General features: G+C 47.3%; 3 protein-coding genes and 1 pseudogene across 17 annotated transcripts; 2 read left to right on the top strand and 2 right to left on the bottom strand.

Annotated features, from left to right (window-relative positions):
* Window positions 1–12,380: 12,380 nt before the first annotated feature.
* Ppp2ca (protein phosphatase 2 catalytic subunit alpha) lies at window positions 12,381–38,850 on the top strand. Its single transcript, XM_042688824.1, has 7 exons — window positions 12,381–12,736; window positions 26,817–27,026; window positions 30,938–31,111; window positions 32,350–32,439; window positions 32,944–33,105; window positions 35,423–35,541; window positions 37,337–38,850. The coding sequence occupies exons 1-7, from the start codon at window positions 12,635–12,637 to the stop codon at window positions 37,407–37,409; spliced, it is 930 nt and encodes a 309-aa protein (XP_042544758.1). The 5' UTR covers window positions 12,381–12,634; the 3' UTR covers window positions 37,410–38,850.
* Window positions 38,851–47,956: 9,106 nt separating this feature from the next.
* Window positions 47,957–48,658, bottom strand: LOC122115393 (annotated as a pseudogene).
* A 9,222-nt stretch (window positions 48,659–57,880) lies between these two features.
* On the top strand, window positions 57,881–75,840 carry Skp1 (S-phase kinase associated protein 1). Its single transcript, XM_042688927.1, has 6 exons — window positions 57,881–57,989; window positions 61,223–61,319; window positions 67,158–67,231; window positions 72,003–72,146; window positions 73,380–73,520; window positions 74,982–75,840. The coding sequence occupies exons 2-6, from the start codon at window positions 61,223–61,225 to the stop codon at window positions 75,015–75,017; spliced, it is 492 nt and encodes a 163-aa protein (XP_042544861.1). The 5' UTR covers window positions 57,881–57,989; the 3' UTR covers window positions 75,018–75,840.
* Window positions 75,841–83,476: 7,636 nt separating this feature from the next.
* Tcf7 (transcription factor 7) lies at window positions 83,477–108,962 on the bottom strand. 15 transcript variants are annotated; one of them, XM_042688903.1, is made up of 13 exons: window positions 108,702–108,962; window positions 108,554–108,620; window positions 107,895–108,019; window positions 92,718–92,826; window positions 91,731–91,818; window positions 90,085–90,177; window positions 89,038–89,157; window positions 88,029–88,191; window positions 87,812–87,919; window positions 87,312–87,360; window positions 86,544–86,616; window positions 84,949–84,969; window positions 83,477–84,313 (listed from the first exon to the last, which is right to left on the bottom strand). In XM_042688903.1, exons 1-13 carry the CDS (start codon window positions 108,960–108,962, stop codon window positions 84,292–84,294), a joined length of 1,299 nt encoding a protein of 432 aa, XP_042544837.1. In that variant the 3' UTR covers window positions 83,477–84,291. The 15 variants fall into 15 exon arrangements, with proteins under 15 accessions (XP_042544837.1, XP_042544838.1, XP_042544839.1 ...); XM_042688906.1 differs by having other exon boundaries at window positions 84,292–84,380; XM_042688904.1 differs by lacking the exon at window positions 86,544–86,616.
* Between the last annotated feature and the right edge of the window lie 32,169 nt (window positions 108,963–141,131).

The following is a 141,131-nucleotide window of genomic DNA, read 5'->3' on the forward strand; positions in this document are numbered from 1 at the left end:
ACAAATCCTAGCTACTCAGGAGGCTGAGATCTGAGGATCATGGTTCAAAGCCAGCCTGGGCAGGAAACTCCATGAGACTCTTATGTCCAATAAACCACTGGAAAACCGGAAGTGGCACTGTGGCTCAAGCTGTAGAGCGCTCGCCTTGAGCTGAAGAATGCGGGGACAGCGCCCAAGCCCAGAGTTCAAGCCCTACTACTGACAAAAAAAAAAAAAAAATTCTACAACAAACATGAATTCACAAAATCACAAATAATTTTTATTATAAAGTAGGTACATCATTTTATTATAAAAATAGATGCTAACCCGGGCACTGATGGCTCACACCTGTAGTCCTAGCTACTCAGGAGCTAAGATCTGAGGATTGCAATTCAAAGCCAGCAGGAAAGTCTAGGAGACTTTAATTAACCCCCAGTAAACCAGAAGTGGAGCTGTGGCTCAAAGTGCTGGAGCACTATCCTTGAGTGATAGAGCTCAGGAACAGCGTGTAGGGCCTTAGTGCAAGCCCCACATCTGACCAAAAAAAAACAAAAAAAAGATGCTAATAACTCATGTAGAAGGTATTCTTGTTACATGTTCAGAACTTCAAATGAGATAACTTATTTAATGCTTAAGATAACATATGAGGACAGTATTATTATAGTTTATACTATAGTACATGTGAAAATGTCAAAGTTTAGTGAGTTAAATAAATTGCATGAGGGGCTGGGAAGGTGGCTCAGTTGGTAGAGCGCTTGCCTTGCATGCCTGAGGCCCTGGGCTCAATTCCTCAGCACCACATAAGCAAAAAGAAAAAAGCCGGAAGTGGCGCTGTGGCTCAAGTGGTAGAGTGCTAGCCTTGAGCTGAAGAGCTGAGGGACAGCGCCCAGGCCCAGAGTTCAGGCCCCATGACCGGACCCCCCCCCAAAAAAAAATAACTGGCATGAGGTGAACATTAAAAGCATAAGAAATGGTGCCATGTATGCAGCTTCCTAGAAACCCTTCAAAGCGTTGATTTGGTGGTAATATTTGTCTTCCAGAGATCCCCTTGAAAAATAGTACTAGGGAACCTAGAAACTTAAATTCACTCAGAGAAAGAGGTCACCTGGCATGTCTGATCCAGGGCCTACACAAGGCAGCTAACCAGAGAACTTAGGGAGGGTGGTCATAAGGGGTCTATGGCAGCTGAACACCTGTAGGTTTCTTATGAGCCTCTTATAGAAAAAGAAATCCCATTGGTTGGACAGTTGAGCTGTTTTAGTTGTAGCTTAGCCAGTTCTGACTCCCACTAGCTATTGAAAAATGAGCTTGCAGAGTCTCAATGGAGAGAAGGAGGGTGCTCTAGGGATGAGACAGAGCCAGAGACTCAGCTGCGGTCTCTTCTCATCACTCATGCTTTAAATATAAGCTCTGATGGGATCAAGGAGTCACAGATAAAATGCCTTTCTCAAAGCCTAAGCAGGCAGGATCTGGTATCCAGTTTGGACAAGATAGTGGAAAACAGACTCAAGGGGAAAAAATCTCTTGGCTTCAGCACCTGCACTTGGGAGCTCAAGAATTTAACACCTTAATGTTGTAGAATAAACAAATGCGGGCATGTTTTCCGATGTTTTCTCCAAGCATTGAGAATAGATATGATTTAAGAGAGATTGATTTTAACAGTCTCTTTTCTTCCCAGCTGAAGACTTCTGGATTATTCTTCAAGATATAGGAATAGCTTCTGTGGAAATACTTCCCCAGTGTCTCCAAGAAACAGGGTTCTTTGGTACAGAATTAATAAAATGAGTTGGCTATTGTTGAACTGTCTCCCTGCTGGAGTAGAAGCTTGATATACTATGTATTATGCACCTCTTTTCCTTGTATCCCTCTGCATTGCCTCTTATTTACACGCATCCCTATGCTTGCTGTGTGGTAAGTGCTAACTAAATGTTGGTTTATTTATACATATATTTATTTATTTATTGTCAGTTGTAGGGCTTGAACTCTGGGCTTGGGCACTGTCCCTGCGCTCTTCAGCTCAAGGCAAGCCTTCTACCACTTAAGCCACGGTGCCATTTCCAGTTTTCTAGTGGTTTATTGGAGATAGTCTCACAGCCTTTCTTGTTCAGGCTGGCTTTGAACTGTGATCCTCAGCTCTCAGCCTCCTGAGTAGCTAGGATTACAGGCATGAGCCACCAGTGCCCGGCTTAAATGTTGATTTTTGTAGTGGGGCATGGTGGTATACACCTGTAATCTCAGCATTCAAAAGGCTATTGTGGAAAAGCTCAAGTTCAAAGTCAGCCTGGGCCATCCTATCTGAAAATAACAAAGCCTCTTGCTGGAACAGAGATTTATAGAGGTTTAGGGTATGACTTTATAGAATTCCTAGAGCTAGGAATCAAAATCATTTTGGGGACTCTGGTTCCTGAGAGAATCTGATAAAGGCTAAGACATTTTCCCTGGAAGAAAGTATATACAAAAGAAAATTCTCAACAGTGTAGCACTATTACAAAAACTAACACATACACAAATGTGTGTGTGTAAAACTGAGGAAATCTAAAAAAAAGAAGATGGGGAAGTGGTGCTGTGGCTCAAGCAGTAGAGCACTGTCCTTGAGCTGAAGAGCATAGGGACAGTGCCCAAGCCCAGAGTTCAAGCCCCATGACTGACAAAAAAAAAAAAAGATGGATTAAATCAATATTAATATCCAAGTTGTGGTACCACACTACAGTAATGGGTCATCAATGGGAAACAGATCTCTCTAGTTTTCTTTTTGTGCATATGTGCCAGTCCTAGGGCTTGAACTCAGGGCCTAGGCACTGTCCTTTAGCTTTTTCACTCAAGGCTAGCATGCTACCACTTAAGCTATAGCTCCACTTTTAGCTTTTTTGGTGGTTAATTAGGGATAAGAGTCTCAGGGACTTTTCTGTCTAGGCTTGTTTTGATCCCTAATCCTTAGATCTCAGCCTCCTGAGTAGGAGACACCAGCATCTGGCTTCCTTATTTCCTTATTGTTTTGGGGTAGTTTTTTTTTTTTAGGTCCAAGATTGGGACTCGAACTCAGTACATGCCACTTTCACTCATTAACTAGTGCTCTACCAACTAAGCCACACCTCCAACCCTTTTATTGGTGTTTTCGATTGACAGAGGCTCTTTCTATCTTGCCTATACCTCCAAAGGCAAGACATCCTTTCTCTACAAGCCAACCATCAACTTGTAAGCACCATATTACTCATCACTTTTTTCTGTGCACAGTCTCTTCCTTCTGTTTGGGGACCCAGCTCAATTGGCATCTAAAGACAAGCACTCCTGCCTGAAATTCCATTTGTTGGCTTGTGAAACAAACACTCCTGTGAGGAGAATTTCCATCAGACAGAAGAGCAATGTGGACCTGTATTTCTATACTTGGAAATGAATTTCACAGTACTGTTCAAATACTTCCACCCTAGTAAATTCACCTGCTTTGGAGAATCTAATGTTTAAATGTTGTCCAGAGTCAAGGTAGAACACTAGTGAGCTACAATCTGAACAGATTTCCTCCTCCAGCTACCTGCAAAGGAGCCTAGTCCTCAATAGGGTTTTTGGGAGTTTTTTGTTGTTGTTGTTGTTGTTGGTTGTGGGGATTGAACTCTGGGTCTGGGCGCTGTCCCTCAGCTCTTCAGCTCAAGGTGAGTGTTCTACCGCTTGAGCCACAGCACCACTTCTGATTTTCTAGTGGTTTATTGGAGATAAGAATCTCACTGACTTTCATGCCTGGGCTGGCTTTGAACCATGATCCTCAGATCTCCGCCTCCTAAATAGCTAGGATTACAGGTGTGAGCCACCGGTGCCCAGCTACTGGGAGTCTTTAAGGAACTATATTATACTTAGGCTCAAGTGCAAGTTCGTCTCCTTTCACACATCTACTCTGATAGGTACCAGTCTTTTCACTGTTCCATACCCTCTGAGAGTCTCCTTGTAATCTAGTAGATACCTCCAAGAGGTACCTAGAAAGCTGGGTGCTGGTGGTTTACACCTGTAATCCTAGCTACTCAAGAGGCTGAGATTTGAGGATCAAGGTTGTTTGTTGTTGTTGTTGATGTTGTTTTGTCGGTCATGAGGATTGAACTCTGGGCCTGGGTGCTGTCCCTGAGCTCTTCAGCTCAAGGTGAGCACTCTACCACTTGTTGCACAGTGCCACTTCTGTTTTCTGATGGTTAACTAGAGATAAGAGTCTCATGGAGTTTCCTGCCTAGCCTGGCTTTGAACAGGGATCCTCACATCTCAGCCTCCTGAGTAGCTAGGATTGCAGGCATGAGTCACCGACGTCCAGATACAATGTGAGACTCTTATCTCTAATAAACTACTCAAAAAAGCCAGAAATGGTCCTGTGGCTTAAGTGGTAAAATGTTAACCTTGAGCACAGAGAGGCTCAGGGACAGAGCCCAGGCCCTGAGTTCAAGCCCCAGAAAGAAAAGAAAAAGAAAAGAAAGGGAAAGCACAGAAAAGGCTAGTTGAGCTGCTTCATGACGAAGCTATGTGAGACAGCCACCGGAAAGCTGAGATTCCTCTCCCTAAGAAAATGGGGAGCCTGGCGCCGGAGGCTCACGCCTGTCATCCTAGCTACTCAGGAGGCTGAGATCTGAGGATCACAGTTCAAAGCCAGCCCGGGCAGGAAAGTTCAAGAGACTCTTATCTCCAATAAACCGCTAGAAAAACTGGAAGTGGTGCTGTGGCTCAAGCGGTAGAGCGCTCGCCTTGAGCTGAAGAGCACAAGGACAGCACCCAGGCCCAGAGTTCAAGCCCTATGACCGACAAAAAGAAAAAGAAAAAGAAAAAGAAAATGGGGGCAGAGCAGAATATTTAGCTGGACTATTGGCTACATGTATTTGGGGCCTGTGATTCTCTCAAGAGATGTCACATTTACTCAAATATTCTAGATATTTCCTATTTCAGTTATAAAGGACAATATGGATTCATTACAGAAAGAACATTTTTTTAAAAAGATCTCACTTACAAGAAGTGACTACTATTAGTACCTAATGATAATTGCTTTCTAAAGTCTCTTCTAAGCACATTTGCAGCATATGTTTATGGTACTATTTTGTGTAGTGTGTGTGTATGTGTGCACACACGTGCATACCAGTCCTGGAACTTGATTTCAAAACCTGGTCGCTGTCCTTGAGCATTTTTGCCAAAGGCTTGTGTTCTACCATTTGAGCTATAGCTCCACTTCTGGCTTTTTGGTGGCTAACTGGAGTTAAAAGGAGTCTGAGACTTTTCTGTGCAGGCTGGCTTCAGGCTGAATCATGATCCTCAGATCTCATTCTCCTGCCTAGCCATGATTACAGGGGGTTCTATTTTATTTTTTGGTGGGCCATGGGACCTGAACTCAAGGTCTAAGCTCTTCTGCTCAAGACTAGCACTCATCACTTTGAGCCACAGCACTACTTCTGGTTTTCTGGTGGTTAAATTGGAGATAGGAGTCTCATGGACTTTCTGGCCCCGGCTGGCTTTAAACCTTGATGCTCAGATCTCAGCCTCCTGAGTAGCTAGGATTACAGGTATAAGCCACCAGCACTCAGCTACAATAGGATTGTTTTCCAGTCCTGAGGCTTGAACTCATGGCCTCGTCACTGTCCCTGAGCTTCTTTTGCTCAAGGCTAGCACTCTACCACTTGAGCCACAGTGTCACTTCTGTTTTTTTCTATTTATGTGGTACCAAGGAATCAAACCTAGGGCTTCATGCATGCTTGGCAAGCACTCTACCGCTAAGCCACATTCCCAGCTCTACAATAGTATTTTTGTGTTTTCTTTGTTTTTTTTTTTCTTTTTTTCCCCTGGTGATGGGGCCTGAACTCTGGGCTTGGACACTGTCCCTCAGCTCTTCAGCTCAAGGCTAGCACTCTACCACTTGAGCCACAGCGCCACTTCCGGCTTTTTTCTTTTTGCTTATGTGGTGCTGAGGAATCGAACCCAGGGCCTCAGGCATGCAAGGCAAGTGCTCTACCACTGAGCCACCTTCCCAGTCTCCTACAATAGGATTTTTAAGAGCTGCAGTGCTTCTAATAGCCTTCATAAAGCATTTACCCCGCCTTCTGGAGTGTTGAACTTTGCCTTCCATTCCAGCTTGAGTTTTTTTTCCCCCCCTGTGAGAGGAAAACATTTCCTTCTGTAACTGAGAATGCTGTCTGGATGTCACAGGAAGAAACCTGTGACGTGATCATTTCTCTTTCCCTTTTTTCTTTAGCCAAATTACAGGCATTAAAAGGAAGGTCTGAATCTGTGGCAAGGTTCCTGCCACAAAACATTGGCCACATCTAATTCCAGGTGAAAGGGCAGTATAAATTGAGGTTTTCCGAAAACTTCAAAGGTGAGACACAGAGACAGACCTTGACTTTCAGGAAAAATTGGGTGTGCTGTGTACAAAACCTGGTTAAGGGGACAAGGAAGATCTAGTTAACCAGAACATGTCAGGTTTTCCAAGGGCACAGCCATTTACATGATGACTGCTTAGGACTTTATTTGGAACTTCTGTGGGCATAGAAGGCCTACGAATAAAGAAAAAAAAATTTTTTTTCAGGTATGACAGCCTTTTCAGATACAAGACTCTGATCTAATAGGATCATAAGACTAACTAATGTTTTCTTTTTTTCAAAATTAGAACTTGAACTTGAGCCACAGCTCCACTTCTGGCTTTTTGCCAGTTAATGGAAGATAAGAATCTCATGAGGACTGGGAAGGTGGCTCAGTGGTAGAGTGCTTGCCTTACATGTATGAAGCCCTGGGTTCGATTCCTCAGCACCATATTAACAGAAAAAGCTGGAAGTTGGTGCTGTGGCTTAAGTGGTAGAGTGCTAGCCTTGAGCTGAAGAGTGAGGGACAGCGCCCAGGTTCAGAATTCAAGCTCCATGACCGACCAAAAAAAAAAAGTTAAACTAGTGCTGGAACGGTGGTTTAGTGGTAGAGTGCTTGTCTAGCATGCATGAAGCCCTGGGTTCAATTGCTCAGTACTACATAAACAGAAAAGGCCTGAAGTGACGCTTTGTCTCATGAATTTTCCTGCCCATACTGGTTTCAAACTGTGACCCTCAGATCTCAGCCTCCTAAGTAGCTAGGATTATAGGTGTGAAACACCAACACCTGGCCTACCTGATGTTCTTGATATTTCTATGCTTTGTCGATTCTATCCAAACACCACCATGTACTTCATGGCAAATGCTAAAGGACTCCAATTGGCATCAGAGTATTTAAAATTAGAACCCACTGAGAAATACTATAGAGATAGTTGGGTACTGTGGTTTGTCCTTGTAATCCCAGCTACTTGAGATCAGGAGGATTGCAGTCTAAGGCAAAAAGTGAGAGAAACACCCATCTCAATCAGTAAGTTAGGCCATGGCTGCATGAGCCTGTTATCCCAGCTTCTAGAAGGCAGTAGATAGGAAGATCATGATCTAAGGCTGTCCTCAGGCAAAAATGTGAGCCTATCTAAAAAATAACTAAAGCTAAAAGAGCATGGCTTAAAGGTTAGAACACTTGCCTGGCAAGTACAAGGTCCTGAGTTCAAACACCAGCATCACTAAAAATTAAAAAAAAAAAACACATAAAAGTAGTATATAACACTTGTTGAATATTTATTATCTACTTCTTTGTATTCACAGTTATAATTTCATTTAATTCTCAGAAGAAACTTACTGAGCTAGTATAATGATTCCTCCTTTATAGACGAGACAATGGAGACTCAGAAAATGTACCAAGAATTGAAACCCAGGTTCTTACTCTACCTTACTTTGTGTCTCAGTAAGTTTAGAAGTTAGGGAACGGAAAGAACAACAGCAACAACAAAATAAACCTAACGTAAGACCCAGAGAATTGCTGACAAATTTGATCCTCCTCATTCCTTCTTCATGTTTAATGTCAATTTTTATATCTTGGCTAAGAACCTCTATCATAAAGCTATTGGCTCAAGGTTATCATCCTCCTACCCCACCCCCATCATCAGATGATTTTTATTTATAGCCACGTTTAAACATGATGGGCCACACTCAGACTCGCTGTATACTGAATTTGTCATCTGAGCAAAAGTTCTTTCTCCAAGCAAATTTGCTTTGTTCATGCTCTGCTTTCTTCCTGGAATTTCTTCTTTCTCTAAAAAAAAAAAAAAAAAAATGGACACAGAAGACAATATGTTGGAAATGATCGAACAACTTGGGGGTGGGGGTGATAGGGAGAAGGAAAGTAGGAGAAAAATGAGGGAAGGGGTAACAAGTTTCACAAGAAATGCACTTATTCCAGCTGGGCGCCAATGGCTCACACCTGTAATCCTAGCTACTCAGGAGGCTGAGATCTGAGGATCATGGTTCAAAGCCAGTCAGGGCAGGAAAGTCCATGAGACTCTTATATCCAATAAACAACTAGAAAACCAGAAATGGGGCTGTGGCTCAAGTGCTAGAGCACTTGCCTTGAGTTGAAGATTGCAAGGACAGTGCCCAAGCCCAGAGTTCAAGCCCCACAACCGACAAAGGAAAAAGAAAAAAAAAGAAATGTATTTATTACCTTACTTATGTAACTGTAACCCCTCTATACATCACCTTGACAATTTAAAAAAATGGACAATTCTTTTTGGTTTACTTTAAAATTTTTGTTCCAAGTCTTCCTCAGCTGTTGAATTGAGTCAGTCAGATCAAATTAGCTAAGGCTACATTAATCAAGCTGAACTTTCAAATCCATTTTGAGTGGTACAGAGTAAGAGAAACATTCTAGATTTTTTTCTAAAGACAAAGCTACTCTGATTAACATAGTTCTGTATAATCATGTCTGCCTTGCTTTCACAGACTAAATGCTAATAAGAGCTCCCTAGAATTCATTCCTTAAGAATTTAAGCCATGGCATCTAATTATTTGGCAGTATGTTTTAATTACATATAATTATATCTTCCCTCCATTTTGTAATGGTGGCAAGCCAAGTAATCTGCATCAAGGGAAAATAACACCTATAGTAATGCCACCAACCAAGCATCTGCCATATTTGGAAAACCTTTCTCATAATCTTAACACGTAGTCAGTGTTCAATTCTTCTTAATCTGCCAAACAAGTATCGCCAATTTTTTGTTGTTATTGTTGCTAATCCTGGGCTTGAACTCTGGGCCTGGGCACTGCCCTGAACTTTTGTGCTCAAGGCTAGAACTCTATCATTTGAGCTACAGCTCTACTTCTGGCTTTTTGGGGATAGGTTTAGTGGAAATAAGAGTCTCATGGACTTCCCTTCAAACAGAGATCCTCAAATCTGACTCCTAAGTAGCTAGGATTACAGGTGTGAGCCACTGGCGCTCCACTCATGTTTCTTTTCTTCTTTTTTGGTGCCTACCCTGTGCTTGAACTCAGGGCCTGGACACTGTCCCTTAGCAACTTTTGCTCAAGTCTGGTACTCTCCCCCCTTGAGACACACCTCTACTTCCAGCTTTATGCTGGTTAATTGGCACTAGGACTCAAGGACTTTTCTACCTAGCCTGGCTTTGAGCAGATCTTAGCCTCCTGAGTAGTTTGGATTACAGGCATGAGTCATGGGCACCCAGCTATCAACACTATCTTCATGGGTAAGATAACTCAGGCAAAGGGAAATGACACTGACCTTGTTCCATATTTCAGTCCTTGGAAGGTCATGGCAAGTCCCTTGGGCAAGTCCCTTCTCTTCAGAGTGTCTGTTTCTTGCACAGGTCTAGTTCTCATAAATACAGGTAATATTGAAGACTAAACTAGCAATCTGGGCATGGCTTTATAATCATGAGCACCAAATGATAGTTTTTTTTTTAATTCTTTTTTTTTTTTTTACTGAAAGGGTGATGAGCTGGGGGTCATATACATAGGTAAGGCAATAAGTACATTTGTGGGTTTTTTTGTGGACCACTTTATTATTATTATTATTTTGTCGGTCGTGGGGCTTGAACTCCCTTAGCTCTTCAGCTCAAGGCGAGTGCTCTATTACTTGAGCCACAGCGCCACTTCCATCGGTTTTCTGGTGGTTTATTGGAGATGAGTTTCATGCACTTTCCTGCCCACGCTGGCTTTGAACCGTGATCCTCAGATCTCAGCCTCCTGAGTAGCTAGGATGACAGGCATGAGCCACTGACGCCCGGCATTATCATTTTTTTTTTATTATTATCGTTAAGTAGTTGTACAAAGAATTTCCCATTCTACAAAACAGTATATGAACACAAGGTGTCAGACAACACTGTCACCCATCCAAGTGACAGTTTTCCCTCCCATTCATTCCGCTTATTCTTCTACTATGTGGGGAATGTTAACTGCAAAACAGGACTTTCTCCAAATCTGGTAAAATATGTGGTAAATCTGAAATATAATAGATGTCAGTACTTTCTACTGGGTGCACTAATGGGAGGCATAAAGGGGAAGCAGAATTGCAGTTTCCAGCCCACGGAAGCCAAGCCAGTCTGCCTTGCCAAGCAGGTTGTCTGTGATGAAGGGTAGCTGGGAGACCTGTGGATCGTGGCAATATCGTCAGAGCTGTAGAAGAAAAGGAACTCTCCTAGGATGCATCGCGAAAGCTTGGGTGTGGCAGGATTGACAGACTGAGAGCAGCCTGAATAGAAAAGACAAGTTTATAGCCAGTACCAGTAGCTAACGCCTGTAATCTCTAGCTAGTCAAGAGGCTGAGCTCTGAGGATTAAAGTGCAGAGCCAGCTCAGGCAGAAAATTCCATGAGACTCTTATCTCCAACTACCAAAAAAAAAAAAAAAAACTAAAGCCGGAAGTGGAGCTGTGACTCAAGTGGTAGAGCACTAGCTGTGAGCAAAGGAACTCAAAGGACAGTGTCCAGGCCCTGAGTTAAAGACCCAAGACCAGAAGAAGAAGAAGAAAAGATTAAGTTCTGGGATTGTCTTTTATGGTCTTGTCCTTTATGGTTAAACCTCTTTTGGATATCTGGGAACATCATGATCTGATTCTTCCAAACAGGGAAACACAAGCTCCACCAGAACAAGAGCCTTCATCTGTTTGGATGACCCCCTCTACCCTCCAGGCCAGGGATCTGGCACAGAGTTGGCGCTCTGCGGAGCCAACTATTTCTGTAAAGGCAGGGGCAGTGGAATGTGAAAACGTTTCGCAAACTGTCCCGACCCGCAGGACTTCAACCAGGGCAGTGAACCTAAGCGAGAAGGAATGAAGGGACAAGAGACACGAAGAAGGACAGCAAGACAAGGATTCTGATCAAGCTGCCAATTTTTATTTTTCACACAAGGGTATTTATATGCTTGGACTTAGGGCGTGGTGCAAAGGTGGTTGTTAAGTAGATTTAGGGCGGGGTGAAAAGGTGGTCTTTAGTAGCTGCAGGGTGTTTACTTTAAGGCGTGGTGAAAAGGTGGGATTCTGTAAACTCAGGCTCAGGTTGTTCCAGTGATATAGTTAAGCCTATCAAGTTTGAGAGACTTAACTTTTGGCTCCCAACAGCAAACCCCAAGGAGATAGTATAACCAGACCAAGGTCGGATCCGCAGGGTATGGGTGGTTACCACCATAGCACCACCTGGACAAGGAGAGGACGGGTGTGTCCTGGTCCTACAGGTTTACTCCCTAGAAAGCAGGCTGGCCCGACCCGGGGATGGGAGCCTCCCATTCTGGGGGAAGGAGGTGGTGAGAAACTGGACTTGGAGGAAGAGTGAGCTAGGCCGTTTCCTCCCCCCCCCCATGAGAGGCAAGATCGGAGACTAGAAGAAAAGGCCAAACCTCAGCCTGGCCATCGTGACCCACAAGGTGTGTGCTGAGGGAGTCAGGATTCAGGTTCACAACCTCCACCCACGGGTGACCTAATTAAGGGGTGATAAGGGAGGTCAAAGATGCGGGATCCTGCGCAATTCCAGCAGCTGATGCACTACAGAACGGTAGTGTGTGCGGGGGGGGGGGGTCCTCAATCCTTATTTCCTCGCTAACACAGCCAGTCTACAGAGGAGGAGCCGAGGCCTGTCACCCAGGCTGCCGGTTTCCCAAGGGAACAGGTCGCAGGGCAGCCAGGAACACCCTCCCACACCCCCGCACACCTGCACTGCGCCGGCGCCGGCGTTCGAGGCGCGTCGAATTCCGGGATCAGCCCCCTTTTGCATTTTTCTAGCACTGCGCATGCTCCATCTCGGGTCTGCCCCGGCCCCCTTCCCCCCCCTCCTCCCTCGAAGGGACCACGCCCCAAAAGCGCGCAGGCTCCGGCGTCCCCTCCCCCGCCCCCTCGATCTCAGTCAGCCAGCCACGCTGCGCCTGCGCTGTGGCCCCCAACGTGCGTCTTTCCCGCCCCCTCCCTGCCCCTCGCGCCCGACCGCGGCCCGCTCTGCAGCTGCGCAGCTCGAGTCCCGGCCCTTCTTCCTCCCCCCCCCCCCACCCCCCCTCCTCGACTTCGCCGCTCCACACCGCCCCCTGACGCCGGCGTGTGACGTCACCACGCCGGGCGGCCGCCATTACAGAGAGCCAAGCTCCGGAGCTAGGGCGAACGGAGGAGGAGGCACAGCGGCCGGCGGCCGAGCATTGCGGAGAGAGAGCCGGCGGGGGTTAGCGTCAGCGCCCAGCAGTCGCCAGGGCCGCCCCACCCCCCAAGAAGGTACCCCGGGAACCGGCGGCGGCGTGTGCGTGTGGCCCGTGTGCGGGCGGCGGCGCGGGAGCAGCGCGGAGCGGCAGCCGGTTCGGGCGTGTGGCATCATGGACGAGAAGGTGTTCACCAAGGAGCTGGACCAGTGGATCGAACAGCTGAACGAGTGCAAGCAGCTGTCCGAGTCCCAGGTCAAGAGTCTCTGTGAGAAGGTGAGGCGCTGCCGGGGGCCGGCGGGAGGCGCCGGGGGCCGGGTCGGCCGCGGAGGGAGCCGTGAGGCGGGTGCAATATGGCGGAGCCGCCGGCCCGGGCCCGCCACCCCCCCCCCCCCCCCGGGAGGCTGACTGACCGGCGCCGGGCCCGGCCCGTCGCGGCTCCCGAGCGACCCGGCGCCCCCTGCCTTCCGCGCGCGGATTGGTAGTCGCCGCTACCGCCGCCTAAAATGGCGCCTTTCTCGCCGGACTCCGGGGCTTTCGGAGCCTCCCGGGATGGCGCCGGGCGGGGCGGATGAGGAGTCCGGAGCCTGTGTGTGTGTGTGTGTGTGTGTGTGGCGGGGAGGGAGTCCCAGGTTGGGGAGCGGGGTTTCTGAGAACCGGATCCGCGGATCCCCGTGTTCGGTCGCCCGGGAACGGGTGTTGGGGTCGGGGGGAGGACCCCGTGTCTCGAGGGTGGTAGGATAGGCAAAAAGGGGTTTGTGTTACTCAGGCCTACTCCTCGAGATACGAGGCTGCCCCGTGGGGTTCCCCCTCCCCAAAGGGCAGGTGGTTCATCCAGATTCCGGGTCCTGTGGTAAAAAGGTCACCCCAAGCTTTCTTGCCCACCTTTTAAGTGTCTGGTGGTTAAACTCACCAAAAGCTGTCTTCTTCGGAGCCCTGTGTAAGGGCTGCTTGTAAGCATTATGAAAAGATACGGTTAGCCTAATTATCGTTTTCTTTAAACGAAGGTCAATGGGGGGTAGTTATAAAGGAAGAGTAACTTTATTTTTCATAGTGGGAAGAAATGGAGGATTTGGTGAGTCATACTACAGAAGGAGCTTTTGGATTCGAAATCAAGTGTTTAATCTGTGATTTACAATGCTGACTCAAAGTGGGTAGTGTGAAACCCTTCTCTGAGCTTAACATACTTGGCATTTTGCCATTTATTATTTTTTTTTGTATGAGCCACACACTTGGAAGAGTGTCAAGCTTTGTATCCTCGCTCTTTGTTGGAAAAGTGACTTGATTGTGTTTTTGTGGCTGTTAGTAGTGTAATAATCGGTCTTTCTAAACTCGAGGCATTGTGCTGAATGTTTAATGTCTCACAGATAACCCAAAATGGGTTGTTCCAATCCATCTAATAAAGCTGAGCTCCATATTAACCTGAGCCTGTTTGTATTTCCCTAGATGTTGGGGAAGCACACTATTTAGCTGTCAGCTGTGTTGTAGTGTTAAAAGTTTTGTAACTTAATTTTCTAAATATCTAAAATGTTCATCTCCGTGAACTTAGCTTCCTTTTGTACAATTAACTAGCATTTTATTTTAGTGCAGAATTGGAAGAATATTCGTATTTCATATTAATGTTGAGTTTTTGCTCTTTTCACTAGTGGAAATGACTGCCTACTAGCCTGTGATTTAATGTGGTAATTAGGTTAAGAAGTTTACTATGTACTCAAGATAATGCTTTTGCAGAAACTGCCGGAGACAATTGGAATTTAAGGGGGATTTAGATTGTTTTATCCCAGGACTGCACAAAATCCTGTTACTAGTTTGAGGAAGTTGAAATTTAATAGTAGCAATGTATTGAATCTTCTATATTTTTTTTAAAATTTTTATTTTTCTGTCGGGTTTGGAGCCTGAACTCTGGGCTTGGGCGCGCTGTCCCTCAGCTCTTCAGTTCAACGCTAGCTCTCTACCACTTGAGCCACAGCACCACTTCTGGCTTTTTCTGCTTATGTGGTGCTGAGGAATTGAACCCAGGGCCTCATGCATGCAAGGCAGGCGCTCTACCACAGAACCATATTCCCAGCCCGAATTTCCTATTTATTGACCTTTAATTCTCTCTCACCCTCTCAAATGAGGTAGTTAAAGGTTTAGAAATAGCTCCTTAGGATCAGGGAGCGTGTGTGTCTGTGTCTGTAGCTCTTGTCCAGTTCCCCAGTACTGCTTAAAAAAAAAAAAAAGGGTGGGGAGAGATGAAGAAATTGGCCTTTAAAAATTACTTAATGTAGCTAGAATTGATGGCTCATGCCTGTAATCCTAGCTACTCAAAGAGGCTGAGATCCGAGGTTCGAAGTTTGAAGCCAACCAGGACAGGGAAGTATGTGAAATTCTTATCTCCAGTTTACCAGCAAAAAGCCAGAATTAGAGGTATGGCTCTAGTGATAAAGCCCTTGCCTTGAGCTTAGGGAGGACATTGCACAATTGCTGAGCTCAAGCCCCAGGAATGGGAAGGGCACATGCAAGTTACACTATGCTACCAGATCTCAATTTTTAGGTACTATAACTGACCATTTATACTGATATTTAGGCTTCAGTGGTTTATTTGAGCAGTTACCTAGATCGACTAGTTATTCGTAAATAAAAACATTGAAAAAAAGATATGATTGAAAGACTACATACTGAACAGCTAGTTAGACTTGGACATTAGTCCTTTCTGTTCCTTAGTGAATAATTGTGACTAACTTTGGGGCAGCCAGTTCACTTGACCATTTTGACTATAAACTAGAGTTTAAAAGAAAAAAAAATCAAAAAACTCTGAAAGCTAGGATTGGTGATGAAATCTCAGCACTAAGAAGGTTGAGGCAGAGGGATCCTTCATGAGTTCAAGGTCAACCTAGGGTAAATGATGAGACTCTGGTACTCAGGGGTAATTTCTGCAATTACAGTAGTTTATATTTAGATGCTGAATATGTCTTGATTGTCCACGGTTGCCTACTCTTACCAGAGTAATGAAAAGACAACAATGAATAATTATATGTGTTCTCATGGAGCTTTGAATCTAGTTTGAAAGACGAGCTTGGAAGCCGGGCGCTGGTGGCTCACGCCTGTAATCCTAGCTACTCAGGAGGCTGAGATCTGAGGATCGCGGTTCAAAGCCAGCCCGGGCAGGAGAGACCGTGAGACTCCTATCTCCAATAAACCACCAGAAAACCGGAAGTGGCGCTGTAGCTCAAGTGGTAGAGTGCTCGCCTTGAGCTGAAGAGCTGAGGGACAGCGCCCAGGCCCAGAGTTCAAGCCCCACGACCGACAAAAAAAAAAAAAGAAAGACGAGCTTGGTGTGATAATGAGTATGCGTGGAGATGGACTGTGGAAGATTCATTTTGGAGACTATAAGATAGCGTTAGATGCTAAGGTGGAGGAATGGTGGCTGAATCTTACTAGAACCAGGGTACATTGTTTTCAGTTTTTGTAAAACTAGGATGTAATGAAGTTCACCTTTAGGTCTCTGTTTCTCTCTGTCTAGATTTTAGTTCTGAGCCAGAAAATGAAATAATACAGAGAAGTTTTTGTGAAATGTAAAATAGTTTTTTTTTGTTTTGTTTTGGTAATTCGTGGGATGCGTGACTTTTATTATTTTGGTCAGTCATGGGGCTTGAACTCTGGGCCTGAGCACTGTCAGTGAGCTCTTCAGCTCAAGGAGAGGCTCTACCACTTGAGCCTCAGCACCACTTAGGTTTTCTGGTGGTTCATTGGAGATAAGAGTCTTACAAACTTTCCTGCCCTGGCTGGCTTTGAACTGTAATCCTCAGAGCTCAGCCTCCTAAGTAGCTAGGATTACAGACATGAGTCACCTGCGCCCAGTTCAGTGTTTTGTATAAGTTCGTCTAGTAAAACATAAGTTTGTGCTTTGGGGGTTTTTTTGGGACATGGTTTCTTTGTAACTCAGGCTAACTTACAACTCTTAATCCTCCTGCCTCAGCTTCCTAGGTGTTGGGATTACAGGTGTGCACCATCAATCATATCTGGCTTGAACAGTAATTTCAAAAATGCTGAGTTAGTTTTTTTTCATTAATCTAATAATCTTTAAAAACACTTGTTAAGGATAATTTAGTCATTTTTTTATAAGAAAGAATGATAATATAAAAGTCTTCTATATGCAGATACTGGTCTCAATGAAATGCAAGTTAAGGGGGCTGGGAAGGTGGCTCAGTGTAGAGCACTTGCCTTGCATCCATGAGGTCCTGGGTTCGATTCCTCAGCACCCCATAAGCAAAAAGAAAAGCCAGAAGTGGCGCTGTGGCTCAAGTGGTAGAGCGCTAGCCTTGAGCTGAAGAGCTGAGGAACAGCGCCCAGGCCCAGAGTTCAGGCCCCACGACCGGACCCCCCCAAAAAAAATAAAAATAAAAAAAGAAAGAAATGCAAGTTAAATAGTAAAAGATAGGAATATGGTATAGGAATATATCAGAAGAGGTCATAGTGATCAAAACTTCCTGAGAATGCCGAGTGCCTGTGGCTTACATCTGTAATCCTAGCTACTCAGGAGGCTGAGATCTGAGGATCATGGTTCAAAGCCAGCCTGGGCAGGAAAGTCTGTGAGATACTCTTATCTCCAATTATCCACCAAAAAGCCAGAAACAGAGCTGTTGCTCAAGTGGTAGAGCACTCACCTTGAGCTGAAGAGCTGAGGGACAGCCCCCAGGCCCCAGAGTTCAAGTCCCACAACCAACAAAACAAAAAGGAAAACAACTTCCTGAGATCATTATTGTATTTCACTGGCAATTAAGTGTTAGATGTTCAAAATGGAGAAAATCCAAGCATATACTCATATAAAAAGATGTATACACAGTTTTTATGTTACTGACCAGTTAAAAAAAGATTTATTAAGGGATATGATTAAAGTTTGCATCAAATCCAAGTTTGGAGAGTCATAATGCCTTGCTTAAATTTTTTTAGTTAACAGTAACATACTACATCTATATAATTGGCCAGGTATATTTGTATCTGCAAATTGGAAGAAGTAAATACCATCAAGTGGCTTTTGCCTTAACTACAGAAAACATCTGTTAAATGACTTAAGCAGTGACTTGTTTAGTTTTTGGCTTTGTGCTTTAAGGTCTTAGCAAACATGACAATGTTGTTTCTTTTTTTTTTTCTTTCCAAAAGAGTTCTTTACCTAACTAGGCATGCAGTTTTCCAATGCTCTACAATCACTATAAATAAAATGTAGTCAATAAGGCTTCATTTAGTTTTAGCATTTGTTACATGCATCTAAAAAAAGCAGAGTGCTTCTTTCTAATTAGCTGAACTGAAAATTATTTGAGCAAGATTTAAGTTTTTACCTGAAGTGAGTAAAACATTTGTGATCGTGTATGTATGTTTAATTTAAAAGGCTTGTTTGACTTATACCCATAAAAATAATTTGGATATTGGGAGTAAATAGGTGGGAAACATATGTTACAGAATATTTTCATCATGTTTCACAGTTACTGTTTTGGTTATAGACGTAAAATAAACACAGCTAAAATAAAACGACTTTGCCATAGGAGCTAAAATTGAGATTTGCCTAGGTTATGAATTCTAATCCCAGTGTTTTGGTCTTGCTTAGCAGATCTGCTGTCTTTTCTGAAGTAGTATTAATAATGTAAGGTGCAGATAAGTTGGGGAAAGACTGAGTGGTAGAATCATCAGTTCTGTTAAGTGAAACAGTTATTATTGACTGAAGACTTCCATTCATATCTTATTATCCAACTTTCTTGGATAACAGTAATTATTTTTCCATTTTAGTTGTGACCAAACTACTTTTGGCCTTCAAATAGGATTGGTGAAATGAAAATCCTAGGTCATTTTTCTGTCTCTTCTAGGATATTATAAATCATGTCCCAGAGATTGAGCTATAAAATGCTCTATTAAAGCATAATTGACTTTTTTATATTGTTATTGAGCTTATAAAATGTCTTTCTTTATATCCTCATAGCTTCCAGAGTCAAATGTTCATGTGTGTGAAGGGTATGTTTGCTCTTTTCCCAAGCAAGAAGGCAGTTCTATATCTTGCTCAAGGCTAGCACTCTACCAGTTACTTGAGCCACAGTACCACTTCTGGCTTTTTCTGTTTGAGCAAGATTGAGTTCTTACTTGCAGAGAGTAAAACATTTGTGAGTGTGTATGTATGTTTAATTTAAAAGGCTTGTTTAGTTCATATCCATAGAAATAATTTGCATATTGGGAGTAAATATGTGGGAAGTATATGTTAAAGGAATCAAACCCAGGGCTTCATGCATACTAGGCAAGCACTCTACCACTAAGCCACAACCCCGGCCCTGTGGTTTTGTGTTTTTTGGTTGGTCATGGGGCTTGAACTGAGGGCCTCGGTGCTGTCTCTGGGCTCTTTTGTTTAAGGTGCTAGCACAGTACCACATTGAGTTTTCTGGTGGTTAATTGGAGATCAGAGGCTAATGAGCCTTCCTGCCTAGACTGGCTTTGAACTGCGATCCTCAGATTTCAGCCTCCTGAGTAGCTAGGGTATGAGCCACCATGCCTGGCTTGTTAACTGTTTTAACACCGCAAATGTTTTCCCTTTCTCATTGTAAGTCCCATTTGTCAGTATCCTTAGAAGGTCAGTGGTAACCTTAGTAGATTATTATCCTTGGAGTAGGTAGATGTGGAAGGAAAACCAGGAACCACTGAGTTTGGGTTGAAGTGCAGTGCTGAGGTCTTTCTGAAGGTGCTGAGGAAAAATTACATGAGGTAGTAAACCCTTCATTGTTCTACTTTGATTTATTTCTCTCATTTTAACTTTTTCTTTATTAATTTTTTCATTCCTATCCTTGTTTAAAGTGCTCTCATACCCAAGCAAGAACTGAATTGGTCTGGTACTAGGAAGGGGGAAGGTTATTGGTGGGTTTTTTGTTCGTTTTTGCCAGTCCTGGGGCTTGAACTTAGGGTCTGGTCACTGTCTCTGAGCCTCTTTTGCTCAAGCCACATTTCTAGGCCTAGAATTTGTTCTATCAAGAGTTAACTACAGGGCTGGGTATAATGCAGGCTTCAGCAGGAGGACTGAGAATCCCAGGCCAGTCTAGCTCCATAGTGATACCGTGGTCTCATGAAACAGAAAACAAAACAGAACAAAGAATTAACTACAGTGGCCAACCTAATTAATCTGGCACTGCAATTAATTGTAGAAGAAAAAAAACAACCCAAAGAAACAAATTTTTATATAGACGAAAGCTAATAATGAACTAATACATACATAATATATATAACATATAATATGTAATGTGTGTATAGAGGGAGGAGGGCCTTAATACTGAATTCTAAAAATATGTGTACCCTGTCATATGGTTAATAGTATCACTGATAAGTTCATATATAATCTTTGTGAACTAAACTTTGCATGTCTTGTAGCCATGTAAAATGTTTGTCTTGCAGGGTCAGTCTAGCACAAGAGTGAAAATTACCATGTGTAGTAGAAACCACAAGAACTAAGGCGCAGTTGGAGAAAGAGCAGAGGAGCAACAGACTATAGCTAGTATACTTTAAGAAAAATACCAAGATTTGAAAACATACATCTCTTACTGCCATGTTCATTCATTCCAACATACAGTCCCAATAATATATAAACAGGTAATAAAATTGCCTTATGAAGAAGCTGAACAATTACTTCCATGTTGTCTTCCACCAATTTTCCAGACACTACCTCTTATCCATTAACTGGCAGTTGGAAACCTCCTTTTAGCTTATTCTACAGCTAGGCAAAAAGAAAAGTGACTCTAAAACAACAATAGGGCTGAGAATGTGGCTTAGTGGTAGAGTGCATGAAGCCCTAGGTTCGGTTCCTCGGTACCACATACACAGAAAAAGCTGGAAGTGGCGCTGTGGCTCAAGCGGTAGTGCTACCCTTGAGCAAAAGAAGCTCAGATCTTGAGTTCAAGCCCCAGGACTGGCAAAAAAAAAGAAAAGAAAATATCCTAGAATGTTTGTGCAGGTGGTGACCAGATAGCTTTTCTTTTTCTGTAAACAAGCAGTAATAGCCACTGTGTATTTCTGTTGAGTCATTTTGTCATTGACTTAATAAAAGAGCCTCAAGAAGTGCTTTAGAGGGCTGGAAAGGTAGCTCAGTGGTAGAGCACTTGCCTTGCATGCCTGAGGCCCTGGGTTCGATTTCTCAGCACCACATAAGCAAAAAAAAAAAAAAAAAAAAAGCCGTAAGTGGCACTGTGGCTCAAGTGGTAGAGTGCTAGCCTTGAGCTGAAGAGCTGAGGGACAGCGCCCAGGCCCAGAGTTCAGGCCCCACGACCAGACAACCCCCCCCCCCAAAAAAAAAAAAAGTGCTTTAGAATGGAGCCTTAAGGACTAGTTAGGGTATATTATCCACATGGTAGGAAGAAACAGACCTAGGGTGTGGATGAATTTTTTTCATGATAGTTATTATGGTGAGAATATTTATACAATTACATATATTGCAAAGATTTCAGTCTCTTTTTTTTTTTTGGGTCGGTCGTGGGGCTTGAACTCTGGGCCTGGGTGCTGTCACTCAGCTCTTCAGCTCAAGGCGAGCATTTTACCACTTGAGCTACAGCCCGACTTCCAGTTTTCTAGTGGTTTATTGGAGATAGGAGTCTCACGGTCTTTCCTGCCCAGGCTGGCTTTGAATAGAGATCTTCAGATCTCAGCCTCCTGAGTAGCTAGGATTACAGGCGTAAGCCACTGGCGCCCGGCTTTTTTCTTTTTTTTGGTCGGTTGTGGGGCTTGAATGCTGGGCCTGGGCCCTGTCCCTGAACTCTTCAGCTTTACCATTTGAGCCACAGTGCCACTTCAAGCTTTCAGTCTCTTAGATTCTTTTCTGTATGGGAACAGTAATCAATGATTAACTTATGCACATATATGTAAAAAAATAAGGTGAATTTTGTAGCACAAGACATTTTTTATTGAATGCTTATTCATTTTGGATAGAGGCAAAAGTAGAAAAGAATGAATCCCATAGTTACATTGAATACAATTTTGTTTATTTACAAATTCCTTTGTAATTTTTGCCCAAGCCTTTCTGTACTTAGAATCCTTGTAACAGTGAGTGATAGGCACATACCATCATGCCCAGCTTTTATTGGTACAGATGGGATCTTTGAGATTCTTGCTCACGCTAACTGTGAACTTTGAATTTTAGTTTTGCCAATCTCTGCTCCGAAGAAGCTGGGATTATAGCTATCAGCTGCTGTACCTGGACTCGATTTTGAAGTACATATGAAACAAAAAAAAAGGTCATGTTATTTTACTCTTAACATTTTATTTTAGTGGGTTTTTCCCCCTAGTCTTCTTTAATTCAGGTGTTTTTCTTTGTTTTCCTTTGCCTAGTTTGGAACTCAGGGCTTCACATTTTTCTCAGCTTCCTTGCTGGGCTGGTGCTCTACCACTTGAGCCATTCTTCTAGTTTCACTTTTGGCTAGTTATTTTGGAGATAAAATCTTACCAGACTTTTTTTCTACCATATATTGTACACAGGTGTGGGTTTTTTTGTTTTTTTTTGGTCCGGTTGTGGGGCTTGAACTCTGGGCCTGGGCGCTGTCCCTCAGCTCTTCAGCTCAAGGCTAGCGCTCTACCACTTGAGCCACAGCGCCACTTCCGGCTTTTTTCTTTTTGCTTATGTGGTGCTGAGTAATCGAACCCAGGGCCTCATGCATGCAAGGCAAGCGCTCTGCCACTGAGCCACCTTCCCAGCCGCAGGTGTGGTTTTTTTTTTAATTGTGATACTTTCATATATGCATATATAATGTACTTTGCCCTTAAAAATCTTGGCATGGATGATTTATGAGCTTGCCTTTATTTTAAGAGTGTTCAGTCCATATTTAGTGCCCAGGGAGATCCTGCCCTGCCTCAAAACAAACAAAAAGCTTTGCAGGTAAACATGTCCAGATAAGGTCTTTGATAATTTGTTTCTGATCAAATTAGATGTTAAATGTAGTGAATTTTCTGCATAAGTTGGCTTTGAACTTTGATCTTCTAGAATAGCTAGTACTATAGGCATGAACTGTCAGCACTTGGCTCACAGCTATTCATTAGCATATACTGGGTGTTAAAATCATGTGTTAATTTCATTTTTTGGGGAGGTCCGGTTGTGGGGCCTGAACTCTGGGCCTGGGCGCTGTCCCTCAGCTCTTCAGCTCAAGGCTAGCACTCTTAGCACTTGAGTCACAGCGCCACTTCTGGCTTTTCTTTTTGCTTATGGGATGCTGAGGAATCGAACTCAGGGCCTCAGGCATGCAAGGCAAGTGCTCTACCACTGAGCCACCTTCCCAGCCCCTCATGTGTTAATTTCAGAGAAACTTGGTAATGGGCCTAATGATGTTTGCTTTTCTTTTTATTTGCTAGTCCTTGGCCTTGAACTCAGAGCTCTACTTGAGCTTTTGTGCTCAAGGCTAGTGCTCTACCACTTGAACCACAGCTCCATTCCCAGCTTTTAAAATTGTCAAAGGTTTTCTTGCCTGGATGAACAGTAATTTTCAGTTCTCAGCCTCCTGGGTAGCCAAGATTTACATGCATGAGCCTAGCTAATGTCTGCTTTTTAAAACTGGATAAACCTAGGAAAATTGAAATTATCTTCAAGAGAAAATGTTCTTTTTTAAAAAAAATCTTTATTGGGATTAGGTGGTTACCTAAATTTCACATATTTCACAGTATTGTAGGATAATGAAACTTAGTTAAAAGTCACAAACACATTTTAACCTTCACAAGGCACATTGTCATTATCATGGTGTATAAAATTTATGAATGCTATGAGCTTTGACAATACTCTTATTTCTTCTACATCAGGTGATATTTACATTTCTTTCCTTTTGCTTAGTGTAAGCTGTTCCCTCTTTCCCTCCCTGCCACCACTGCCTTTGAGTTGCTTAGTTCATTTTCATTAATGTCCAGTGCAGCTGGTGGGCCCCTCTATTGTATGTTTTCCTGTTTCCCTCTGATTCTGCGTCCTCCTCCTAGCTTCCCCCAGTTGCGCACATATAGATACCATATATGTGGTCAAGAACATGGAGTCTATTTAGCAGTGATACAACAAAATGCGTGGAAGTGCTTTGTTTCTCCAGTCCTGTTTACTTTGTCATATCTTCTTGCATTTTGGCTTTAGCATCCACATATCAGGAAGTCTATGTGCCATTTGTCTCTTTGCTCTTGGCTTACCTAGCTCAAAACGATTTGCTCTAGTTCCATACATTACCCTGCAAATGCCATTATTTTGTCCTTTCTAATGGCTATGTAATATTCCATTGTATATAGGTACCAGAGTTTTTGGATCCATACATTTGTAGTGGGACATCTGGATTGTTTCCAGCATCTTAGCTATTGTGAACAGTGCTCCAGTGAACATAGGGTTGCATGTGTCCTTGTATCCTGGTTCCTGTTGCTTAGGGTAGATGCCTAGGAGTGGTATGTCTGGGTGATAGGGGAGGTCTATATTTAGCTTTCTGAGGTACCTCCAGACTGCTTTCCAAAGTGGTTGTATTAGTGTACGTTCTCACATCAATGCAGTAGGGTTTCCTTTCTCAGCATCCCCTCCAGCATTTGTCATTGGCTGAGTTTAGGATGTAGGCCATTCTGACTGGGATAAGGTAGTATTTCAGTGTTTTTATTTGCATTTTCTTTACAGCCAGGGATTATGAACATTTTCTCATGTGTTTCTTTGCCTTTTTTTTTTTTTGTCGGTCTTGGGGCTTTAACTCTGGGCCTGAGCACTGTTCCTCAGCTCTTCAGCTCAAGGCAAGTGCTCTACCACTTGAGCTGCAGTGCCACTTCCCGTTTTCTGGTGGTTTATTGAAGATAAGAGTTTCATGGACTTTCCTGCCCCGGCTGTCTTTGAACCATGATCCTCAGATCTCAGCCTCCCGAGTAGCTAGGATTATAGGATTACAGGCCTGAGCCATTGGTGTCCAGGTTTTTTTTTTTTTTCTGCCATTTTTATCTCTTCTTCTGAGAAATCTTCTTTAGCTCCCTTGTCCATTTAATGATTAGTTTGTTAGATTTGGGAGGGGTTAGTTTCTTGAGTTCCCTGGATATAATGGATATTAGGCCCTTGTCTGATATATTGCTGGTAAACATTTTTTCCCAATTAGTTGGCTGTCCTTCTAGTTTGGTTGCTATTTCTTTAGCTGTGCAGAAGCTTTTTACTTTGAGAAAATGTTCTTAATATACAATTTGGGGGAGGCGGGGGGAGGACGGGAATGGATGGGAAGAGGAAACAAAGGAGGAGGCTACAGTGCTTGATAAGAAATGTACTCATTGGGGCTGAGAAGGTGGCTCAGTGGTTAAAGCGCTTGCCTTGCATGCCTGAAGCCCTGGGTTCGATTCCTCAGCACCACATAAGCAAAAAGAAAAAAGCTGGAAGTGGTGCTGTGGCTCAAGTGGTAGAGTGCTATCCTTGAGCTGAAGAGCTGAGGGACAGTGCCTAGGCCCAGAGTTCAGGCCCCATGACCAGACCCAAAAAAAAAAGAAATGTACTCATTATCTTGCCCATGTAATTGTAACCCCTCTGTACAGTATTTTCACAATTTAAAAAAAAAAATATATATATATATATAATTTAACAATAGTTATTTCCTAGGAATATCTTTTTGAAATGTATAAATTTTTCCTAAACTTTGAAATGTTAGATCAAATTTTGGGATGGTTGGCGATTTTTTTTCTTCATTTTCACTGCATCTTTACTTTTACATTTGTTTGTAGGTTGCCTAAAACATTTAAATACAAATAAAATGTGTAGCAAAAATAATGAGAGCAAACAGCAGGTAACATTACAAATAATGAAATGTGAACCATTTCTGCCCTTATCCAGAGTAATTGGGACACAGCTTTGTCTCCAAGAACACTTCTGGTGCTGTAGTCTAAGGTGCGCACACTGAGATAGACTCTTCCACAGAAATACATGATTCCAGCATGTAACAGCCATGGAATATCTTGTTTGTACCACAGCCCTGCAAAGTGCTCCAGTCATTTTTAGTGACTATTTCGAAGTAGGCTTCCTAAAAATGTTTGGAGAATAGGAAACAATATAAACTAAAGTTTTCATTTGTAACTACTCAGGAAGCTGAGATCTGAGGTTTGTGGTTCAGAGCCAGCCCAGCTTAGGCAGGAAAGTGCATGAGACTCTTATCTCCAATGAACCCAGAAAACTGGAAGTGCCACTGTGGCTTGAACTGGTAGAGCTCTAGTCTTGAGCAAAAGAGCTCGGGGACAAGTGCCCTAGGCCCTGAGTTCAAGCTCCTTGACCAACAAAAATAAAGTTATATTTTGTGTTATATTTTTAGTGACGGGGAATGGCTTAAATTAGTGATATTTAGATTCCAATGAGCAATCTAGTTGGAGGAACATGAATATTGAGATTTTTAATCTGCAGCTGTAGTTGCCTATCTCTGCTTTAAACTTGTGATCCTTGGTTGTCACACAGTGTATTTAGCAGGGGCTAGGAGTATATGTAGCTCAGTGGTAGGGTGCTTACCTAGCAGGTGTGAGGCTATAGGTTGAATGCCACCAATGTTACAAAGAGAAATAGTAGTCATGAGGGCTGGCTCATTAGCAGTATTTCCCTATGGCAATATTCCCATATTAGCCTCTTTCCTTCATGACACTCAGCATAGTCTGTATGTTGTTGCTTGGTTGTTTGTGGCATTTCTCTACTCTATGGCAGTTAGAGTGATCTGTATATGTCCAGTGGCTTCCATAGTCTGGGCAAGTAGTCATTCAAGTAATAAGAGAAAGAAATCATCTCTGGGTATACTGTACTTTTTCTAGCATATAATAAAGGATCAGTAAATGTTTATTGAATGAATGAATGAACTTGTGATTATGTGAGAGAACGCATATGCTACATTAAAAAAATGTACTTAGATAATCCAGTTATGAAAGAAGCAGCTTGTATAAGGTGTATAAAAATCAGAGAAACAGACAAAATTTAATGTTTTTCATAAAAAAGAACAAGAAACCTCAGTGCCTTGGAAACCTGGAATAAATAGTTAAAATTTTACGGATGAGGGAAATAGGTATCTGTACATCTCTATCTACTGTATTTTTATTGTTCTTATATGGATGATAATGAGCTCCTTAGTATTTTAATTAGATGGCAATTTGATTGGCTTTATAGGCTCCTAATATTGGTGATAGAAATGAGGCTTTGTACCTTGAGACACATTTTCTCTTGGTCTAACAAGGATAGAATAGCCACTGGAAAGCACCTAGCCATATATTACATTTAATATCATAATAAATGTCTATCATTTTACTTATGACAGGTATGCCCCTTAATGTATGTTGTAAGTAAACATATTTTTGCTATTGTTGTTTAATACCAAATGTATGTATGTATTTACTTATTTGTTTTCTCCATCTGTAGGCTAAAGAAATTCTGACAAAGGAATCCAATGTACAAGAGGTTCGATGTCCAGTCACTGTCTGTGGAGATGTGCACGGGCAATTTCACGATCTCATGGAACTGTTTAGAATTGGTGGAAAATCACCAGATACAAATTACTTGTTTATGGGTGATTATGTTGACAGAGGATATTATTCAGTTGAAACAGTCACACTGCTTGTAGCTCTTAAGGTAATTTCACTTTTATGCTTTCCAGTTCTGGGATTTTTGAACAGTGTAAGACTTTGATTGAATATTGTTGTAGGATTTTCCCCCCCATCAGTGACTTGTGATTTTCTTCATACAGATGTTAAATTCTCCATCTTAGGAACTCAAACTTTGGGCTTAACAATTGTGGTCATCTTCTTGGGAGGGGATGGCTCAGAATTTTTTTAAGAAGGAATATCTCAGATTATTAGCTCTCAAATAGAAATTTTAGTTTTAGTAAATTGACTGTAAAGTGGAATTATGGTTACATTGCTTGAGACTTTAGAAATGTTAAAAAAAACACAAACATCAAATATTGAAATATTTAAATCCTCTCAAGCCATAAGGCTGAGAAATAATTTGGAAAGAGAAGCCTTTTTGAGTGAAAATACATTATCATAGTATTATCTTGAGTATCAGAAAAAGTTTAAGTTAGGTTTTATCCAAGCAGAATAGTTTAAAGCCATTAAAGATTACCTAATAATTTAGAACATTAGTGGTAAAGCCAGTGTAGTGATAATACACCTAGTACTAAGAAGGAAGCTGGGACAGAAAGATCAAGTGCAAAGTCAGCCTGAGCTGCATAGCTGTCTCTAAGTGAAAAAAGAAAAGTCAGCTAAAAGAAGGAAAATAAGATAAATGAAGGAACAGCTTGCAAAACCTTATGTGAACCAGTTACAGCTTTGTCAAGTATATAGGTAGAGATCTGATTGTAAGCACAAAATGTTACTGCTCTTTAGGATAAAATGCTTTTGCCATTCGCTTATGAAAATTTTTACTTTCCCTTTTGGGGAGTTTTTTCCCCCCACTTCTCATAGGCAGCCTTATTACAGAATGATAAGGTTGCTGCTGTCACAGACTTTTCTAATATTAGAAGCAGTGAGACATGGTTTCATCGAGAACTGAATTTTAGGTGCTTGTAGCTGAGTTTTGTAAAATGCTGCAAACATTTTGGAGGTCACATTCTGCATTTGCAAAATGAAAACTTTGTAAACCTTCCATCATCTTAATTTGGTTAGATAGTGGAAGGTTTCTATTGTGACTGTAGATTCTATGAAAGTAGCTTATGTCAGTCACAGGGTCAATCCTAGACCACAGAAGAGAAATGGATGTGTTACCGTTAAAAATTCATGCAGGAGAATGTGGTAGACGGAATGCCTCATAGCTAACTCCCAGTACCTCAAAAAGTGATGGAAGCTGGGTGCCTCACGCCTTTAATGCTAGCTACTCAAAAAGATGGGTGGGATGGTAGGGGATAATAAAACTAAAAATATTAAAAAAAAAAAAAAAAAAAGATGGGTGGCAGGGTGAGAGAGAAGACACTAAACTGCTGATAATTTGATCTTTGACTTCTGCCTCCAGAACTGTGTGGAAAAATACTTCTCCCTTATTCCCTTAGCAGTGATATTGTAGGGAAATGATAGCCCTATCACAAATGGTGTCTGAATAGTATACCTGGATCAGACAGCAAAAAGTCGTAACTTCTAAAAGAAAATATTTAGAACCTTGGAGGTGTTAAGAAAAATGATTCATAAATAAAAGAACATTGGATTTCATCTTTTTTGGTGTGGTGCATATGTGTACATGCTGGTCCTGGGGCTTGAACTGGGCCTGGGCTGAACTTTTATTTTTGCTCAAGGCTAGCCCTCTACCACTTAAGCCACAGCCCTACTTCAGGCTTTTTGGTGATTATTGGAGAAATTGGAAATAAGAATCTCATGGACTTCCCTGGCTGGCCTCAAACCTTGATCCTCACATCCCAGCCTCCTGAGTAGTTAGGATTACAGGCACAAGGCACTGTGCTTGGCTGAGACAGATAATTTAAGTGGAAGAAATGCAGCTGGCTGCTGGTGGCTCATACCTGTAATCCTAGCTACTCAGGAAGCTGATATCTAAGGGTTGCTGTTTGAAGCCAGCTGGAGCAAGAAAGGCTTTGAGACTCTTACATTGAATCAAATACCATAATGCCAGAAGTAGAGCTATGGCTCAAGTGGGTTAGAGCATAGCCTTGAGCAAAAAAGTTCAAGGACATCATCCAGGCCTTGAGTTCAAACCCCAAGACTAGCATGAAAAAAAAAAAAGTGGACAAAGAAGATACAGAATCAGTCACTGGAAAGGATACTGACGTCATTAGTCATTAGGAAAAAGCAAATTAAAATTACAGAGAACCACTTCACATCTATTAGGATGACTAATACAGCATAAAGCTGATACCAAGTGTGGGTAAGTGTTCAGCGTTTATCCTCATGCATTGCTGGTCGGAATGTGAAATGGTCCAGCCACTTTGAAAAACTTGGATAGTTTCTTGGGACAATTAAATATATGCCTAGGAAATCTGCCCGAGAGAAATGAAAGCATATATATAACTCCACATGCAAATGATCTTAGCAAGCAACAGTTATCCTATTCATCCTATGAGTAGAGCAATGATGAAATGTCCTATAGCCACAGTAAGATAGTATGCAGCTTAACCACGTGCTAGTGGCCCACACCTGTAGTCCTAGCTACACTAGAGGCTAAGAGTGAGGATCACAGTTTGAGACTACCCTGGGGAAGTTAAGTCCATAAGACTTACCTCCAGTTAACCACCAAAAAGTCAGACATGGAGCTGTGGCTCGAGTGGTAGAGTACTAGCCTCGAGGGGGAAAAAAATAAGTATAGGGATAGCACTCAAGCCCTAGGACTAACACACATAGAAAAGATAGTGTGCATCTAAGAAAAGGAACAACTATTATCTGCATGTACAACAAGTGAGCTTTTAAAAATACTCCAAGTGATACTTACACAAAAGGCTACATTTGGTATCTCCATTTCTATTTCTATGAAATTTCTAGAAAAGGCAATCTCAGGAGACAGAAAGTAAATCAGTGGTTGCCAAGAGCCAGGATTGAGAGAGTAGGAGTAGGGTGCAGTCAGGCGTAAGGGATCTTTTTTTCCACCCTCTTCTTCCTCCCCTCCCCCCATCTCCAAGACTGAGAATCAAACTCAGTATCTGAGCCAGGTCTTCAACTCAAAGATACTTTTTTGCTTTTGAGTCAGTCCTGGGGCTTAGAGTCAAGGCACTGTCCCTGAGCTTTTGCTCAAGGCTAGTGCTGTACACTTTGAGCCATAATGCCACCTCTGGTTTTGAATGGTTATTTGGAGTCTCACAGGGATTTTTTTGCCCGGGCTGGCTTTGAACGGCGATCCTTAGTTCTCAGCCTGAGTAGGTAGGATAACAGACGTGAGCCACTAACACCCAGCAAAGGGATCTTTTTGAGGTAATGGGAACGTTCTAAAATTGGGTTGTGAGGATTGTTGCGTAATTTGAAGTTCATTAAAAATCTTGATTCTGGGCTGGGAATGTAGCTTAGTGGGAGAGTGCTTGCCTAGCATGCGTGAAGCCCTGGGTTCAATTCCTCAGTACCACATAAACAGAAAAGGCTGGAAGTGATGCTTCCAGTGGCTCAAGTGATAGAGTGCTAGCCTTGGCACAAGAGCTCAGGGACAGTGCCCAAGCCCTGAGCTCAAGCCCCAGGACTGGCAAAAAAACAACAACAACTAATAATTATTATTATAATCTTGATCCTAATTGTATTTATTACGAAGTTGTAAAAATCTCATAACACTTGGTATAAAGTTGGTGGTAGCATACGTTTGATTTTTATTGAGATAGGGTTGCCGGACACCTAAAGAGTACTGAAAATGTTTCAACATCTGTGATTTCAACTGGGAGAGAGTGAAGGGAAGAGTGACATTGTCCAAAAAGAAATATACTCATTTTCTGACTTAAAAAATGGTAACACTTCTCTTCATCATGTTTATGGTAACAATTTTTTAAAATCTGTGATTTCATTTCATTGTAAGGTGAGAAAGTGATTTAAAGAACTTGTTTTATGTTTACTGTTTTGTTTTAGGTTCGTTATCGTGAACGCATCACCATTCTTCGAGGGAATCATGAGAGCAGACAGATCACACAAGTTTATGGTTTCTATGATGAGTGTTTAAGGAAATATGGAAATGCAAATGTTTGGAAATACTTTACAGATCTTTTTGACTATCTTCCTCTCACTGCCTTGGTGGATGGGCAGGTTTGTACTCCTTAAAATATTACTGATTATCTTTAGGAATATGGTTTCTTTCCATCCTCACATCCTTTTAGGGATTTATTTTCTATAGTGACAACATTTGTGTTTACTTATTTTGCCTTAAAACTGAGGATTGAACCCAAAGCCTTGGATTTGCTAGGCAAGCATACCATTTGAGCCACCAGTAAATGGCTTTTTAGGGGAGGGGTCAGTCATGGGGCTTGAACTCTGGGCCTGGGCACTGTCCCTAAATTCTTCAAGGCAAGCGCTCTACCACTTGAGCTACCACACCACTTCCAGTTTTCTGGTGGTTAATTGGAGATAAAGAGTCTCACAGACTTTCCTGCCCTGGCTGGCTTTGAACCGTGATCCTCAGATCTCAGCCTCCTGAGTAGTTAGAATTACAGGTGTGAGCCACTGGTGCCCGCTCTTTGTTTTGTTTTTGAGATAGACTTGCTAACTTTGACCATTGTTGGCCTCACACAATTCTACTTCTGCATTTGCCTTAGGAGTAGCTGACATTATAGGGGTCCTATCATTTTTCCTGGCTTGATAGCATTCATTTAAACTTTTGTTATTCTTTGAGGGAGGGGTCAGTCATGGGGTCATGGAGCCTGAACTCTGGGGTTGGGCACTGTGCCTTAGCTCTTCAGCTCAAGGCTAGCACTCTACCACTTGAGCCACGCCACTTCAGGCTTTTTTTGCTTATGTGGTGCTGAGGAACCCAGGGCTTCATACATGCAAGGCAAGTACTCTACTACTGAGCCACATTCCGTGAACTTAACTATTTATCTATTTATTTTGTCAGTCCTGAGCTTTGAACTCAGGCCCAGAGCACTGTCCCTTGAGCTTCTTTTGTTCAAGGGTAGTATTCTATCATTTGAGCACATGTGGTATTGTTGTATCTACCCAGGGCTTTATGTATGCTAGACAAGCACTCTACCACTAATCCACATTCCCAGCCCAAACTTAAAAATTATTTTTCTTCTTTTTTGACTTGAACCCTGGGCCTGGGTGCTGTCCCTGAGCTCTTCAGCTCAAGGCTAAGTGCTCTACCACTTGAGTTACAACACCACTTCCGGTTTTCTGGTTGTTTATAGGAAACAAGACTCTCATGCACTTTCCTGCCCGCACTGGCTTTGAATCGTGATCCTCAGACCTCAGCCTCCTGAGTAGCTAGGATTACAGGCCTGAGCCACTGGTGCCAAGCCAAACTTAACATTTTAAACCAATCTTTTCAGATCTTTTGTCTACATGGTGGTCTTTCACCATCCATAGATACACTGGATCACATCAGAGCACTTGATCGCCTACAGGAAGTTCCCCATGAGGTATGTTTGTTATTTGGTAATAAATTACTTCTCAGAAAACTTTCTAGGAAAAAAGAAAAATTTAAATGTCACTCAGTTCATTGTATATACATTTTTAATTCTCAACCCTGTAAAGTCTGTGCATGCTTACTAACCTCACTGTTTAGAAGCAGCTTAGAAAACTTCCAGTATCAAAACAGCTTTGAGATTGAACTTTACTAGAATGTACATTTTCCATCTTAAGAAATTCTGTCTTAGCCACCGGCCCCTATTGCCTATGTTGAATTTGCATACTATAGGCAGATGAGGGGATGTTGCTGCGGGCCTCACCACTTCTGTTAGTGGTGCCGTATAAAGACTTGGAAAATGCTCTCCTTCAAGAAGGACATTTTAGACAAAATCTGCTCTTTTCAGCCAACACCACTCCATAAGTAACTTAGTAGAATACTGCTAGTGATAAGTTACTCAAATAATGAATTTACCATTTTTGTAAAGAGCAGTTTATAATTTGTACTTGATTTTTAGGGTCCGATGTGTGACTTGTTGTGGTCAGATCCAGATGATCGTGGTGGTTGGGGTATATCTCCTCGAGGAGCTGGTTATACCTTTGGTCAGGATATTTCTGAGACATTTAATCATGCAAATGGCCTCACATTGGTGTCTAGAGCTCATCAGTTGGTAATGGAGGTATGTTCTGTTCTCTGAAACATAATTTACCTTTTCATAACTAAAAGGAATTCTGTGTAATTTGCCATTTAGTCTGAGTCTTGAGGATATGCCCACTAGAATTTTTGGTGGGGGAGAGAGATGGTTGTGGGACTTGAACTCAGGGCCTACGTACTGTCCCTAAGCGCTTTTGCTCAAGGCTGGTTCTCTACCACTTTGAGCCACAGCACCACATTTGTTTTTTTTTTGTTTGTTTGTTTTTTTGGGGGGATCTGGTCGTGGGGCCTGAACTCGGCCTGGGCGCTGTCCCTCAGCTCTTCAGCTCAAGGCTAGTGCTCTACCATTTGAGCCACAGCGCCACTTCCGGCTTTTTTCTTATGTGGTGCTGAGGAATCGAATCCAGGGCCTCAGGCATGCAAGGCAAACGCTCTACCACTGAGCCACCTTCCCAGCCCCCCACATTTGGTTTTCTGATGTTTAAATGGAGAAAAGAGTTTCACACACTTTCTTGCCAGGGTAGCTTCAAACCATGATCCTCAGATCTCAGCCTCTTGCCAGTGCCCGCCATTACACTAGAGTTTTTTAAAATTGAGATACTGTTGATAACTAAATTTAGTTTGTTTATTTTGCCAGTCCTGGGACTTGAACTCAGAACCTGGGCATGGTCCTGGAGAGCTTTTTTTTGTTCGTTTTTTTTCTCGTCAATTGTGGGGCTTGAACTTTTGGCCTGGGCACTGTCCCTCAGCTCTTCAGCTCAAGGCGAGTACTCTACCACTTGAGCCACGGCGCCACTTCTAGTTTTCTGGTGGTTTATTGGAGATGAGTTTCCTGGGCTGGCTTTGAACCACAATCCTCAGTAGCTAGGATTATGCATGGCCAGGAGTGCCTGGACCCGGAGCCTTTTTTGCTCAAGGCTAGCACACCACTTGAACCACTGCGCTACTTGTAGCTTTTTCTATTTATAAGGAATCAAACCCAGGGCTTTGTGCATGCTAGACAAGCATTCTACCACTAAGCCACATTCCCAGCCCAGTAAAATGTTTTATGATCTTGTTTTTATTTATGTGTTTAGCAAGTGTGTATATGTAAGAGAGACTGGGGAAACATGAAAATGTTGAAGCGATAGGACTACAGGTGATTGAGAAGAAGAAATTAGAGGGAAACAGGCCTAAGGTTCTTGGCTAATCTCAGCATATTTTAGCACTAGGATCCTATTTAATCAGTAGAACTTTATGATTGTTGTCAATAAAATCTGACTTTCCTAAGGTTAAGGGAAGAAGTTGGTGAATAATACTAAATACAAAAAGTAGCTAAAGTATGTCGTGTTCAGCTGGACTTTCAGGGTATGAAACAAGGGATCCTAGGAAAACATATCCTAGAAGCAGCTTAGAGGCCCTTCCCCTAAGACTGAGAAGAAAACTAATAGGATTCTGCTCTCTAGAAGTTTGTGTGTTAGTCAGCTTTTATCAGCACAACAAAATACCTCGCTTGGGCTAATTGTAAAATTCAGAGTTTTATTTTAGCTTGCAAGTGATAGAGATTTGGTGGCCCCATTAGTTTAGGCTTCTCATTAGAGCATCATATCATGGCAGGAACATGTGTCAGAGTAAGTGGTCACATCTCAAGCCAATAAGCCAAAGGAGAAGAAACTGGCCCATTGTCCTCTCCAAGGATGCTCCCTCAGTTCCTTAAGGGCCTCTCACCTGCAGTGCTACACTGGGAACAGTGTTTTAATACAAGAGCATTGAGGGTGGTCAGTCAGCATTCAAAGTATAGCAGTGTGTATTTGCTTCTACAAAGAATAGTCAGAAAACTAGTCTATCATGTTTAGATCATGCCAATGATAAAATGATGAGACACTGACAATCTTTATAAGAAACCCTGAATTCTTTGGTAATTAGTGGTCAGGCCTTTTTTTGTTCCTTTCCTTAGAGAGGGTCTTTTTTTCTTCTTTTTTTTCCCCCCCTAGCACTGGCCTTGGACCATAATCTTCTAACTAGAGCCTCTCATGTAACTGGAAGGAACTAAATTGATGTGTACCACACATGTGGCTAAGGTTGTTGTAGTTTAAGTAAAAAAACAACTCGGGGATCAGATGCTTGGCTCACTTGGTAAAATGCTAGCCAGTGAGTGAGAGTATTAGGTACTAAATCCAAGTCCCCATTCTGGACTAAAAATATCCAAATTTTATATTTGTGAGAAAGTAAATGCGTGTGTATTTTAATGTTCAAAGAGTAGGAATACTTACTTGGAAGTTGTAATTATTATTTCTGTCTTGAGTGGATTCATATTTACTTATGTAAAAGAGAGAATAAGTTTTTATTTCTTTTCTTTGTAGGGATATAACTGGTGCCATGACCGGAATGTAGTAACGATTTTCAGCGCTCCTAACTATTGTTATCGTTGTGGTAATCAAGCTGCAATCATGGAGCTTGATGACACTCTAAAATATTCTTTGTAAGTATTCACATTTGAGCATTTAGTTGCCACCTTTGTGCAACTTTGTTCTGATGGAGATGTGCTTGTTTATAAGCTCCTGCTAAATCAGATTCTGACTTTAATTTTTATTACATTTCTTTTGAAATGTCTCTATGCTGTGTTGAAACACATTGATAAAAATATAACTTACCTTGTATACCCTAATGTTTATTAGGTATGGGCTTTGTATGTTTGTGTGGTCCTAAAGTTTGATCTCTGGGACTGGTATTTGCCAGGCAAGAGCTTCATCATTCCCTGGGTTTGATTCCTCGGTACTGCATACACAGAAAAAGCTGGAAGTGGTGCTGGCTCAAGTGGTAGAGCACTAGCCTTGACCACAAAGTGTCTCCGGGACAGTGCCCAGGCCCTGAGCTCAGTTTCCAAGACTGGCAAAAAAAAAAAAAGAGAGAGAGAGAAAAGAAAAAAAAGAAATAGGCCATTTCTCCTACCCTTACCCCCATTTTTCCCCCCCAACATGTCCCTGAACCACAATTTTTTTCCTATTTTTGGTTTCTTGCATAGCTATAATGACAGACATACACCATTAGGCTTAGTTATTTATGGAGTCTTGAGAACTTTTTGTCTGGCTGGCCTTGAACCATGATCCTTCAAATCTCTTATTTCCCAACTAGCTAGGATTACAGATGTGAGCCATTGCACCTTGCAGGTTCTCCATTGTTAATGTAGTTAAGACACACGGGCAAGAGGGTTGTGTGTGTACACGTGAGCATATATAGTTGTTCCATGTGTGTATTTTCTTTTTTGGTAGTTTGGGGTTTGAACTCAGCTTTGTGCTTGGTAGGCAAGAACTACTGCATGAGCAGCTGTTTGTTTTGCTTTTGCTAGTCTTGGGGCCTAAACTCAGGGTCTCAGCGCTGTGCCTATTACAAGGCTAGCACTCTATTACTTGAACCACATCACTACTTCTGGCTTTTTCTGAGTCATTTACTGAAGATAACAGTCGCACAGACTCTCCTGCCTGTGCTGGCTTTGAACTTCAATCCTTAGATCTCCTACTGATTATCTAGGATTACAGGTGTGAGCTACCAGCACCTGGCTGAGTCTCAGTTTTTTATCTGGGCCCAGGCCTGTGCCTGGACTGCAATCCTGTTTTATGCTTCCCACCGTAGCTAGAATAATACGTGGCAGATCACCATGCTTATTCTTTTCTGTTGGAAATGGAAGTCTTGTGAACATTTTTTGTCTGATCTGATCTGGACCACAGTCCTTCTGATCTTAGCCTCCTGAGTAACTGGGGTGACAGGTACACACTACTTTGTCCAGCTATTGGATGAGTTGAGTGAGTTGGGTGAATTTTTTCCTCCACTGGACTGACCTCAAGTTTTAATCCTCCCCATGTTTGATTGCCAAGTAAACAGGATTGCAATCAATACTAGGATTTTGAATTCAGGTCCTTGAACGTGTAAGATAAACATTAGAACAGTTGAATCCCATTCCAGCCCTTTATGCTTTGTTTTCAGTTAGGGCCTACAGTCTACCTACATATTCCTATGTGGAAACTGGGGTTACACCCATGTACCATAGTCATACTTTAAAATTTACATGACTTTAGAAGTACTGCATTATATAAAGCATAGCTTTTCTGACGGAAGTTGCTATGATTCTAATAGAAAAACAACAACAACAAAAAAACCTTATTAACTGGAAAAGATGTGTGAAGTTGGAAATTGGAAAGACTGAAGGTCTTGTTTTTGTGATTGTTGATATGAGCGTGTTCAGGAATGAAAATAGTGAATCTTTTCTTCTTTTTCAGCTTGCAGTTTGATCCAGCACCTCGTAGAGGCGAGCCACATGTGACTCGTCGTACCCCAGACTACTTCCTGTAATGAAATTTTAAACTTGTACAGTATTGCCATGAACCATATATTGACCTAATGGAAATGGGAAGAGCAACAGTAACTCCAAAGTGTCAGAAAATAGTTAACATTCAAAAAAACTTGTTTTCACACGGACCAAAAGATGTGCCATATAAAAATACAAAGCTTCTTGTCATCAACAGCCGTGACCACTTTAGAATGAACCAGTTCATTGCATGCTGAAGCGACATTGTTGGTCAAGAAACCAGTTTCTGGCATAGAGCTATTTGTAGTTACTTTTGCTTTCTCTGAGAGACTGCAGATAATAAGATGTAAACATTAACACCTCGTGAATACAGTTTAACTTCCATTTAGCTATAGCTTTACTCAGCATGACTGTAGATAAGGATAGCAGCAAACAATCATTGGAGCTTAATGAACATTTTTAAAAATAAGTACCAAGGCCTCCCCCTTTACTTGTGAGTTTTGAAATTGTTTTGTTTATTTTCAGGGATACCATTTAATTTAATTGTATGATTTGTCTGCACTCAGTTTATTCCCTTCTCAAATCTCAGCCCCCATGTTGTTCTTTGTTACTGTCAGAACCTGGTGAGTTGTTTTAAACAGCTGTTTCCCCCTCCTGTAAGATGTAACTGCACAAGAGCACTGCAGTGTTTTTCATAATAAACTTGTGAACTAAGAACTGAGAAAGTCAAATTTTAATTGTATCAGTGGGCAAGACTGGTGCTGTTTTTGAAAAAAAAAAAAATCAATTGATAATACGGAATTTGTAGAATTCTAGGTAAAGAAAAATAAAGATCAAGGCCACTACATGACCTCTGGCATTCTTCAGAAGACCTTGAGGATTTGTTTGTTAAAGCATAATATGATTTGTGAGATTGGTGGTATGCTTTTGTCTGTAAGAAAGGATATCTGTGCTGCTTCAGTAAGACTTAATGTTAAACCATATGACTTGCGAGTTAAGTTTTTAGGGTTCTGTTTAAAATGGCATGTTTCAGATAGAGCTTGACAAATGATGTGTCTACTTAGTACAGTTTCTGGTTATAAATATATTGCTATGTATGTTACATGAATTCTTTAAAATGATTGACAGATTGGTAAGCTCTTAACAAATATTTGTACATTACCTGTTGAGACGGGATCTTAGGGTTAAATTTATCTCAGTAAGAAAGCTGTTAACAGCATTAGTCTCTGTTAAGTTCTTTAAGTGGTAATTAATGAAACCACATAGAAAACTTGTTGGATCATGGCTTAGTGTGTTGTCTGAAGACAAAAGTGGCACTTGAATGAGTGCTCAACGTCCAGTGAATTTCTCTCTTATCCTCTGAATAGGATTAAAAGTTGATAGTTCTGTGGGAATTAATATTTGATATATTAAGCTACCTGGGTTCACTTCAGGATGCTTAACCATTACTGTGTGGGTGTGATAAATAAATGTTTCCTCACTTTGTACTGTGTTAAGTTTGAAACTAACAGAAATTACATTTCCCTTAAGCTCAAATGAAATATATACACAATTTTGAAGTGTGTATTCATAGTTGGAGTAAATTTTCTTTACTGTCCACTTTATTCTCTCTCCTCTGATCTCATTTAATACTTTTATCTGTTGGCTTATGAAGTTAATTGTCCAAATCAAAAAGTCCTTTGTAGAGTTTGAAGGCATGGCTCAGTTGGCAGAGTGCTAGGCAATGGGTGAAGGGGCAGGTACCAAGTTCAAATCCTGGTCTCTGACCTTTACAAAAGCCTTTTGGTAAAAAAATAATAATAATAACTTTGCATTTTTCCCTCTCTTTCCTTCCTTTCCCTTCTCTACTTTGTTAAATCCTTTTTTCTTGACTGAGTAACATGTAGGTGATGTAGACACCTAGCAGCTATTTTTCAGGTCCTGTGGTAACAATTAACTTTAAAAGAATTTATATTTTCTAAAAATCTTGATTAGCAATATATCTTGGTTAGCAGAATATGGGGCTTATGGCAAAAATTGCTTGGTTCTTGAAGAGTTGCCCAGTTAGAATAACTGGGTTTTTCCATTTCAAAGTAGAAAGCTAGTGCCATACCTGCTTATGAGAAGAAGGAAAATGTGTTGGTAAGTGTAGTGCTTTCTTCTGAAACTTAACTATAGTTAGATAGGGACCAATCATTAAGTTGGGTGATGATAATTTCCCAAAAAAGATTTTTACAATCTTTTTAAAGCTGGGCTAGAGGAAGTAGATCGACCGTTCAGCATTGGTCTAGCATGTGAAAGGTCTTTGGTGGAGTCCCTACCACTGGGGGGGGGGGAAACATTTAATTGGTTGAAAGTGGGGTTGGAGGCATGGCTCAGTTGGTAGAGCCAGTGAGCAAAATCATCCGGTGTTGAGTTTGGGTCCCAGTACACACACACACACACAATTTAAAAACTTTCCTGGAGCTGGGTGCCAGTGGCTCATGCCTGTAATCCTGGCTACTCAGGAGGCTGAGATCTGAGGATTGCAGTTCAAAGCCAGCCCGGGCAGGAAAGTCCGTGAGACTCTTATCTCCAGTAAATGACCAGAAAACCGAAGTGGCACTGTGGCTTAAGTGGTAGAGTGCTCACCTTCAGCTGAAGAGCTGAGGGATACCCAGAGTTCAAGCCAGAACCAAACCAAACAAAAACAAACAAAATTTTCGGACTGGGAAGGTGGCTCAGTGGTAGAGGGCTTGCCTTGCATGCCTGAGGCCCTGGGTTCAATCCTCAGCACCACATAGCAAAAAGAAAGCCGGAAGTGGCGCTGTGGCTCAAGTGGTAGAGCGCTAGCCTTGAGCTGAAGAGCTGAGGGACAGCACCCAGGCCCAGAGTTCAGGCCCCACAACCGGGCCCCCCCCCCCCAAAAAAAAACTTTCCTGGCATGGATCAAGTATTACAGGATAGTTCAAGTATAAAGCTTTGAGTTCAAACTCCAGTACCACTCAGAAATACAAAAACTTCTCAAAGACCCAAAGTTTGTCAAGAATAGTGTTGTGAGCTAGTTGTATAGCTCACCAATAAAGCACTTGCCTAACACAAATGTCCCTGGGTTTTATCTCCAGTACCATAGAACAAAGACTGGGTGTTCTGAATACTGAGTGTTCGCAGAAGCTTGCTTGAAACAATGAATTTGCAAAATGATACGCTTTTTGCTTGGGTTATCTTCAGCAAACTTTTTATGTGTATAGTGGTCTTAAGGCTTGAACTCAGCCTGTGCAGTTAGTGATCTTTTTTTGCTCAAGCCTAGCGCTTGCTCTACCACTTGAGCCATATCTCCATTTCTGGCTTTCTGGTGGTTAATTGGAGATAATGGCCTTTCCCATGCAGGCTGGCTTCAAATCTCCATCCTCAGATTGCCAAACAAGATTTTTAAGAATTATGTCATTTTAAAATTTTTTAACTGGTAATAATGGCAAAATGTACAGATTAATAAGGTACTATACTGTTTTGGTGCATATATTGTGTAATGTTTAAACCAGGTTAACCAACGATTTTATTGAGCATTGTCGTCTATGGTAAAAACTTAAAAGTCCTTCTGGCTTGAAATGTATAGTACGTTATTGCTATCTTTAGTTACCCTACTGTACAGCACCACGCCAGAACTACTTTTGTTGAAACTGTTGAGTATTGACCCACCTTTCATCCTTTCTACTTAACTCCCTACCCTTACACAGATGGTTCTTTTCCCCTTTTCTTGGCTACATATTAAATTTGTGCTTGTAGTAGGTTTGTTTAAATGGAAGTATTACAGTATTAGATTTCTCTTTCAGACTTTACTTAGTAGGGAAAAACAAGTTACTTATGTGGTTTTCTATCTTGGTATGTGTGGAGATCTTGATTTAAATTATTTGGAGGAGGGCCTGGGCAAATTCCAGCCTTTGGTTTTGTACCAAAGTTCTTTAAGAACCAAAGTCCTCAAAATAATTTGAAGATTTTCAACTAATTCTCACTTCTACCTAGGGATAAGATTTACTCTCACCAAACTTAAAGAAAACTGGGTTATGTGGTAATGGATGGTGGTTCATTAATTTTGGTAATAAATGTATCTGTGCTTTACCTGTCCTGTATAAGTATTTTCTTACCTTCAACCATAAAACTGTTCCTAGGAATGGACCTTAAGTAATCAACTGTTGTTTGGAGGTTGGTTCTGTTCCCAAGGGCTAACACTGTTTTCATTAATGCCTTAATCAGTTCTTAAACATTCTTTGAATATTTTTAGCCTTTATAAGCTTTATAACTTAAGAATTGTATCAGTATTGTAATAAATAACCTTTATCAAAGTGATAATGTATTTGGGCATGCCTGGTAATCTTCATATCTGCTTCAATTAAGCTTTATGTCTTAGGATTGTAAGTACATTTTATTTCTGCTTTTTAAAACTTTTTTTTTTCCCAGTTCTGAGGCTTGAACTTGGGGCCTGGGCACTGTCCCGAACCTCTTTGTGCTCAAGGCTAGCACTCTACCACTGGAGCCAGCCACAGTGCCACTTCCAGCTCTTCCTGAATAGTTGATTGGAGGTAAAAGGCTTGCCCAGACTGAATTCAAACCATGATCCCCAGATCTCAGCCTACTGAATACGGCTTGAGCCACCGGTGCTCAGCTTAAAACATTTTTTATTAGCATTTTTAATTGTACAGTATAGTGTGTTTTATTGTGACTTTCTCATCTTTTTTTGTTGTTTTTTGTTGGTCATGGGGCTTGAACTCTGGGCCTGGGCGCTGTCCCTCAGCTCTTCAGCTCAAGGCTGAGGAGCTTGAGCCACAGTGCCACTTCGGTTTTCTGACTGGCTTATTGTAGATAAGAGCTTCACGGACTTTGCTGCTGGGGCTGGTTTGAACCATGATCCTCAGATTTCAGCCTTCTGAGTAGCTAGGATTACAGGCGTGAGCCACCAGCTTGCTGTGAATTATTATGACATTTTCGTCTGTGTATGTTTCCTTTTATATCTGTTCATCTAAACTCTTCCCCTTTTTTTACATTTTCTTTTTTGTGCTGGTCCTAAGATTCCAACTTAGGGTTTAGGTGCTTCCTTGAGCCTTCCCTCCACTCCCCTCAAGGCTACACTCCACTACTTGAGCCACAAGTCCATTTCTGGCTTTTTGGTGCTTAGTTTGAGACAAGCGTCTTACAGGCTTTCCTGCCTGGGCTGGCTTGGTACTGTGATCCTGAGATCTCCGTTTACTGAGTAGGATCATAACCATGAGCCACTGGCACCTGGCCAGGAATAGCGTTTGGTGTTTTGGTTCTCTAAGAGCCAAAGTTCCCTTGGCTAGCGTTTGCTTGATCAGCAAACTGAACGTTAACTTGACCAATCTCCAAAACTCAGCTGGCTTGAGTTCTGCTGAGCATCTGGATCCCAGGTTATCCCATGAAGCCCACACAGAGGTCAGGGCAACAAACTGTTGGCTAAGGGGCACAGCAGATCCTCTCATGACCAGGTGAGGTCCTGACCCAGTCTTTATGTTCTTGCTCCATGATGAGGACAGGTTTGAACTTGGCCTTGTCTTTGCTATGCAGACAAGTCTACTGAGTCATGCCCCCAGCTCTTTCTCCAGGCCTTTTTTTTATGCTGGTTATTTTTTAGGTAGTGTTTTCCTCCCTGAACTTCAAACTTAATGCTTTTCACTTCTTAGAATGTTAGACACACCCCATTTTCTTTCCACTGGAATGCAGTCTTCCTGGGCTGGAACCAGGATTCTTCCTCAGTCTCCCACATAGCTAAGATAAAAGATGTACACCTCTGTTGAAGAAGGGGGGTCTCAAACTTTTTTGCCTTAACTGGCCTCCCAACTGTGGTCTTCCCCGTTTCAGCCTCCTCAGGAGCTAGATGAAGGATATCCAAATGGTGAGCCATAAAAGCTGCTGAAACCATTTGGTAGATGATGAGCCAGAAATGGCATATTTCTTGAGTGCTTCTTGTTGGCTGCCTGCAACCTGTATTGGTCATTTTATGTGGCTCAATAATGACATTGTAAATATCCAAATGGTCCTTGGAAGAAATATCCCATCCCTTTTTTTTTTTTTTTTGGTCGGTCGTGGGGTTTGAACTCGGCTTGGGCACTGTCCTTGTGCTCTTCAGCTCAGGCGGGAGCTCTACCACTTGAGCCACAGTGCCACTTCCAGTTTTCTAGTGGTTTATTGGAGGGCGCCTGGCATCCCATTCCTTTATGTTGAGTGCCAGGATACCATATAGCTCCTAGAGCAGCTGAGTTCAGCCTGTATCTGTCTATGCCAGTTCTTTTTCCCGTGTATTTCCTGTTACTACCACATGCCATCCTGCTGTGAGCCCAGTGGTATTGGCTTGTTTCTACCAACTCCAGTCTAGATCTCTCCAAGTCTGTCCAGTATTAAATTTCCTCATATCCCTGTCAGTCACCCACCTGGCTGGGAAGCTTGTTTTCTGGCTGTTTTCAATTCTGAATTACAGAAAGAATGCATAACTAACTTCTGATTCACTGTTGTAGCTCTTTAAATTTTTGCTCTTTTTTAATTTATTTTTATTTTTGGGTCCAGTCGTGGGGCCTGAACTCTGGGCCTGGGCGCTGTCCCTCAGCTCTTCAGCTCAAGGCTAGCACTCTACCACTTGAGCCACAGCACCATTTCTGGCTTTTTTCCCCCTGCTTATGTGGTGCTGAGGAATTGAACCCTGGGCCTTGAGCATGCAAGGCAAGCGCTCTACCACTGAGCCACCTTCCTAGCCCCTGATTTTTTGCTTTTTGTTACATGGTAGTGATTGCACAAATACTGCTGTGTAGAGGTAAATGGTACGTTGTTATAATACAACATTTTGTCTTGAAGGCATTGCTGACCTTGTAAATAGTTTTAAAGGTTTATTAATTGGTATATACATTTGAAGGAAAGAAATGTGGATTGTGTGTTTAGTGTAACAAAGATGTAATAACTGAGTGGAATATGCTACAAATACAAGATCTTGTCATGTGTGGGCCAGAATTGTTCACTCCCAGAAGCTAGAAAATTATAGCCAGTGATTCAGTGCTAAAAAAGACCACCTTTTTGCTTTGAATGGCAAATCCAAACCCTTATTACATATGGGTTGTAAGCTATTGGTATCTTTACCAGATCGAGAGAAGTGTTTTCTCTGCCTACACCACTGTTAACATAGCAGCTCACTCTGGCTGCTTTTGCTGCTCTTAGACTATAGCAATCACTCTTTTCTTCTGATACTGAGTTTGAACTCAGGGACTTTACTTGTTAGGCATGTGCTCCATCATCTGAGCCAGGCTTTCAGCCCTTTCTTTGGGGATCATTCTAGAGATAACAGCCATGGTGTACCATCTCAACACATCCATAGTATTGTCAAGGGGGAAAGACTTTATTGGACTCTATCATATGAGTTCTTGGAAGAGGTGATTTAGCAAACACTTCTCAATTGTTTTGTTTATGGTGCTGAGGATTGAACCCATGGTCTTAAAACATGGCAGGCAAGTACTTTACTACTTAACTACCACCCTGGCCTACCAAGATCTCTGTTAGTGCAGTTTTAGGCTGCACTGTCAGTAAATGAAATTCATATTAGTGGAAGTCTAGGACCAAGATTTGATAGAAAAGGAAGTAGTTCAACTGTTCCTTGATTTGTGGAGCACTTGGGAAGACCACCGTGAACAGTCTCATGCACAGCTATTGAGAGTGCTCAAGGTATATCTTCCGATCTAGCCCTTGTTATTTGAGACTTTTGCAGTGATTGTGGAATTGCTCCACTGTGGCAATGGAACCTGATGGACTGGTGATGGCTTGATAACCAGGTTCTGTAGTCCTAGTCAAGTGTGAGCCTTAAGATCAACTTTGCCTTGGGAATAAGGTATAGTGAGATATTACAAATGTAAAATTTAGAATATGTTCTTGATTCTAGCTTTCTGGTCATTAAGTATGGAGTATGCACTAAAACCAGTGGGCAGAAGAGGTAAGAAAGGTGGTTTTTGTGTCCCAGAAATACATAGACCTAGGGGTTTGAAACTACTGTTTTAATTTTGATCCTTCCAATGTTCTGTAAAACTAAAGGCCCGGCCACTTTATTTTTTCAAGTTATTATAAAAGTGAGGTACAAAGGAGTTACAGTTACATAAGTCAGGTAATGAGTACGTTTCTTTTTGGGCAATGTGCCCCTTCCCTTGTTCTCTTCCAGTTACTCCCTCCTGTCTGCAACCAGCCCCCTTCTTGATAGCCTCACTGGAAATTATTGTAAGGTAAAGGGATAGGGACCCCGGTGCTGGTGGCTCATGCCTGGAATCCTAGCTACTGAGGAGGCTGAATAGAAAGGTAGGCAATTGAGATAAGAAGTGAGACTTTGGGGGTGTCAGTGCAGAAAGTTCATGACTCGAAAGACCATGGTGTGAGGCTGCTGACACCGCACTGTTCTCTCATCTTTTTTTGTTTTTTTTTGTCCATCGTGGAGCCTGAACTCACGGACTTTCCTGCCCGGGCTGGCTTTGAACCGCCATCCTCAGATCTCAGCCTCCTGAATAGCTAGGGATTACAGGTGTGAGCCACCAGAACCCAGCTTGTGAGATTCTTATCTCCAATAAAAACCATTAGAAAACTGGAAGTGGTGCTGTGGCTCACACAGTAGAGCTCTCGCCTTGAGCCGAAGAGCTGAGGGACAGTGCCCAAGCCTAGAGTTCAAGCCCCACAACTGACAAAAACAACAAAAACCTTTGCAGTAAATTGCTACAAAAGCGTAAACATCTCCAACATTACTCCTAAGACAATTACTATTAATGTTTTGGATAATTTGCTGTCAATTACTTGTCTCTCTTAGAACTAACTGCTCAGGTTGGTTTTTGTTTTTGTTGTTTTGCTTTTTTATAAGCATGGGCCACCAGCACCTAGTTCCTTCACAACCTTTTTTTTGTTGTAGTGCTTGAACTCTGGGCCTAGGCGCTGTCCCTGAGCTCTTCAGCTCAAGGTGAGCATTCTACCACTTGAGCCACAGCACCACTTCCAGTTTTCTGGTGGTTTATTGGAGATAAGAGTGTCATGGACTTTCCTGCCCAGGCTGGCTTTGAACAGTGATCCTCAGATCTCAGCCTCCTGAGTAGATAGGATTACAGGCGTGAGCCATTAGTGCCCGGCTTCCTTCTACCTTTTTGACACCTGAGTTCCAGACCTCCCTACTAGTCTACCTGGCTCATCTGAAATCGCATCCATTTGAAGAAAAGCTTCAATTTGTGTTTTTAGGCCAGTTTCTCCCTTGAGCTCTCCAGTTAGCATCCAGCTACCTACTGGTGACTCACAGGACTTAACAACATCTGGAACAGTTCCTGGTCTTCCAGCCAATCAGGTATTACCTTTCTCAGTTCTCCTTGGCATGCATTTCTCTCACCCACTACAAGTAATCCAGTAGCCACACCTGCAAACACACCTTTCTCTTTTTGTCCATTGTCTCTGGCATACTCCAAACCCTCTTAAGTTTTTCCTCATGCCTATAATACTACCTATGAGGGAAGCTGAGATCTAAGGATTGCTAGGAGAGAAGCGGGGAAGGGGGAGAAGAAAGAAAGGAAGAAAGAAAAAAGGAAGGAGAGGGAGGAAGGAAGGGAGGGATAGCAGTACATTAAAGCGGAAACCACAAGGCACCAATGATGGAAAGAAACGTGTGCGGAAGGCTCTAAGGAGAAGCTTGGTGTGTTCCAGAATATCCAGGTCAACGTCACTAGGTTTTAATGACTGGGTGGGTGAGGAGGTGAGAGCACAGTAGAAATGCAAAGCATGAGGACTGTGGGACATTGTGGGAAAGTTGGGCTCCACTGCCCGCATTCAGCAGCCTAAGGCTACAGAGGGCACACAGCATGTCCCTCTGCGTCCCTGAGCCTCTTTGTGCTTGAGGATAGTGCTCTACCACTTGATCCACAGAGTCACTTCTAGTTTTTGAGTAGTTAATTGGAGATAAGAATTGTATGGGGACTTTAATCCTTTATTTTTTTGGGGGGGGGGGGTTCCGGTTGTGGGGCCTGAACTCTGGGCCTGGGTGCTGTCCCTCAGCTCTTCAGCTTAAGGCTAGCGCTCTACCACTTGAGCCACAGCGCCACTTCCGGCTTTTTTCTTATGTGGTGCTGAGGAATCGAACCCAGGGCCTTGAGCATGCAAGGCAAGTGCTCTACCACTGAGCCACCTTCCCAGCCCGGGGACTTTAATCCTGAGGCTGGCTTCTAACTCCATCCTCAAATCTTAGCCTCCTGATTAGCTAGGTTTATAGGCATGAGCCACCATTGCCCAGCCCACTTCTGGAATTTTGCTGGTTAATTGGAGATGGGAATCTCTAGGGTTTTCCATAATCCTCAGGTCTCAGCCTCCTGAGTAGCTAGGGTTACAGGCATGAGCTAGCTACCAGCACCCAGCTTTGCTTTGTCTTCTCATTTCCGCACCCCCCCCCCCACATTACTGAGCTACTTTTTTTTCCAGTCATTTGCATTGTTATTATAAAGGTGATGTATATAGGGTTTACAGTTACACGAGTCAAGCAATGGATACATTTCCTTTCATACCCTGTCTTTCCCTCCCCCCCCAGTACTAAGGATTGAACCTAAGATGTGGTACTTGCTAGAGAAGTGCTTTACCACTGAGCTACGTCGCAGCCTTGCAATGTCTTCTGTTCCCTCACTGTCTCCCGGTCCCTCCCTTGCATTGATTTGCCAGGTAGGATGATCCCATCATACCAGCGCACAGCTACCTCTTTACTGGTTCTGTGTTTGGCCCCATGGCAGCCTGTCTTGCACTTCTTGTCTGCAATGCTAAAACCTTGAACACCACATAGAAGTCTAGGCTGTAGAAGCATTGGTTTGCTTGAGTCATGGTTTATACCCAAATCAGTGTGTTCTTGGGTCCCCCAAACTAAAGTTTCCAGGGCTGGGAATGTGGTTTAGTGGTCGAGTGCTAGCCTTGAGCCAAAGAAGCTCAGGGACAGTGGCCAGGCCCTGAGTTCAAGCCCCAGGACTAGCCAAAAAGAAAAAAAAAAATCCAGTATCTGAGAAGTTATTTTTTTCCTCCTAATTTATACTCACGCACTTTCTCCAGGATTTCTTTTGCCTTAGCCCCACAGACTGCAGTGGACAGCAATCTTTTTTATTTCTCCTGATGCCAAAGGATCTGACAGTGGATCTAGCTTTGGAAAACACTGAGGTCTCTGCCCTGTGAGCTGCTCCAACTCCTGCCAGTGCGGTCTGTCACTACTCTCCCAGACACAGATGTTTAGGCAGAGTTTGTGGATTCGAAGCTCCCACATGGGATTCTCCTTTTCACCTTGATCCTGTGCCATGCTGGAGACAGGAAGAGAAGCTAAATACTTTTTTGAAGAAGGGTATGCCAGGCACAGGTGGCTGTTGCCTATAATCCTAGGCACTCAGGAGTCTGAGATCTGAGGATCGCATCAGCCCAGGCAGACAAGTCTGAAAGACTCATGTCTCCAATTAACTAGCAGAAAAGCCAGAACTGGAGACTTGGCCCTAATGGTTGTGTGCCCGTTGCGAGTGTAAAAGACAAATGAGAGCATGAGGCCAAGTTTAAGCCCCAGTAACGCACATATCAGCAAAAGCAGGGCTGGAGTGATGGCTCAAATGGTAGAACACCTGCCTAGCAAGAGTGAGGCTCTGCTGCATGCAAGTGGTTTAAGGCTCTAATGCTAGCTACTTGGGAGACTTAAGATCTGAGGATCTCAGCCCTGGTAGGAAAGTCTATGTTTGTGTGCTTTACTGCATGTAAACACAAAAAAAGGGGAATGTAACCACGTGGTAATGCCTGTAGCATGCTAGCATGGTAGCCCAGGGGGGAAAGCCAATGAAACCTAGTTACAATAAACAACAAAAAACAACCAGAAGTGGATCTGTGGATAAAGTGGTAGAGTGCTAGTCACACTTGACTTCGCCTCTCTGATGTCACCTTACTCAGCTTCCTAAAATGCAACTTGGGGCCAGCCTAGAACTCTGTGTGCAGCCAGCCACTGGCTGCTGGGCTGCTTACTGCAGAGACTGACCTCTCTGGTGTCTGCCCAGTTTACTGACTCCAAAACTCTTGTTGGGGCTCTGTAGGAGCCAAAGGGTACAGAGCAGGGGGGCGGGGGCCGGGGGGGTGGGGGTCATAACTGGTGATAATCAGAACTGCATTGTTTTGTCATCAGAAAGCTCTAGCTGCACTTCCCTGACCTATCCCTGACTCAGCCGGCCGAGCCCTGGTGAACTCATTTCATAGAGGGACACTGTAGCCTAGATGGCGTGAGGTTGCTGCCAGGGGACATCTGGAGAAGCTCTGAACTTCCAAGGCCCAGGAGGGCAGCCCGGGAGAGGGATGAAGGCCTGAGACAGCCAACGTGGTCCCCTGGCACCACCTGCTGGCCAGACCAATCATGCAGTTCCTCTGCCTGCCTTCCCTGCGTTGGGTGTTGCCACTCTAAGTAGGTATGAGGTGTAGGGGTGGGCGGCTCCTTTCGAGCATGAGTGGAATAGAGTGTAGCCATTATAATATGTTCTGAATTAACTAGGCCTGGGTTCAAATTCCACTGATCACTGACGGGTGGCCTGGGCAGGTCACCTAGTCCTTGGCAGCCTGTAAAAGAAAATGATACAGTAAACAGCTCATAGGGTTGCTATGAGCGTAATATATGTTTCCCTTAGTTCCCGGCAATAGCAAGCTTCCAAGCAGATTGATTTAGGCAGACCCCCACCTCATAGGTAAGCCCACTTGAGCTTTGCAAGAACTTCCAATCCCACCTGGGCTTGTGATGGCATGGGGTACAGACAGCCAAGAGGTTTTCTCCCTCACCACATAGGGGTGATCAGCACTTTTGCCTCAAAGCTGCCACAGCAAATTTCCAAAGGAGGCCTCTACCAACTCAAGTGGAGGCAAGGAAATCGATGAACAGCTTCTTCTGTACTTTTGTACACTATCAAGATACCAAGTTAGATAGACTCTGAGGCTGTGGGCAACTAAATCATGGGTTCAGGGATCTTGCAGACATTTCCCGGCTCCCCGCCTAGCACCTCCCAATGTTTCTTCAGCCTTGACAGTGACTGATTGGGTGGCTGTGCGAAGAAGCTATATGAGGTCCTTCAGAACTGGACTGGCACCATGCTAGCATGCTACAGGCATTACCACGTGGTTTATATGCAGTAAAGCACACAGACATAACTGAGGCTCTGTTAATTTTTCATACTCCAGGTTTGAACTCAGAAGCTACTACTTACTGGTGGCTTATGCCTGTAATTCTAGCTACTCAGGAGGCTGAGATCTGAGGATCATGGTTCAAAGCCAGCCCAGGCAGGAAAATTTGTGAGATTGTTAGCTTCAATAAACCACAAAAAAAAAAAAAAAAAAAAAAAAAAACAGCCTTGAGCTGAAGAGCTCAGGGACAGTGCCCAGGCCCAGAGTTCAAGATCCATGGCCACCAACCACCACCAAAAAAAGCTTCTACTTGGCTTGCTCGCTCACAGCTGGCATTGTACTATTTGAGCCACATCTCTAGTTTAATATTTTGCTGGTAATTTGGAGATTGAGTCTTACAGATTTTTCTGCCTGGGATGTCTTTATATCTTAATCTTCCAAGTCTCCGCCTCAGGTATAAGCCACTAGTGCCTGGTTGAACTTAATGATTTTTTTTTTTGTTTGATTTGGTACAAGGCCCGGGTATTGTCCCTGAGCTTTTTTGTTTGAAGTTAGTACCCTAACTCCTTGAGCCACAGCTCTACTTCTAGCTTTTTTGGTAGTTAATTTGAGATAAGACTTTCACACTTTCCTACCTTCAGATCTCAGGCTTCTGAGTAGATTACGGGTTGAGCTACCAGCACCTATACTTTTTTACACTGCAGGCATATCTGAAACCTCTATCTGGATCATGCTAGAAATTTCCTAGAGACCTCCCTCATCAATACCTACCACCTGCGAAAAGGTAATGTAATCATTCTTGTCTTCCCTCCCCTTACATCAGTTTTTATGTTTTGTGTCTACTTAACGGTTCTGTGTAGAAAATACTTGTACCTAATTTCTCTCATTTAATTTTGTGAGATTCTTATATGTTGTTTTTTGTATCAGTTTCTTTTTCAGTTGTTTTGTATTCCATCACACAAATACATTACAGATTAGTATTTATTTTTACAGTTTTTATTTCATTTTATTTGTTTTTGTGCCAGTCCTGGGACTTGAACTTGAAGCCTGGGTGCTATCCCTGGGTGCTGAGATTCATTGGTTTACAAGGCTAGTGCTCTACAAATTGAGCCACAGCACCACTTCTGGCTTTTGGGATGTGTATTGGAGGTAACAGTCTCATGGAATTTCCTGCCCAGACTGGCTTTGAACCATGATTCTCAGATCTCTGCCTCCTCCGGAGGTATGAGCCACTACTGCCTGGCTCAGTGTGTGTGTGTGTGTGTGTGTGTGTGTGTGTGTTTGCCAGTCCAGGGTGTGTGTGTGTGTGTGTGTGTGTGTGTGTGTGTGTGTTTGCCAGTCCTGGGGCTTGAACTCAGGGCCAGGGCTCAGGGTGTGTGTGTGTGTGTGTGTGTGTGTGTGTGTGTGTGTGTGTGTGTGTTTGCCAGTCCTGGGGCTTGAACTCAGGGCCAGTGCTCAGGGTGTGTGTGTGTGTGTTTGTGTGTGTGTGTTTGCCAGTCCTGGGGCTTGAATTCAGGGCCAGGGCTCAGGGTGTGTGTGTGTGTGTGTTTGTGTGTGTGTGTGTTCACCCGTCCTGGGGCTTGAACTCAGGGGCTAGGGCACTATCCCTGAGCTGCCTTTGCTCAAGGCTAGCATTCTACCAGTTGAGCCACAGCACCACTTCTGGCTTTTTATGTTTATGTGGTACTGAGGAATGGAACCCAGGGCTTCATGCATGCTAGGCAAGCACTCTACCACTAAGCCACATTCCCAGCCCCAGTTTTTATTTTTTGACCCTTATGAATAAAACTGCTGCTAGGATTTGGAGTTAGTTTGACTATATCCCGTAAGCTTGTGTCCTAGATGTCTGATTCCCCAGCATGAAAATGTAGAATTGGAAAAAAAAAAATAAACAGAAACAACTTTAAGAGGCTCCTTACCTCTTAATTTGCATGGGGTACAACCTCCCTTGGAAGGGACTAACACTGGCCTTGTGGAGTGAATTGTCTTGACACAGAGTCTTGTCCTGAAGGAAGACCACACATACATGAGGCCCCTTTCTTCTCTGCCATGGTTTGAGACAATCATAGGAATTGGAGACCAGTATCATGCTGTTGTGTCCTTCAGCTACCAGATGGAAAGTTCCAGCTCCATATCCTTATCACTTGACAGTAACATTCTTTTAAGGTTGGCCATTTTGGTAACTAGAATAATTAGTTTTCACAAAACTCCTGTGATAACTTTTTTTCCCCATTTCCCTGCATTCCTTTGGATAAATAGTTTTTTTTTTTTTAATGTTATTATAAAGGTGATGCACAGAGGGGCTACAGTTACATAAGTCAGGTAAAGAGCACATTTCTTGGCCAGGCACTGGTGGCTCATGCCTGTAATTCTAGCTACTCAGGAGCCTGAGATCTGCGGATCTGCAGTTCAATGCCAGCCCAGGCAGGAAAGTCCTGTCTTCAATAAACTACTCAGAAAAGGCTGGAAGTGGTGGCTCTGTGGCTCAAGTGCAGAATGCTAGCCTTGACAAAAAGACGCTCAGGGACAGAGTCTAATCCCAGAGTTCAAGCCGGAGGACTCACCAAAACCAAACCAAACCAGAATCTTCCTTTCTTCCTCATCAAGGGGAAGACATCTGTTCCAGATCACATGGGTATACCAAAATGGCACACTCTTATTTTCTTTATTGCTTCTTCCCGTCCCCTCTTTCGCCTACTGTCCCAGTGCAGGGATTGAATCCAGGGCTTCACACATGCTAGGCACTACCACTCAGTTATATAGTTTTATTAGGCTGGCCTGAAACTCTTCATTCTCCTGTCTCCGCCTCCTGAGTGCTGGGATTATAGGTGTGAACTACCATACCCACCACGGGAAAACTAGATTTTACTAGAGTCCAAAGGATAGTTCTCTTGATAAACTTACATGAGGTGTCCTCAATTCTCTCTGTTATTGTGAGGAAGGAGAGTGGGGCTCTTCTCAGAACCCCACACTGATTTCCTCTGGCTTAATTATTTCTCCAACCCCAGACTTTTGGAAAAATGATTCTGGTGTCATCCCACCTCCTTCTTCCCAACTCTTCCAACAAAGGAAGCTGAGGGGCTGGGAAGGTGGCTCAGTGGTAGAGTGCTTGCCTTGCATGCCTGAGGCCCTGGGTTTGATTCCTCAGCACCACATACGCAGAAAAAGCCGGACGTGGCGCTGTGGCTCAATTGGTAGAGTGCTAGCCTTGAGCTGAAGAGCTCATTCAGGGACAGCGTCCAGGCCCCATGACCACCACCATGGAAGCTGAACCTTAGCAAGGTGAAGTGACTCAGCCAAGATCATAGAACAAAGGTAAGAAGTGTGGCTACCAAGTGGCTATCAGGGAAACAGGACAGAGGTGACATAGCATCAGGCTGCAGCTGGAAGACCTTTGACCCAGGCAACTGGTTTCTGAGCTCCTGTGTGGTCGAGGGTCCAGGGTCTGTCCCATGGACAAGTGCCTGAGAATGGGAACATGAATTCATTTCTGAGCTGCAAAACTCCATTTTTATGTTTTGTCAGTCATCGGGCATGAACTCAGGGTCTGGGCACTGTCCCTGAGCATTTCTGCTCAAGATTAGTGCTCTTCCACTTTGAGCCACAGCTCCACTTCTGGTTTTTCTGGTGGTTTATTGGAGTTGAGTCTTATGGACTCTCCTGCTGGGGCTGGCTTTGAACCATGATCCTCAGATCTCAGCCTCCTGTAAGTAGCTGGAATTATAGGCATGAGCCACCAGTGCCTGGCAACTACTCCCCCTCCCCCCCCCCCCCCGCCTTTTTTTTGTTTGGCCCAGGGTACTGTCCCTCAGCTCTTCAGCTCAGGGCTAGTGCTCTGCCACTTGAGCCACAGTGCCACTCCTGGTTTTTTGGTGGTTTATTGGAGATAAGAATCCTCATGGAGGGGCTGGGGAGATGGCTCAGTGGTACAGTGCTTGCCTTGCATGCATGAGGCCCTGGGGTCGATTCCTCAGCACCACATACGCAGAAAAATCCAAAAGTGGTGCTGTGGCTCAAGTGGTAGAGCGCTAGCCTTGACTGAAGAGCTGAGGGACAGTGCCCAGACCCAGAGTTCAGGCCCCACAACCCACCAAAAAAAAAAAATGGACTTTCCTGCCGGGGCTGGCTTTGAACAGTGATCCTCAGATCTCAGCCTCCTGAGTAGCTAGGATTACAGGCATGAGCCACTAGCACCCAGCAAAAACCCATTTTTGATGTACTAAGAAGGCTTCATCTTTAAGGAGTCCTATGAATATATGAAAGCAATGACTCCATTTACAAAGGGGATTCATTTCTGGAAATGGATTCCTTATAACCACTAGACTTTCCCATCCAGACTGCTAGAACTCCAGGCCTTTAGTTTCTCTAAAGATAATATGCTGGGAACAGATGTGAACTAGAAAATGATCCTGGGGTCAAGCTTCAGTAAATGGTTGTAATGACAGGAGCTGGCATCGGAGCCTCAGCTCTGCTCTTCAGTCGCTATCTGGTATGGGGCAGTATTTGGGTTTGTTTCCTTCCTCAGTTGAACAGGGATTCTGATTACGGAGTGCCTGAAGTACAGATGAGGCCTCTCTTGGCCTCCTCAGGGCCAGCTCTGGAACCAAAGGTACCTCCCTTCTCTCACACACACACACACGAACTAAAGAAATTGTGGGGCCAGTCCTTTCTGACATGGGTTTCAAATTGTGGATAAGAAAAGATCATCTCCAGCCTGTACCCCATAGTTCTGCAACTACCTTGGGTCCTCGAGTGGAAAATTACAGGGAGGGCAAGTATAGTGATAAACCAGTCACCTCAGATAAAACACTGCTGGCTCCTTCTTGGCGGTGTTTCATCACTGAACTCTTACTAAGGTTTCTCAACTTGCCCCTTGTCTAAGAATCACTGGACTTGTGTAAGAGGCAGAAAAACCTGTCCCCGTGGAATCAGATTAATTAGATTGAGTGGATTCATTTGAGACCAATTCATTTTAAAATTTCATTTTACCAGATTTTGTGTAAAATATAATTGGGGACTGTCTTTCACTAGATTACAGTAAAAGTTTGTTATGTCAAATTGATTTCCTTTTTTAAAAAAAATTCATTATTATAAAGGTGTTGTACTCAGAGGTTCATTTCATAAGTCAGGGAATGAGTACATTTCTTTTTGGACAATGCAAGTTTATTTCTTGAAGTAAAATTTATTTTTCAGCTGGGCACTGTGGTGGCTTATGCCTGTTATCCTAGCTGAGACCTGAGGATTGTGGTTCAAAGCCAGCCCAGGCAGGAAAGTCCGTGAGACTCTTATCTCCAATAAACCACAAGAAAACCAGAAGTGGCGCTGTACCTCAAAGTGGTTTTAAAGCACTAGTCTTAAGCAAAAAGAACTCAGGGACAGTATCCAGGCCTGGGTTCAAGCACTATGACCACCACTAGCAACAACTAAGAAAATCACTATGTAATGCATTCATCTGGATTGATATCCAAAGACAGAAAAGGATAAAAAAGTGAAAAACCACCCCAAATCCCATCCCAAGACACTTAACTTTTTTTGTGTGTGTATCTTTCCTGCCATACTCTGTACCTTAAACAGTATATAATCTATACTTTAGTCTACACAAGCAAATGACATGGAGGAGTGGGATTTGAACCAGGGTCTGTTGTATACTAAGCACATGAATTCCCACTGAACTACATTCCCAACCTCCAAATCTCTATTATTAAAACAAGCCTCTGTTGGGGCTGGGAAGGTGGCTCAGTGGTAGAGTGCTTGCCTTGCATGCCTGAGGCCCTGGGTTCAATTCCTCAGTACCACATAAGCAAAAAAAAAAAAAAAAAAGCTGGAAGTGGCGCTGTGGCTCAAGTGGTAGAGCGCTAGCCTTGAGCTGAAGAGCTGAGGGACAGCGCCCAGGCCCAGAGTTCAGGCCCCATGACGGGACCCCCCCCCCAAAAAAACAAGCCTCTGTTGATATTTCTAACACTGAGGGGTGAAGGTATTTGGAAAAACATCTATTTTGTGCAAGGTCCTGTGTTGGGTCCTCAGGATTAGCAGTGTGCTATGGTACAGCCCAGTCCTACTTAGGAAGTTCAACAATTTTATAAGGTGCCAGTTTATAGACGGGCAGACTAGCAAAGGCACTCTTGTGGGCTTGAAAGTGGAGCTGCAGAGAAAAAGCATGAGACCTGTGGGCCTTTCATCTTCAGTCATCAGCTGTGGCACCTGGCAGACACTGGACACCACAGCTTGCAGACAAAGACCTGGTAACCCAAGTAGCTGCTTGGCCTCCCTGCCCAGTCCCATCCCAGAGGAGCTGTTGGTCTCTGGTTTCTTTAGGGGCCCTGTGTGGCAGTGTCTTTTGTCTTCCTGGAATCAGGAATACCATCACGTGTCCCGTTGGCAAGGTGAGCCAGGCGCCTTCGCCTCCTGGGGAGGGATGTAATGCTCCTAGGTGTGTGTGGGGGGGCAGATGCACAACCCCCAATGGGGTGAGGTGAGGTGGATGCTTTCCAGACTTCTCCCTTTTCCTTTGAGCTGCTTCATCCTAACACCGCCTTCTGGGAACCGCTCAATAGAACCGAGTTCTGGCCAGGCTGGGTCTAGCAGTCATGCCTGGACCCCCCACCCCAATACTCCCACTTAGGGCCCTGGGCCGGTTTATCTAAGGCATGGATCCTCACTGCTACAAACACACCCTCTCTCTAGGTTTCGGTTTTCCCTGCAACAGTGACCACCTGAGGCCTTCAAAGCCACTTGAGAAGTGGGTGTGGGAAATAAGGGTTAGGAAGAGCATCCTGCGGAGGTGGGGCTCGCAGGTGTTCTGCCTGCCTTGCCAGGCCCAGGATTCAAACCCCAGGGCCGCAAATACATAGATAGAAATCCACCACCACCACCTGTGGAGTCAGGTGCCCAGCCTGCCCCTGCGGCTCAGCCATTCAGGAACGGGTCCCTCTCGGTGATCACGGGGCGTGAGGGCCGTGAAATACCCGCAACCCGCGAACACCACCCCCACCCCCACCCCCACCTCCTGTTGTTGTTTCCAGGCCCTTCTGGACTGGGGTCTTTCACGCAGCTCAGGACAGCCCTTGCCTGAAAGACCTTTCCGGCCCGTGTTGTTCCCTAACCGGTGCCGGGCCTCTGTGAGGGAAGAGACCACGCTCTCCCGGGTGTGGGTAAGACAGAACTCCATCTCAAGCCCGCCATTCCACCGCCCTGGCGCCTCCCACTGGCGAACCCATGGTCAAGAACCCAGGGCCCGCCCTCACCCCCCCCCCCCCCCCCCGCGGCCTGCCGTCAGGCGTTCTCGGCGGCCAGCCCGGTTGTCTGTGTGACGTCACGGAGCCCGGGGTCCTCGGCGCTGGCCCTCCCCACCCCCTCACCCCCGCTCCTATAAAAGGAGGCGCCGCGCGGCGTCGCTCCAGTGGCCTTGTCTTCGTCTTTCTCTTCTGCTTGCGCGGACGTCGCCTCGCTTCCCGGCAGACTCCTGGTCCGCCGTCTTTTCGAGACCAAACACCGTGAGTAGCCGCTCACGGAGCGGGAAGGAGCCGTGGCGCCGGCATTGCGGGCTGAGCGGCGGCCCCGTGAGGCGGGCGGCCGCTGGGCCCAGCCTCCTCTCGCCTCGCCTGCGGCGCGCCGGGAGCCTCCGCTCGGCCTCTTCCCTCGGGGGGTCTGTCAGGCCCGGGCCGTCTTTTCTGCGCCTGCTTGGGCCTGACCGCGCGTTGGCGTAGCTCTCCGGGAATGAGAGCCGGGCTCCCGGGCAGGCGGGGCCGGCGCGGGGCTCGGCTGCAAGGCCTACGCTGCGGCCTGGGCCTGCCTCGGCGTCGGGCCGGCTGTCTCAGACCCGCGGGCTGGGGGCGTGGGCCTCGACCCCAGGCCTGGGGTAGTCGTCTGGGTTCTCTGAACCCCCCTTTCCTTTTTTCTCCTCTCTCCCCGGCGTCACTAGTTACAGTCCTGCCTAACTGTCGGCCGCATTTTTGCAGCTGACTCCCTGCTCTTCCCCTGCTGTACGCTCTGCATTGTTTTGCCTCAGCCTGGAGCCTATGAAATGATCACTGTACTAGTAGTCCTAATAGTGCGACCCCCGCCCCCCCCCCCCCCCCCTTCACCTGCTTTTGGCTCACTTTTTAATGTAAACTTGAGGTTTGGGGTTTTCTGATCAAATTACACAGTGAGAACGTATCTGTGGCGTAGAACAAGTCTCTACCTTGCAGAGGAGAGCAGTCAAAATTCCAGGTCACTTAAACCGTGTTTGTTTTTTTTTTAAAAAATTGTGTCATGTGATAGCACTTGATGTGTGCCAACCTTAAGGGTTAATTTACAGGAGTTTGAAGGCTTGAATAAATGTTTTTGAAGGATGTCAGATTAAAAAATCCCATCCATTTTTCCTTTAAAAATTTGCACTTGAATTCTACTGTAAACACTAACAGTTTTCTGTTTTATCTAGAATTACAAAGTGCATCAAATTACAGATTAACCGATTTGCTTGTGTTATTTAATAAGATTCTGGCTTCCTTACGAGTAACCCAACACCTGAATTTGATTATGACTAAGCACATCTTTATTTATTGTGAATTATTCCAAGGAAATTAAGAAATGGTTGACAAAGTAATTTTATCAGCTTCAGCGTTAGACTTGTGATTCTGGAGTGTTCATAACAGAACTATGGTATAGAAACAGAACGTAAGTTTTTTAATTAAAAATGGAGCACATTTTAGAATATTTTCTTTTTTTTTCTTTTTTTTTTTTGGGTCCGGTCGTGGGGCCTGAACTCTGGGCCTGGGCACTGTCCCTCAGCTCTGCAGCTCAAGGCTAGTGCTCTACCACTTGAGCCACAGCGCCACTTCCGGCTTTTTTCTTATGTGGTGCTGAGGAATCGAACCCAGGGCCTTGAGCATGCAAAGCAAGCGCTCTACCACTGAGCCACCTTCCCAGCCCTAGAATATTTTCTTTTGAAGCTCTCTTATGTTGCCTTATCACAAGTTTCCTTTATCCATTCAGCAGCACAGTTGCATTATTGGCAAACATGTTTGTGAGGTGAAAAGTGAAATCCGATTCTGCCCAACCACCGATAAGTGAGAGCTGGATGTTTTGATGGCTGATTGTAAAACCTGTTTCCTTCCAGCAGCTTGTTTGTTTCTGGGATGAGAGAATTTGTTTCAGGAAAGCTTAATGAGTGTTTTAAGTGATTTTAGTAATATTAGTCCTCAGTCTTCGAACCTAAAATTGTCAAACTACATTTTTGTGAAAATTAACTCACTAGTTAATACAAATACACTTAGAGGGTGTTAGCCCTCTAAGATAGTAACATCATGGGATTGTGAATTACCTCAGAAGCACAAGCCTGGGAGCTATATGGGAAAGTGAGTTTTAAAGAGATCTTAGGTTAGTTTTTACAACCAGACATGCTGTTCTAGTGTAGAGGTAGAACCTGAAGATAATAAATTGCTGGTTTAGAACTTGAATTTGTATTTTTTCTCCTTCAGTACCTTGTCCTCTGAAGTTAATTGCTTAATTTTATGTAAGAGATCTCTTTCTCCAAATGGCTTATAACTTATCTGAGTTAATAAGTGCATTTTTGAAGCAAGTAATAGGCAATTACAAGGATTTTACCAGAAGATCTCCAATTTAAGACACCTGGACAGTGAGTAATGAAAGACAAAAAGCTCTTTGAAATTTAAGCCCCTTTTGAGCTATTTTGACATCTGCTTATCGAAGTCCTTTATTCCCTTGTATGTGGTCTTGTGTGTTGTTTCAGGCATAAATGAGCGTATTGGGATCTACTCTGAATTTGACCTCATTTTTTTTCCTTTTTTTGGGGAGTGGGGAGGGTATGGTACTAGGATTTTAATACTGTGGCATGAGATCTGAACTCATTTTTCACTGGTAGATCTCACTGAAAAAAAATTGCTATCTTATTTGGACTAATTTCCTTCTGGTCTGTCAGTGAATTGTGATGGGTAGTTATTCAAATGACTTATTTGAATAATAAGAATTTAAACATTTTGCATCAAAACTAAAAAAACATAGATTCCTATCAATAAGGAGTTCAGTAGCAGAATATTTCAGAACTGCCGGGCATTGGCTCATGCCTGTAATCCTAGCTACTCAGGAGGCTGAGATCTGAGGATCACTGTTCAAAGCCAGCCCAGGCAGGGAAGTCTGTGACACTATTACCTCCAATAAACCACCCAGAAAACCGGAAGTGGTGCTGTGGCTCAAGTGGTGGAGCTCTACTCTTGAGCTGAAGAGCTGAGGGACAGCACCCAGGCCCAGAGTTCAAGCCTCACCACCACACACACAAAAAAAATTTCCATAATTTTATAGAACATTTTATAGAAATGCTGGTTATTGGTGGGGGGGTGAGAAGGAGGGAGATGGGAAGGGATGGTAAGGGGAAATAAAGGAGGAGGCAACAATGCTTGATAAGAAATGTACTCATTACCCTGCTCATGTAATTGTAACCTCTCTGTACAGTATTTTCACAATAAAAAAAAACAAAGAAAAAAAGATGCTGGTTAGTAGAAATTCAGACCTTAAAAAGTTTTTGGTCCTTGTAGGTAACACTTTAAAAACATATTTTGAAACACTTGTAAGCTAGTCTCTAAAGAATTACTTACAAAATTGTTTTATAGGGTTACATACTATAAGTCCTCAGCCTTAATGTTAAGAGGCTTCTTGACTATAGTTAGTAAAATGTCTACTATGACTTAATATCTTTTAAATTTCACATTCACTATACCTTTTGTAGATGCCTTCAATTAAGTTACAGAGTTCTGATGGAGAAATATTTGAAGTTGATGTAGAAATTGCCAAACAATCTGTGACCATCAAGACCATGTTGGAAGGTAAGTTTATTAGAAAATTTGAGTGGGAGGAAAGTAGAAAAAAATGGGTAATTTGAGATAAATATTGAATTTACATGAGTGATAGATCAAAGAATATGGAAGGACAAAATTTACATTCTTAGTTGAGTGCTGGTGGCTCATACTCTTGGCTGCTCAGGAGACTGAGATCTGAGAATTGAGGTTCAAAGACAGCCCAGCAGCCTTTGCCAAAAAGCCAGAAGTGGAGCTGTGGCTCAAGTGGTAGAGTTCTAGCCTTGAGTAACAGAAACAGCGTCCATGCTCTGAGTTCAAGCCCCAGGTGGGCACACGCACAGAATTACATTTTGGTTTTAGATGTATAAAGTGCATTGTTCTGGTTTAGGCAGTCCTTTCTGCATTGTTTGAATTAGTAGGTTTTTCCCCTTAGTAAATGGATAAAACCGTAACCTATTAAAGATTGAAATGATCCCCAAGCTTCAGACTAGCTTATTTCTGTTCCAAGTAAGTTGGGAGTCACAAGTTCTTAAGGCAAAAATTAAAACTTTTGGAGAAAAGTTGTCTTGCTATATATATATAGCAGCTAAGTGGAGCATGCTGTCTCAGAGAAAGTGTGGATTATGTGTGGAAAGATGTGTACATGTCTTTCTTTTTATTCCGAAATAAGCTTTCCTTTTGTTTCTTGTCATCTTTTAGAAACTGGTACAGAACATATGCAGCACTTTAGTACTCAGATGTCAGAAGTTTTTATATACAACGATCTACAGCTTATAATAAATGAAGAGAGAAATGGCATGGTAGCACACCTTTATAATTCCCGTACTTGGGAGGGTGGGCAAGTGGATCATGAGTGTGTGCTCTACATAAAGCAAGGCTTGGAGAAGAGAAAGGGTTATGTGTTGTACTAACTATAGTGAAAAGAAGGTAAAGGAGATGTCATCTTTGCTCTTGAAGAATTTAGAAACTAGGGAGTAGAGCCAGACACTAAAAGCAAACTGTCACTTGGTGTAATTAGTGCATTAGTTAAGTGCCAAGTGGTGCTGTGGGAGCATCTTGGCTGGTGTTATTTCAGGTTTTGGAAACACTTGTAATGTAATTCTGGTGAGTAATAATTAGGATGTTTTGGGAGATCATGCTGAGGAATACAGGATAAATTAAGAAAAAGTAAAATTCAGGGATTTTTTAGCTGATTTGTTGGGAACAGGGTAGGCTTTTAATACTGTGGTTGGCAGAGTTGTAAATGAGTTTTGAGAGGAATTGAAAAGAATGACTTTGAGATTGAACTGAGATTCTTTGAAAAGATCTGTGTAGCAATGTACGAGCAATTGAGGATGGATCTTGGCCTGAGTTCTAGACTGCTAAAGATAGACATGTATAGTCTCACTTTATGCCCAGACCAGCCTGGGTCCTCCTACTTATATTTTCTTGTGTCACTGGGACTGACAAGTGAACACACCACTGTGCCCATATTGTGCTTCCCATACTACCATGCCCAGTCATCTCCCATTACTTGAAAGGAAGTTTCCCCTTTTTGCCTAGGATCTAGGACTTGTCAAGGTTCTCAATCTCTGCCACTCAAGTAGCTAGGACTTAGGAGCATGAGTTGGGCTCTGGCTTCTATATTCTTAACACCCCAGCCTTGCCCTAACTCCATCTTCTAGAAGTTGAATTGCAGGGTGTTTCTTCAGTTTTCTAAGTTAGTGACTTCTGTTTTTTGATAAAAGCAAAATGCATTCTTTTAAGTAATTGGTACCAGGACTTGGAGTCCTATATCCTGTTAACACACACACAGATTTCTTCTATTAAGTTTGTAAAACCATTGGTACATCCCACGGACCTGTTTATCAAGTATCTGTTTTGAAAAAGCATGGTTTGCTCACTAATAGTGTAAAAACAATCCCAAGGTACATGAGTAGGCTTTTTCTTTTTTCTTTTTTTTTTTTGTCGGTCGTGGGGCTTGAACTCTGGGCCTGGGCACTGTCCTTCAGCTCTTCAGCTCAAGGCGAGCACTCTACCACTTGAGCTATAGTGCCACTTCCAGTTTTCTGGTGGTTTATTGGAGATAGGAGTCTCACAGTCTTTCCTGCCTGGGCTGGCTTTGAATCGTGATCCTCAGCTCTCAGCCTCTTGAGTAGCTAGGATTACAGGCGTGAGCCACCAGCGCCCGGCTTGAGTAGGCTTTTTCTAAAAGATGAGAAACTGATAGCAAAATTGATGCCTGTATACTAGTTTTTTTGGTTGGTCTTGGAGCTTGAACTCTGGGCCTGGGTGCTGTCTTCAGCTTAAGGCCAATGCTCTACCACTTGAGCTATAGTACCACTTGTGGTTTTCCGGTGGTTAATTGGAGATGAGTCTCACTGATTTTCCTGCCTGGGCTGGCTTTGAACTGGGATCTCAGATTCAGCTTCCTGAGTAGCTAAGTTTTTTTTTTTTTTTTTTTTTTTTTTTGGGGTCCGGTCATGGGGCCTGAACTCTGGGCCTGGGCACTATCCCTCAGCTCTTCAGCTCAAGGCTAGCTCTCTACCACCTGAGCCACAGTGCCACTTCCGGCTTTTTTTCTTTTTGCTTATGTGGTGCTGAGGAATCGAACCCAGGGCCTCAGGCATGCAAGGCAAGTGCTCTACCACTGAGCCACCTTCCCAGCCCCCCTGAGTAGCTAAGTATTGCAGGCATGAGCCACCAGTACCTGGCTCATCTTAGTTGATTTTTGATACACTAATATGTCTTGGGCTGCTTTACAGAAGCATTTGCCAATTTTAAGAACATAGAGCTCCTTTGATCACTGAAGCAAGTGAACTTGCTTTCCCTATGTATGTATCCTTTGAAATCAAAGGGAAATGGTTTAAGTACCAATGGTCTTATATAGGATTCTATTTGGGAGACTGGAATTTGGCAACTTCGGTGCTTTTCTTGTTTTGCATTTTCAGTATCTCTGGTTAGTTTCATGTGACTTAGAAAATAGTACCTTTTTTTATTTTTTTTTTTAAAAAAAAAAGGACAATCAGAAGTGAAGATCTTGGCATGTGTATGTGGATTGGCTTATTTGTTTTGGATCATAATGTGATATCAGAATACAGGTGTCTTTCAGAAGTCCTTGAAACTAAATAGCATAAAGGAATGAGCGTTGCTACTTGTGCATTAGGTCTTAAAAACAAAAGGAAAACATTACACTCTTAAATGGTAGAGAAGTGTTCTTTATAACCACAAGGAACTTAGTGCATTCCTTTGTAATCATAGACTACTTCCGTGTAAGTTAAAATATAAGCCAGCTGATCTGTGTTCTTTACCAATATATTCCCTAAACAAAAAAAAAAAATTTTTTTTTTTTGGCTAGTCATGGGACTTGAACTCAGGGCCTGGGCACTGTACTTGAGCTACAGAGCCAATTCCAGCCTTTTCTGTGTATGTGGTACTGAGGAATTGAACCCAGGGCTTCTTGCATGCAAGGCAAGCAGCTACCACTAAGCCACATTTCCAGCCCTCTGAATCTACTCTACCACTTTCCTGAAATGTGTAAAGCTGAGTGACCTCGAGTGCACAACTTTGGCTTCTAATTTTGGCACTTGACAGTTACTAAATAACTTGGTTAGATCTTTAGGTACCTAGAAGCTGAAGGGGTAGAGCCATTTGGTTTAACTTTTTTTTTGGTCAATCATGGGGCTTGAATTCAGGGCTTGGGTGTTCTACCACTTAAGCACAGTTCCACTTATGGTTATTAGGTGGTAATTGGAGATGAGTCTCATGGACTTTGCTGCTTGGGCTGGTTTTGCAGATCCCATCCTCCTGAGTACCTAGGAGTACAGATGTGAGCTACCAGCACTGGGCTTTAACCTATTTTTGTTTTTTATTTTTTTTATTTTTTGGTTGGCCGTGGGGCTTGAACTCTGGGCCTGGGCACTGTCCCTCAGCTCTTCAGCTCAAGGCGAGCGCTCTACCACTTGAGCTATAGCGCCACTTCCGGTTTTCTGGTGGTTTATTGGAGATAGGAGTCTCACGGTCTCTCCTGCCCGGGCTGGCTTTGAACCGCGATCCTCAGATCTCAGCCTCCTGAGTAGCTAGGATTACAGGCGTGAGCCACCAGCGTCCGGCTTTAACCTATTTTTATTCAGAATCTTTAACATGATTTTAACTCTATAGATTTTTTTCTCTGACAATTCACCAACCTTTCTGAGAATTTGAAAGCTAACTTCTTTTTACTAGAGAAACTTTGTTTCATAGTTACAAGTAATAAGTATATGATAAATAACATGCCCCAGAGTATATGTTGGAAATCAGTACCTCAGCTGGGCATAGGTACATACCTGCCTGTGATTCTAGCTCTTACAGGCTAAGGATAGAGCCTAGTGGGTTAACAGGCCATCCTGGACTACTGCCAACCAAAGAAGTACCTTACCCACATTCTCTTTAACTTCCCTAGTCATAATATTGATTTTCCCCTCAGTGTCCTGAGACATTTTTAGGTAAATATAATAGCATGTCCTATTTTTATTAGATAATATTTATCTTTTTATTTTTTATTTTTGCTGGTCTTGGGGCTTGAACTCAGTGCCTGAGGTGCTGTCCCTGAGCTTTTTTTGCTCAAGGTTAGCACTCTACCACTTGAGCCACAGCCCTACTTCAGCTTTTTGGTAATTTATTAGAGCTAAGAGTCTTCCAGACTTTTCTGCTTGGGCTGGTTTTTAACCTTGAATATCAGATCTCATACATGCATGAGCCACTGCACTGAGCTCAACTTTTACCTTTTTATACCTAGCTTTACTAATTCATTTTTGTGCTGGTCCTGGGGCTTGAATTCAGGATCTCGGTGCTGTCTCAGCATTTTCACTCAAGGCTCTGCCACTTGAAACATAACCCTACTTCAGGCAGGCACTTTGGTGGTTAATTGGAGATGAGTATGTTCATGCATTTTTTACCCAGGCTAGCTTTGAACCATGGTCCTCAGATTTCACCCTGTTCAGTAGCTAGGATTACAGACATGAGTCACTGACACCCAGCTTATACTTAGTTTTTAAAAACTTGTCTAAAAACAAGAGGTTTCTTTGTTGCTGTTTTTGTTTTCTTTTTGTCTTATTTGTTCCTTCATATGTTTTTGGGAGGGTAAGGAAGGGCACAGAAATGGAGGAACAAATTGTGAACAAATGTGGTACTTACTAGATACTGTGTAGAAAATGAACTAATTTGTGGGTAGGGACAGGAGGGAAAAACTGGAAGAGTCCCCTCCCCTCCTCTCCTCTTTCTTTTTTGGTCGGTAGTGGGGCCTGAGCTTGGCCTGGGCACTGTCCCTCAGCTCTTACTGCTCAAGGTTAGCACTCCACCAGTTGAGCCACATGGCCACTTACGGTTTTCTGAGTGGTTTATTGGAGATAAGAGTCTCACTGAGGGGCTGGGGAGGTGCTCATTGGTAGAGTGCTTGCCTTGCATGCATGAGGCCCTGGGTTCGATTCCCTAGTACCACATAAGCAAAAAGAAAAGCTGTAAGTGGCACTGTGGCTCAAGTGGTAGAGCGCTAGCCTTGAGCTAAAAAAGCTGAGGGACAGTGCCCAAGCACAGAGTTCAGGCCCCACAACTGGACCTCAAAAAAAAAAAAAAAAAAAAGTCTCACTGACTTTCCTTCCCGGGCTGGCTTTGAACTGTGATCCTGACGTGTCAGCCTCCTGAATACTTTGCTTCTAATGAAGAACTTTATTGTGCCTGTATTTACTCACGCGATTACTTTGAGTAAAACACATGTCATTTCTGTTTCTAATGTTCTTAGTAAAATACCTCTTAATTTTCATTGAAACAACTTGTTTTGCAAGTTACTTGGTGTAAGTATTATAGTGGAGTTAGGAAATAATGGCTACTCTTCTCTGGTGTTCTTAGATTTGGGAATGGATGATGAAGGAGATGATGACCCAGTTCCTCTACCAAATGTTAATGCAGCAATATTAAAAAAGGTAAAGTCTTTATTTTTACTTTTTTTTTTTTTTTTGGTGTGCTGGCAATCAACCCAGAAGTTTGAGCATGTTACACATATTCAGCCACCACTGAGATATATTGCCAACCTCAGGTAAGGTCTTTAAAAGGTTTAATTTTTAGAATTGGGTCACTTGGACTTTATTTAGTTTTGTTTTGAGACAAGTTCTTGCATTGTAGCTCTGACCTACCCTGAACACTTTAAGATCCTCTTTCCTCAGTGCCCCAAGTACTGGCTTGTTACCACCACACTCTAAACTTTTTTTTTTTTGGTTGGCTGTGGGGCTTGAACTCTGGGCCTGGACTCTGTCCCTCGGCTCTTCAGCTCAAGGCTAGCACTCCACCACTTGAGCATAGCACACTTCCGTTTTTTCTGAGTGATTATTGGAGGTAATAGTCTCATAGACTTTCCTGCCTGGGCTGGCTTTGAACAGTAATCCTCAGATCTCAGCCTCCTGAGTAGCTAGGATTACAGGCATGAGCCATCGGCGCCCAGCTACTCTAGACTTTTTAATTAGCTTAGAAGGTTTTACATGCTTCCAGTGTGGCTTGAGTAAATGAGCTGGGTGGTGGTGGCTGTGGTCCTAGCCACTCAGGAGGTTGAGATCTGATGGTTGTGATTTGAAGCCAGCCTGGGCAGGAAAGTCTGTGAGAGTCTTACCTCCATTTAACCACAAAAAAATTGAAGTGGCGCTGTGGGTCAGGAACAGAGCCCAGGCCCTGAATTGAAGCCCTACAACTGACCAAAGAAAAAAGCCCAATGGATTTTGTTGTCCTGGCTGATTTTGAACTGTGATCCTCCGATCTCAGCCTTCTGAGAAGTTAACATCACAAGTTTGAGCCACTGCAAGCAGATAGCATCCCTTTTTTAAGTGTTAGGTGGTAAGGTTTGTAACTGGATAATTTACGGTAGCTTGTTGTTGCAGACATTGTAAATATTTGAATTGTCTAGTCTTTTGTACCATGAACATTCGGTGAAATACAACAAATAGCATATATGCTTAGGGAAAAAAAATGTATTTGTTGCAAACAATGAGAACTTGAAAATAACCTGTGGGTTTTTTGTTTTGTTATTGATTACCTTTGTGTCTAAGTATGAAGAGTCCCCATATTGTATAGGATTTTAGGACAAAGGGCTTACTAACACATTGTAAAGAAAAATAACCTTTAGGAATATCCATTGGGATAAAAAGTGACCAAATGTAGAGAAAAGACTGTTCAGCTCCAGTTGGCTTTTGCCTGTTGGAGACTCCGAAGGTCACTGACTTGAAATTTATGCAGTTTCATCTTAGGCTTTCTTTTAAGAACTTGACTTCTGCATTAGTTGGAGCTACATTGTCTACTTTTTCATACTCTTACCAACACTGACTATTAGTCTTCCAGTGGCTCATGCTGGTAATTAGCTACTCAGGAGGCTGAGATCTGAGGATCACAGTTTCAAGACAGCTTGGATAGGAAAGTCCTTAAGACTCTTGTTTCCATTTAAGCACCACAAAGCCAGAAGTGAAGCCGTGGCTCAAGTAGAGCACTAGACTTGAGCCCAAAAGCTCAGAGACAGTACCTAGGCTCCCTGAGTGCAAGCCTCAGGACTGGCACAAAAATGATTTTTTTTTTTTTGTAAATGGTTGGATACTTTTTCACTTAGTGGCCATGTCTATGTTCAGTGTTGTCTGTTTTCATTTAACCATCCTTTTTAATGGTCTTAAGAAGTACAAGACTTTTTTTTTTAGTTTAACAAATACAAAGGTTTTTTTTTCCCCTCTCTTAATGTGGTGCTGAGGAATCGAACCCAGGGCCTCATGCATGCGAGGCAAGCGCTCTACCACTGAGCCACCTTCTCAGCCCAGGTTTTTTTTTTGTGTGTGTCGATTGTGGGGTCTGAACTCGGCCCGGGCCCAGAGTTGTCCCTCAGCTCTTCATCTCAAGGCTAGCCCTCTACCACTTGAGCCACACCCCCATCTCTTTTGCTTCAGTTATTTTTCAGATAGGTGTATTATACCTGGGGCCCTCCTCAGTCCTACCTACTACAACTCCCACATACCTAGGATTATTGTTGAGATTGGAGGAATAGGGAGTCTTACTTGTGTGGAGCTGGTATTGATCTTCCCAATTTTTGCTGCCTCAATGGCTGAGATTACAGATGTGGCCCACCATTCCTTAACCAAGAATTTTTCTTACCAGTGTGCTTATTATGTAATACATATTTTATGGTTTAGAAGCTATAAACTGTTATCTTATTGGATTTCATTTTTTCCCTGAATTCTACATATTCTTTTTTTTTTTCTTTGCCTTGTACTTGCTAGGCAAGTGCTCTTCCACTGAGCTAAATCCCCAACCCTCTACATACTGCCTTATAATTAATATTCTCTGTATTAATGTAAAATGCTTTTGAAAGAACTGTTTTTTTTTTTTTTGTCAGTCCTGGGGCTTGAACTGTCCCTGAGCGTCTTTTGCTCAAGGCTAGCACTCAAACACTGGAGCCACAGGGCTACTTCTAGCCTTTTCTGTTTATGTGGTACTAAGGAATTGAACCCAGGGCTTTGTGCATGTTAGGGAAGCACTCTACCACTATGCTACATTCCCAGCCAGTTTGTTGTCAGTTATTTGTAGTCATTCAGAGTTGTGTACAGCTATGAACTAAAGAAATAAACACTGTACATTCTAGAAGGGTATAGATATGTCAATGTGAGAAATAAGTCAGATGGGAAAGAAAAGCTATGGAGAATAAAAAAGAGAAGGCATATTGAGTTGATTGGTGAAAGATTAAGTATTTTTAGAATAAAAAATGGTTAGGAAATGCTTTTCCAAGAAGATGATCTTAAAGACTTGAAGATTGAGGAGAGGAAGGGGTGCTGTGGCTCAAGCGGTAGAGCGCTCGCTTTGAGCTGAAGAAGTGCATAGGGACAGTGCTCAGGCCCAGAGTTCAAGCCCTATGACGGGGCGGGGGAGGGAGGGGGGGGGAGATTGAGGAGAAAAAATTTTGGATTTGGGGGGGAAAAAAAAGATTGAGGAGAAAAAATTTTGGATTTGGGTCCTAGTGCTTGACTGGAAGACAAGAGTATGCTAGTGTGGGAGCTAGAACATAGTGACCAAACGTGGAGATAGTAGATGTGGTGATCTCAGGCTGCTTCTGAGGATTTGAAGTTTTTAACCGATTTGCATGATTCCAAACTGAAAGTACTATAGTAGATTTTCCATACTTTTCTCATTTGACCAATAACAATCTTATATAATTTGCACGCACGTGTGCGTATTTGTTTATGTGTTGGAACTTGGGCTTGAATTCCAGTTCCCTTGCTTTCCCTCAGTTTTTTCACTCAAGTCTGGCACAATACCAGTTGAGCCACATCTCTACTTCCCACTTTTTGATGATTAATTTTCTGCCTTGGCTGGCTTCAAGTTGAGATACTTACTAGCTTGAGTGGCTTGAGCCACTAATGCCTGGTTTCTTTTCATTGAGATAAGGTCTCACTTGAGCCCAGGCTTGAACTCAGGATCTTCTGGCTACAGCCTCCTAAGTGCACGGGTTACAGCCCTGAGCTACATTTAAAAAAAAAAAAAATCTCTTGCTGGGCACTGGTGGCTTTTGCCTGTAATCCTAGCTACACAGGAGGCTGAGATCTGAGGATCGCAGTTCAAAGCCAGCCCGGGAGGAAAGTCTATGAGACTCTTATCTTCAATTAACTACCAGAAAACCAGAAGTGGTGCTGTGGCTCAAGTGGTAGAGCGCTTGCCTTGAGCCGAAGAGCTGAGGGACAGCACCCAGGCCCAGAGTTCAAGCCCCATGACCGACAAAAACAATACCTATAGGCAAGTGCTAATTGCTGTTTCTGTCTTCTTCCATAACTAGGTTCCTCCTTTCAAAAGCTATTATTAAAGTCTCTCCTCTCGTTTTATGGTACTGGAGTTTTAAACTTATTAATAACCTCAAGCCCTTTTGCCTTATTTTTTTCAGAGGTAGTGTATTGTGCTCTTTGCCTAAGCCAACCCCAACCCCCTTGCTATTTCATTGATGGAATTACAGATAGGAACTGATAGGGCCTTGTTAACTTGCTTAGGCTGGGCTCAGGCCTCAGTCCTATTTCTACCTCCTTAATGGCTGGGATTGTAGGTGAAAGCCACTGCACCTGACTGGCTTTTCCTTTTTTCTTTCTTTCTTTCTGATGCCCGGCTTATTCTTAGGTTTTTGATGAATGTCTATTAATTTCCACAGTGGCTATAGTAGTTTACAGTTCCACCAATATTGTATACAGGTTTCCCTTTTTGTTGTTGTTGTTGCTGTTTCTTGGTAACTATTCGGAATGAGATGAGATACTCTCGGTGGGGATTTCTTTGGTGTGGTCCTGGGGCTTGAACTCAGGGCCTGGGTTTTTTTTGCACAAAGGTAGCACCCTACCACTCGAGCTACAGTTGCACCTTTTTTTTTTAGTGGTTATTTGGAGATAAGAATCTCACCAGGCTGGTTTGTTACTGGCCTTTACCATCATGACCAGCCTGCAGAAGTTTTTAATGCACTATCAAGTATATTACCCTGTCTGCATGGCTTGCTTTTATCTGCTAAGATCTTTCACCTGTTAAGTATTTTTAAAGATTCTTCAAGCTTCATTTTTGCTTTTCAAACTAGTCTTTCCTGAAGTTTATCCCCTTGCTCAAGTCAACAACCTCTTCTTATCCCAAGAATAAGGGATGTTCCAGCAGGGGAATGAGTATGTTGTAACAAAGACCACAGAGGGATTTGTTCTTCTGTTTCAGGTCATTCAGTGGTGCACCCACCACAAGGATGATCCTCCTCCTCCTGAGGATGATGAGAACAAAGAAAAGCGTACAGATGATATTCCTGTTTGGGACCAAGAATTCCTGAAAGTTGACCAAGGAACACTTTTTGAACTTATTCTGGTATGTCTTTATAAGATAGTTCTATTCCAGAGTATGTATGTGGTAGCTGAATTTGATAAATGCATCACTAGTGAGCTGTAATATCCTCTGAGCACAAATGTAATGTTATATTTAAAACCCTATATTAACAATTAGTTAATATAAGTGATCCAAATACCAGTTAAAAGGCAAAGATGGCAGATTACATAGAAATATAGGACTCAGCTGTGCTTTAAATGTAAACTCACAATTGAGTTTAAAATGGGAAAATAAGTATATGCCAACACTAAGAAGGCTACAGTGACTATATCAAAGTAGATTTTGTATCAGAGTAGATTTTGTAACAGAATGTTAACAGAATAAGAGGAATCAGGGCTGGGATATAGCTCAGTGGCAAAGCGCTTGCCTAGCAAGTGCAACGTCCTGGGTTCAATCCCCAGTACCAAAAAAGAAAAGACAAAAAAAAAAAAAAAAAAAATACAGTTAAAAAAAAAAAAGGGAATCAATTCATCAAGAGGATATAAGAAGGAGAACTTCCAGAAAGTGAAACAAAAACCAGTGGAAATCAGATGAGAAATAGGCAAATCTCTAGTCATAGATATCCCAGTATTTGTTTACTAATAATTAATGGAACAAGTAGATAAAATCAGTATACACTGAACAATATGACTGATTAACTTGTCTTAATTGACACGCACAGAACATTTATATCCATTGACAGTAGAATTCTTAAGATAGACCATGTTCTGAGCCATAAACTGTCAAGAATTCAAGTCATAAAAATTTAATCTAGCTAAGGGCTAGTGGCTCATACCTGTAATTCTAGCTACTCAGGAGGCTGAGATCTGAGAATTGTGGTTTGAAGCCAACCTGGGCAGGAAAGTCCATGAGACTCATCTCCAGTGAACTACTTAGAAAAAGGTGAAAGTGGCACCGTGGCTCCAGGTTGTGACTCCAGGTGGTAGAGCACTAGCCTTGAGCTAAAGAAGCTCAGGTACAGTGTCTACTCCCTGCATTCAAACTCAAGGACTAGCACCAAAAAAAGTATATTATTTTACTTCAGTGGAATTAAAAGTTATCAGATATCTAGGCAAATATGGAAATATTTAAAGAGTAGCATGTTTTCAACAGATGAAAGAAGAAATCTGAAAAACTGAGAAAAATAGCACTTCAAAGTTAATTAGCTATAGGTTGTTTAGTCGCTAACTTCGGATTTAGTCTAGTATACTTCAGTGAACAGCTGTCATTTTACAGGCTGCAAACTACTTAGACATCAAAGGTTTGCTTGATGTCACATGCAAGACTGTTGCCAATATGATTAAGGGGAAAACTCCTGAGGAGATTCGCAAAACTTTCAACATTAAGAATGACTTTACTGAAGAGGAGGAAGCCCAGGTAGGTTAGGTATCACATTGTTTGTCTTAAAAGAGTTTTCCTATCAAGGAGTGTTGATACTTGAGGAATTAGTGTGTGCCCTGCATCCTGCATACACACGTTATGTGTCTGAATCTATAAACACTTAAATAACACTGCTCTTTTATAAACAAGAAAAAACGGGTTTTGATCTAGAGAGATTCTTTCATATTCAGTAACAATTTCTAGTTTCAGTACTTGGGACGTTTTGTCATAGGTTTAACATTATTTGATTTAAAAAAAAAGAGGCCAAAAGGACAAACTTAATCGCCTATTGCCTTTGCTTTTTTGATAATTTCAGAAAAAAGGAATCAGGAAATAAACTGTGTGTGTGTGTCCGTCCGTGTGTGTGTGTGTGTGTGTGTGTGTGTGTGTGTGTGTGTGTGTGTGTGTGTGTGTGTGTGTCCGTCCGTCTGTGTCCCGAGGCTTGAACTCAGGGCCTATGCACTGTCACTGTTTTTTTTCTCAAGGCCAGTGCTCTACCGTTTTGAGCCACAGCTCCACTTCTGGCGTTTTTGGTGTTTAAATGGATGTAAGAATCTCATGGGCTTTTCTGTCCAGGCTGGCTTTTATTTTTATTTTTTGAATTTGACCTCACAATTTTATTGTCTTCATATCAAAAGTTGGAGCTTAGAACTGGATCCCTTGCCCCTTTCTTTTTTTATTTTTGGGTCCGGTCATGGGGACTGAACTCTGGGCCTGGGCGCTGTCCCTCAGATCTTCAGCTCAAGGCTAGCGCTCTACCACTTGAGCCACAGCGCAACTTCCGGCTTTTTTTCTTTTTGCTTATGTGGTGCTGAGGAATCGAACCCAGGGCCTCAGGCATGCAAGGCAAGCGTTCTACCACTGAGCCACCTTCCCAGCCCCGCCCCTTTCTCTTTTTATCTCCACCCAGTTCAAAAATGTTTGCATCTCTTAATAGCTAGCATTCTCTTAGATCTACAGTTGGGCTCAACATATTCAAGTCTCAGCACAATCTTCTTTGTAGTCTTAGGCTTTTTTCCAGAAAATGGCTTAGTCTGACCGCCATAGCCACTCTGCTTCCTGTCATAGCGACGCTTTCCCTGGGCATACAGAGAATCCTTGCTCTTCTTGTACTGTGTTACTTTGTGAGGTTGGTGCTTGCCACAGTTCTTACAAAAAGTACGACGGGTTTTAGGAAGTTAACCATGATGGCAGGAAGCCTGCAGCAGCACCAAAAAAAAAGCAGGCTGGCTTTTAAATGTGACCCTCAGATCTCAGCCTCCTGAGTAGTTAGAATTATAGATAGGAGCCACTAGTACCTGACTAGAAAATAAACCTCTAATATTTTTCCAGCTTTTCATCTGCCCTTCTGACTCAGACTATTGGAGACTATGGGGATTTTTAGCTTCTGGAGTCTAGCCTCTAGGTCTAGTAGAACCTAGTACTTTCAAGTCTTTCAATGTTTGTCTCTTCTTCTAGGTACGCAAAGAGAACCAGTGGTGTGAAGAGAAGTGAAATGTGCCTGACACTGTAACATTACAAGGATTGTTCCAAATACTAGTTGCACTGCTCTGTTTATAATTGTTAATATTAGACAAACAGTAGACAAATGCAACAGCACATCAATTGTATTAGCGTAATGTTGTCCTCATTGCATGTGTAGTTTGAATACACATCCCAAACTTTGGCTGAGTTTCTTCTAGTCCGAGTGAAAGCTTCTCTTTTCTGAATAAAACAATTGTGGGTTCTCTGTGGAAAGTGGCATTTTAGGATTTCTTTCTGTAAGAGCAATTTCTGCCTAGTTTATTGTCTAGTTAACTTTAGTTAAGCTTGCAGAAGTTGGCATTGTAAATAAAACAAGTTGCAACAAGGTTTCTGATAGAATTAACAAAATATATCTTTATTCACAAATTGGAAACTAGAAAAAGGCTACTTGAAGTTAATGTTCTTAGAAGGGTTTTTAGTATATTGTCTAGAGTCTAGTCAGGACCATTGGTATGTATGAAGTAGGGCTCTTAATTGAACCTGAGGACTCTTTTTTTCACCTAATTTTTAATCTCAACTTTGAATACGTTACCTAGAGATTCAGTTACTATCAAGTTTAGATAGTGTTTTGGAGGGAGAAATGTAACTAGACAACTGGTTAGCTTTTTGATTAAAAGCACTTAATTTATGTGGTATGTCATCTTTTTCTGATCCAGGGTTTCCTTGTGGAGAAAACAGTTCATATTAGTTGCATGTAAAAAAGCAATTAAACCTTTGCCATTGAGTAGGTGGCTAAATTAAAAAATCCTTCATAAGATTCTTTCAATAAAAAGTAAAGTTGCAGAGTAGGTAACAGTTTGCTTTTGTGGCTTAAATGTGTCTCCTCACTTAAGTGGGTTAAATTTGGTTATTTGAAAAATTCTTTTTTTTTTTTTTTTTTTTGGGGTCTGGTCGTGGGGCCTGAACTCTGGGCCTGGGCGCTGTCCCTCAGCTCTTCAGCTCAAGGCTAGCGCTCTACCTCTTGAGCCACAGCGCCACTTCTGGCTTTTTTCTTTTTGCTTATGTGGTGCTGAGGAATCGAACCCAGGGCCTCATGCATGCAAGGCTCTACCACTGAGCCACCTTCCCAGCCTCTAGTTTGAAAAATTCTTAAGCAGGTTTGTTTTGTTCACTAAATTATGAGATTGCTGGTAGAACCTGAATGTATTGATAGAGGCTTTTGTCTCCTAATTCCTGTTGTGTTTTTGTTGTTGTTGTTGTTGTTTTGTCTGCCATGGGGCTTGAGCTCTGGGCCTGGGCACTGTCCTTGAGCATTTGAGCTCAAGGTGAGCATTCTACCACTTGAACCACAGCTCCACTTGTGGTTTTCTGGTAGTTAATTGGAGACGAGTCTCACAGACTTTCCTGCCTGGACTGGCTTTGAACTGAGATCTCAGATCTCCGCCTCCTGAGTTGGTTCCTAGCTTCTTGTGGTTGCTTTTTGTTTGTTTCTTCAATTTTTAAATTTTTTTTATTTTTGTTGGTGATAGGGGTCTGGGTGCTGTCCCTGAGCTTTTTGCTCAAGGCTAGTGCTCTACCACTTGTCAGTTTTCTGGTTAATTAGAGATAAGAGTCTCGGGGCTGGGAAGATGGCTTGCCTTGCATGCCTGAGGCCCTGGGTTCGATTCCTCAGCACCACATAAGCAAAAAGAAAAAAGCCGGAAGTGGTGCTGTGGCTCAAGTGGTAGAGCGCTAGCCTTGAGCTGAAGAGCTGAGGGACAGCGCCCAGGCCCAGAGTTCAGGCCCCACGACTGGACCAAAAAAAAAAAAAAGTCTCAAGCCTTTTTTGCCCAGGCTGACTTTGAACCGTGATTCTCATATCTCAGCCTCCTGAGTAGCTAGGATTTTACAGGCCTGAGTCACTAGTGCCTGGCTTCTAATTCCTCTTCATATGTTAACTGGAATCACTGCTTCAGTTTGTAATTGCGCTGGTATTGTCTGGTATTATTTCTGGCTTCTCCATTAAGGTTGAAAAATGTTTTGATGGCTTGAGATGATTCACAAAGTTAAATGGACTTACTCTTTCCTCCTATCTTCCCGCTCCCCCTTTATTCCTTTTTTTCCTCTTTCCTAGTTCACATTTTCTTTTTCTTTTCTTTTTTTTTTGCCAGTCTTGGGGTTTGAACTCAGGCCCAGGCACTGTCCCTGAGCAGCTTTTGCTCAAGGCTAGTACTCTACCACTTAAGCTACAGTACCACTTCCAGCTTTTTCTGTGTGTGGGGTACTGAGGAATTGAACCTGGGGCTTTATGCATGGTAGGCAAGTGTTCTACCATGAAGCCACATTCCCAGCCCCCTTTTTCCTGTATTTTCATATTTATTGTGAGATATCTTGGCTTTGGTTGATTATGTAAAACCTATTACTTTGCCAACTTTGCCTTACCTAATTGCCCTATATTCTTGTCACACATTACTTGCTTAATGTTTGCTATCCTCATGGTTGCTTGATCTATTAAGGTAGCTTTATAATGCCTTTTAGACTTATGATAGCAGTACACTAGAACTTTAAGGTCTTATTGCATAGCACAGGCTGGCTTCAAATACATGATTGCTTTTGCCTTAGCCTTCCAAGTGCTGCAGACATGTACCATCATGCCTCTTTTCTTGCCAAAGATAGTAAACATATGTGGGTCATATTTGGACCGTGATGTTTTTAATCCTAAAACAGTAAGCATTGTTTTAAAAACAAAACAAAACGGGCACCAGTGGCCTCACACTTGTAATACTAGCCACCTAGGCTGAGATTTTTTTTTTTCCTTTTGGTCGGTCGTGGGGCTTGAACTCTGGGCTTGGGTGCTGTCCCTCAGTTCTTCAGCTCAAGGTGAGCACTCTACTTACTGCTTGAGCCACAGCGCCACTTCTGGTTTTCTAGTGGTTTTATTGGAGATAAGAGTCTCACAGACTTTCCTGCCTAGGCTGGCTTTGAACCGAGATCCTCAGATCTCAGCCTCCTGAGTAGCTAGGTTTACAGGTATGAGCCACTGGCGCCCGGCCTAACAACGAGGTTGTTTTTGTTTTGTCTGTTGTGGGGCTTGGACTCTGGGCCCGAATGCTGTCCCTCAGCTCTTCAGCTCAAGGCTAAGCCACTGCGCCACTTCCCAGGCGGAGAGTCTTAGGATCGTGGTTTGAAGTTAGCCTGGGCAGGAAAGTTCATGAGGCTATTATTTCCAATTAACCAGCAAAAAAGCCAGATCTAGAGGGGTGGCTCAAGTGGTAGTGCACTAGCTTTGAGCAAAAGTTCAGGGACAACACCCAACCCTGAGTTCAAACCCAGGATTTGGAACAAAGAAGAAAACCCAAAAAAACAAAAAACAAGGGCTGGGAATGTGGTTTAGTGGTAGTGTTTGCCTACCATGCATGAGGCCCCGGGTTCGATTTCTCAGTTCCACATAAACAGAAAAAGCCACAAGTAGTGCTGAGGCTCAAGTGGTAGAGTGCTAGCCTTGAGCAAAAGAAGCTCGGACAATGCCCAAGCCCTGAGTTCAAGCCATAGGACTGGCCAAAAATAAGAGACTATAACTTATGAAAAAGGCTTTAAAGTACTTCTACTATCTGGCATTTTACAGAAAGTTTGCTGGTCCCTAAGCTTGTTTTCTGTTTGTGGTGATTCACTTGGGAAGGTAACAATCCAGTTCTAGGTGAGGTTTCTTTTGTCTAGTGCATACTATATTAATTCCTGTAGCCTATTAATGTCCTGCCAGCCCCAGATCTTCACTGAAGGTCCAGGACTGCTAGCTAAGTAAAAGCTTTTAGGAAAGAGGAACCTATTATGAGTCCTCATATTTTTTGAGAGAGGATCTGGCCATGTGGCCCCGGGGACTTTTTTCTTTCCTCCTCAGCCTTGCAAGTGACTGGTGTTCTATCTAGGTTTATACCACCAAACCTGGTTGGGATTAGCTCTTGACCAGAAGGACAAGCAAGAAACACCTCTTGACCAGAAGGACAAGCAAGAAACACCATTATTCATAAAAGCTCATTGCATCTTTTAGATTAGAGACTATAGTGATTTTTTGTGTGTGTGCCAGTTCTAAGGCTTGAACTCAGGACCTAGACATTGTCCCTGAGCATTTTTCCCTCAAGGCTAGCACTCTACCACCTGAGGCACAGCTCCATTTCCAGCTTTTTGGTGGTTATTTGGAGGTGAGTCTCATAGACTTTCCTGCCTAGACTGGTTTCAAACTGTGATTCTCAAATCTCAAGTTTGAGTAGCTCTTTCGAGTGGCATGCACCACAGGTGTCCAACTGCCTCTTTTTGTAGACTATAGCCCTTGTCTTTTTTTTTTTTTTTGTGGGTCCGGTCGTGGGGCCTGAACTCTGGGCCTGGGCGCTATCCCTCAGCTTGTTAGCTTAAGGCTAATGCTCTACCACTTGAGCCACAGCACCACTTCTGCCTTTTTTTCTTTTTGCTTATGTGGTGCTGAGGAATCGAACCCAGGGCCTCATGCATGCAAGGCAAGCGCTCTACCACTGAGCCACCTTCCCAGCCCCGTAGCCCTTGTCTTTTTGAGATGGGGTCTTGTTATGTTGCTCAGGCTGGTCTTAAACTTCCCTTACCTCCAAGTAGCTAATGATCAATACTTTGTTACTTTTTTTTTTTTGGTCGGTCGTGGGGCTTGAACTCTGGGCTTGAGTGCTGTCCCTGTGCTCTTTAGCTCAAGGCGAGCGCTCTACCACTTCAGCCACAGTGGTTTTCTAGTGGTTTATTGGAGATAAGGGTCTCATGAGTTTCCTGCCCAGGCTGGCTTTGAACTGTGATCCTCAAATCTCAGCCTCCTGAGTAGCTAGGGTTATAGGCATGAGTCACCAGCGCCCGGCTGTTTCTGATAATCTTAAATTCATGTTAATAATATATCTCAAAAGCTCCTTTGAGAAAATGGACTATTTGCAGCTGTTTACCAGATAAGGAAGTTCTCACTTTGGCTGTTGTAATATTTTGCTATACTTTTCTCCCTGTTTCCTGATAAGTAGTAGCCCTTTCCTATTACCATAGCAGCTAGGCCTTACTTTTGGAAGGTATTCTCATTGTTTTTTTTTGGGTCCGGTTGTGGGGCCTGAACTCTGGGCCTGGGTGCTGTCCCTCAGCTCTTCAGCTCAGGGCTAGCACTCTACCACCTGAGCCACAGTGCCACTTCGGCTTTTTTCTTTTTGCTTATGTGGTGCTGAGGAATCAAACCCAGGGCCTCATGCGTGCAAGGCAAGCGCTCTACCACTGAACTACCTTCCCAGACCGGTATTCTCATTCTTAACCACCTTACCTCTCAGCAAATGTGTGGTATGTTATACCTTGAGATTAGACTTTCCTTCCTAGTGCTTGCTTGACCTTTGGCAGGTTGAAAACAGTAGCTGTTAAGATTTAGTCTTGTGGAATAGGCCTTTTGAGACGGAATTAGAGGCTACTTGGTGGCAGAGTTGCCTCTATTTAAGTGTACTCTGAATTTATGTATAGAAAATGGTAGTGAACAATCTCTGAAGTACAGGTTTGGGCATGAAAACAACTAGTTCTTATGAAATGAGGTAATGGTGGTGGTGGACTTGGCTTACAAATTAGTTACTGGTGATAAATCATGAAGACAATTCTCCAATTACTGCTACTCAGGAGAGAAGCCTCCTCTAACCTAAGTGCTTAATTAGGAAATACCCTTTATTTTGCCAGGATAATGATCAAAGTGTTTGGCATTTTGGGGTGATTGATAGCTAAGGGTGAAGAACATTGGCCGATTTTTCTGTGCACCCAAAGAAAATGCACAGCTGCCATCTACAGCGCTGTCCATCTTAGTGAATGGTAAGGACTCTGGTAACTCAGTTGTCTGGCTTGCTGGTTTTACATGGTGAATGTCACTTGAAATTTAAAAACCAAACCAAACTTTTCCTGAATGTTAGCTTCCCCACCCCTCCACCCCTATTAGGCTAAAAATTAGCCTCTTCCAATAGGTTGCTAATTCTGATTACTGTAGAACTGTCTTTTGAACTTTATCTTTCGAAGTGTTACTGCTTTTGTTTTTGTTTTTGGTAGGTTATAGTGCTTGAGCTGGCTCTTCGGCTCAAGGCTAATGCTCTACCCCCTTGAGTCACAGCGACACTTCTGGTTCTCTGGTGGTTTATTGGAAACGTGTTTCACAGCCTTTCCTGCCCAGGCTGGCTTTGAGCCACGATTCTCGTATCTCAGCCTCCTGAGTAGCTAGGATTACAGGCATGAGCCACCGGTGCCCAGCACGTCATTGCATTTTACTAGCTCACTTTCACAAGTATTTCTTTAAGATGGATTTCATTTTATGATTTCTATGTTTTTTGAAAGATTCACAAAGCTCTCCACCAGAGGACAGGAGATCTTCAACAAGGAAATTCTAATAGGTTGGGAGAATTAACAGTTTAGGAACCATAGTCTGCTCAGGTGGACTCCTTATTAACCTATTAAAATTTCAGATGAGGAACTTTAGGAGACCAGTCAGCTAATGTAGCCTTCCTAACACCAAAGCCAGTTGAGCTTTATGTGTAATTGGTTTTAAGTACTGCTTTGCTTTGTTAGTCTTGCAAGTATGGCCTTGTCATTATTGCCCCCTCTGTTCGGTTCTTTTCTGTTCTGGAGATGGTTGCAGAAACTCCTTTTCTTCCTGCCTCCCATATAAAGAAGCATTATTCTGTTATTAAGTGGATTTGTTATTAGTGTGGTTCCTTGTGCATGAAACAGATTTAGGAAGCAGTATGTCTGACCCTACTTGTTCCAGTCAAAAGAAACTTAAGACCATGGGAGCCATTCAGAAATCAGTTCTAGATCTCTTCTTAGAAAAGGAAAACAAGTTCTAATTGGAAGACTTGACAGACTGAACCTCTACCGTATTCCTTCTGCACAGGATGGAGTGCAGCCGTTGTAGAAGGGTAGTAAATACAGTCTGGTATCTAGAATTAGTACGAGACCAGGATCCTGTTTCTGTGCTCAGAAAACTGGGTTGGTTCTTGGCTGCCTATGATTGGGGACTGAAATAGCTTTTGAAGTTCAATTTGTTTATAACCTCATCACCTTCTGGCCTCATAGGAGTGTTTTGGTGTGATTTGGGAGGATTCAGATTTTGTTTTTGAAGTGAAGGGCAAGGGCTTTTTTTTCCCCCTAGAGATCTGGTCTAACAAAGTTGCCAAAGACTGCCCTGTACCAACTATACAAAGAGCACTTTGTTCCTGTAACCATTGTGCTGTAAATGACTCCAGATCAGATGAAACCACCCAGCCGTGCACAAGCCCTATTAGGATGTAGTTTTTGGAAACAAGTAGGCCAGTAGCTAGAGTGGAATTCTTTAAAATGGGACAGATGTCCAGAGAATGGCTGGTGTCCTCTACCATGCTCCCAGGAAGAAGCAGGTCTGGGATTACAAGTGGCCTACTTTTTTGAGACAGTCTCACTGTGTTGTGTGGCCCTGCCTGACCTTGAACTTGAGATCCTCCTGCTTCAGCTTCTCAACTGCTAGGATTACAGATGTATACTTCTGGCCCAGTCTAGTGGCCTTTATTCATAAAGATGACTTTTGTATTTTCAAACAAGTCAAATCCGTGAACTAAGATAAAGTACATGATGGTGGCTTGGTAAGCAGTCCTCTGCAACACATTTCTTAACGTTATTTAATGGCTTTATGATATCTATTGGTGGCTTTATGGTATCTTTCACATTTATGAGAGCAGTTTACCACAGGAGCCATAGCTCCACTTTTGGCTCTTTGTTTTGGTAATTAATTGGAGACTTTTTTGCCTGGGCTGGCTTTCAGCTGCAGTCAGTCTTCAGGTCCGAGTCTCCTGAGTACCAAGAATTAAAGGCATGAGCCACTAGGCACCTAGTAGCAGTATACTTTGCATGTCTGCCATGTAAAGAGTAAATTATCACTCATCTTATAGGTCTTAAATAAAAATAAGAAAAATTACATCTTTAACACAGGCCTTTGGAAGGAAAGAATGACATTAAAATCATGTAAGATGACATCAAGTGATTAAAAACTGGCCAGGCATAAATCTGTAAGAGCAACATTCCAAAATAAAAACCGGAGAAAGCCACCTGGAAGCATGACTCAAGTAGTGGAGCAAGCGAGCTGGACAGTGCCAGGTCCAGAGTCAAACCCTAGCACCAAAACCCAACCACCATCTTGATTGATCTTTTCTTTAAATGTGTTCTTGTGAAGCATGTCTTTTGTCTACCTGGAATAATGTCATTTGTCTATGGATGGCAACTGCAACTAAATTTCCTAAAAACACTGGGAAGCAGGCTGGCTTGCGGTTAACAGCACCCTTTGGAAAGGGAACTTACAGCTAGTATGATCTTGGTTCTCAGGGTGAAACAAGATGAGAGTAACCCCTGAGTGGGAGAGTGAGTGTACAGGCCGGAGCCCTAGTAACTACACCAGAACAACCCAAGCTTTATTGTTAAGAGAAGTGTTCAGTTCTGTTACCAAAATAGCTAAGTCCTCAGTGTCAGGCTTTGAAAAAACCCAGTAAAAAGTATCTTTATTATGTTTAAAAAAGTTTCTCTATGATGACACATTAATAATACAAAAATACTTTGAATACTACATTGGTCGTCTTCCCCCCCAAGACTTCTTGTAACACTACACTAGAATATGTGATCTTTGGATTCTGAAAAGCCAGTGGCTAAAGTAGGAACTAAAAGTTTTCTTGAGGGGCGTGTGGAATAGACAGCTAGTTTTCTTTGGAATCAGACTAGGTACAGTGAGAATGCAAAAAAAAAAAAAAATTTAAGGCTCAGGATTGAAGCTTGGCTCAAAAATGTTAAAATGGCTTGTGGTGAAAATCATGTCCACCACTAGAGGTTTCTGGGCTCCTTGGTTTTAGTTGTGATGGTTCTTCCTGCAGCCCCGTAAGGAAATGCAAGCTGGCCTAGTCTGCATGCTGGATAGGCTTTGCAGGCGTAGGGCCAGTGTTTGTTTGCTCATAGCTGCCCAAAAGCTGGCTCAACTAACTGATGGGGATGAGGTGGACGTGGAAGTGAAAAGATTAATAAGCGGAGATGGGTAATTTGAAATAAAACCAGACACCCTCTATACCCACATTTGCTTGCTAGGGGGGGCCAGGTTATTCCTGTTGCCTGGACTCATAGGCCTAATTCCATTTGCTCCATTTCTTGCAAGCTTGAGAACATGGTGAGAGGCTTCTTCAGGTCCAGCTTAGGAGTAGCAGCTGGTTTGTTGTAAACAGCTTCTCAATCCCCATGAGAAGCACTGTCATCTTGAGCTTTGTGGTTGACACTGCATGTGTTTGCTATTAACAGGTCATTCTTGGTCCATGAAGTGTCTGGCATAGGAGGGTGTGGCAGAAGGGACATGAGTCATTTGTAGAGAAGGTCCAGCCCATCTATGTCCTACAGCAAAAAAAAAAGGGGGGGGAGGCAAGGGCATCTGGCTAGCATAGCGGGTGATAAGAAGAGATGTGGGCTGCTATAGGCCCCAGAATGCCCTGAATGAGATGACAACACAGATCTGATCCCAACTGCTTGAGCAGTTTGAATCGATAGCCCAGGTCAGGTTCAGGCAGATGTCGTGAAGCTTCTGAAAGCTTCCAAGCTGGGACCTGACAAGTCCTTGTCTGGTTTCCATGTGATTTGGATCTCTGCAGCTTCCTCCCAGGTTTGGGGTACACTCTGTGCATACTAAGCTGCCTGTCTCAGAGACTCCTGCTGCTGTACTTGTGTACACGGAAAGGTGCTGTGGCGGGGGACCTGGGAGGGCTCGGGGCCTGGGAGGCTGAGAGCAGCAGAGAGGCCTGAGGATGTTGGTGCTGGCTCCATAGGGCCAGCAAGCAGTTCTGTGGGGAAGCGGGGCAGCAGAAGGTATGAGGGTGAGTCCTGGGGAACGGGGGACCCGGGGCAGCCTAGAGCACTGTCATCGGAAGGAACGGGGCTGGGGTAGCGGCCTTCTCCGGGTAAGTACCGAATGCATTTCTTTTTCCTCCTAGGAATAGTGAAGAGAGTTATCTGTAAACAGAGGGTGAATTCATAGTCATACACCACAACCAAAAGAACTGCTGATCTTGCTCAGGTCTGGCTGCTGCTCTTTTGTCTCCCCTCCCCCATGGCTTGAGTGACAAGCTTGTACCCTCAGACTTGCATCTACCTCATGGACTAACCCAGGGCATGTGCAATTCTCATGACCACCACCAGGTGGCAGAGGGAACTTGAATGGGCCGGCATGCTAACTGTCTCTGCTTTTCCAGAGAGCATCCCCTAGTATGGATCTTTCTAGCATCTGCTTCGTGTGTTTGTGGGATTCTGATCTGCAGTGCCTGTGCCTTCTTGGCTGACTAGTCTCCAGTCCCTAGAACTAGGCTTAAGAGAAGAAGAAATGGGTAATGGCTCTCGCCTGTTGCCAACTTAAGAATTCTCTAGGCCAGTTTGTCTTTAAGCATAAACTGGTTTAGTTGGTTGCAAAGCTTGAACTCAAGTCTAGGTGCTGTTCCTGAGTTTTTGACTCAAGGTTAGCACTCTTAACACTTTGAGCCGTAGCACCACTTCTGGTTTTCTGGTGGTTAATTGGAAAGAAGTCTCACAGATTTTTCTGCTGGGGCTGGCTTCAAACCATGATCCTCAGATCTCAGTCTCCTGAGTGGTTAGGATTATAGGCATGAGCCAGGGGTGCCTGGCTTTGTTTTTTCCTCAATTGCTGTGGTTTGAACTCAGGGTCTAGCCCTTACTTGGCTTAGTTTACTACATGGTTGACTGCCTCTGGTCTGAGTCCTGCTAGGCCTTGCCTGACCTAAATGTGGTAACTATGCACTTAGTGGGTATTTTTCATACCCACAGTACCTTTTCTTTTTCTTTTGTCAGTCATGGGGCTTGAACTCTGGGCTTGGGCGCCGTCCTTGAACTCTCCAGCTCAAAGCAAGTGCTCTATTGCTTGAGCCACAGCGCCACTTCCAGTTTTCTAGTGGTTTATTGGAGATGAGAGTCTCACGGACTTTCCTGCCCGGGCTGGCTTTGAACCGTGATCCTCAGATCTCAGCCTCCTAAATAGCTAGGATGATAGGCATGAGCCACTGGTGTCTGACTCCACGTTATTTCTTAAAGCATACAAGTTGGGCACCGTGGGACCCGTTAGCTACAACAGCCCAGGGACACCGCTGCTCCCCACTTAGCCCTCTGGTCTAAGATAGCAAGTCACAGGACAGGCAGCCAGGTTATTTGGACAGTCTTAGTGTTCTTGCCTTGCTTTTCTTAGCGCACTTTATCAGCAGGGATCCCATTTCAGAGGCCCATGCCACCTGAGTTGTGTATTTGTCTGCTAAGGACTTGCTAGATCTGGCTGGCACCAGTGCCACCTGCCTTTCCTTCTGTTTAGAATATTTTGTCTCTCCACTTGTAAGATCTAGATCCATGTGATCTCCACAAGGTGTGTGGTGGTCTCATTCATTGGGGATGCCTGGGGAGGGGCCTGGGGGGCCAAAGGAGGGAACTGTAGGCCCAGCAGAACATAGGCAGTTGGGGAAGCAGCTTGAAGCAAAGGGAGAGTGATGGTGGGGACAAACCCACCTGCAGGGGCCACACCAATCCATCTGCTGGTTGAGGCCAAAGCGAGCACGACACTTCTTAGGCGAGCCAAGGTCTGCTCACAGCCATGGCAGAGGGGCGGGCGGGGCAGGGCAGAGCAGAGCAGAGGGCGAGCAGGCAGGCAGCAGGGCAGAGCAGGGTCCAGAACGAAGAGGTAATATCAGTGTTAGCCAGTTACAGATACCCCAGAGCCCCCACAGAAAGAATGGACATTTCCATGGCACAGCTAGCCTCAGTGGGGGTCTGGGGGGACCTAGAGCAAGATACAGAGAAGGTATCACCCAGCTGGGCAGAAAAGTCAGTGGGAAGAATGATGAAGTGGCAAGGTGGTCTACTCAAGCAGGCTTCCAGGGCCCCTTTCAGCATGGAGGCTCCACAAGAGCCCAGAAAATGCCTGTGGGGAAGTCCATCCACCGCAACTACCTGCCCACTTTATCCATTTGTTATTGGCCCCCACATTCCCTTGAGGGATAAGGCCGTTTGCTGTGCCTGCACTCCACACTTGAGATGGACAGCAGGGCCATTCCTATCGTCAAAGGGCTTTGGGAGGGCTCCCTGCCTCTCAGCACACCACCTGCTTACACACATTGCTTCTGCTGGTGATCCCTGGGGCATGGAGACTTGAAGGTGCACTTGTCTATAAGGACCTGTGTCCAGAAGGCTCGAGGCTGGGTGCTCTGCCCCTCCCCTCATGGATCTTTGGAAAGGGGGACACGGGGAGGACATTCTGTTGCTGCGGCAAGACCTCACCTGTGTTGGACTCTTGATGCTTTTCTCTTGACCGCCTCTTCTTCTTTCCCTGAAGGGAAGGAAAAGATGCTCAGATGTGGGATGGAGAAAGTGCCCTGGCCTGCTGCTTAGCCAGCTGCTCCTGGAACTCTGGGCAGAGTCCCGCCTATCTTGAGGCCTCCGAGTTTTCTGATTGAGGCTCTTGCCAGGCTGTTGTGGGGGTTACACTTGGAGGATTCTTCCTCTCCCAATCTGATCAAGTTGGAGCAAACAAGCTCCAGATGTTCCCTCATCTGCCCATGTGGCCCAACCCCGAATGCATTCTGCAGGGGACAGGCTGTGTGGGCTTGCCTTCGCAGCCGCTGCTCTGCCTCTTCCAGTAAAACCATGGAGCCCCTGGGTGCTCTGCCTCGTGTGTCTCATTAGGACAGCAGTTCTGCTCTCTGATTGTACAGCAGCCTGGCAAACGGTATCTCAGAAGGCTCCCCGACCCAGCCTGTGGCCTATCTTTAGTCACTCACATAATTGTCCCGTGCCGACCAGCCTGGGTATAGCTGCATGTGAAGCTGCCTTTCCTTGCGGGCCAGCTCATAATACTTAGCTTGCTCTTCTCGAGACAGTGCATGCCACTGCAGTAGGAAAGAGGGGCAAGATGGGGGTACATCAGGGAAGTCCAGGCTGCACCATGGTGAAGGGATTCGGGGTCATCCTTGCCAGCCCACCTGCCCATGGCCTCACCCTGCGGCCCAGGATCTGATTGATGGCGGCACTCTCCTTGAGTGTGCATTCTGCAATGACCTTGGCTCGCATCTCCTTCATGTAGAGCATGAAGGCGTTCAAGGGCTTCTTGATGGTTGGCTTCTTAGCCTCCTTCTCTGCCTTAGACTCTGCCTGTGTTTTCCTGAGGATACAGATTGCTAAAGAGCTGCCCTCTGCCCCTGGTGGCCAATCCCATAGCGCCTCACCCTCCTCTGGTGTGAAGTGTATACCAAGGTTTACAAACGACAGCACTAAGGACAGAGACTATAGCCAGGGAGAAGCAGGTATACAGACTTCACCCATCTGTTCTTTTGTACTGGTCCTGGGGCTTGAATTTAAGGGCCTGGATGCCATCCCTGAGCTTTTATCTCAAGGCTAGCGCTCCACCACTTGAGCTGCACATCTCCATTTCTGGCTTTTTTGGTAGTTAATTGGAGATGAGTCTCATGGGATTTTCCTGACCAAGTTGACCTCAAATGAAGGATCCTCTCATCTCAGCCTCCTGAATAACTAGGATTCTAGGTGTGAGCCACCACTGCGGCTAGCCCCTCTCCTCCTGGCCCAAATAAAAATGTTTTTCCTATCCACCCTTTCCTGCTACTGAAAGCCCCAGTCCCAGTGCATGTCTTGTCATCCTAGGATCGTAGTTTATTAAAGCCAGTTCAGGGCAGGAACATCTGTGAAGATTCTTTTTATTTAACCAGCAAAAAGCTGTACGTGAGGCTATGGCTCAAGTGGAAGAGCACTAGTATAAGGCCGTGAGTTAAAGCCCCAGGATCATCATAGGGAAGAAAAGAAAAGAAAAATCAGCCTAGCAGTAGCTCATGCCACAAGATGGCAGAGCCAGGGGCCTGTTGGTAGCTTCCAGGAAGTCTGTCTTGGGCACGAAGGCATAGATATTGAGTGGTCAATAGGTCTGCTGACCGCCTGTCCACGTGTCCCCCCCCCACCCCACACACACATCCTGGGGTGCTCTTACTCTACTCACAGAGTTCGGTCATAGGGCTGCAGCTCCTGCTTCCCTGAGGGTGGCACAATGGCCGGGTGAGGGATGGCTGCCGGATGACCCGCAACACCTGAGCCCAGCATCAGGGATGGGTGAGTGAGCCTGGTGGCAGGAGGGGTGAACACTGAGCCTGACTTCAGGCACACCAATCCCCTGCACAGTGCCGGAAGACACAGGTGAACAGATACCCACCCCACCGGCTTGACACACACGCGATACACAAACCCTGCTCTTGACACATCGCAGACGCTGCAAAACTGTACGACTGCTGTTCAGAGTTGCTGAGTCCCAAACAGCACTGAGTCTGTCCCCTCCTTGCCACTTGCCCCATGGATGGGGTTCGGGAGCCAACAGTGGTCCCATGGGCCTCCACGCTCTAACCCTAAGCCCCTCTCCTCATGACCTAGAATGTTCCTGGCTCACTCCTGCTGAACTTCCCCCCACAGTTCACAGAATCAAACCCAGACTCAAATCCTGCCTGAGCTCCTTGCTGAGATCTCTGCTTCCTTTCACCCCCAGCCAGCTCCAGCTAGTGTAATTCTCCCTGCCTCTCTAAGGAAACCACCATTCCCATGATCCTTTCCCTGACTGGACTGCAGGGCTGGGGTCTCTTGAGTGTTCCCCAGCAGCTTGTGTCCACACTTCGCTCCCTGCGCTGAGCTGCAAGTGGCAGCTGCCATTCCTTGTCTGAGCCCATTCCCCCTCACCTCACTGTGCTGTGGGGGGGAGAACTGTCCCGTCCCTTGCTGCTTGCACAGGTGTGCGATCCCTTGAAGGGCAGCACTAAAGGGGGGGGGGGGGGAACTGGTGTAAAAGGCATTGCCCCAATCAGGGTACAGAACTCTAGTGAAGTTAATCGTGTGCGTGCACTGTTGTCCTGGCTCTGCAGAGGCCTCAGACTCCCACTACCTTTGTTTTCAGGCACAGAGTAGCAGACGGACAGATGGACACAGGGTAAGCACAGCCCTGTGTGGGCACTGAAGCCTGGGAGACAGGAAGCAGGAACCTGGCTACCAGCAGGGAACTCACCTGGGGTAGGGGGCGCCAGGGGCTGCGGGAGGGGCAGGGAAGTGCTGTCTATATCCGCAGGAAGGGGACAGGGGGTAGAGAGGAGGGCTGGGCCTGTGTTTGGGAGAGACAGCTGTTAGGAGCCTGGCAGCCAGCCAGCCAGCCATGAGGAAGGACTTGCACACCTTACTGGGCCTGACCAATACAGTCTTCAAGACAAATGGACCTCTTCACTCAGATGCACTTCAAACCTCTGCCACCAGTGGGAAACTTCCGCGGCACCTATTTCTTCCTACCAGCTGTACTAGCGTTCCAAGCCTTGGATTAGCGTGTTAGTCTCCTCCCAGGACCCAGTTCAACAGACTTCCTGGGCCTCCCAGCTGCCTTCCTAAGTTTCCTTGACAGTTCAGGCTGATAACCTACGCCAGAGCCTTTGCGAATGTCTGAACTGCTTTTCCGCCCCCAACTTGCCTGCTCCACTCCTGGTCATCCATCCATCCCAAGTGGAATGAGACCCCTCTGGTCCCTATCATCCCTGGCCAAGCAATACTAACAGTGCCCTGTCATTGTCTGGCTTCTTGCCTGGGTCACCCACCTGGCAAAACGAGTTCTGAGCAGGCAGAAACCTAAGTATCAATCAGCTTTAAGTAGTGCTTCTTTGCATCCAGAACCCTGTGTGGCCCACTGCAAGGCTCACTGTAGAGATAGCTAACCCAGTCCTCTCCTGGCAGCCAAGGGCTGCCCAGCGGGACCCCAGGACACACGGCGGCTGCTCCTCCTGTGCTTAAAGCTTTAGTGGCTAAACTTCCTCTGCAGGCTCAAGGCTCTTGGTTTTTGTTTTGTCGGTTGTGGGTCTTAAACTATGGGCCTGGGCGCAGCGTAAAGCTAGTGCTCTACCACTTGAGCCACAGCGCCACTTCCGGTTTTCTGATGGTTAATTGACAAGTCTCAAGGATTTTTTTTTTTGGGGGTGTCGTTTGCGCTCTGAGCACTCTTGCCCCATCGTGCTCCCGAGGGTGCTTGGAGAGAGCCCGCCTTGTATTTAAAGTGGAGCTCTGTCCAAAGGAGCAGTGTGCCGATCATGAAAAGCCGGTGGGAAGGGGCAGGCACGCTTGTGGCCTTCCCTGCCTTCCTCGGAAGTCAGTCTTTCCTGTTCTACCTGGGTGACTGCGTGGCCCGGAGTGGTTAGAGATCTGCCTTGGTCACACAGGTCAAGGAGTTAAAGACCCTGTAGCTTGCAGAGGGCAGATTCCAGCTGAGAAACACCCTTGGGCCCAGTCAAGCCCAACAGGGGGTTATAGGGTCCTTTGTCCTGGCCTTGTAATAAAGCCTCCACAGAATAAAGTCACCACAGAAACAGAGGGCTGATGCCTCAAGCAACTCCACAACCACCAGCCTCTGATGGCTGTCCAGTCTGTCCTCTCCCTGCTCTGGCCTACCTTCATTTCCTCTCAAACTTGCATGGCTCTAGAGGTCTCCAAGCCAACTGGGGAATGCCCAGAGGTGAGAGGACCACAAGGCCCCTCGCAGAGCTGGGTGGAACAGAGCTGCTGGCCAGCCTGTGCTGACTACACCTGCAGCGCACTTGGTGTAGAAGGATGGGCATGGAAGGGCAGGTCTAGTCCATCCAGCCTGCAGTGCTCCTTTCCCATGGGGCCCACACTCACCAGCTCACAGTGTGGGGGAGCTGTCCCATGCTGCCTGAGGTCAGAGAGTAGAATCCAGAGAGGTCAGGGGTCTGCAGCGGCCTATGAACTATAGGAAGAACCAGGTAAGTGCTAAGCCTGGCTGGTGGTGATTTCAGCAGTCACTGCACACTAGAGCTTCTGATGGCTCATTCTACGACCCCACCTCTCTCTGCGAGTGCTTTACACATGACTTGTTCAGGGCTATCCTCGCACGGACAGTGGCCTAAGAGGTAAGGGGACCGAGGGCAAGGCAGTGGGGTGACTTGTCTATGGAACCCCTCAAGAGTGGGAGGCTAGGTGTCACTCTCCCGGGCCCCCTGCTGATCTGCAGCTGGATGTGTCCTGCTGCAGGTTCCAGCCTGGCTTTCTGAGCAGAAGGCCTGCAGGAACCTGGCCTGGGGAGCCAGGGCTCCACCCAGCCCCAGGGTTGAGTCAGCAGCTTTCCCACAGCTGACAATGGTAGATTTCAGAATGACTTGGGCTGGGACTGAGGTGAATCAGCCATCACAACCACCACTTTCCATTTTCTTGCTAGGGGAGGAGGAGGCCGCAGCTCTGAGTTATCAGAGGTGCACAGATGGTGGCCGCTCAGATGCTAATGGCTGGGGGTCACTCACAGGAACCTCCCACCCCAGCTGGAAGCCTTCACATTCTTTTTTTGGGGGTCTAGTCATGGGCCTGGGTGCTGTCCCTCAGCTAGCTCTTCAGCTCAAGGCTAGCGCTCTACCACTGAGCCACCTTCCCAGCCCCAGGCTAGCGCTCTACCACGGAGCCACCTTCCCAGCCCCAGCCTTCACATTCTTAAGACGGGCCCTGGGTTTGCACAGCCAGTTACAAAGCGGCCAAGCTACCCAGTCTCAGAAGTCAGATCTTGGGCCTCAGGCTCTGGTCTCGCCAGGCCCCCTTCCCCACGCCAGGCCCCCTTCCCCACGCCAGGCCCCCTTCCCCACGCCAGGCCCACCATACCTTGCTTCTGGCTGATGTCTGTAGGGGCGGGCGTGGGGTGTGGACTGCTGAAATGCTCGTAGAGAGGAGAGAGTTGGGGGACTCCATGGTGGGGCTGACTGGCTTTGTGCTGAAAAATAAGGAGGGGAAATGAGCCTGGAGAGGCGGAGGGGGAAGGGGGCCGGGAGGCAGGATGTGGGCCGCTCAAGGTGGAGGCGCCACTCCATCCTGTGTTGTGGTGGTGTTCTCCTGTGCACTTGCCCCCGCCCCCTGACTCTGCCTGAGCAGGCATACCCAGGTCCCGGGTGCTCGATCTGGGAGGCCTGTGGATCATCTGCAAGACTGCACACAGCCACCATTCCCAGGCAGCAGCGCCTGGCACTCTTTCCTCTAGGAAAGGACCTCTGGGCCCTGTCACTTGGAAGGTGTGAGGCCCGGCTCCCTGCAGGACCACCGGTGCTGCCCAGCCCCCACTCTTCTGGTTTTCTTAATACCACAGGACTCTTACTTTTCACACAGTTGAGAGGTTGGTTCTCAGTCAAGAGATGAGTCAGTCATCTGTTGATGGGGAAAGAGGCTGGGAAGAGGGCTCCACACACAACCTAGCCACAGGGAGACACTGCCAGACCCGAGTGCTCAGGGCGTCTATACCTACTACAATCGAGCTCTGCTTCCCAGCTAGAATAAATTGCAACCTGGCTACTGGGGACTCCGGGCAAGGGGAGAAAAAGTTAAGTTGGGTCCGAGCCCAACTCTAGGCGGGACACAAAGCTCACACCCCTCCAAGCGGCAGCCCTGGTCTGCCATCTTTTTTCCGTGTTCCTGCCTCCCGTGGTGAGCTGCGCCTTCCCCTCAGCTCCCAGGCCGCCTGGCAGCTGGCAGCAAGCACGGGCAGCGTGGACGCCTGAGGCCCTTCACGTGCTGCCTCAGACACCTTCTGAATCTTGCCTATCTCACCCCCATTCATTAGGCTACGACGAGGCTGCCATTGCTCCCGTCTGGAATCCTTCCCCAGCCGTCAGCCAACTTGTCAAGGTTCCCAGCGAGGTCCACCATCCTGGCCCCAGTGGGCAATTGTTTTCATTTTACCCCCCCTGGCCTCAGGCAGTTGCTGTCTCCCCCCCCCCCTTGAGCCACTCCTTGGCCTTTGTCACCTTCCCAACTTCCTTTCCAGGCCCTGGGTTCAAACATGCTCACCGAATGATTCCACTCTCAGTGGACCCCCCTCAAACTCAACAGAGCCAAACCAGAACCCCCTTAAGCTTTCTGCTCATACAGGCCCTGTCTTCCTCAGCTCAGGGCTCTGTCCCCGAGAGGGAGTATCAGTCCCCTCCACCTCAGTGGGCACAGGTGGGAAGTCCAGCTAGAGTTTGGGGGAGTCACCGCTTGCTGAGGGGCAACGAAAGTAGGGAACTTACTGGGAATCTTGGAGGCCTCTTTATCTGCTAGGACACAGGCCATCACCGGCTGGACAGATAGCAGGCCTTGTGACCCGCGGGAAAGCACCCCGCGACTCATGCAGGGTGCAGGACGGCTCAGGCTGGCCGAGGCAAGGCCGCAGTGCAGCTCAGCCCATGACTGCTATGTGGGTGCTGAGGGCGAGCCGTGGGCTGGTCCTGCCTCCCCTGGGAGTCTGCCACCAAGCGCAGGAGGAGTGCTGGCGGGGGATTCAGAGAACCCACCCGCAGCTCGAGGCCCTTGGGAGGCCAGGCCGCCAGGGAGGGCACTGAGGCCTGGCCAGTCCTTCCCACGGTCACACAGGCTGTGGCTGGGCCTGGCCCAGCTCCCCCCCCCCCCCCCCCATGCCTAGTAGTGGTAGCCAGGGGAACTGTCTGGCACAGCACCTCTGGCCCCCTGAAGCCGGCGGAACGTCCCGCTCCAGAGCTCCGGCACAGGGCTGTTCCAGGACCTCCCAGACAACACGGTGGGGTCCTCCGGGACACTCAGGGACAGGCGCTTCCCTTCCTCCCAAGGGCAAAGAGGCAGGCCTGGGGTGACTGTCCCCACCAGGCCCAGAGCACATCAACAGGGCAGAGGAGTGAGCTCAGTGTGGGGCATGCAGCGTGCTCACGAGGGCGGGCGCACAGATGCGTGGATGACTCCGAGTGGACTGTTCGCATCAGGAGACCCCAAAACCCCTGCTCTCCCACCAGCCTGTGGCCCCACCAGGACAGATCCAGGATTCATTCAGACTCCAGGGCTGAGCCGCTGCTGTTCTGGTCAGTTCTTGTCTAGCCTCCACCCAGTGGCCAGGGGATAGGCCCTGCCCAGCAGGGCTGGTCCCTCCTGCCGCTGCTCACCCCAGTCTGTGACCCCAACCCTAGCTCCCCGCTAAGAATCCCCCACCCTGGGGCCTCTCAGCAGGCTGGAGGCAGGCAGCAGGAGGCGAACGTGGGGCTCTCCGGACAGGTCTCCTGCTTCTTGGCCCTCAGGTTGGGCTGGGCTGCCCCCTCCCCCCACTTATGCAGGCTCAGGTGCAAAAGAGAGTCGGCATTTTCCCTGCAGACGCGCAGAGCGCAGAGCGGCTGGTGAGCGCCCAGTTCCCGCCCTGCCGCCAGCAGAGAAACCCCCTTGCCGCTGACAGTTGACTCTGAAAACCCCCAAGCGCCTGAGCCCCACAACACTTTCCCAGCCAAGAAAGTTGCTGCTTCCTCTCGGCTCCAGCCTGAAGGGTGGGAGAGCCTGTGAGGCCCAACCAGGCCCTTCTATGAACGCCTTCCCGGGGATAAGCACCCCCTCCAAAATACGGCGGGGTCCACCAGCAGGCACAAGCCATCGGGGTGCATGACTGAGCTGCCAAGTACCAGCCATGGAATGTCTCCAAGTCTGCCAACAGCCACCGAGCATCAGACATTCCTTAACCCAACCGGTGAGGGGCACAGTTACTAGCCCCACTGACAGATGGGGAGACTGAGGCACGGCTCCTCTGGGATGCCACCCTCTATGCGGCCAAGACCCTATGACCTCCAAGCAGAACAGGGCAAGGCTGTGCCAGTCCTAAGCTCAGTCTCTCCCTTCGCTAGCCTGGCTCATCTGTGCCAGTGCTTCTCAGATCCCCTCGGGGACCTCCAGGACCAGGGGGTTCTGCCAGGGCTACTGACTGGCACCAGGAGCCTGCCTGGCAGTGAAATTAAGTCACGGGCCACAAAGCCCCCACCATGTCTCCCGTGCTGCCACAGGCCTGCTCACCTCCTGCTCGGGTGCCAGCTCCTCTGTCTTGGTGCCTGTGCTCACCCCTTCTTCCTGTCCCCCCTCCCCTCCCACCTCTCCATTCCCCCTCCTCTTGTTGCTGGGATTGGTCACCTCCATGATAAAAGCCTGTGACCCGATAAAAGCCTGACCCATGAGCAGCCAGATCTGCTTGGGGTGCCCCGGGGAGTGTGGTTCTCCGTGGACATCTTTGTCCTCAGCACACTCACCAAAGAGACTCCCTGGAGCCTCCGCATGCCCACCCGACTCGGCTGCCACCGCACCCCTCAGATGAGGAGCTCCCTGTGGGCACAATGGCAGAGCCACCCCTTAAACCCTGTGTTCCCTCCAAGGTGATACCCCAATATACTGACCCCAACATGCATAGTTGCCAGTGTCCCTGTGTGCCTCCCGCCCTTCCTGTGTCTGGGGTTGTGCCCTGAATTGCTTTTCACTGCATAGACCAGGCCCTCAAAGTGGGGACTCTAGCAGTGTGGGGACGTGGGGACTCAGGGAGAACATGGCAGGCCCGGAGCAAGTGAGGGCCAGGCACAGGGTCGCAGCAACCCAGAGCTGGGAGAGCATCCAGGGTCAGCCTACTAGCACCTGAGACACCTCCCCACCCCCACCCCCAACCCCCTCCTGCCTGCAGGTCTGAGTCAGGAGGAGCAGCTTGGGAAGATCTGGGCTGCCACTCACCCTTTCTGGAAAAACACTAGGCCCACATTGGACAGTGAGTGCCAGCTGGTTGCTCCCTCAGCACAACTCCCTGAACAACTGAAATGGTGGCTCACGCCTGTCATCCTAGCTACTCAGGAGGCTGAGATCTGAGCATCACAATTCAAAGCCAGCCCGGGCAAGGAAAGTCCATGAGACTCTGATCTCCAATAAACCACCAGAAAACCGGAAGTGGTGCTGTGGCTCAAGTGGTAGAGCGCTCACCTTGAGCTGAAGAGCTGAGGGACAGCGCCCAGGACCAGAGTTCAAGCCCCAGACCATCCAAAAAAAAAAAAAGCCGCCTTGTGGTCTCATTTCTTTCCCCCACTTTGCAGGAGCCAATATTGGCCCTCATCAGCCCTGGCAGCCCCATCAGGCAGCCTTGGGCGGGCGGGGGGGGGGGGGGGGTGTCATTGGACGGCACTGCACAGATGCTCAGGACTCTGGCTAGCCTGGGTCCCCGGGGAAGAAATGCCCAGGGCTCCTGGGCTTTCCCAAAGGATGCGCCAGCCTTGATCCATGCAGGTATGCATGCCCCAACACACAGAGAGGGCAAGTCGGAGCCCTGCTCAGGCCCTTCATCCTCAGCCCAGGACACGGTGCTCTCCAGAGGACCAGCCTAGAGTGTTGGCCACGGCCAGAGACGGGGGAATGGCCGGGCCACACCCTTGTGGACCAGGAGCTTCATCTCACCTGCTGGCTGCAAAGCCACCGCGCCACTGCCTGCGGCAGTCCCCCAGCACCTGGCCTGACATCAGCTAACAGGCTCTGCAGGGCACTGGTGGGGACTAACCCCCCCCCCATGCAGCTTGGCAAGCCACACCCCTGTGGAGGGCCAGCATTCGCTCACTTGCACAGCCCCTCCTCCCATGTGGGGACGCCCCTGGGACAGGATGTTTTTAGGAGGAAAGTAAGACGCTTCCGGAGCTGCTGCAGCAAGCTGCTAGTTGACATCAGCAAGCTGCTGCTCCTGGCCAGGCATCCCATTCGCCCAGGCCCTGGTGCAGGCCGGACACGGCTGCAGCGGAGCCTGGCTGAGGGAAGAGGGGAGCCAGACTCTGGAGGGAGCGTGGCGAGGGTGTGGCGCTTCGGGAAGAGAAGGCCGGGCCTAGCCGAGGAGGGCCAGGTGTCCAGCAGCATCCTTTGGGGTTCTTGACCAGACTCCCCACTTCAGCCTCAGGCCTCACAGGCACCCCTGTGGCTGGCAGCAGCTGCCCAAAACCAACCTAGAAACAAGCTGGCCGGCTGCGTGCCTCGACCTCCCCACCTGAACTCACCCTTGCGTGCACAGGTCTGGCCTGAACCCTCCATGATGGCCGCGGCTGGAAGGGTGGACGCACTACCCCGGAAGGCCAGGAGGGCCGGGAGGGTGCGAAACCTTTCTGCCTGGGTTCCGCTTCCCAGCTGCGGACAGCCAGGCGAGGCCTTGGGCTCTGTGCGGTCTGTGTCTGGCGGTTTATCCACAAGCAAACAAGACGAGGCCCAGCCAACAGCTGCTGGAGGCTCCCACCCTCGCCCCCACCCCAGTGTGGGCACGGGAAGGGGGCGGGGCTGCACCCACGGCCAGCAGGGCCCTTGGAAGCAGAGGCCTGAGCAAGGCTGAGGTGGAGAGGTCAGGCACACGCCTGGCAAAACAGCGCGGGCGCAGGGCAGAGGGTGAATCGCCCAACTCCCACGGGCTGAGGAGGGAAAGGGATGGTACAGGGAGCCAGGAGGCTGCAGCTCTCTAGCAAATATATGCTGCCTAGGGGGCAAGGGAGCACTGTGGACGAGCTGAAGCCAGCCCAGGCAGGAGTGAGACTCATCTCCAGTGAACCAGCAGAAAACCAGAAGAGCGCTCGCCTTGAGCTGAAGAGCTCGGGGACAGCGCCCAGGACCTGAGTTAAGCCCCACGACCGACCCGAAAAAAAGCCCAAAGCGAGCGTGTCCTTGGTCAAAGACTTTCCAGGAAAGGAAAGCCAGCTCTGTGCCAAGTCAAGATGCTGGCCGTCCATTTCCTCGGGACCATCAGGCTAGACTGCTGAACCTCTCCATGAAGTGGGGTGACCAGAGTGAGGCAGTAGAAGCCCCCAGTGAGGCTGCAGACAGCTCTGGGAGCCATTCCCAGCGATCCGCACCAGGCTGCTCAGAGCGTTTGCTGCGGACCGTTCCCAGCCAGCCTTCAAGGACATTCACGACTCTTTCCCACATGGCATTTCTTCCACAGAGCCTAAGTGCTGCTCCCCCAACCAACTCGGCCCTCTTCCTGGCCCGCACTGCATCCAGCCCCACATATTCTAGAACAAACCGGGCAGGACAGCAAGGAACACAGGAGGTTCCAGATCCTGATTTGTGGTCTGCTAGCATGTTCTTCAACCTGTCTGAGCCTCAGTTTTCCCCATCTGGAGAATGGGGCAACAGTAGCACCTACTTGCTCAGCTTCTGCACAGGCTTGGCTCTGGGGAAGCTCTAGATACATTGTGGCTGCTGTTCTTTCAACAACTGTTTGCTGAGCACTTACTCTGGGCCAGACTCTGAGCTGTGGCAAAGGGCCACATGTGGCCTGGACCTTCTAGAGCTTCACTAGACCTTTTGGATCCAAACTACCATACCATCCCTGGAAGCTCCCACACCTCAACCTGGCCTCCAGCATTCGTGGCCTCGGGCCTTGCTGCTTCTGCTAGCCCCTCTGGCAGGGCTGCTGGCCACAGGCAGCTGGGCGGCTCCCAGGGCCGCACACTGCTTCAAAGCCAGCCAGCTCGCTCTGGGGTGGCTGCCGCAGGAGGCCAGCCCCGCCTGGACCCTGGCTGTGTCTCAGCATCTGAGGCCCACCCACCCTCTGCCTGCCTGGCCACCAGGCTGGCCACAGAGCCATCTGATCTGAATGAAGCCTCCAACTTAATGACTTTCATGCTGCTTTCTGAAAACACAATGTAATTTTCTTAAACACCCTATGATTTCCTTTGATAGCTACAAAGCTGCTCCCGATCCCATAAGCATGTTTATTTTTAGGGAAAAGAGCGGTTTTGCAGTTGGTCACGGAGACCATAGGGAACGCACAGAAAGCCGGGCAGAAGAGCGGCTCCTGCTCCTCACCCAAGCCCAGGGCCCCGCAGACCTGCCCTTCTCCCCCACCCTGCCGGTGGTCAATGAGGGGTGGGAGAGCCTCTTCCTGGGTCCCCTTCCACCTTGCTAGGAGCTTGCCCAGACAACTCCAGGCAGAGACCTGTCGGGCACGGGCCCTGAGGCTACGCTACGCGCTCAGGCCGCTTCCTGGCTCCTGCTGACATTCTGCCTCTGGTGAGGCCTCAAGGCCCGAAGCCCAGACTCAGCCAGCGAGATCTGTGCCTAGGTAGCGCCTGGGGCAGGGGCTGCCCACGCTGCTGCGTGGGTGTGGCACTGCCAGTCCTGGCTCCCCGGGCCTGGCGGCGGGTGGGTGTGCGTGCGTGTGCGTGCGTGCAGAGGTCAGCTGGGCCCTGCCAGTGCGGGGCGTGCTCCGGGCGTGGCTATTTTTAGGTTCCCAGGCTTTCATGTGGCCGCATGATGTGGAGTTTACAAAGCATCAGTAATGCGTCTCAGATGGCGGGCCCGGCACACCAGGAGGCTGGGCCGCAGCCACCACGGCCAAGGCAGAGTTACTCCGAGTCCCAAGCCGGGGCTCCATCACCTGCCCCCCCCCTTCCACTCGACGGCAGCCAGACACACAGACACACACACAGACACACACACACAGACACACACACGCGCACGCGCGCCCACCCAACGGCAGGTCTGTCTATCCAATCTGGACCTCACAAGCCTTAACTAGCTCACCCCCTCATCCCCCCCCATCACTGGTGACAGATTTGCTGGAGGGTCACATGGAACCGGGAGGGGATGCTTCCTTCTCCCCCACCCCCACCCCCAGCCCCTGCAGGGAAATCTGGCTTTTCTAGCAGGAGGCCATTTGCCACCACTGGCACCCAGGCCAGCTCAGACAACGTAGGGGGGACAGCCCGCACCCCCTGCTCCTAGGGCCCTGTCTGCCCGCCCATGCCCGCGGCCTCGGCTGCACACGTCATCTGGAAGCAGACGGTGTGGGGCAGACAGCTCCTCGCGGCCCGCCCGCCCGGGAGACGGGGCCGGGAGGAAGCGCATTTGGCAGCCAGGCCGCTTCCTCTGATCTCCGGGGCGTGCTGGCTGGGGAGACGCGGCTGCGGGGTGAAGCCTGTGTCACCAGGCTGCCTCCGGGCTACTGCGCTAGGGTGCAGACCAGGCAGGTAGAAGAGGCCGGGACCCCCCCCCCCCCCCAGCTGACAGATTCCCTCCAGCCCTGGTTCCGGCACAACTGGGACCCAGAGGTGTGGGGGAGCAAGCGGCCCCGGCCTGGGGCTGTGGGGGTCTGCACCCCGGGCTGCTCTCCCCCAGGCAGAAGGCGGTGAACTGCCTAAGGAAGAAGCCGGCCCCGGGGGTCCTGGGAGAGGAAGGGCTGGCCAGGGGCGCTTGGGTTGCAGTGAGAGGAAATCAGCAATGCCCACCTCGGGGTGCGTCCTGGGCCTGCACTGGCCAGCGCCCTAGGGTCCCCCCAGCGCGAGGCCTGCCCTCTGCCCTTGGTCTGCTTGCACTCCTGCAGCCCGCCCCGCCCCGCCCCTGCGTGTCCAACTCAAACCATCTGCGGTGGGCACCGCCCTGGCCGTCCCCGCTGCCAACTCGCCCACATACTGCCAGCCTTCCTGGGCTCTAGAACCAGCGCCGCCTGGGCACCAAGGCTGCGTGCTGGCGACTCTCCAGCCTCGCCTCGTGCCCTGGGCTTGGGTCGGAGCCCACGCTCCTCGGGGCGTCTCTCTCCTCGGCTGCGCTGTACCCCACCCCAGCGTCCTCCTGCTCCCCCTTCCCCAGGCTCCTTTCCAGAAGCCTCGCCAGCTGTCCCCCAGGCTCCCCCCCCCCCCCCCCCCCCGCAGCATTCTGCCTTGCTAGCGCCGAGTTCTGGGTGGGCAGAGGTTTGGCTTGGCCAAACCAGGCCGAGAACACAGGAGGGATTCTGAGGGTCACCTCCGAGGGGGGGGGGGGGGCGCCAAGGACAGCAGTCCAGCCCTGAGCTTCCTTCCCAGAGTCCCGTACAATGGGAGGCCTCCAACCCAGCTTGGAGAGTGTGGGCGCCAGCCAGACACCCCACATCCACTGTGCCGTTCCACGCCCCGGCAGCCCAGGGAGGGCGGGCGACACTTCACCTTCTGGTGGGGAGCAGGTGGGGCCGCGCGCACGCGCAGGCAGCTGCGGTAGTGGAGAGGCCTCCGCGCCGTGGCCCGCTCCCGGGGCCTCTTCTGGCCTGGCCGGCCCCATGGATAGGAGGGCCCCAGAGAGCACAGCACCTTACTGCGGGAGGGGAAGGGCGTTCCTGTGACCCCCACAAAACACCTGTTTCCTTCAGCGCAGCCTTGTTTGTACACAGTGACAGGAAGCACGGTCTCAGGCGCGTGGGGTGGGCCCCTGGCTCTGGGACGCAGGGAGGAGGCTGGGGGACTCAATGTTGCCCCTTCTCCCCCAGGGGGCTTCGGGCTCACCCTGGCCTCAGCAGTGATGTGACTTTGCACCAGTACCCTGGAGTCCCAGCCACCCCCCTTCCTGCAGGGGGCAGAGGGTGGGCTGAGGCCTCAGGAGGCCACAGGGCCCTCACCTCTGGCTCCCTCCTTTAACACCCTCAGCTCAGCTCAACATGGTAGAGGCCGAGCCGAAATGAACGCCTTAGGTGTTGGCTGGAGAAACCACCTTGAGGGAATCCTGGCGGAGCTGAGATACAAAGTCCTAGTGAGCCAGGCACCGGTGGCTCATGCCTGTAATCCTAGCTACACAGGAGGCTGCCATCTAAGGATTGCAGCTCAAAACCAGCCCAGTGCAAGAAAGCCATGAGACTCACCTCCAACTAACCACCAAATAGCCGGGCGTGGAGCCGTAGCACAAGTGGTAGAGAATTCATCTTAAGCAAAAGCGCACCTGCACACACACCGTAGCAGATCCGACCAACGCAACCAGGCTCTTCGTTGGCCTGAGGAATGCCCATCTGCACACCCAAAAACTGCAGCCATGCCACCCTATTCCTAGAACAGAGCAGGGCAGAAAGCTAGCTCAAAGCAGAGTCCCAACTTGGGAGCAAGGCTGCAGACTGCCCAAATGCCACTGCTTCCCGAGTCAACAAAGAAGAGCCATTTAAGATCACTTAGGGAGCGGTGGCTAAGTGGTGGAGAGCTTGCCTAGCATGCATGAAGCCCTGGGTTCGATTCCTCAGTACCACATACACAGAAAAGACCAGAAATGGCACTGTGGCTCAAGTGGGAGGGTGTTAGCCTTGAACAAATGAAGCCCAGGGACAGTGCCCAGGCCCTGAGTTCAAGTCCCAGGACTGGCAAAAAAAAAAAGATAAAGATAAGATCCCTTAGGTCCCATCACGCAGCACAAAGCTAAGGAGTAAAGAGCAGCCAAGACTCATCACTGCTGCCAGGGCCCTGCCAGGGCGAGCCCACCGCACAGGCCCAAACCCACAGGCAATTGAGGCAGCAGAAGGCCCTGCTTCCTCTTACTTCCTCAGCCCCGATTCTCTCATATTATGCTCCAGGAAAATCATCTCAATGGAAACCAAGAAGCATTACAGCCAGACTGGACACCAGAGAGACAGCAGAGCAAGCCCTAAGAGACGTCTAAGGCCCTTTATATTGTTGTTGCTGTTGTTGGTTGTGGGGCTTGAACTCAGGGCCTGGACACTTGTTCCTAGGCTCTTTGGCTCAAGGCTAGTGCTCTACCACTTTGAACCACAGCCCCACTTCCAGTTTTCTGGTGGTTAACTGGAGATAAGAACCTCACGGGCTTTCCTGCCCAGGCTGGCTTTTAACCATGATCCTCAGATCTCGACTTACAGGCGAGAGCCACCTGCTGACGGGCTCCCTCTGTTTCCTTACATTCTGTATAAGGGTTTTACGTGGGTGAGGAAGGGGAGTTGCTTTTGAAATAAATCTTGGGGATGAGAAAGAATTCTCAGGATGGAGGAGCAGCTATGGCTCCCACTGTGGCTTAGGGATAAGTACTTTTCCCAACCATCTGGGTGAAGGACAGGCACAGTGGCTCAAGTTTATAATCCCACCTACTTGGGAAGTAGAGATCTGGAGGGTCTCAGTTCAAAGCCAACCTGGGGGGAAAAAAAAGTTATCAAGACCCTATCTCAGTAAACAAGCTGGACATGGTGGTACACGTCTGTAATCCCAGCTAAGCAGGAGGCATATAGGTAGGAGGATGACAGATTGAGGCCAGCCTGGGGAAAAGCTTCAGAGATGGAAAATAGCCTAAGGCAAAATGGCCTAGAGGCACTGCTTAAGGGTTAGCAAGTTAAGGCCTGGAGTTCAATTCCTAGTATTGCCTCATCACTAAAAAAAGAATCTGTGGGCGAGGTCAGGTAGCAAGTGAGGGCTGGTGCACCTGAGCCCCAAGGTCCAGCCGCGCAGTCTCTGAGAACATGGAGAGCTACAGCGTCTAGACGAATTCCAGGCGGGCCTTGTCCCCAAGCCAGCGCCAGCGGTCAAAACAGCACAGGAGAAAGCCAACCGGACCCCAGCTCGGGGCCCCAGGGTGCCTCTCTGGCAAAGCTTAAGCAGAGGAGGGCGGCTCAGTAGCCCATTTGCTCAGATGAGGAAACCAGGGCCTGGACACCGCTCAGCGTGGTAAGTGTCTTGTAAAGCGATGCGATTACTTTGCCCTGAAGAGCTGCTGGGGTGGGCAAGACAAGCTGGGGCCCGCGGGGCGGGGCACAGGAGGGGGTCACAGAACGCTTCCTGGGAGAGTGACATCTGAAGAAAGCTCTGAAGGGGGAATGAAAAGGTGGCACTTTGGTGAAGAGCTGTGGAAGACAGTGGGAAGCTCAAAGAGAAGGGGCAAAGGTCCTGAGGTCAGAAACCTACCAGGAGAGAGAGGATGGTAAAGGCCCAGCACTCAGGCGGGGGTGAACGGTTTGGACAGCGGAAGGCACTAGAGGGGTAACCTTAAGGTTTGTCTGGAGAGGCCGGGCGCTGGTGGCTCACGCCTGTCATCCTAGCTACTCAGGAGGCTGAGATCTGAGGATCGCAGTTCAAAGCCAGCCTGGGTAGGAAAGTCCATGAGACTCTTATCTCCAATGAACCACCAGAAAACCAGAAGTGGCGCTGTGGCTCAAGTGGTAGAGCGCTCGCCTTGAGCTGAAGAGCTGTGGAATAGGGCCCAGGCCCAGAGTTCAAGCCATAACAACAACAGATTTGTCTGGAGGGAAGCTCAGGCCCGTGCCAGGCCCTTCATCATCTTCACCTGTTGGACAAGCAGCAGCCTGGACAGTGCGGCTCAGGTCACCCTTCCTCACAGCCGGGGCTGGAGCCAGCTCTGCCCGGGACGCCTGCAGCCGAGCCTCTTTCATAGCTCGCCTCGCTGGGGTCTACTCACCGCTTAGCTGGAGACTCCCCCAAATCTAGGGAATGGCCCGCTGCCAGATGCCCTCTTCACAGGCCTACTCCACCCTGAGTGGTGCTCAGCCTCCGCTCCCTGCCAGCAAGACCCCTTCTGGGGGTCAGGGGGGCCACACATGGCCTCAGCCCCTGCGTGCGCAGGGCTCCTTCACACAGCCCTCACCCCAATCTCAACGCAGCGACGCATAGGCGAGACCCCAGCATGAGCCCCCGCCTCCCCCAGGCTCCCCACACGGGGGCTGCTGCTCGTTCCTCCTGACACCCCCCCCAACACAGGGATGAGGAAATACATAATTCATACGTCCAAAAAGGCGCCATGTTAAAATGCACCATTTAGTGGCTTTTTGTTTAAGGCTGTATAACTGCCATCTCTGTAATTCAGAATCCCCAAAAGAAGCCCCATTACCCACTAACGGTCACTACCCATCGTCATCAATATCGTCGTGGTCTTCATCCTCCTCCTCCTCCTCGCAGCCCTGGCAATCACTGATCGACTTTCCGCATTTGTCTGTCCTGGCCATTGCATGTGAATGGCAAAAGGCTCAGCCCCAGTGCATAGCACCCCCCTCCCCCCCCAGGTCTCAAAGCAGAGGAGACAAAACAAAAACCAGGCCACGCTACTTTTACCTGCTATGTGATGCAACCATGGGGTTTGCTCAAAAGAGGCGCCCCTCTATTCATGGACCTCTCTCCTACCCAGTGTCCCCTACCACAGGCCTGTCTTCATCCCAGCCCCGCAGAGCAGCAGAGGCTAGGACGAGGCCAGTAGTGGGAGCAGCAACTAGGGGACACAGGGAGGAGCACCAGGCAGGACACATGTGCCACACAGCCAGGAACTGCTGAAACTTGTGTTTTTCTACATGGTGGCGGCCAGGCCACAGGGCTGATCCTGACTGTGGAAGTCTAGTGTCCACCCACTCTTGGACTGAATACTGAATGGTCCCATCACCCACACCCTTAAACAGAAGGAGGCTCTCTGTCTCTGGGTATTCTCTTGCTGCTAGCCCAAGGCTGTAAGAGGAACTCTGAATTGCTGCCTGCCCCCTGCCAGGAAACTCTGGGGCCTAGTTGTTTGGGTTTTTGTCAGTTTTGGGGCTTGAACTCAGGGCCTGGACATTGTCCTTGAGCTTTTTCTGTTCAAGGCTAGCACTCTACCACTTTGAGCCACAGCGCCACTTCCAGTTTTCTGGTGGTTAACTGGAGATAAGAGTCACACAGACTTTCCTGCCTGGGCTGGCTTTGAACCATGATCCTCGGATCTCAGCCTCCTGAGTAGCTAGGATTATAGGCGTAAGCCATCAGTGCTCCCAGCTGGACCTAGGTTTTTAACTAGTTACCATGACCACAGTGACCCTACGCTCAGTCCAAGCAACACCTGCCAGCATTTTACAGTTGTGTCAGCTGGCCCTAAATCTATGGGTCTAGACCTTACAGGGGACCCTAAAATCTCTTGTTAACCATCTGCTGAGGCAGGGGGTAGGCCTCAGGGTTGGGGAGCCCACTCCCCAAAGGCTTAGAAGGGAACCACCTCATGAGCCCAGACACCCCAGGGCAGCAAGTCAGGCCAACCAACGTACTTGAATAACAGATGAAGAAACGGGGTCCAGAGGATGAGTCCACTGCTAAGGCAGCTGTCTCCCAGGTTTTCCACTCAGGCTTCTGGAGAGCAGCCTGTATCTGCTTTCTTACCTCCCACCAACTTTGGCAGGAAACGGCTCTCTCCACAGTGCTTACTCCTCATCTGAAACAGCCTCACAGATGCCCTCTCCTCGGTCTGGGTGGACCCCACCGTGAGCTGCCCGTGGCCCCACCTGTACTGGGCTTACATTACACCAGCAGTTACTCATCAGAAACCTCCAAGCCTTCCACACGCCCTCACCCTTAACTCGGGCAACCTTTAGACAGTCTGAAATGCTGTGCTGCTATGATGTTCTCACTCGGGCTCATCCCACTTTATCTACACCCGGGAGCAAAGAGGCCTGACTTGTGGTGATGGTGCAAAGATCCCAAAGTTCTGGGTAGTTAAAAAGATTCAACTAGCCGGGCGCTGGTGGCTCACGTCTGTAATCCTAGCTACTCAGGAGGCTGAGATCTGAGGATTGTGATTCAAAGCCAGCCTGGGGAAGAAAAGACCATGAGACTCTGATCTCCAATTAACCACCAGAAAACTGGAAGTGGTGTTGTGGCTCAAGTGGTAGCACGGTCATCTTGAGCTGAAGAGCTGAGGGACAGCGCCCAGGCCCAGAGTTCAAGCCCCATGATGAACAACAACAACAAAAAAAGATTAATCAACTCCGGTTCAATGAGATGGCCCTTGACAATAGACACCATTGACTGACCCATTCCTGGTGCCTATGAGAGCAAGCCAGCCTGCTCAGAACCTACTTGGTACTCTGGGTCCTTCTGCCGCAAGGACACACTCAAGCCAGTAATGACACAGGTGAGGGGAACTCTCTACTCCTACACAACTAGGAACCAAACAGAGAAGCAAACTCTCCTGCCTATTCCTCCAAGACCGAGGCTGAGAAAGCTAACTCTACACACAACCTTCCTCTCAGGAGGGAGAGGGTCCACTGTTTTCTTGAGAAGATCCACCCCAGAACCCAGGGCCCCCAAACCTGCTTGTGAGCAAGCTGGAAAGACAAAAGCCAACAGCTAGTGGGCAAGAGGTGATGACCCCAGGCAGAGCCCCTCCTTCCCATAGTAACAGCGTTCTTTGGGTTTTTAGATGAGGGGTGAGGGGAGCAGCACAGAATTGTCATCCTCTTAGGCAGAAGTCACTTTCTTGCCCAAGTTTCAGCCTGCAGCAGGGCACAGGCTGGCAGGCTGCTGGGGGGGGGGGGCGGTCACTTACCAGCGGGGGCTGCGGCTGGGGGGGCTGCCCGGCTCCCGAGTGCGGTGGGTAGTGCATGAGCAGATTGAAGGCGGAGTAGACCGTCTCTTTGTACATGCCGCGGGAGCACTCAGGGGCCTTCAGGCCTGGAAAAACCACAGCTGGGTCAGACACCAGCCCGGGCAGCTGCTGAGCTGCAGGCTGTGGTCTGCTCTTGAAAGAAAAATCATCATCGAAGTGAGGATTGCCAAGGGATCCCCTTCAAGTCCGTGCCTGGCTAGGGAACCGGCGGAGGGTGTTGCCAGGTGCCAAGTGGTTGGGAGACGAACCCCGCGTGTCCAGGCCTCCCCACCTCAGCCCTCCCGCTGGGGAGCAGGGGGGGGGGGGGGAAGGAGCAACGCGGGCTCCCCGAGGCGATGGGGGGGGTGGGAAAGCAGTCAGTCACCTGGGCTGCAGGGGAGAGGCGGAGATGGCGGGGGTCTGTTTACTCCTATAAAGGTCGGGGCACCGGAAGTGACTGGGGCCCCACCGAGCCCGGGAAACCCGCCCCCGCCCCCACCCCCGGGGTTCGTCCGCCTCCGGGAGCCGCAGCTGCTGGGGGAGGGGGGGGAGGGGGGAGGGAGAGGGAGGGAGGGGGGGAAGGAGGCACCCCCGGACCGGGCCGCGCAGAACGAACTCACCGTCCTCCAGAGCCTCGCCAAGTTTGTCCGGGAAAAGTCTCTGCGAAGTGAGTTCCCGCCCGAGCGCCTGCGGGGAGAGGGCACCGGGGCGGTGAGGGGCGGGGGCCGGGCGGGGGCGCGGGGACCCCGCGCACCGCGGCGCGCTCACCTCGGCGCCGGCCTCCGCCTCGCCGCGGGCCCCGGCGTCGGCGCCCGCGACCCCCGCGCCCTCGGACTCATTCACGAGCGACGACTTGAGCTCCGCCAGGTCCCGCTCGGGGCCCGCGGCGCTGTCCCGGCTCTTGTCGTCCGGCTCCTCGCCCTCATCCTGGAAGGCCAGCAGCTCGTCGGGCGCGCCGAGGTCGTCGCCGCCGCCGCCGTCGCCGCCGCCGCCGCCCGCGCCGCCTCCGCCGGCGTCCAGCTGCGGCATGGTGCGCTCCGGCCGCCCGGACGCGCGGGACGTGGGGGCGTGCGGGGAGCTGGCCCGGGAAGCGGCGAGCCCGGAGTGTGGACCTCCGAGCCCGGAGCGCGGCGGGCGGAGCGCGGGCTGGCTCCGCCTGGGCGGGCGGTGGGCGCGGGGCGAGGGCGCCGGGCACGGCCGCTCCGCGAGCTGGCGGGGCGGAACATCAAAGGCGCCGCCGGCGGAGTGCCGGGGGCGGGGCCTGTCGCGGGTGGGCGTGGTCTGTGTGGGTGGGCGGGGCCGGGAGGTCCGGGCCCGCCCCCTCCGGAGGAGAGTCTGGGACGCGCTCACTGGGCAGAGTCTTAAAGGGCTCGCTCTGCCGGCGCGAGAGAGGTGCTGAGAAACCTGCCAGCCATCACGTCCTAAGATGCTGGAACTCTCCAGGAAAGTCCTGACCCTGCTTCCTCACCTAGGAGACATTCCTACCCTGGGCCTAGGCTTCTCCTCTAGCCTGTTGATGGGACTTAGGGGCAGCGTAGGAGGAAGTCTGTCTGATTCCTAAGCCCAGCGCGCCTGGGGTCTCACTAGGGTTCGAGGCTATACTCAAAGCTGCACTCGGAGCCCAGGCGCCCGTGGCTGACGCCTGTGTAATCCTAACTTCTCAGGAGGCTTGAGATCTGAGGGTCAGGGTTCAAAGCCGACCCTGCAGGTTCAGTCCACCAGAAAACCGGAAGTGGCGCTGTGGCGCCAGGTGGTAGAGCGCTAGCCTTGGGCGAACGCGCTCAGGACCTGAGTTCAAGCCCCGCCACCCGTTAAAAAGAACTGGCTGCGCCCTGGGGCCCCAGGGTGAAGGACTCCCCAGTGCCCCATTGTCTGCCCCCTCCTTCATCCCTTCCAGGCCGCCCGCCCACGGCCCCTCCAGCGCTCAACCGTGACCAGGACCGGGGAGAAGGAGGATCCACCCCTGCGGGTCCTCCAGCCTCCCACCTCCACCCCACCCCCAGCCTGGGAACCCGCGGCCCCGGGACGCGAGCCTGCGCAGCCACGTGGGCCGCTAGGAATTCCGAGGCCAGGGTCCTGGGGCCGCAGCGACTTCATCCGGGAGGTGGATTCCGGTGGATCGGCGCTGGCTCGCGCAGCCCACGTCTCGTGCATCTGCTCGGTCGGCACGCGGGCCTCCAGGACAAACTTGGCCTCGGCCCCAGCCAAGCCATGGCGTCTACAAAAGACACCGTGGGCCTTTGGTTGGCAGTACACTGCAATGTCGTCTCCCTCCCTCACCTTCCAATCCTCCCCCACCACCCCCCTGCCCCCGCCCCTGCCACTCCTCACCCCCCCGCAACAGGTTGCCGCATTGGACTCAGTGTAGGTGCCCCCCCCTCCTCCGAGGGCAATTGGGACAGAAGGTATCAGGGAGGGGGGGGGCGTATTGGATGCCTTTCCAGCCCTGGGCCCCACAGGACCCCTTGGCAGAAGCGCAAAGCCGGCCGGAAGACAGCCGCGCCACCCCTCCCGGTCCGGGCTCAGCCTGGCTGGCCGCGGATCAAAGAGCCAGGGCCGGGCTTCTGTGTGTTCAGATCCTATCTGCGCCAGCCCAGCGGGGCGCCTCGGCCCCCCACCTCCGGCCTAGGGTGCCTGATTTTCCTCCCTTCCCAGGGCCAGAGTCCTTGGGTCTCTCCCATCTCCTTCCCTGAAGTGGGAGCTTGACACCCACCCCCTCTTCCCTCTTGATTTGCGGGGGGGGGGGGGGGGGGGGGGGGAAGTCCAGCCAAATGTGGCCCTCTCAGCATTGGACCAGGGCCAGGGGCCTCCCCAGTCTCAGCCCCTGAGGTTGGAGGGTCTGGCACTTTGGAATGAACCTCTTGAAAGTTGAACTAGCATGAGGATTCATTGGGGGTGGGAGGGAAGATGTCCTACTATATTTACCAGTGACTCAGCTCAGACAACCATCTTCAGAACAGTTGGAAGACCATGAAGTCTTGGGGGGCACAGGCCAGTAGAGGCTGAAGTCTTCTCCAGTCCAAGAAGGAAGGAGAAAAGTCAGGACACTCAGATGCACTTTTGTTTTCTCAATAAGAGTAATATTTCCTCCCAGCTTGGTATTAGCCTTTAATTAAAGACTATGGTCTTCGTCTTTATTGGTGTGAAAGTCACCTTTCTTTATTCAAATGGTGAGAATCTTTTTGTTTTCTTAAATATCCTTATTTGGTAAAAAGAAAATAAGGATATTTTGTCTAATCGGTTCATTTGCTCTTGTTTCTTTCCACATTTATTATAGGGCTGTGAAATCCCCCATACAGTCAACTCCTTGCGGTGCTGGGAAAGAATAGGAGCTTGAAGAGGGGGCAAGAAAGGGAGGAGAAGCTACTAGGAGGCTGAGATATGAGGATTAGGGTTCAAATCCAGCCTGAGCAGGAAAGTCCTGGAAATTCCTATCTCCAATTAACCACCAGAAAACCAGAAATGGAGCTGTGGCTCCAAGTGGTAGAGCACTATCCTTGAGCAAAAGAGCTTAAGGGTAGCACCCAGGCCCTAAATTCAAGCCTCATGGCTAAACAAAATAAAAGGAAAGAAAGAAAAAAAGAGAGGAAGGGAGGGAGGGAGCGAAGGAGGGAGGGAGGGAGAAGTTGAGTGGCAAGCCTCCATACCCACACTGAATCCAGGCTGGAGGCATGCCATATGCAGGGACTGGCCGCCTAGCTCGCTCTGTGGAGGTGGGAGGGGCAGAGGTGTCCTGCCCAGTAGGACTGCTTTGAGAAGCTGAGAAATTGTTAGAGCCCAGATATATAGGCAGTGGGTAGAAGGAGCTCAGATACAGTGAGATCAAATAGCCTTCGAGTACTTAGGGTGGCTTCCTGAAGGAAGTGGACTTCATGTGAGCCTGGGAAAAGCCAAGGAGGGCTTGAAGGGCTAGAAAGGAATCAGTTTTCCAACTAGAAGGCAAGTACTGGGAGTAGTATAGGCCTATAATTCTAGCACCGGGAAAGCTGAGGCAGGAAGATCATGAGTTCAGGGCCAGCCCAGGGGTATATAATGAGACTCTCATCATAGTATGACTGTATACCAGAGCCGCGTTAGCTGCTTCACATACATTATCTCATTTAAGCATCACACCAACCCTGTGACATGGAGCTTATCCACATCTTACTAATAAAGAAACTAAAGCTCGGAGAGGTTAAGTAAGCCACCCAACGTCTCACAGCTTAAAAATGAGAGTGTCAGAATGCTAACTGCTCATTTCAGTGCTCCATTATGATCAGGAGCCCTACAGCTAGTTGGGGACAAATGAGCTGTCACAAGACAGGGTCCTGGCTTTCTGAGTGGCTCTTGTTGTACAGAGGGTCCACTAAGAGGACTGGGGCGTCTCCCCAGATAGCCCTGAGAAAGTAGTGCAAGCCCTTTGCTGGGCACTCTATAGGAGACTCAGAGCTTCTCCCTAGAGCCAGCCAGACCTGAGCCTGCTGTAAGCTGTCAGGCTCTGACTCAGATTCTGTACCACAACCTCGGGCTCTGGAGTCCCATCCATGGGATAAGGAGTGTTGATCTACTGTGCCTGCTCCACTCTAGAGAGGCCTAATGAGTCTCAGGATAGAACCAAATGCAGGGAGCCCCAGAATCTTCTGAACTTATGCAGCCAAATTAGAAGTGGCAACTAGGTTTCACTTTCATGCAAGTGAATTTGATTGTCCTTAGATTTTGTTGTTGTTGTTGGTCATGGGCCTGAACTTTGGGCGTGGGCGCTGTCCCTCAGCTCTTCAGCTCAAGGCTAGCGCTCTACCACTTGAGCCACAGCGCCACTTCCAACATTTTCTGCTTATGTGGTGCTGAGGAATCGAACCCAGGGCCTCATGCATGCAAGGCAAGCGCTCTACCACTGAGCCACCTTCCCAGCCCCCGTCCTTAGATTCTTGATGCAGTCAGGGCCAAGTCAAGAACCTCAAGACTTGAGGCTTAAAAACAAGAAATCTCCAGCCTATAATCCTACTCAGGAGGCTGAGAGCTGAGGATCACTGTTAAAAGTCAGCTTGAGCTGGGCACTGGTGGTTCATGCCTGTAATCCTAGCTACTCAAGAGGCTGAGATCTGAGGATATTGTGGTTTAAAGCCAGCCTAGGTAGGAAAGTCCAGGAGACTCTTATCTCCAGTAAACCACTAGAAAACTGGAAGTGGCGCTGTTGCTCAAGCAGCAGAGCGCTCACCTTGAGCTGAAGAGCTGAGGGACAGCGCCAGGCTGAGTTCAAGCCCCATGACAGACCAAAAAAAAAAGAGTCAGCTTAAGAAGAAAGTCTATGAGATGAATTTCCCCAATTAACCAGCAAAAAAAACCTCCCAACAACCCAGAAGTGGAAGTATGGCTCAGGTGGTAGAGTGCCAGCCATGAGCAAAAAAGCCAAGCAAGAACACAAGGTCCTGAGTTCAAGTCCCAATACTAACATATATATACACACATACAAGAAAAATCTCCATCTAGGAAAGGGAAACATGGTGTTTTTTTCCCCCTTGTTCTTGTTGATGGTGGTGGTGGTGGTGTTTATGTCTGCTTTTCTTTTTTTCTTTTTTAGGGGGGCAAAGAAGAGCGTACAGAAAGGAAGGGAGGAAGGTTGAACAAATGTAATCATGCTCAGGCTATGCAGTAGACACTGTGGAAAATGACCTATGCATGTGGGCAGGAATGGGGGGGGGGACTGGGAAAACAAAGGAAGGGGTGACACTGTCAAAAAAAGAAGACGGAGAAAGAAGAAGAAGAGCCAGGCTCTGGTGGCTTACACCTGTATTCCTAGCTACTCAGGAAGCTGAGATTGAAGAAACATGGTTCAAAGCCAGCCTGGGTAGAAAACTCTGTGAGACTCCTATCTCCAAATAACCCTCTCCAAACTGGAAGTAGAGCTTTGGTTCAAAGGGGTTGAGCACTAGTCTTGAATGAAAGAACTTAAGGAACAGTGCCCAGGTCCTGAGTTCAAGCCCTACATAACCTACCAACAAAAGAAATGTGCTAATTTACCTGACTCCTCCATACAACACATTTAATGACAATACAAGTTTGTTTGTTTTTTTTAACTTTTTAATGAAGTGGAGCTGGGGCTCAAAGAGGTAGCGTGCTAGCCTTAAGCAAAAAGGGTCAGGGACAGCACCCAGGTCCTAAGTTCAAGCCCCATGATCAACCAAAACAAAAAAAAATCTTTAGTGATTTGGGCAGACCTGAATCTCCATCCTGTTGGGCCTTCCACCTGCCATTGGCACTCCAGGCAAACAACCTTGAGTGGCAGCTTCCTGTTGGGTGAACTGGGTACCAACCCTGGGCCAGCCAGGGAGATAGGGATAAATCACTACCCCAGTAAAGAACTTAGCACAATGCCTGGTGCATTCCAAGCGCTCTAATAAATGGGTGCTCTTGAGCTAGATTTTTTTTTCTTCGGAAGTTGTTAGACTAATTGGCCTTTCGTGTAACGTCATGTAAATCATCTGAATGCTCTCATGGCCTGAGCCTACTTAATCACAGCTAAAGCTGCAAAGATACATTTCCTTTCCTTTCCTTTCAAGTGCCTTTAACATGAAAGGCCTGCGTGAACCCTCTGACCTTTCCTAACAGGGAGACCCTTGAAATGTGGTATTTCCAGAAAATGTCTCAAAGGAGTCCCAGATGGATTTAGTAAATTACAGCAGGGAGAGGTTCCACAGCCAGCAGCCAGCAGCTCCCTTCCTGCCCCCAGCCCGCCTGGCATCCTGTTAGGACTTGCCAAAAAGCTGCTTGCAGGCGGGCTGGCTGCGGGCTCCTGTAACCTTCTCCAGCAGCAGGGCCTGCCCGGGAGGGTCTGCTCAGGGCAGAGCTGGGTCACATGTCCCCAAGGCAGACTATAGCTTGTTCCTAGAAAAAACAAAAACCCACTTGGGAAATTGTAGCTGCACAGTGCGTCCAAGCTTGGGTGTCTGCAGGGGAGGGGAGGTGAGGGTGGTCAAGGTGGGTTGTGACCCTGCATCACGATCAAAACGTAAAATGGCCATGAGGTGGCTTCCTGGAAAGAAAGCAAGAAGGGTTTAGGAGTCATTTCTTCCTTCATACACAGGGAAGGAGGCCGGATCCACATGGTTGGTGGCTCACATCTGCAACCCCAGCTACTCCAGAGGTAGAAGTGAGAGGAATGAGGTTCCAGGCCAGGTCAAAAGGTGAAAGGGTAATGACATTCCCATGGCAATCACAAGCCAGCTGCGGTGATGTGCGCCTATAGGCCTAACTGTGTAAGAGGAATAGGTTGGAGAATCACAGTCTAAGACTGGGCCAGGTAAAAAGTGTGAGTCCTGTTGGGCCCTTAATCCTAGCTACTCAGGAGGCTGAGCTGTGAAGATTGTGGTTTGAAGCCAGCCTCCGTAAGAAAGTCTGTGAGACTTTTTTTTTTTTTTTTTTTTTTAATTTCAGTCATGAGGCTTGAACTCGGCCTGGGCGCTGTCCCTCAGCTCTTCAGCTCAAGGCGAGCGCTCTACCACTTGAGCCACAGTGCCACTTCCGGTTTTCTAGTGGTTTATTGGAGATCAGAGTCTCAGGGTCTTTACTGCCGGGGCTGGCTTTGAACCATGATCCTCAGATCTCAGCCTCCTGAATAGTTGGGATTACAGATGTGAGCCACCAATGCCTGGCTCCTTGAGACTCTTATCTCGAATTAAACATCGGAAAACCCAAAGTGGAGGTGTGGCTCAAAGTGATAGAGTGCTAGCCTTAAGCATAAAAGCTCAGTGACTGCTTAGGCCCTGAGTTCAAGCCCCATGAAGGACTATAAAAAAAAAGTGTGAGACCCTATTCAAAAATAACCAAAAACCAAATAGCCAATGTGAAAAGGGCTGGGAGTCTGAGTCAGGTGGCTGGGCAATTCCTTAGCAAGCATGAGGCTTTAAATTCATTCTACCACCACCAGCCCTGCTCGCCCACCCCAAAGAAAAGCAAAGAATCTTCTGTAGGTTTTCCTCTTCCTCCCCATCTCTCAGATTTTATGCAATACCAAGAATTATTATCAAGATTAAAAACTGAAAAACAAAGCTAACATTTATTGTTTCTTGATGAAACCCAAAGGAAGTTTGGCCGGGTTGGCTTGTGTTCTTATAGAGCAGCTCTGTCCTGTGGGTTCGGAGGGTTGGTGATGTATGAGTTCCCAATGGCTAAAGCTAGGACTGGCTTGTCAGAAGAAAAACTTCACCCTGGTTTTCTTTCTTTTTTCTTTTCTTTTTTTAATCGGTCATGGGGCTTGAACTCAGGGTGTGGGAGCCTGTCCCTGAGCCTCTTTGTGAACACTCTGCCACTTTGAGCCACAGCACCACTTCCGGTTTTCTGGTGGTTAATTGGAGATAAGAGTCTCATGGGCTTTCCTGCCTGGACTGGCAGAAACTGTGATCCTCACATCTCAGCCTTCTGAGTTGCTAGGATTACAGTGTGAGCTACCAGCACCCTAACTCTAGGTATTTCTATATGGGGTGCAATGGGAAGCTCATGCCAAGAGACATCACAAAAACAAAAGTAGGTGGGGTACACCAAGTGCCAGCCTTGATGTGGGATCTGCCTGCAGCTTCACAGAAGAATGTGGCCCACATTAACCTCAGTTTGGCTGTCCAGGGCTCTTGAGGTAGAAATGTCTAAGAAAGAAATGTCATTAGATCTCTACTCCGTGCACTGGGATTTGAACTCAGGGCTTCATCTTTGCTAAGCAGGTGCTCTACTGCTAAGCCACACCCCCAAGTCCTTTTTGCTCTGGGTTTTTGTTTTTTTTTTTTGGTTGATTTTTGTTGATCCTGGGGCTTGAACTTGTGGCCTGGGGGCTGTTTCTAAGCTCTTTTGCTCAAGGCTAGCACTCTACCACTTTAAGTCACAGTGCCACTTCGTTTTCTGGTGGTTAATTGGAGGTATGAGACTCATGGCCTGCCACCCATGGCTCATGCCTGTAATCCTAGCTACTCAGGAGGCTGAGATCTGAGGACTGTGGTTCAAAGCCAACCAAGGCAAGAAAGTCTGTGAGACTCTCACTGCCATTTAATCACAGAAAAAGCTGAAAGTACACTATGGCTCAAGTGGTAGAGCACTAGCTTTGAGCAAAAGAGCTCAGAAATAGCCCCCAGGCCCAGAGTTCAAGCCCCAAGACAAGCAAAAAAAGTCTCCCAGACTTTGCTGCCTGAGCTGACTTTGAACTATAACCCTCTCAGATCTCTCAGCTGTTCTAGTTTTTTGTTTTGTTTTGTTTTTTGCCGGTCCTGGGGCTTGAATACAGGGCCTAGGCACTGTCCCTGAGCTTCTTTTGCTCAAGGCTAGCATCTACCACTTGAGTCACAGCACCACTTCCAGTCTTTTCTGTGTATGTGGTTCTGAGGAATCAAACCCAGGCTTCATGCATGCTAGGCAAGCACTCTACCCTAAGCCACATTCCCAGCTCTGTTCTGGTTATTTTTGAGATAGGATCTTGTTTATATTTCAGGCCCCCGCGCTGACTTGTACCATTATTCCTCTATTTACAATTCCTACCACAGCTGGGATGACCAGTCATACCACCACCATACCTAGCTTTTCTGTTGAGATGGGGACATCTCACAAACTATTCTCTTGGATTATCCTCAAACTCTGATCCTTCTGATTTCAGCCTCCTGAGTAACTAGGATTCTGCACATGAGCCACTCTGCCTGTCTTAGGTCTCTTTTCTTGACATAGGCCTATAAAGAGCTTTGCTTCTCCCTAGGCCCCAGAGCTGACAAACTGCAGCACTCAGAAATTTTTGGTCGGGGGGGGGGGGGGGGGGGGGATTGATGGGCGTATAGATCATTCTTGGTAGGGATCACTTAGGTGCAGTACCTGCAGTCAGGAAATTGCCATCTTGTGAGAGATACTAGGACAAACAGAAGTCCTGGAGGACTCAGATCATGGTATACAATAAGTCCAGGAAGACATCTTGGCGGAAGGCAAGTGGGATGAAGAGGACAGGGATTTCTATAAGGGAGACAGTGGCCCAGTCTCTGATTTCTGGTAGACTCTCACTCCACAGTGCCCCAGGATACCAGTGATCAGAATCCTTGAGTAGAATTTGGCCTTCCGTTGAGTCTCAGATCTTGGACCCTAATGCATTCCCAGCCCGTGTCCATGGGGGAAAAATCCTTCCAAGCATCCTCTACCCAGGACACTGGCTCTCTCATGTTTACCCCTCATCTGGAATAGTCCACCTCCTATCAAATATGGCCACCTCGCAGCTACATGGCCCAGCCTGGTTTCTCATAGAAAGCCTCAAGATTTCCCTAGCCTAGAGCCCAGTGGACAGCACTGAGATTCACCTCTTTGATCCAGGGCAGCTAGGATGTTAGGAGAAAGAGAAACATGTCCAGGTACCACCAGTCCTGGGACACACAGCCAAGGAGACATACTGGAGCAGAGATTCCCGTTGAGCCTCCATTAGCCAAGTCCTCTCACTCTGTGTGTGTGTGTGTGTGTGTGTGTGTGTGTGTGTGTGTGTGTGTGTGTGTGTGTACACTGGGCCTTGAACTCAGGGCCTGGAGGCTATCCCTTAGCTTTTGTGCTCAAAGCTCTACCACTTGAATCCCACCTCCACTTCTGACTGAAGATAAGAGCCTCACAGACTTTCCTGCCCAGGCTAGCTTTGAACTCAGATTTTAGGATTTACAGAAATGAGCTACTTGTACCTGGCTTGCTTCTACTGTTTCTGTTTTGTTTTGTTTTGACCACACTACCCTTTTTCCAATTATGAACAATATGGCTTTTGGGGGTGGAGGGGTGCTGGGGTCCCTAGTTGCCTGGAGCAGTGAGACACACTCCTTATGCAAAATACCCAGGCATCCCAGGGAAGATGCTGCTAATGGATATCCTGAACCTGGAGGAAATCAGCAAAATGCTTGTCACAGTTCTGTCTGTGTCTGTCTGTCTGTCTGTCTGTCTCTCTCTCTCTCTCTCTCTTAGGGTCTTACTCTCTCTCTCTCTCTCTCCCTAGGGTCTTAGATTCTGGGGATCATGGAACAATCATCAGCCCCCAGCTGAGTATAGCAGGAATCCAGGCATAGTGACATTTAATAACTGCTCGCCACCCAGATGTTGCATAAAAGCCCAGTACAGTAAGCTACTGGGGTGGGAGATTCCTGTGGGACTTTGTATTTCTAAGGTCATCTCTGGTCTCTCCCTAACCAGAAAATTTTCCCTGGGACCCACAGGGTCCTTCCTCCCTCCCAGGCTCCACTGCCCTGAGCACTAAAACCACACAGCTTCTCCTGAGCTGGTCCTGTACCCGAGTCTACTTGTCCCTTGATGCTGTGTCTTTGGTCTGTTGGTAGTCAAGAGCTGGGCTTGATATCTTTTGTTGTTGTTGTTGTTGGTCGTGGGGCTTGAACTCTGGGCCTGGGCGCTGTCCCTCAGCTCTTCAGCTCAAGGCTAGCGCTCTACCACTTGAGCCACAGCGCCACTTCCAGCTTTTTCTGCTTATGTGGTGCTGAGGAATCGAACCCAGAGCCTCATGCATGCAAGGTAAGCACTCTACCACTGAGCCACCATCCCAGCCCAAGAGCTGGGCTTGAAAATCCCAGCCTGTGTATGATTCTCATTGCAAGTCACCTCCCTTGTGGAATCTTTTTTCTTTCTCTCTCATGGGGGAGGGTAAGGAGAGCAGATGGAAAGGCACAGGAACCCTGCTTGCGCAGCCAGGGCTAAGGCTTCCAGCACGTTCGGCTGACTGGAGGCTCTACCTGCCGAGAGCAAGGGATGGTCAACTCCAGATGTTTACCGACTAGAAGAGCACGGGCCCTGTAAGGCCCGAGGGCAGAGACAGGGCTAATGGGAGGAAATTACATGAGAGATTTCATCATCTAAGCTTGAGGAAGCCAGTGGACCAGTCAGAGCTGGCCAGTGGTGGCTGACTCACCGGGGCCGCCACTGTGGCTGAGGTAGTGAGTTAGTTACCTGTCCCCAGAGGTGTGTGAAGCTGCTGAGAGGGTCTCTACCCTACCAGACCCTCCAGGGCTTACAGTGGTCCCTTAAACTTTCTGGGTGGTTCTGTCCTTTCTTTGGCCTTATGAGTGTCTAGCTCCCAGGTGAAGGTGAGCACCAAAGTGTAGGTGCCTCTAGAGGTGTCCAATCAGAGGCTGGCATGAGGGTGGTTCTGATAGGAGGCTGACCACAAGGGGGCTTAATGGGTCATGGCACCTTTTCGGGGAGAAGAGCTCAATGCAAGGTCCCACAGCAAGAAGCCTGGGTCTCTCCACCTCCCTCAGACCTCCTGGAGTCAGGGAGGGCAGAAAGTAGTGGGGGGCAGAGTCATTCAACCAGCCTCTCTCACATTTTTTTTTTTTGGTCAGTCATGGGTCTTGAACTCTGGGCCTGGGCGCTGTCCCCAAGCTCTTCAGCTCAAGGCTAGCGCTCTACCACTTGAGCCAACAGCGCCACTTCTGGTTTTCTGGTGCTTAGTTGGTGATGAGAGTCTCACAGACTTTCCTGCCCAAGGCTGGCTTTGAACTGCGATCCTCAGATCTCAGCCTCCTGAATAGCTAGGATGACAGGTGGGAGCCACAGGCACCCCGACCACCTTGGGTTTTTGAGCATTAAAATAAGAGAGAGCTGGGCACCCGTGGCTCACGCCTGTAATCCTACTTACTCAGGAAGCTGAGATCTGAGGACTGTGATTCAAAATCAGTCCAGGCAGAAACATTTATGAGACTCTTATCTCCAATTAACCACAAGAAAACCGGAGGTGGCGCAGTAGCTCAAAGTGGTAGAGCACTAGCCTTGAGTGAAAGAGCTCAGGGAAAATACCCAGGCCCTGAGTTCAGGCCCCATGACCCACAAAAAAAAAAAAAAAGAGGTTTGTTGTTGTTGTTGTTTTTTCCTAATGGGGAGGAGAGTGGTACTAGGCTTGAACTCTGGCCTTGGGTGCTGTCCCTTAGCTTCTTTATTTTACTTAAGGCTAGCATTATGCCACTTGAGACACAGCTCTACTTCTGACCTTTTGCTAGTTTTTTGGATATAAGAGTCTCCCTGCCTGGCCTGGTTTCAAACTGACCCTCAGATCTCAGCCTCCTGAGTTAAGGATTACAGGTATGAGCCACTGGGGCCCAGTTTAGGAAGTTATTTTATGGGGCTGGGACTGTGGCTTAATGGTAGAGCACTTGCCTAGCATGCAGGAAGGCCTGGGTTCAATTCCTCAGTACCACATAAACAGGACAGTGCCCAGGCCCTGAGTTCAAGCCCCGGGACTGCCTCCCCTCTGCACAAAAAAAAGGAGCTATTTTATGTAACTACTTGGAAGAGTTTGTAGTCTTGTGTTTGCTAAATAGATAAAAATTAATTACACAACTCAGCTAGACCCAGTACTGTAGATATACAAAACTTGACATCAATCATCTATTTAGTCTTCATAACAGCCTAATGAGGTCCGAATGCCTAAGATTAGGAACAGTGAATCAGGAAGGTCAAGTTCTCTGCCCAAGGTCACACAGCTGGTAGAAAGCAGAGCTAAGGTCTAAGCCAAGGGCCGTGTGCCTGCTCCTTACCCTCATTCTGTATCTCAGGGCTTGGCAGCCTCTGAAAGGAGGTGAAGTGTCCCCCAGAATTGGCTGATGACACAGAAGCTAGCCAGGGGTCAGGGCAAGCCCTCTCCTCTTTCCCCTTGGGCTGGAGCAAGTGCTCCAGTTTGGGGAAATCTTGCTGAGTGACCCTATTACCAGCAGCAGCCCTGCCCAGTAAGGATGGAGCCACGAGGACCAGGAGAGAGAGGGTTTCAGGGCTGGGCTGTCCCAAGGCTGGATTGAGGACTGGCTGTGGGTCCCAACACCAACAGGACTTGGAAACAGGAGACTTGGGTTCCTTAACCTGGTCTCTCTGGACTGTGGGCCTAAGGGATCCTGCTCACCCCATTTTCTATTCCTCTCCAGCATGTTCTTACATCTCTTTAATGTCTGCATCATTGAGCAGAACCAGGACCTAGCAGGGGACACATGCCCAGTCAATATTTGTTGGTCCCAAGGAGGACTCCAGACGTGCGCACACCACTTGCGTTTACCATCGCCTTCCTGTCTGTGATCTCACTTCATCCGTGCAGAACGAACACTGAGAGGTCCAGTTTTTAACCCCATTTTACAGATGAGGAAACCACGGCTCCGAAAGAGGAAATAACTTGCCCCGATGATGTCATCCTGCTTGAACCTTGGTCTTTTGGGCTCCCTATCAACCCTGGCTCTATACCCTGCAGAAGTGTCTCCCTTCCTTGTATGTAGATGAAGGGGAGGGCAGCAGTCCTCAGTTAGTGGAGGGCCCCCCCCTCCCCCCCCCAACCCAGGGCTTCTCTGGGAGAGAGGATGTGATTGGCTGCTCGGGGCACAGAGTCTCAGCCTCCAGGACTTCAATTTTTGGGGAGATCACATCCTATTCTCCTGGCCCTCAAGCTTCCAGTTTCCGGGTGGCTCTGTCTGGGGGTGGGGTGGGGGGTGGGGGAGTGGTCCCAAGAGCAGTGTTTGCTCTCACGGTGAAAGGGACACTTTCATTTGGGGTCACGGGTGGCCTCCACGGATGGTGTGGTTTTCCTCGTCTGCACCACCGCATGCATTTCACTCAGTTCACTGCTCAGTCATTAGTTACTGACGCAAGAAAGGTTTTCCCCCTTCTGGTCAAGTCTTGCCTTTTGTTTCAATGATTTTAAAGGTCTGTCTTCCCCATCCCACCCACCCTATTTCCTCCTCTTCCACCTCTGAACCTATCGTTCGGGAAAGAGACCGTAGAGCTGCTTTTCAAAAAGACCTCACTTGACAGGTGCTGCTTGGTGGCTCATGCCTGTAATCTTGGCTGAGATCTGAGGATCATGGTTCAAAGCCAGCCCCGGCAGGAAAGTCCCTGAGACAATTATCTCCAATTCACCACCAGAAAACCAGAAGCGGTGCACTAGCCTTGAGCAAAAAGGAGCTCAGGGATAGCGTCCAGGCTGTGAGTTCAACCCCACGACCAACCAACAAAAAGGCCTCACTTTGTATGCCTGTCCCTGTTCCTGGCACATCTGAGGGAGACAGCACACCTTGGTAAACTGGGGGTTCTTCCTTGCTCCAAGTGGGTGCACTCCAATCTCCTTCTCAACTTCCTCCCTGTCTCACTGCTGGGGGGGAAGCTTCTAGCATCCTACACCTGCTGAGGGTCGTACACACAGCAGACACAAGATGAAGGCTGGGGTCCTCTGCTCGTCCTGATTCATTGTGAGATGGCTTCTGTGGCTGAAAACTCCCCTTCTGAAATCTACCCCCCAACCCCGGGTCTGCATTGGGGGTTTCTCAGTTGTACTGGGGGTTCCTCAGTTGCCTGTGATGGACTGGAGGCCCAAGCCTGGGCCCCGGTGTGGAGTGGGGAGCCCCCCCCCCGCACCATCTTGGCCCTTGGGCTTGTCCTGGGTGCTTGGTTTCTGGAAAGGCAGGGATTGAGAATCTGGGCAGCCTCCTGACCCTTGCATAAGTGCCTGGATTTCTGCTTGCACCTTGGAGCCAGAAACATGTACTGTGCCCTTTGCTCGGCCCAACTTCCAGGACCTCAAATTGGGGGGCCTGGGAAACACTGCCTTGGCTTTTCTTTTGCAGTCACAGAAAGTCCCAGAGGCTTCTGGGCACCAGCTCACAGGCTGGCTGGGGAGCTGTAAGGCTGGCACAGGGAAGACCGGCCTTCTCTTGTCACTTCCAGAGCATGCGCAGACCAGGAAGTTATGGGTCGCTATGTGTCCTGAACAGCAGAGACTATTCCTTACCGACTTCAAGGCGTGGGAGAACAGGGAGGGTCATCAGCAGGGTCAGGGAGGGTCCTGGAGGAGGCCACACTGACCACTAACACACAAGTGAGGTAGGAGGCAGGAAGTGGGGGGACCTGTGGAGCAGAGCTGGGGGGCTGATCCTTCCACCCCTCCTTCAGTCTCTAGAGAGACTGCTAGAATTCAGGACCTCCAAACAATGCACCTAGGGGAAACTGAGGCACAGAGGCAGGACAGGAAGCCTCTGTCACCCCATCACCCATCAATTTAGGAACCCTTTGCTCTAAGTTCAAGAAATCAAACATGCAACAGGCATAAAACAAATCCCAAGGACCTATTTCATGCCCTGTGCGTGAGCTGCTTTTTCTTTCTTTTTCCCCCTTTTCTTCTCCCTCTCTCTCTTTCTTCTTCTCTCTTCCTCCCTCCCCCTCCCTCTTCTGTGCCAGTCCTAGGACTTGAACTCTCTCAGCTTTTGTTGTTGTTGTTCAAGGCTGGCGCTCTACCACTTGAGCCACAGCTTCCTTTTTCAGGTTTGTTTGTTTGTTTTTGGTGGTTAATTGGAGACTAAGAGTTTCAGCGACTTTCTTGCCAGGGCTGGCGTCAAACTGTCACCCTCAGATCTCAGCCTCCTGCGTAGCTGTAGCTGGGATTACAGGTGTGAGCCACCTGCAAGTGGGTGTGGGGGGGGGGGGTGGCACAGCATGAACTTCCTTTGTAATGAAAAAAATAAACTTTATTGTCATGACAAAAAATACAGGCGGAAACGCATGCTTTCATGTGTGGGGAAGGTGGGGCTGGGGATCTGGCTGCATCCACAAACAGTCCCCTCACTCCCGCCCTGGCCCAATATGACCCAGGAGGCCCCATCCACAGCCACGGCCAATTTGTTCAGGGGAAGCTGGGGATTCCACCTGAGAGCAGTAGTGGTTGTGCAAGGCGCCCCCTGGTGGCCACATCTGGAAGAGGCCAAGTCTAAATTGCATGGGCAAGGAGTACTCAGGATTACACAGATCTCTTCCCCTTGCTCTCCCCCACCACTGTATATTGGAGGTTGGGTGTTCAGTTTTTATGTCAGACAGAAGCCTACGGCCGCCTGCTTAACCTGACCTCTGAATCAGGCCTAGTGTCCAGACATGTTGGTCTCATTGGCCCCCAGGAAGGGTCTTTTGGAATAGAATGGCCAACACCGGGCCTGACTGGAGAGACAAGGCTGCCTCAGAACTCTCAGTCTCGTGCTTAAGCCTCATCTTCAGTGTGGGAGATGAAGGCTGTGACCCAGAGCTGGTGAAGCCCAGTGGGGATGGTGTAAGATGTCCCTAAGAGAGACCTGGGAGTCAGAAGTCCTGGCTCTCCCTTGGCTCAGTGGCATCATAGCAAGCAATGACAATGACAATCCTTTGTGCAAGTGCTGAATACCTCCTGTGTCCAGGACGCCTTGTGACACCAGCTTCAGAAGAAATCACAGAAAAGGGGCTCCCTCCCTCATAGAAAACTCTCAAAGATAGAAGGAATGATGTAATGTTTGAACCTGGATCCTCAGTTCTCAGCCTTCTGAATAGCTAGGATTACAAGTATGAGCCACAGGTGTCTAGCTTCTGTCTGACTGTCTGTCTGTCTGTCTCTCTTTTGGTTGGTCATGGGGCTTAAACTCTGGGCCTGGACTCTAAGTTCTTGCTCAAAGCTAGTGCTCTACCACTTTGAGCCACAGTGTTACTTCCATTTTTTTCCGGTGGTTAATTGGGAATGAGTCTCACTGATTCTCCTGCCTGGGCTGGCTTTGAACTATAATCCTCAAGTCTCAGCCTCCTGTGTAGCTAGGATTACAGGTGTGAGCCACCTGCACCCAGAAAACTTCTCTCTTCCTCCTTAATTAAATACCTGAGAGCAAAGCCTAGCCGTGAGGTCATTTCAGTGTGTACTGAAGTATACGGATGGGCAGAGTAGGTATTCCTAAAAATATAAGCATTTCTTCTACAATCACAAAGGCATTTTCAGATCCTTCACAATGACTAACTCTCACCTGGCGCGGGAGCCAGGCTCTCATCACACTCATTTTATGGATAAGCAAACAGAGGATCTAAGTGACTTGGCTCAAGGTCACACCGTGCTGGACGTGGGATTTGAACTTAGGGAGTCTGACTTGGGGGCCCACCCTCAACATCATTCTGTCTGGGCCTCAGTTTCCCTCCCCTGAGTTGGGAAAGATAATGAAGGGTTGGCAGCTCCACTAAGCTAAATGCATGAGTGTACCGTGTTATTCTTGCTTTTTACCAACAGCGAAAATAATAATAATGGAACCAAGCAGGCAGAAGATAAAGTGAATAGAAAACAGGCATAATTGGAAAGAAATATGACAATGAAAGGAAATACATGTTTGTGGACTCCCTTGCCTATATGTTAGATTTCCTTTTTATCTTATTTAATCTTTACTCTGATCCTCTTCTTAATGAGCAGCTTCGTTTTACAGGTGAGGGATCTGGGCGCTCAGGGGGAGGAAGCGCGCAGGGTCACACTGCTAGCTGACAGGAGCAGCTTTTGAAGTCAGCCTGGTCTCTTGGGGGTGGCAGAAAAATCCTAGGGTGTGTCAGTCACTGAAGACGGCTGATGCCAGGGGCTTCGGCATCCTGCCATTGTGGAGAATTGTGCCTGCTGGAATTATAGCTTGCAGGCTATAGACATCAGCTCTGGTGGTCTGGGAAAAATCCAGAGTTCACTGGCAACATATGGAACAGATCACAGGATGGATTAAAAGGAGCAAGCAACTCTGGGCAACTGGTCCCCCCTGGGCCTTGCCCTGGAGTGAATCTCTTATCTCTCCCTTTCTCTGGTAAGGTATGATAGGCTGTTTTCTCTTGTGTGTGCAGGTACTGGGACTTGAACTCAAGGCCCGGGAGCTGTCTTTTAGTTTTTTCATATAAAGCTGGCATTCTACTACTTGAGCCACAGCTCCACTTCTGGCTTTTTCTTTTTCGTTTTTTTGTCGGTTGTGGGTCTTGAACTCTGGGCCTCAGCTCTTTAGCCCAAGGAGCACTCTACTACTTGAGCCACGGTACCACTTCTGGTTTTCTGGTGGTTAATTGGAGATAAGAGTCTCACAAAGGGGGCTGGGAAGGTGGCTCAGTGGTAGAGCGCTTGCCTTACATGCATGAGGCCCTGGGTTTGATTCCTCAGTACCACATAAGCAGAAGAAAAAAAAAAGCCAGAAGTGGCGCTGTGGCTCAAATGGTAGAGCGCTAGCCTTGAGCCGAAGAGCTGAGGGACAGTGCCCAGGCCCAGAGTTCAGGCCCCACAACCGAACCCCCTCCCCCCCCCCAAAAAAAAGAGTCTCACAGACTTGCCTGCCCAGGCTAGTTTTGAACCGTGATCCTCAGTTCTCAGCCCCCTGTGTAGCTAGGATTATAGGCGTGAGTACCGACTTTGTGTGTGTGTGTGTGTGTGTGTGTGTGTGTGTGTGAGATTAGTGGAGATGAGTCAAGTCACAGATTTAGGCTAGATTTGAATCTCAATCTTCATCTCTCAGCCTCCTGAGTAGCTAGGATTGTAGGCCACCAGTGCCCAGCTTTGTGAGACCTAGACCCTGAGGAAGAATCCATCAGGAAAGCTCAGTCCTTGCGAGGCAGGGGAGTACGGCCCCTGCCCATTATAGATGGGAGGCTGGCACTTCCTTGGAAGGTTCGAGACCACTGGTCCCTAGCTAGGGCTTTTTTCAAGGAGACACAGAGTAGGACTCGGAGGGGAATCCCCGAGAAGACTGAGCCGGCTATGGTTTTCACACTGTAATTTTGTTTCTGCTCCTCGGTGTGAGTCACACGTAAAAGTGTCTTGTTTTTCTAGGCCTTTGCTACTGCCACTACCTTCCTCGCAGCTGCTGCCTCCAAAGCAACTGTGGGCTGGGTCCCAGGCTGCAAGAAGCCCGGACCGAGAGGAAGGGTAGGACCCCACCTGCTCTGGGGTGCTGCAGCTGTAGGAGCAAAGCAAGTGTGGAGGGATTTTCTAGCCTGTGTATCACATGCAAATCGAGTATGGAAGAGCAGCGCCCTGGTAAACCTGCTAGCTGACCCGGTAGCTCAGGCTGGTTTGTGCTTTGTTTCCTGAAAATGTTCAACACAACTTGGTCCCCGGGAGAGCTTTGGCTACCTCTTCCTCCTAGAGACCTGCCCTGGCCACGGGGAGGTTGGTGTCTCTGGGCCTTTGGTATGCTGCCCTGAATGCCCTCACTCAACATTAAACATTCCAACTGATCAGGGGGTGGTGCCTGTAGTCCCAGCACTTGGGAGGCTAACACAGGGGGCTCTCTTGAACTCAGCAGTTGGAGGTGAGTCTTAGTCACACAGTGAGACTCTACCAAACAAACCAACAGCAGGTGCAGGTGACTCACATCTGTAACCCCAGCTACTCAGGAGGAGGCTGAGATCTGCGGTTCAAAGCCAGCCCAGACAGGAAAGCTCACAAGATTCTCATCTCTAATGAACTACTAAAAAGCTAGACGTAGAGCTGTGGCTCAAATGGTAAAGCACTAGCCTTGAGTGGAAAGAGCTATGGGACAATGCCCAGGTTCTGAGTTTGTTTGGGAATAAATACATAAACAAGCAACATCTGCTTCCCTGTTCGCCAGGTGGCTGTGCACAGGTCTAGCGCTTGGGAATGTGGTGTTGAAGCAGGACTGGATTGGACTGGACCAGGGCCAGGCTGTAGTGGCAGGGCCTGGGGATAAGGGGCAGACTCCTGCTCATGCGCAGTCTCAACCCTTCAGCTTTAAGTGTCCATGGGCTTTCTGGAAGAGATCTGAATGCTCTGATTTGAAAAGACATCCTCCTACCCTGAGCCAGTTGCCACTGGGATAAGTTGGAGGCAAAGCAGAGCTAAGGAGCTTAGCTGGGTCTCTATTCCTCAATGGTTTCCATTTGGAGCTTTAATGAGTGAGATTATTTTGTGTGGACTTTTTCATTTTTACCGTGAATTAATTTCAAAACCAAGTTATGAGGTTAAATAATGATGATTCATTAATCAATCCAGGCTGGGTTTTCTTCCAAAAGAAAACAAAATACCATTGTCAAAATGTTGAGAACAATGGGCTGGGAATGTACCTTAGTGGTGGAGTGCTTGCCTAGCATGCATAAAACCCTGGGTTCCATTCCTCAGTACCACATACACAGAAAAGGCCAGAAGTGGTGCTTTGGCTCAAGGGATAGAGTGCTAGCCTTGAGCAAAAGAAGTCCAGGGACAGTGCCCAGGCCCTGAGCTCAAGTCCCAGGACTGGCAAAAGAAAAAAAAAAAAAGAAAAGAAATGTTGGGAACAAGATGTTTGTGAACTTAGTGGTTTTGATTTTAGCTACAAAGGTCCTGATAGGACTAACAGGCACTGTTTTGTTTTTGCATTTTGCTGGTACTGGGGCTTGAACTCAGGGCCTAATGTTTTCACTTAGCTTTCTTTTGCTCAAGGCTGGTGCTATATCACTTGAGCCATTCCTTCACCTGTAGCCTTTTGCTGGTTAGGAGTTTTAAGGATACTATGTCTGCCCAGGCTGGCTTTGAATCTCAACCTTCAGATCTCAGCCTTCTGAGTAGCTAGGATTACAGGTGTGAGTCACCAGAGCCCAGTTTTATTTGTTTTCTCTATGGCAGTCATAGCTTTTGATCTCACAGGGAAGTGTTTTGGGAAGAGGTAAATGTGGAAATCCTGTTGGGGATGTTCTCTGTGGGGTCATGAGCCTATAGATCCAGCAAAAAATCAGGAAATCACTCCTTCCTGAGAGGGTGCAGCGAGGCCTCAGGTGCTGAGTAAGGACTGTCCCTCAGGCTGCGGGACAGGCAAGAGTACCTCAAGCGTTCCTATGTTTTTGTTAAGAGTGAGTCTGGATGCTGTTCTCAGCCTTGGCATTGTGGGTATTTGTGCATTGCAGGATGCTCAGTAGCACCCTTGGACTTGGTTCATACATGCCAGAAGACCACACAACATGCCTCGTGTCTCCTCTTGGATGGCCTGGACATTGGTAAATGTCCCCTTGGGGGGAAATTACCCCTCGTTGAGACCCTCTGAGTTAAAATGTAATATGCATTCCCTGTAGGACATATAGATTAGCTTGGAAAATAAGATTAACATAAACTGCATTTCCAGTAACCAGCATTAGTGACCCTGTGAAGCTTCAGCTGCTCTTCCTTCTCTACTTTCTTTTATTCACTTTTAATTTTTCAAGTAGAAACTTGTGGGATTTTTTTGCCCAGGTTGGCCTTCAACTGAATTTCTCCTACCAATACTGGAAATACAAGTGTGAACCACTATACCTGTCTTGTTTATTGAGATGGTCTCCCTAATATTTCTGTGCCAGTACTGAGGTTTGGACTAAGGCCTAGTGCTCTTGTTCAGATTTTTTTTTCTCATAGCAGGCACTTGGCCACTTAAGTATAGGCATTCTGCTGGTTCACTGGAGATAGAGTCTGTCTAGTGGCCCTCTGTCTGCCCAGGTAGGGAGTTGGGAGGTCAATGTTCAGGGACATCGATGACCTGCTTTCTACAGACATGACCTCATTTGGGGTCCCAGGGCTTGTTAGCTTTGCCCTAAGCCGAATAGCAGGATAGCTGTGTCCCCACTCTGACCCAGGGATCCTGGGCACCTCAGTGGAGCTAGTGACTTGAGAGGGACAGAGAGTTGAGATTCTCAGCTGGACACGTTCAAGGGGAACCTCCCAGGTTATGGACTGATCAACAAGGGAGGGCATACCTTGGCCATCTTGAAATGTTCTCTGGAGAGTGTCACCTCAACATTGGGCACCTCCTGGACTTGGTGGATGCTGGTGTAAACTTGACAGCTCAATGCCGGCCCAGGAGCCTTCACAGAAGATGTAGAATGTTTCTGTCAGGCCCATGATACTAGCACACATCTAAGATCATGGCTGGGAGGCCTGACGGGACTGTATAAAGGATGCCACCAGTCAGCTGTGCCCTTGCAAGTCAGTAAGGCGTGGTTGGGGTGGCAGTCTCCGCCTGGAGTCCTGCAGCCTGGCCTGGTTTCTTGGGATACAATGTGGGAGGTGCTTGGACATAAGTGTCAAAAAGTTGAGTCCCTAACTGTGTTCAAAAAACTAGGTAAGGGCTGCGAAGGTGGCTCAGTGGTAGAGTGCTTGCCTTGCATGCATGAGGCCCTGGGTTCGATTCCTCAGAACCACATAAGCAGAAAAAGCCGGAAGTGGCACTGTGGTTCAAGTGGTAGAGTGCTAGCCTTGAGCTGAAGAGCTGAGGGACAGTGCCCAGGCCTAGAGCTCAGGCCCCATGGCCAAAAACAAAAAACCTAGGTGAAACTGGGCACTGGTGGCTCACACCTGCAATCCTAGCTACTCAGGGGTCTGAGATTTGAGGATCATGGTTCAAAGCCAGCCCCAGGCAGGAAAGGCCATGAGATTCTTATCTCCAATAAACCACTAGAAAACTGGAAGTGGAGCTGTGGCTCACTGTGGTAGAGCACTAGCCTTGAGCAAAAGAATTCAGGGACAGGCCCAAGGCAGGAACTCAGAGATCACCCCCCTCTTCCCCAGGATAATTTTGCTGATAAAGCTTTTGTTTTGAAGTGAGTGCTTCAACCTTTATTAAAATCTTTACAGCTGGGCATTGGTGGTTCATGCCTGTAATCCTAGCTACTCAGAAGGCTGAGATTTGAGGATCAAGGTTTGAAGAAGGGCTGGGTAGACAAATCTAAAAGGTTCTTATCTCCAATTAACCATCAAAAAGCTGCAAGTGCCTCAAGTGGTAGAGCGTCAGCTTTGAAAGAGCTCAAGGGACGGTGCCAGGGCCAGAGTCCAGGCCCCACGACCAACCAAAATAAAAAAAGAACAAGTCACTATAATTTCCTAAAGACATATTTGTTTAGTTAGTTAATTAGTGCCAGAACTCACACTCGTGTCAGAGCTCCCAGGTTAGTCCATGCATTCCAGGGTTCCAGTTATCAGAGACGTTCAATACACCTCCAGTCTCCTTGGCAGCCCTGCTGCTTCTCAAAGCACTCTACCGCTGAGCCACCTTCCCAGCATTAAAGTATTCATAGTCTGAAGTTGCCAAGCCAGGGGTGAGTGCAGAAATGAGGATGCAAGGTTTAGAATCAGAAAATCTGAGCTCAAATCCTCACCCAGCATCATGAGCTCAACGCTCACTGCTTAGATCTTTGCTTCTTCACCTGGTTTTGGTAGCTAATGGGCCTTAGTTCCAAACTGGGTGGATAAATGAGATCATGCCCAGGACATACGTGGCTGCTCCAAGGCCCGAGTGGCTGAGTGCTGGGGTTTCTCTCTGGCATCTACTCAAGCAGGAAGGCCAGGCCTCACGTCAGAAGCACAGAGCCTGCTCAAGCTTATAGATCAGTTGCTGTACTTGGGGGATTCAAAGCCAGCTCTGTGGCACACCTGGTGCTAAGGAACATCCTCTTCTCTAGGTCTGTTTCCTTCTAGGCAAAGTATACAATGCTAGGACCCCAGTGTTGAGTACTTAGAAAGGGATCTGCCACACAATCAACGCGCATAGACACTTGTACCAGTGGGAGAATCTCTGTAACTGTCTTTTCTTTCCTTCCTTCTTTTCTTCTCTTTCTTTCTCTCTCTCTCTCTTTCTTTCTCTCTTTCCTTCTTTTCTTCCCCTCCTTGTTCATAGTGCAGCTCAGCCTTTGTCCTCCCTTTCTTCTCTGTCCCTTCTATCAACATCCTTAAAAAAGCCTAGCTCATAAGGCTGTGTAAAGAACTTTCCTCATTTCACCCAATCTGAAACATTCATGGGGTTCAGAGAATCTTTTTACTGAGTGTCCATTCTACCACCTTCCATGGCCCATTTCTGTACTTGAGTCCTACTTTTAGTCACCCTATCTTATGGCACAAATTTTCTTCTCTAGAGTCTGTACAGTAAGGGATCTTACAAACTTGCATGCAGTCTCTGAGCTAGTTTGTGTGCTGGCAGCCTTGCTGTGTGGAGTTTTCTCCCTGACGCCAGGCCTCCTCATCTAGAGTAGTACCACCAGCTTGGCCAACTGCAGATGGAGCTGAGCATGCATAGAAGGTCCAAGAACTACCACTATCCAAAGCCCTGAAAAGGTAGCGCCCAAAGGGGGCTTCAAACTATTACTGTGAGTCTTTGTGGGTTGTGCGGAGATCAAAGTCTGAAGGAAGTCGAAGGTTGGTCTCTCACAAAAACATCGTATTTTTAGAAGCATTCAGTGGTTTAGGATGTTTGCCCCATGCTGCTTTTTAGTGGAGGGGGTAGGGGTGACTTTAGGCTGTGGGTAATAGGAGCAGGTTTCCTGGCACAGGCTAGGGGGGAGGTGGGAGGAGAGCCTTTCACAGCCTATCTTTCCTAAAGGTCATGGTGATCATCAGAATTGAGGACCCGCTTTAGAGATGGGCAAATTGAGGCCCAGAGAGGAGCCAGATGTTTGACAAATCTCCATCTTCCATCCCACCTCCACCATCCATGCGCCCTCATCATCTGGGGGGGCTTGGGGTTTGCACACATGAAACCATTACAGAACAATGCATGCATTCTGTAATCAGGGCTAATTGGTGTGGTTCAGAAGAGGAGGCATGCCAAGCATCGGGGGCTAAGGCATCAGTGGGTCTCTGCATGAACCACCCAGGCATACTCCACGAAGAATTCAAATAGCTCCCAGGGTCTTGAAAACCTCAGGTAGGTAACAAGACAGTCAGATCTGTGGGCTACAGCTAGGAGGTGAGGCCCAGCTTGGCTTGAACAGGGGGACAAAAGGCAGGAGAGCTAGTGTGGAAGCTGAGTTTATGCACAAGGTAGAAGAGGCTCGAACCCTCTCTGGCGCCTCCTTTTCAGTGGTGTCTAGGAGAGCTGAGCTGGTTGCTCCCTGTATCCAAAAGGGTATGGAGAAAGGCATGTTGAGGGGCTGTCTGTACCCCACCCCCAGCTCTCCTCAGAGCTCTACCTTGTAATCAGGGTGGCTCTGCCTAAATGTTTATGTCAAGTTCCCAAGCAACCAGGCTGGGGTGGTGAGCTGTAATTTATATCATTTTTCATGCGTTATGGGCACCAAAGACTCAGACTCCTCCTGCAAATGGGAACCACATTAAACCAAGCTGGGTGGCTCCTGCCTGTAATCCTAGCTACTCAGGAGGCTGAGGTCTGAGGATCACAGTTCAAAGTCAGGCCAGGGCAGGAAAGCCCCTCAGACTATTATCTCCAATTAAACACTAAAAAGCAAGAAGTGGAGCTGTGGGTCAAAGTGATAGAGCACTAGCCTTGAGCATAAAAGTTCAGGGACAATGCTCAGACCTTGAGTTCAAGCCCCATGACTGACCAAAAACAGTGTGTGGGAGGGTAAACCAAGCACAAGGAACCTTAGAAAAATGCATCTTGGGAAGCCATCTACTTCTTGTTGGGATGTGCCCTTATTCGGTGTTTGGTTCTACTGCTCAGTGGGGTTTTGGAGATGGCAGAGTTGACACAAGCCTGCCACGATTGTCTCTTGAGAGATTGGTTACCCCGAGGGAGACAAAGTGCTATCTGCCAAGAATGAACACACCATGGTCACATACAACATGGATAAGTCATAAGAACAAGGTAGTGCCAGACACTGGTGTCTCAGACCTATAATCCTAGCTACTTAGGAGGCTGAGATGTGGAGGATCATGATTCAAAGCCAGTCCAAGCAGGAAAGTCTGTGAAACTCCAAAATAACCAGGAAGAAGCAGGGTAAATACTGGAAGAACTTGTGGGAATGATTGCATTGGTGTAAGACTGAAGACCAGGCATGGTAACTATATATGGAAGGGCACACTTGGAAGGGTGAAACCATTCTGAGTGGGTATGATTAGCCTAAAAGTTGGGGCAGTGGGCTCCAGGCGTAGCTCAGTGGTAGAGTACCTGCCCAGAAAGCACAAGGCACTGAGTTCAAAACCTGATTACCATCACCATAAAAAAATAAAATGAGGGGCTGGGAAGGTGGCTCAGTGGTAGAGTGTTTGCCTTGCAGGCACGAGGCCCTGGGTTCGATTCAGGAGGGTGAGATCTGAGGAATGCAGTTCAAAGCTGGCCTCGGTAGGAGAGTTCCCTTGAGACTCTTACGTCTAGTTAACCACTCAAAAACCAGAAGTACAGCTGTAGCTCAAAGTAGTAGAGCTCAGCAGAAGAGCTCAAGGACAGTGCCCAGGCCCTAAAAAAAAAAAAAAAAAAAAAGCAGCAGCAGCAGCTGGGTGCCAGTGGAGGATCAATGTTCAAAGCCAGCCCGGGCAGGAAAGTCTATGAGACTCTTATCTCCAATAAACCACCAGAAAACCAGAAGTAAGTGGTGCTGTGGCTCAAGTTGTAGAGCACTGGCCTTGAGCTGAAGAGCAAGGACAGCGCCCAGGCCCAAGCCCCACGACCTACAAAAGAAGAAGAAAAAGAAGATGGAGGAGGAGGAGGAGGAGGAGGAGGAGGAGGAGGAGGAGGAGGAGGAGGAGGAGGAGGAGGAGGAAAAGTTGGGATAGTGCAGAGGAGCAGGGGGATTAGGTAGGACCTGGAGCACTTCCAGGGATGACCCCATTCTTGGAGAGGGCTACCCAGCATTCACGCTGTCATGATCCACTAATCTATGTAACTGTGCTTTGTGTTTTTGGCATGTTCTGCTTCACACAATGACAGGTTATAGGGGCTAAGGACATAGCCCAGTGATAGTTCACTTACTTGGCACATACTAGGTTCTAGGTTCTGGGTTCTGTCTTCAGCACTGCAAAAAAAAGTGGGGGGGGAGATTAAAAAACCAAAGAAGGCTGGGAAGGTGGCTCAGTGGTAGAGCGCTTGCCTTGCATGCATGAGGCCCTGGGTTCGATTCCTCAGCGCCACATAAGCAAAAAGAAAAAAAAAAAGCTGGAAGTGGCGTTGTGGCCCAAGTGGTAGAGTGCTAGCCTTGAGCTGAAGAGTTGAGGGACAGCACCCAGGCCCAGAGTTCAGGCCCCAGAACTGGACCCCCCCCCCAAAAAAAAACAAAAACAAAAACAAAACAAACCGAAGATAGGAACATTGAACAGCTGAGCTCGGCGCTCACTTGCTCTCCATGGTTCATTTCCTTTCCTTGTTTCAGTTTTGCCTGGCTGGGTCCCCTGGGAAGATTCCCACCCCTCTCCCCACTTCCCTCCTCCAGGCCTGCTTTGATACCTTCCCACTTACCTTACCAGTCTGGCCTAAGCCTGAGCCTGTGTTATGGTTTCAGTATGTCCCTCAAAAAGTTCATATGTTAAGCCAGGTACTGATGGCTCACGCCTGCAGTCTTAGCTATTTGGGAGGCTGAGATCTGAGTTTGAAGTGAGCCTGGGCAGGAATCTCTGAGAGATATATCCTCAATTAACCAATATGCTTGCACATGCACATGCACGCACGCACACACACACACACACACACAAAGTCCACACATTGCACACTTTATACTCAAATTCATATGTTAGCTAGCTGTCTTTAGATGTGGACTGTTTAGGAGGTAGTTAGGATAATATGAGGCGATGAGGGTGGAGTTCCTATAATGCACATTTGCCTGTCTCTCATCTGTTGTGTTATGATAGAGACAGATGCCCTCACCAGATCTGAGCAAAGGAAAGCATCAGGCTTTTGGATTTCACAGTGTCCAGAATCATGATCCAAACAGACCTCTATTCTTTAATTTTAATTAATTAATTAAATAGTTTATTGCCCAGTTCCCAAGTGTGCAATTTGAATTCAGGGCCTCATGCTTGGTCATTGGTATTCTAGCTCTTAAGCAATGTCTCCAACTTGGCTTTTCTGCCCATGTGGGTTTTGAATCACTATTCTCTGGGTCTCAGCCTTCTGAATAGCTAGGATTTATAGGTTTGTACCACTGGTGTCCTGCTAAACCTCTATTTTTTTTTAAATGTTTATCTTATTTATTTTTCGTTGGTCGTGGGGCCTGAACTCTAGGCCTGAGCTCTGTCTCTCAGCTCTTCAGCTCAAGGCTAGCGCTCTACCACTTGAGCCACCTTCCCAGCCCTCTATATATATATTTTAAATTATCCTACTTTAGATATTTTGTTGGAAATGAAGAGAGTAATGGGACTTCCACTCCTCACCATCCCAAGACAGCCTGGAAATTTAGGGGGCCAGCAGCACCGGGCCCACCATGGCTATAGCCTGGTACTGAGAGCTAGGATGACTTTTCCTTGGAGGCATTAGGAACAGGTTCCTTTGTCCAGAGACATCCCACATTTTCCCTCCTGGCGTCAGACATTTCAGAGCTGTCTGACCATCCCGGACTGGCTTCCTTAGCTGCTGTCGCTGTCCCCTGGGGGGACGAGGAAATCAACAGACCAGAGGACTCAGCACAGAGCCATCAATGTCACCTTTTCCCCAGGGACACCCGGGAGAGCCTTGGCTGTGAACACAAGGTATCTCTCTAGAACCTGAACCTCTTTGGAAAAAAAAAAGAAAGAAAAGAAAAGGAAAAAAAAGTCTCTGATCTTCAAAGTTCTGTTTGCTCTTTTTCTCCAAGAACTATCGATGGGGTATTGCCTGTTAATGGGGAACAAGGAATCCCTAAACACGGAGGCTGAAGAACTATAAGAAAGTGAATTGTGGGCGAGGTGGGGGGGGGGGGTTAGCGGGGTGGGGGGGGGGGCCTGGCTTCCTCTACTCTCCTTATTTTTCTGGGCCATACGAGTCTCCCCAGACACAGAGCGCTGGCTCTTCCCCAAACCTTTCAGGTGAGAAACTTTCCATTGTTGCCTTATCTCTGGGCAATCTGCTCCCCTCGCTCTCTGTAGAACCACAGGTGCACAGAGATCTGAGGCTCATCTGTTCCACTTCATGCCCAACAGAGACGCGAACCCCAAGCATGAAAAGACACCCACAACCGCAAGGCCCGGTGTGCACCCTCTGAAACCGTAGGTAAAGACAATTACCGGCAATTTCCATAGCATGGTTTGCGTTTTGGTCAGAGGCCATGCAAGCATTCTTACCAGCGAGCCGAAAATATAAATATTCCCACCGCATGCTGCCTTCATCAGTGCATGATGAAAACTGTGGTTGCTTTGTCCTGGCTCTTCCTTTTAACAGTCAAAACTTTCAAGTTTGATGTTGAAACTGCTTTTTTTTTTTTTTCTTTTTCTTAAAAGTGTACTTTGATGGCTCAGATAACGCTTCAAGATAAGGAAGCTGTCTTCAAAAACCGCTCACTGTACCCAGGAGCGCACCAGCCATCAGCGTGCAACGTCACAGAGAAAAATCAGGCACCTGAACTTAGGAGAAGTTGAATAGAAATGTGCTGAGTCTGAAACTCTCCCCCTCACCTGCCTGCATAGATTAAAAAGAAAGAAAGAAAGAAGAAATGCATCAAACAGGAATCAGAATGGTAGTTGGGGAGAGGAGAAAATGATAAATAATAAAGTCCTTGAAACTTCTATCTGAGAAGATAAATAATTTACAGCTGGGTGCGGGTGGCTCATGCCTATAATCCTAGCTACCTAGGAGGTTGAGATCTGAGGATCATGATTCGAAGCCAGCCCAGGCAGACAAATTTGAGGGATTCTTCTCTCCAGTTAACCACCAAAAACAAGCTGGAAGTGGTATAGTACCACCAAGCCTTGAGAGAAAAGCCAAGTGAGATAGAAGATCTCAAAGTCCTGAGTTCAAGCCCCAGGTCTGGCACACACACACGTGCGTACACGCATGCATGCATGCGCGCGCGCGCACACACACACACACACACTCAAAAAATACAAAGAAATATGTTTTGAAACTGTTTCTTTGTCCCTGACTGGAATATGGGGAAGTTGAAGTGAGATAGGGATTCATCCCATCTGGTTCAGAATAGGAGCTCAGTGAGTTTGGGGGGGGGGCGTATACTGAACCTGTGTGGGTACCTCAACCTCCACAGATACCTGGCAGAATACTGCCACAGACAGTGGGAGAAGCCAAGGGTTTCTGATATAGCAGGCCTGCATTCCTGATCCAGAAGGCGTCCTGGACCCCAGACTTGGGGAGGAAAGGCCCCTGGGGTTGCTGACTTAAGATGCTCTTGGCCCTCTGCTATCGGGCCCTTATTGAGGGCAACTGACCACAGGAAGCAGTATGAGAGAGGCTGCTGGTGAACCAGCTTTGATGTAGCCTACGCTGTGGCTTGCTTGTGCAGATGGAGAGTTCCTTCCACACAGGCCTGTACGGCTGGGCCCTGGGTTCCCCCCGTCCCCAAGCAAGTGACTGGAAGCAGCTTCACAGCGACTGTGAAGAGCCCCCACCGCAGGCCGCCTTCGAGCAGGCAGGGCTCAGCATTACTCACAGCTTCCAGTACCCACAGGAGTTCAAACAGGAAGCCTGGGTTTTCCTCTCCAGTCGATAACAACCTGTATTCTCGCTTTCTGTTCAGTCTCAGGGGCTCCATGGGTGGAGTAGGCGTCTGGGGTATCATGACCCTTGAAGATCTTCCCAAGATGGCTTTAGCAGAACCAACAGGGCTGGGGTCTTTGTGCCAGTAGGCCTAGAGACCGAACTAGCTCATCTGTGATTTGGCCAACAAAGGTAGAATCTGGCTGGCCACACAGTTAGCCATCAATCTATGTCTGTACAACTGATCTAGATTGAAGACATGTCCCTATATACACAGAGCTCCTTCTAGGCTCCTGGTATAGCAGAGACCTCCATTTAATATCTTGGCCAGGGACTGGGAATGTGGCTTAGTGGTAGAGTGCTCGCCTAGAATGCTTGAAGCCCTGGGTTTGATTCCTGAGTACCACATACACAGAAAAAGCCAGAAGTGGTGCTGTGGCTCAAGTGGTAGACGCTAGCCTTGAGCAAAAGCAGCTCAGGGACAGTGCCCAGGTCCTGAGTTCAAGCCCCAGGACTCACAAAAAATATATATATCTTGGACCAGACACCCTGGTGGCACCTCCTGGTCTTTCTGCCCTCCCTCATTCCTACTTCAGTGGATGCTAAGTCCACCTGTGCTTCTTCATTCATGTAGCTCCCAAATGCAGCTGTCTCCCCATACCTGCTGTGAAGATCTTCATAATTGGCCCATTTCCACCCACAGGCTAAGCAGTGGGAAGCATCTTTTCTAGATGCTGAGGGACCACATCACAAAGGATGGATTTATTCTGCATCTCATCCTTATACACAAACCCCTACGAGGCCTTCCAGGTCTGGAGTGACCTTCGACTTCTCAGACCTTATCCAGGGTACTTGCTGGACTTGGGCTGAGAGCTCCCAGCCACTATGGGGGCCCCTCAATACTTGACAGCTTTTCCAGCCTCCTGCACTCTGCTGTACCTAGACCTCTAAGGACATCAACTATCAACCTTCTACGGAACCCCTTTCCTCCTCACAGATCCAGCCTTAACCCTATCTCCCTTTCAACTTCCCTAAAGGTAGTTAGACTCGGTCTCCCTCTCTGTGTGTGTACAGTGCAGATGTCTTTAGTCTCTGAAGACAGGGGTCTGGTGTGGGCTTGTTTCTGCTGGTCAGCCCTGCTAAGTCCAGCCATGGGCACCCAGCACACAGCAGGCCCTCAGCGTGTGCTGGATGGGAATGGTTCTATATCTTTCATCACCTCGGGGATTCAGATTCAGAACTGAAACAGCTCCCCTGACTCTGCTCTACCCCATCCTCCGCTCCTGCCGCCATGGTGTACTGTGGCATTGAACTTGGTGGGCCAGCTCAGAGGAGAGGGCTCCTTCTGGAGAGACAGACTTCATATGAATGGGACCAAGCTGAAGTTCCTGTCTTGTGGGAGCAGACGCCATGAGGGTAGAGGCTGCACACCACAGGTGTGTGCTGAGCAAGGTATTTAGTGCATTTGTCCAACAGATTTACAGCTTTGAAATTCTTTAGGCTAATTCTTTAAGGCTAAGTCTGTTTCTCATTTTTTTTCGATTTTATTTTTCCCTCACAGCAGGGAAGGAAAGTTTTGCTAGGCAACTGAGAAGACTGAAAGGTGAGTGTTTTAGTAGCTTAAAAGGAGAAACAGTTGAAGTTCTGTGTACAAGGGGAAACCCATGATGTATACAGAGAAGTAGAGATTTTTAATTTCAAAGGTTCTTTTGAAAAATTCCTTCTTTAACATTGACTGTGGTACTGACGAGGTTTCGAATTCAAGCTTGCTACCACTTGAGCCGCATCCACAGTCCTTTTTTTCTTTTTTAACTTTATTTTTTCCAACAAGGTCTCAAGTTTTTGCCTGGGGACAGCTTCAGATGTGATCCTCTTCCCTATCAACACCTCCCATGTAGCTGGCATTCTAGGCACACCATCACGACCTACTTGTTGACCGAGATGAGATGAATTCTTGCTTTTGCTTAAATTGGCCTTGAACGTCCATCTTCCTGATCTCTTCCTGTCAAGTAACTAGGATAGCACGCATGAGCCACTGCACCCAGCCTAGATTTTTTTCCCCCAGTCCTGACGCTTGGACTCAGGGCCTGGACACTGTCTCTGAGCTTCTTTTTGCTTAGGGCTAACACTCTACCACTTCCAGCCTTTT

The sequence above is a fragment of the Dipodomys spectabilis genome, unplaced genomic scaffold, assembly GCF_019054845.1.
Source record: "Dipodomys spectabilis isolate Male_0828 unplaced genomic scaffold, ASM1905484v1 ptg000119l, whole genome shotgun sequence".
Lineage (NCBI taxonomy): Eukaryota > Metazoa > Chordata > Mammalia > Rodentia > Heteromyidae > Dipodomys > Dipodomys spectabilis.

Excerpts from the sequence above, each read along its gene's own strand:
- Tcf7 (XM_042688900.1), bottom strand. The coding sequence starts at position 108,962 with ATGCCGCAGCTGGACGCCGGCGGAGGCGGCGCGGGCGGCGGCGGCGGC. Across the intron at positions 92,827-107,894 it reads CCCAGCCGCAGCCCCCGCTG|CACAAAGCCAGTCAGCCCCA; the intron begins GTAAGTGACCGC and ends CTTATTTTTCAG. Across the intron at positions 90,178-91,730 it reads CTCCCCCACACTGTGAGCTG|GCCCAGCCCTCCTCTCTACC; the intron begins GTGAGTGTGGGC and ends TCCCAAACACAG.
- Skp1 (XM_042688927.1), top strand. The coding sequence starts at position 61,223 with ATGCCTTCAATTAAGTTACAGAGTTCTGATGGAGAAATATTTGAAGTT. Across the intron at positions 67,232-72,002 it reads ATGCAGCAATATTAAAAAAG|GTCATTCAGTGGTGCACCCA; the intron begins GTAAAGTCTTTA and ends CTTCTGTTTCAG. Across the intron at positions 72,147-73,379 it reads CACTTTTTGAACTTATTCTG|GCTGCAAACTACTTAGACAT; the intron begins GTATGTCTTTAT and ends GTCATTTTACAG.
- Ppp2ca (XM_042688824.1), top strand. The coding sequence starts at position 12,635 with ATGGACGAGAAGGTGTTCACCAAGGAGCTGGACCAGTGGATCGAACAG. Across the intron at positions 27,027-30,937 it reads CACTGCTTGTAGCTCTTAAG|GTTCGTTATCGTGAACGCAT; the intron begins GTAATTTCACTT and ends GTTTTGTTTTAG. Across the intron at positions 31,112-32,349 it reads CTGCCTTGGTGGATGGGCAG|ATCTTTTGTCTACATGGTGG; the intron begins GTTTGTACTCCT and ends CAATCTTTTCAG.